At 36.4% G+C, this 121,896-nt stretch overlaps 5 protein-coding genes across 5 annotated transcripts; 4 read left to right on the top strand and 1 right to left on the bottom strand.

The window, feature by feature from the left end:
• Window positions 1-38,399: 38,399 nt before the first annotated feature.
• On the top strand, window positions 38,400-39,419 carry LOC142343886 (ATP synthase peripheral stalk subunit b, mitochondrial-like). Its single transcript, XM_075395262.1, has one exon. The coding sequence runs from the start codon at window positions 38,430-38,432 to the stop codon at window positions 39,306-39,308; it is 879 nt and encodes a 292-aa protein (XP_075251377.1). The 5' UTR covers window positions 38,400-38,429; the 3' UTR covers window positions 39,309-39,419.
• A 15,978-nt stretch (window positions 39,420-55,397) lies between these two features.
• On the top strand, window positions 55,398-86,684 carry LOC142344403 (trafficking protein particle complex subunit 3-like). Its single transcript, XM_075396016.1, has 4 exons — window positions 55,398-55,660; window positions 64,434-64,643; window positions 78,623-78,767; window positions 86,349-86,684. The coding sequence occupies exons 1-4, from the start codon at window positions 55,541-55,543 to the stop codon at window positions 86,423-86,425; spliced, it is 552 nt and encodes a 183-aa protein (XP_075252131.1). The 5' UTR covers window positions 55,398-55,540; the 3' UTR covers window positions 86,426-86,684.
• A 424-nt stretch (window positions 86,685-87,108) lies between these two features.
• LOC142344404 (uncharacterized) lies at window positions 87,109-110,726 on the bottom strand. Its single transcript, XM_075396017.1, has 6 exons — window positions 110,183-110,726; window positions 109,708-109,930; window positions 91,044-91,227; window positions 89,936-90,124; window positions 87,285-87,417; window positions 87,109-87,197 (listed from the first exon to the last, which is right to left on the bottom strand). Exons 2-6 carry the CDS (start codon window positions 109,821-109,823, stop codon window positions 87,109-87,111), a joined length of 711 nt encoding a protein of 236 aa, XP_075252132.1. The 5' UTR covers window positions 109,824-109,930; window positions 110,183-110,726.
• LOC142344299 (indoleacetamide hydrolase-like) lies at window positions 91,599-94,898 on the top strand (the record flags this gene model as incomplete). Its single annotated transcript, XM_075395887.1, has 2 exons — window positions 91,599-92,214; window positions 93,654-94,898. Coding segments are annotated over 2 exons (1,419 nt in total), but the record flags the coding sequence as incomplete, so codon positions are not given.
• Window positions 110,727-112,439: 1,713 nt separating the features above from the next.
• On the top strand, window positions 112,440-119,805 carry LOC142344402 (uncharacterized). Its single transcript, XM_075396014.1, has 3 exons — window positions 112,440-112,844; window positions 113,912-114,215; window positions 119,397-119,805. The coding sequence occupies exons 1-3, from the start codon at window positions 112,691-112,693 to the stop codon at window positions 119,503-119,505; spliced, it is 567 nt and encodes a 188-aa protein (XP_075252129.1). The 5' UTR covers window positions 112,440-112,690; the 3' UTR covers window positions 119,506-119,805.
• Window positions 119,806-121,896: the final 2,091 nt, after the last annotated feature.

The raw sequence follows: 121,896 nt of genomic DNA on the forward strand, positions 1-121,896 counted from the left end.
CAATTAGTATACAAGAGCAGACTAGATACTCAAGAATATGAATAAACTCAGGAACGTTGTGAAAAAGAACTTTTACCATCTGTTGTCTACAAATTTAGAAATGAAAGATATCACTCCGAATTGATTTGTAAGAGACTTAACAACAAGTTGACGGAATTGTCTGAGAGACAGGCCAGGCCTTTGGAGAATGGATCTCATAATAAGGTTGTTACATTGGACGGTGTTGAACAGCCGAAAATTGTCCTGGACATCTTATCATTAGGTCCAGAGCATCCAATGAGAGACATATTTAATGAAGTGCACTATCTTGCTGATGCAGACAGATTAGTTCGTGAGTTACAAGAGAACAACACCGACGGTGAAATGTTACGTGAAATAGATTTGTCGTCAAAATGGTACGCGAAAATTGTACTTGAGACAGCAATGAAAAGGGGGGTTAAAAAAATTCATGATTTTTTAAGAAGCAAAACTATTAATGGTATCATTAGATGAAAGGTGCGGTCTTTGTGTGACGAAACGACAACACACTCGCATAAAGTGAATGAAATCCTTAATACCAGTCAGTTTGGGTCTCGTACAGTGGAAAGTTACGATCTAGCCGTAAAAACGCAGAAACTGCAGCTTGCGTCAACTAAATAAACAGGGAAAGATAAGTGAAACAATTTATCAGAGAATCAGGACACCTGGGTCCCAAATGACCAGAATTTACGTACTTTCTAAAGTATATAAAAGCGGTTCACTGTTCCGGCCTGTTCTGTCTTTTCCCAGTAGCAGTTACACAAAAACCTCAAATAGTTTTTCTCTCCTTTTTCGCAGAGCAAACCAGGTGCAACTATCGAAACTAATTTTCCTTGAACACGCAAATTATCTTCACAATATCTAACAATTCACTCTTAAAACACCCAACGCTAATGGAAAGCTGGCATTCATAGATCAGAACTTAGACGTAACCGATAAATGGCAAGTTAGTTTTCATTAGTATCAGAAACCTACTGATAACGGTATATTCTTAGTTTTCCTTACCTGTGCGCTTTTACAACATAAGAAAGTGTGATTCAAGGGACTGCATGTGGGATTTTCATCGCAACCAATGATTGGCGATCCGCTGATGCAGTCTTCGAGAGAAAGATATCTGCACTTAAAATCATCATACAATTGAGTGATATTCCAGTATTGTTAATGAGACCTTGGAAAAAATAGTCGCAAAATAAAAGGCAACAACAAGGCCCCTAAAAAACGAACACCACATCAAAACAAAAAAAGTCTAAACAGAAAGGAGTTAAACCCATCTTTTTTATTCAATACAGAGGGAGAAACGCTCACAAGTTAGCGGATAGCCTGCAAAAATTGCGTGATATTCAAATCCTTTTCACAGCCCGAAATCTATCAAAACTATCAACTAGCGAAACTAACTTGAGAGATGCCAGCTGACAAATTACTCGAGAATATGAATAAACTCAAGAAATATGTGAAAAAAGAACTTTGACCGTATTTTGTGTACAAATTAGGAAAGGCTAGATATCACTCCGAAATGATTGGTAAGAGACATTACGACAAGTTGGCGAAGATGTCTGAGAGGCAGGCCAAGCATTTGGGGGAACGGATATCATAATAATGGTGTTAAAATGGACAATGTTGAAATGCCAAATTTTGTTCTGGACATCATATCAAGACTCTGTGAGGCTGAGAACTCTATGTCCTGTAAAAATACTTGCATGAAAGGACTAGTTTTTTCAAGACGATAAACTACAACAATAAAAAATGGAACGACGATGCACAAAAAATAGAAAGCCTATTAACAATTGTTTTTCAATCAATTTTTAGAAATTAATTTTGTTGATAGCAGTCAAAATTTTGGAAACATTCATGTTGTGAACATAAACTTATTAGAAATTACAGAAGTTTAATTATTTCTTGAAACTAGTAAAGATGAAGTCAGAGCACATGTAAAACTGTGCAAAATTATTAACCTGTGATTCAACGGATCAAACCTGTACAAAGCAAAAAAAGCCAAAATCTGCACACTTTTCAGCCAATTGTTAAATATTATCTGTAAATTCACTAACATTTTTAATTGAAAAAGAATAATTTACAGTTTTTGTCTGAATAATCAATGCCGAGCTTGAAACTTAAGCTCTTTCAGAAAACAATAAGTAGTGCGGAAAAAGAGCGTAAATTCTTCGATAAAAACCCGAGGAAGATGTATACATTCTCAGGATTGATAAGATAAAAGACATTTACCCTAAATTATTTATAACAGTGGAATTCAAATGGGAAAATAATTGAAAGTTATAGGGGAAAAAATTAGGGTAAAGTTTGCAAAAATCTATGACAGACGAAATAAGGGTTTGTGGTTATAAATCGATTGAGAACAAAGAATGACATAGTTGTAAGGCATGTTTCAATTAAAAGCAGCATCTCAAGCCACAAATCCAAAAGTTACAGACCAATTAGTGTACAAGAAATGACAGACTACTAAAGAAAATGATTAGTCTCAAGAAAATGTGAAGAAGAACTTTTACCATCTTTTGTGTACAAATTTAGAAAGGCAAGATATGACTCCGAATTGATTGGTAAGAGACTTACCGACAAGTTGGCGAAGCTGTCAGACAGGAGAGGCCTTTGGGGAATGGATCTCATAACATACTCTGTTTTTTGGATGAATTAATTGGAATTGTTACGGGCAGAAAAATTCATAACACAGAGAAATTCGCTATGGTCATCAAAGCTGATAAAATGATCAATAGAAGCTTGCAGCAACCAAAGAAAGACCTAAGGATTTGTCAGAGGCTCAGGAGAACTGAATTGCAGCCGGACCTGCTGAAATCCATAAGAACGGTACTCCGTTCCGTTGCGGCCTGTTCTGTCAATAACAGTTAGCCGTTACGAGAACCTCAAAAACTTCTGTCTCCCCTTTTACGAAATAAGCAGGCGCAAGCATTGCTAGCACAAAATATGATAGAGCCGCTTCCTACTTAGACTCTACCCTTTTGGAGGAAGATGAACAATTAGTATCCATCGGTTTCAAAGTCTTGCAAACTAAAATATCTTCAGAGGAGGCAAGCGAAATTGTTCCTAAAATTATACTCCATTGACCAGATCTCGGAGTTTCCGATGTCCGGGCAAGAGTTCCTCTGGTAAAATCTCTTGAGACTGGTTAGTCGTAACGATTGTTCACTTCAAGTGTAATATAATGTTTTATAAACATTTGGACGCCTTAGCCATGGGTGCTTCTTTGGCTACAGTTTTGGCAGAATTGTGGATGAAATCATTTGAGATTTCGTAGCAAAAAGGGTGAAGAAGGCAGCTCCTGGCAAGAAGAGAAGCTAAGCAGCCTTTAGCCGACGCTTTACTTTCCCTGGGAAGGGAGTCATGTAAAAACTGGTTTCGTGTTAAATATCAAGATGTTGATGAAGTGGTGTATAGGAACATTTCAGGAAATTGTTTGCATCTCTGTTCCTACAAATGGCTCAGCAAATGGTACAACAGAGGATACAGAGTAACTGAATTTATAGAGTAACTCAAGGTTTATATGAATGACGTACTGTGCGCTGTTAAGGGGAATCCTTAAGAGTTCCTTGAGTATATGAATGGTCTGACCCAACAATTACAATTCTCTATCGAGATAACCGACGAGAATCGAAACCCTGTCTTCCTAGATCGAAACATTAACAAAAAAACTGACGACCGAATAAGGCTAGTAGATTGGAAAAAACTGTGTGATGTTCGAATCATTTTCACAACTAGAAAATAAGAACCTGCTGCTTACCCTGCAATCATGTATCGATAGAAATCTGAAACCGAATGAGGTATGTAAGATTACTTGTAGTTGATGGAGTTCCATCTATCTGGGCCAAACCAACCGACAGGTTACCTCTAGAATTTTAGAACATCAAAAGAGATTCGCTTCTGGTACTTTTCTATTTGAATGTTGTGGTACCGCAAAGAGATTTGAATGTGTCATAATCGAAGCATGTTGCAAGCTTGAAAAAGATGACAATTGAAGCAACTTACATGAAAAATTTAAAACCTCATCTAAATCTTCGTGATGAGAACAGTTTGAGAATTTTATTAAAATGGTAGTTAGTGAAATGCAAAAATTTCTCGTTTTGCAAAATTGTTAAATGAAAATGTTATTTGGAAATTTTGTCAACCCCCCCCCCCCAACTTATTTATAGAGGATAGGACAAAGGGTAAAAACTCATATTCAATAATTGAAATCAAATTAGGTGGGATATTTGAAAATCTAGACTATAGTAAAAAAATTTTTGGGTACATTGAATGTAATCAAAATCTTGACTTGTAAGTCCAGCAGTATATATTGAATACAGAGCAGATCTTTTATCATTTTTTGAAACAAGTAAGGAATTTGGCCCAGACAATATAGGTAATCTGGTGCGCAAAAACGCGCCTATCCCGTCAAAATGATTATTCATAGGATTTAATGCTGTGCTATCAGAATTAATTCTTCTCGTATCACAATTTAGGTGATGTTATCCCTATCTTTGATGATGAAGACAGAGCAGATGCAAAACTCTGCAAACTTATAACCGTACGATTCAATGTTTCAAAAAAATTCAAAAAAATTATTTGAGAAAGACGCTGAACAGTGATCAAAATATTTTCCGATGACATAGATTGGTTTAATGATGAAGATGAAGAACACAATGCTCATCAACATTGCTCAAGATCTAACAGTGCAATGAACTTAATGTGAGCACTTCTGTCATGCTGAAGGCTTTACAATGGACATCCTTGAGCTGCAAAATTTTGCTGTGGACAACATATCAAGAGTTTGTGAGGTTGAAATGACTTAATTCTGTAAAAATACTTGCATGAGAATAGTAGCTTATCTGAGTTGATAATTTACAACAATTAAAAATGGAACGACTCTGCACAAAAAATAGAAAGTCTATTAACAATAGTTTTGCAATCGTTTTCTTGAAATTATTTTTATTGATAGCAGTCAACAATTTGGAAAAATTCATGTTGTAACATAAACAGAGTAGAAATTAAAAAAGTTTTATCTTTTTTTGAAACAAGTAAGGAATCTGGCTGAGACAATATAGTAATCTTGTGCGCCAAAACGCGCTTATCCCGTCAAAATGATTATTCATAGGATTTAATGTTGTGCTATCAGAATCATTTCATCTCGTATTACAATTTAGGTGATGTTATCCCTATCTTTGATGACGAAGACAGAGCAGATGCAAAACTCTGCAAACCTATAACCGTACGATTCAATGTTTCAAAAAAATTCAAAAAAATTATTTGAGAAAGACGCTGAACAATGATCAAAATATTTTCAGAAGACATAGATTGGTTTATTGATGAAGATGAAGAACACAATGCTCATCAACATTGCTCAAGATCTAGCCATTCAACGAACTTAATATGAACTCTTCTGTCATGTGACGGCTTTACAATGGACAAACATGAGCTGCGAAATTTTGCTGTGGACATCATATCAAGAGTTTGTGAGGGTGAAAAGTCTAAGTTCTGTAAAAATACTTGCATGAAAGTAGTAGTTTTTCCGAGACAATAAACTACAACAATAAAAAATGGAATGACGATGCACAAAAATTAGAAAGCCTGTGAACAATTGTTTTACAATCTTTTTCTGGAAAATGATTTTGTTGAGAGCAGTCAAAATTTTGGAAACAATCATGTTGTGAACATAAACTTAGTAGAAATTACAGAAAATTTATCATTTCTTGAAGCTAGTAAGGAATTTGGCCCAGACAATATAGAGAATTTTTGTGCGCCAAAAATGCGCGCATCCCGTCAAAATGATTATTCATTGAATTAAATGCTGTGCTATCAGAATCAATTCATCTCGTATTAGAAATTAAAAAATATTAATATTAACGTTATCCCTAATTTAGATGATGAAGACAGTGAACATGTAAAACTGTGCATATTTATTACCCTACTATTCAACGGATCAAACCTGTACGAAGCAAAAAAAGGCCAAAATCTGGACACGTTTTAGCGAATTGTTAAATATTATCTGTAAATTCACAAACATTTCTAGTTCAAAAATCATAATTTACAATTTTTCTCAGAATAATCAGTGCACAGCTTGAAACTTAAGCTCTTTTGGAAAACATTAAGTCGTGCGGAACAAGCGTGTAAATTTGTCTATAAAAGCCCGAGGAAGATGTATACATTCTCAGCATTGATAAGATGAAAGCACTTTTACCATATATTATGTATAACAGTGGAATTCAAATGGGAAATTAATCCAAGTTTATAGGAAAAAACACTAAGGTAAAATTTGCAAACTTCTACGACAGACAAAACAGGCCCTTATGGTGAAGGATAGATTGAGAACAACGACTGACATAGTTGTATTGCATGATTCAAAAGAAAACAGCATCTCAAGCCTCAAATCCCATAACTACAGATCAATTAGTGTACAAAAGCTGACCTACGGATTGATCGGTAAGAGGCTTAACGGCAATTTGGCGATGCTGTCTTTGGGGAATGGATCTCATAATAATTTTGTCACAATGGAAGATGTTGAATTGCCCAATTTTGTTCTGGACGTCATATCAATGTGTCCAAAGGAACTGTTCACGGACAAGGTTAAGGAAGTGCTTTTCTTGGCAGATCAAGACAGATTAGTGCGAGAGTTATGGGAGCAAGTTATGTGAAATAGTAAAAGTTATGTGAAATAGAATTCTCTGCAAAATTTTACGCCAAAAATGTGCCTGGAAAACCTTTCGATAGATGAGTTGAGACCTTTCATGAACTTTTAAAAGATTAAATGTTGCTAGCTGTACCATATGGTGAGGTGTGCTTTTTGTTTGATGAAAATGAAAACAATCTGTTTTTGGATGAATTAAATGAAATCTTTACGGCCATAAAAATTGTAACGCAGAAAGATTTGATATGATCATCAAAGCTGATAAAATGATCAAAAAAGCTTGCACCTATTAAGGAAAGACGGAAGGATTTGACAAAGGCTCAGGAGAACAGAATTGGAACCGAACCTGCTGAAATCCATAAAAACGGTAATCTGTTCCGTTGCGGCCTGTTCTGTCAATAACAGTTAGCCATTACGAAAACCTCAAAAACTTCTGTCTCCCCTATTACGAAATTAGCAGGCGCAAACACTGCTGGCACAATAGATGATAGAGCCGCTACCTACTTAGACTCTACTCTTATGGAGTAAGATGAGCAATTAGTATCCATCGGTTTCAAAGTCTTGCAAACTAAAATATCTTCAGAGGAGGCAAGCAAAATTGTTCCTAACGGATTATACTCCATTGACCAGATCTCGGAGTCTCCGATGTCATCTCTGGTAAAATCTCTTGTGATTAGTTAGTCGTAACGATTGTTCACTTCAAGTGTAATATAATGTTTTATAAACATTTAGACGTCTTAGCTATGTGTGCTTCGTTGGCTACAGTTTTGGCAGAATTGTGGATGAAATCATTTGAGAATTCGTAGCAAAAAGGGGTGAAGAAGGCAGCTCCTGGCAAGAAGAGAAGCTAAGCAGCCTTTAGCCGACGCTTTACTTTCCCTGGGAAGGGAGTCATGTAAAAACTGGTTTCGTGTTAAATATCAAGATGTTGATAACGTTGTGTATAGGAACATTCTGGAAATTGTTTGCATCTCTGTTCCTACAACTGGCTCTGCAAATGGTACAACAGAGGATACAGAGTAACTGCAATTGCTCAAGGTTTATATGAATGACGTACTGTGCGCTGTTAAGGGGAATCTTTAAGAGTTCCTTGAGTATATGAATGGTCTGCACAAACAATTACAATTCTCTATCAAGATAACCGACGAGAATCAAAACCCTGTCTTCCTAGATCGAAACATTATCAAAAAAACTGACGACCGAATAAGGCTAGTAGATTGAAAAAACTGTGTGATTTCCGAATCATTTTCACAACTAGAAAATAAGAACCTACTTGCTCACCCTGAAAATATGTACTGATAGAAATCTGAAATCGAATGGGTTATGTAAGGTTACTTAGAACAAAGGGTAAAAATTCATTTTCAGTAATTGAAATCAAATTAGGTGGAATATTTGAAAATCCAGTTTAAAATATAAAATTTTTTGAGTATATTGAATGTAAACGAAATCTTGAATAGTAAGTCCAGCAGTATATTATTATAAAAAAAGTTAATTTAACTCACATAGAAATACAGAGAAATATTGTCAAATAAAAACTAAATGGATTTTAAAAAACGAAGGTTTGAACACTGCGTTTATTGTCAGAGTCACCTAAAAATGATTTCACAATCGAATAAAACGATTTACAAATATCATAAACTTGTCATTGACTCTCTTTACCGAGCTGTACGAAAGTCTTTAAACAAACTAAGACTTTTTGGATTTAATTACAGTTTAAATCACATTTACTACATTTTATTTACATTCAATGCATCCAAAAAAATTGCAATTTTTGTCCCGGTGTTTCTGAAAATCCCGGTTCATTTGTATTCAATTCCTGAAAAGAGGTATTTACTTTCATTACTATCTGTTGTTTTCCATATGGTAATATAAGATAGTTGTTGAGGTTGACAAAATTGCGAAATAAAATGCATACAAATAATATTTGAATTTCAAAAGGCGTTCTTTTTCCTTTGAACTAATACTTCAATGTCAATTCCCGATCTTTTACTCGTCGCGCGTATATAGTTGCCGTTTCAATTTTTTGATAAAGATCGCTTCTATTGTCATTAAGTTTTTCAACCTCGCGATATGCATCAAGAATGTCCCATTCAAAATTATATGCAGTAACACAACATCAACGAGGTGTTGACCCACACGAGAACTTTCTTTTGATTTTCCGAAGTTTCAGTAGTAACATGGAATTGCATTCATAATATGTAACTTTATCTGCCACATGCGATTTTAGATGTCTATCAGAGGATGATTTAGAGTCGGGCAAGCAAATTCATGTTTTTCTGGTTGTGAAAAAGATTTGAATATCACGCAACTTTTTCAGGCTATCCGCTAACGTGTGAGTGTTTCTTCCTCTGTATTGAGTAAAAAACATGGGTTTAACTCCTTATTGTTGAGACTTTTTTGTTTTGATGTGGTGTTCGTTTTTTAGGAGCCTTGTTATTGCCTTTTATTTTGCGACTATTTTTTCCAAGGTCTCATTAACAATACTGGAATACCACTCAATTTTATGATGATTTTAAGTCCAGATATCTTTTTCTCGAAGACTGCATCAGCGGATCGCCAATCATTGGTTGCAATGAAAATCCCATATGCAGTCCCTTGAATCACACTTTCTTATGTTGTAAAAGCGCACAGGTAAGGAAAATTAAGAATATACCGTTATCAGTAGGTTTCTGATACTAATGAAAACTAACTTGCCATTTATCGGTTACGTCTAAGTTCTGATCTATGAAAGCCAGCTTTCCATTAGCGTTGGGTTTTTTAAGAGTGAATTGTTAGATTTTGTTAAGATAATTCGCGTGTTCAAGGTACATTAGTGGGTTCACCTTAACAGGGCATATTGTTTCATTCACATGCGTCTTGAAATTAAGGAATCGGTTACAAGCAAAGCATATTTGCATTCAATTACAATCAAAGAAATTTACAATCCTTGTCAAGAGTTTTGTTCTCCCTTCCCTCGTTTTGCTTCTACAAGGATTTCTCAAAAGGTTTCATCCACATATTTGCCAAAATTATAGCAAATTAAGCACCCATGGATCAGCCGTCCAATTGAGAGTAGCACATTTTATCAGATTTAGAGTGAAATTTCGCTACAGCGACTCTCATAGCTGACCGTTGAGTCTCAGGAACTTCGTCACTGGAGTACAGTTCTTTAAACGCAATTTCAATTGCCTCCTCAATTGATACGTTGGTGAACAAGCTCTTAACGTCGAGAGATAGCATAAGTTCAATTTCCAACACATTGGTAGCCTGTGGAAGGCTCTGGCATCTCTCAAGTTAGTTTCGCTAGTTGATAGTTTCGATAGATTTCAGGTTGTGAAAATGATTTGAATATCACGCAATTTTTCCAGGCTATCCACTAACGTGTAAGTGTTTCTTCCTCTGTATTGAATAAAAAACATGGGTTTAACTCCTTATTGTTGAGAATTTTTTGTTTTGATGTGGTGTTCGTTTTTTAGGGGCCTTGTTGTTGCCTTTTATTTTGCGACTGTTTTTTCCAAGGTCTCATTAACAATACTGGAATATCACTCAATTGTATGATGATTTTAAGTCTAGATATCTTTTTCTCGAAGACTGCATCAGCGGATCGCCGATCATTGGTTGCAATGAAAATCCCATATGCAGTCCCTTGAATCACACTTTCTTACGTTGTAAAAGCGCACAGGTAAGGAAAATTAAGAATATACCGTTATCAGTAGGTTTCTGATACCAATGAAAACTAACTTGCCATTTATCGGTTACGTCTAAGTTCTGATCTATGAAAGCCAGCTTTCCATTAGCGTTGGGTTTTTTAAGAGTGAATTGTTAGATTTTGTTGAGATAATTCGCGTGTTCAAGGTACATTAGTGGGTTCCCCTTAACAGTGCATACTGTTTCATTCACATACCTATTGAATACTTTTTATTCCTGGGTATCCTCCTTTGCAATTTTTTGACACAATAGGAACAGATCCATACAATTTCACGTATGCTTTTATACTCAGTGATCTCGCTATTTTTGGCGTCAGACCAGTTTTTACATGATTAGCACTCAAATTCTTTCCCTCGGAAATTAAGGAATCGGTTACAAGCAAAGCATATTTGCATTCAATTACAATCAAAGAAATTTACAATCCTTGTCAAGAGTTTTGTTCTCCCTTCCCTCGTTTTGCTTCTACAAGGATTTCTCAAAAGGTTTCATCCACATATTTGCCAAAATTATAGCAAGTTAAGCACCCATGGATCAGCCGTCCAATTGAGAGTAGCACATTTCATTAGATTTAAAGTGAAATTTCGATACAGCTACTCTCATAGCTGACCGTGGAGTTTCAGGAACTTCGTCACTGGAGTACAGTTCTTTAAACGCAATTTCAATTGCCTCCTCAATTGATACGTTGGTGAACAAGCTCATAACGTCGAGAGATAGCATAAGTTCAGTTTCCAACTTATTGGTAGCCTGTAGAAGGCTCTGGCATCTCTCAAGTTAGTTTCGCTAGTTGATAGTTTCGATAGATTTCGGGTTGTGAAAATGATTTGAATATCACGCAATTTTTCCAGGCTATCCGCTAACGTGTGAGTGTTTCTTCCTCTGTATTGAGTAAAAAACATGGGTTTAACTCCTTATTGTTGAGACGTTTTTTGTTTTGATGTGTTGTTCGTTTTTTAGGGGCCTTGTTATTGCCTTTTATTTTGCGACTATTTTTTCCAAGGTCTCATTAACAATACTGGAATATCACTCAATTGTATGATGATTTTAAGTCTAGATATCTTTTTCTCGAAGACTGCATCAGCGGATCGCCGATCATTGGTTGCAATGAAAATCCCATATGCAGTCCCTTGAATCACACTTTCTTACGTTGTAAAAGCGCACAGGTAAGGAAAATTAAGAATATACCGTTATCAGTAGGTTTCTGATACCAATGAAAACTAACTTGCCATTTATCGGTTACGTCTAAGTTCTGATCTATGAAAGCCAGCTTTCCATTAGCGTTGGGTTTTTTAAGAGTGAATTGTTAGATATTGTGGAGATAATTCGTGTGTTCAAGGTACATTAGTTTCGATAGTTGCACCTGGTTTGCTCTGGGAAAAGAGAGAGAGAAACTATTTGATGTTTTTGTGTAACTGCTACTGGGAAATGACAGAACAGGCCGGAACAGTGAACCGCTTTTATATACTTTAGAAAGTACATAAATTCTGGTCATTTGGGACCCAGGTGTCCTGATTCTCTGATAAATAGTTTCACTTATCTTTCCCTGTTTATTTAGTTGACGCAAGCTGCAGTTTCTGCGTTTTTACGGCTAGATCGTAACTTTCCACTGTACGAGACCCAAACTGACTGGTATTAAGGATTTCATTCACTTTATGCGAGTGTGTTGTCGTTTCCTCACACAAAAACCGCACCTTTCATCTAATGATACCATTAATAGTTTTGCTTCTTAAAAAATCATGAATTTTTTTAGCCCCCCTTTTCATTGCTGTCTCAAGTACAATTTTCGCGTACCATTTTGACGACAAATCTATTTCACGTAACATTTCACCGTCGGTGTTGTTCTCTTGTAACTCACGAACTAATCTGTCTGCATCAGCAAGATAGTGCACTTCATTAAATATGTCTCTCATTGGATGCTTTGGACCTAATGATAAGATGTCCAGGACAATTTTCGGCTGTTCAACACCGTCCAATGTAACAACCTTATTATGAGATCCATTCTCCAAAGGCCTGGCCTGTCTCTCAGACAATTTCGTCAACTTGTCGTTAAGTCTCTTACAAATCAATTCAGAGTGATATCTTTCATTTCTAAAATTGTAGACAACAGATGGTAAAAGTTCTTTTTCACAACGTTCCTGAGTTTATTCATATTCTTGAGTATCTAGTCTGCTCTTGTATACTAATTGGTCTGTTGTAATTGGATTTGTGGCTTTAGATGCTGTTGTTATTTAGATCATGCCGTAAAACTATGTCAGTCCATTTTCTCAACCGGGCATTGACCAGAAGATTCTGTGTTTTCCAGACCGTTTTGTTGTACTGCCCTTAAAAAAAGACCTGTGACTGTTTTTGTGAGAAGCCTTTTTTTTCACTCTTGCATAAAATTGATTGTGAATCAACTCCTTAAAAACAATTGATTGTGAATCAGTTTTATGTAAACTTGACAATGAACGCTATGACTTCGTGTTTAGATCAGAGTAATATTTAGTTAGCGAGTCCTTTTTTTCTGCTAAATGCGCTTATATGAATTATACTGAAATTACTTCGCTAGTTACTATTCAGGTGCCAACTCTTGTACTTGGACCTTTCTGTTCAAATGCAACAACTTCATTCCGGCAGAACGCTATGACTTCGTGTTTAGATCAGAGTAATATTTAGTTAGCGAGTCCTTTTTTTCTGCTAAATGCGCTTATATGAATTATACTGAAATTACTTCGCTAGTTACTATTCAGGTGCCAACTCTTGTACTTGGACCTTTCTGTTCAAATGCAACAACTTCATTCCGGCAGAGAAGGAAAAATCAGCAAACCAATGAAAGGTTTGTAACTCTTGCCACGACACTGAAGCATGAACTACCAACTGAAGCCTGCAACAATTAATGAAGCAAGGGAAAATTAGTGACAAAATTTATAAAAGACTCAGGTCAACAGATTCACAACCAGCGAGGCTTGAGGGACTGGCAAATAATACACCTCTCCGATTTGCTCTTTGGATATCTGGTAGCAGTTAGGAAAACTTGAACAGATTTTTGCGATCATTTTTCCAGAAACTATCGGGCGCAAACATTGAAACCGAAACGCAAGACGTTAGAAATGCAGTAAAGTCTGACTCTATTGAAGATAACAAGCACAATAATATCTTTTGACGTAAAAAGTTTGTACACCAGCGTGCCGGTTGGAGAAATTGATTTTAGAGAACTCTATTCAAGCAACCTAGCTCCAGAGATCTCAAGGTCTGCAATGAAAAGTTTGTTAAGGCTTGCGTTGACAGCTGTTTATTATAAATATGGCGAGATCTAGTATGTACAACCAGATGGTCTGGTTATGGGTGCATCACTGGCTATAATAATAGCGAACGTGTGGATTAAATTGTTTGAGGCATCACTGCAAAATCCAGAGCTTAGTGGAAATGCCTTTAGATCCGATCGAAACGGAAACTGCAAAGACTGCAACCAGGGAGTGACTTTTCGAGGAAGAAGAGTGGAATGTGAATCTTGCAAAAATTGTTTTCGAGCAAAATGTCAAAAGATAACAAATGAGGAAAACACCTAAATGCAGGATAAGGTTTGGATTTGTACGTATTGCCGCAATCAACATACGGGGCGGTTTCAGGAGATTAAATTGTTCAAAATGCATGTGGATGGTACTATCTGCACTGTTCGTTATGACCCGGAAGAGTACTTAAAGTTTGCAAATTCATTACACAACAATCTGCAGTTTACCTTAGAAAAAGTTAACATGGAAGGAGATTTGGCTTTTCCTGACATTAACCTAAGTGCGAGCAGGAAAAGTAGTATCGCTTGTCCTTGGTCTCAAAAATCACCTGACACTGGAAAAATACTAACTTTTTACATCTGTGCACCGCTTCAGCATACAAATGTTATCCAAGGGATGGTTCATACGGTTTTAATGCAACATCTAATTGGTTGGTCTTCAATCAGGCTCTTGCAAAGAACAGAACTCGCTGGACCAAAAATCAGTATCCAGAGGAATGGTCTTAAAAAAAGTGAACCAGTCTTCAGAAAAAATAATAGGTGGCGGTAAAGACAAATTGAAAACAACACCAAAAGAGCATCAAAAAAAGAAGACTAGATCTCATGATAAAACAACCATTTTTTTTACAATACAGATGATAATGTTTGGATTTTTACTTATAGCCGCAATCAACAGACGGGGCTGTTTTAGAAGATTAAATTGTTCAAAAGGCATGTGGATGGTATTATCTGCGTTTTTTGTGTTGACCCGGATGAGTACTTAAAATTTGCAAATTCATTACACAACAACCTGCAGTTTACCTTAGAAAAATTTAACAAGGAAGGAGATTTGGCTTTTCTTGACATTAACCTAAGTGTGAGCAGCAAAAGTAGTATCGCTTATCCTTGGTCTCAAAAATCACCTGACACTGGAATAGTACTAACTTTTTGCAGCTGTGCACCGCTTCAGCATAAAAATGTTATTCAAGGGATGGTTCATAGGGTTTTAATGCAACATCTAATTGGTTGGTCTTCGATCAGGCTCTTGCAAAGAACAGAACTCGCTGGACCAAAAATCAGTATCCCGAGGATTGGTCTTCAAAAACAGTGAGCCGGACTTTGAAAAAGATACTAATTGGCGATAGATATCAATTCAAAACAACACTATAAGAGCATCAAAAAGCAAGATTAGATCTCATGATAATCCAACTATTTTTCTACAATACAGAGGCAAACTTTCTCAAAATTTTGGTACAGTTGCCGCCCGTGCTCAAAACTTCATGTCTTTGGCTAATTGAGCGTGGTACTTGGTTAAAATGCAAAGCTGGAAGTTAAATTGTTAAAAAAATTAAAATTTATTTGAGTGGTTAGCACTGATGGTAAGTTTGGTGTTCAATGTATGAATTTAATCCTGGCTTTGGTCGGTACCCAATATCGGTTCTATCATTGTGGTAAACTAACCAAGTCAACTAATGATATGTCAGTTTCGTTGATTGCCCTCGAAGCCTGAGTTTTGTGAAATCACAGGTCTATTTTCTTTTCTGACACCTACCAACCTTGTGTCAGCCTTCAATCAGTTAACAAATCAGCTGAATCTTTAACCTTGAAACACAAGGTTTCTAGTACATCTTGATTGAAATACGTTTGACCCTCACACGCCCTCTCCTCCTCGACCCCTCTTAACAAGAATAGAGTGCACTACTCACTCAAAATCAAACAATATTTTCATTCACAGATCTTGTTATATGAACATCTTTCTCTATAAAAAGTTTTTAATTTCATATGGAGAGCTTTATTATCAGTTTTGGTTGTTCACAGCTTTTACCAAGTCCAAAGTTGTTGTACGTTTCCCCAGCCGCATCATTTGTCAGATTTTGATATGCCCAGTTGATGATCTTGAAGAATACATCGTCTCCACTGGCATCAGGGTGCGTCAACAGGCTCATTTTGTGTTGATGTTTTTTGATCAGTTTTTCTGAAGCAGAACTTTTTACCAACAAAATCTTGTATAGCGTTGCAGGCCGGTTCAAAATGTTTTTGTTCCGAATCTCGGATAAACATTTCTCCCTGGCCTTTGTTTTGGCTTTTTTGTTTCTAAGAGTACTCTTTGTCGATCAATGAAAGAATCTTTCTTTGGCATTTGTTGGCCAAATACTGGTTGTAGTGTTCCAGCTGCTCAAGCGCTGACCTCAGTTGATCATTCATTTTCTTCCTATTTCCGCTGGCTTCGCCCTTCTTAGCCTTGACTTTCTATTTGGTAGGCCTTGACTTTCAAATCGGCCAACTCTTGCTTCAATATCTCAATGGAAGTTTGTTAAGGCTTGCGCTGACAAATGTTTATTATAAATATGGCGAGATCTAGTATGTACAACCAGATGGTCTGGTTATGGGTGCATCACTGGCTATAATAATAGCGAACGTGTGGATTAAATTGTTTGAGGCATCACTGCAAAATCCAGAGCTTAGTGGAAATGCCTCTAGATCCGATCGAAACGGAAACTGCAAAGACTGCAACCAGGGAATGACTTTCCGAGGAAGAAGAGTGGAATGTGAATCTTGCAAAAAATGTTTTCGAGCAAAATGTCAAAAGATAACAAATGAGGAAAACACCTAAATGCAGGATAAGGTTTGGATTTTTACGTATTGCCGTAATCAATATACGGGGCGGTTTCAGGAGATTAAATTGTTCAAAATGCGTGAGGATGGTACTATCTGCACTGTTCGTTATGACCCGGAAGAGTACTTAAAATTTGCAAATTCATTACACAACAATCTGCAGTTTACCCTAGAAAAAGTTAACATGGAAGGAGATTCGGCTTTTCCTGACATTAACCTAAGTGTGAGCAGCAAAAGTAGTATCGCTTATCCTTGGTCTCAAAAATCACCTGACACTGGAATAGTACTAACTTTTTGCAGCTGTGCACCGCTTCAGCATAAAAATGTTATTCAAGGGATGGTTCATAGGGTTTTAACGCAACATCTAATTGGTTGGTCTTCGATCAGGCTCTTGCAAAGAACAGAACTCGCTGGACCAAAAATCAGTATCCAGAGGAATGGTCTTCAAAAAAAGTGAACCAGTCTTTAGAAAAGATAATAGGCGGCGGTAAAGACAAATTGATAACAACACCAAAAGAGCATCAAAAAAAGAAGACTAGACCTCATGATAAAACAACTATTTTTTTACAATACAGATGATAATGTTTGGATTTTTACTTATAGCCGCAATCAACAGACGGGGCTGTTTTGAAGGATTAAATTGTTCAAAAGGCATGTGGATGGTATTATCTGCGTTTTTTGTGTTGACCCGGATGAGTACTTAAAATTTGCAAATTCATTACCCAACAACCTGCAGTTTACCTTAGAAAAAGTTAACATGGAAGGAGATTTGGCTTTTCCTGACATTAACCTAATTGTGAGCAGCAAAAGTAGTATCGCTTGTCCTTAGTCTCAAAAATCACCTGACACTGGAATAATACTAACTTTTTGCAGCTGTGCACCGCTTCAGCATACAAATGTTATCCAAGGGATGGTTCATAGGGTTTTAATGCAACATCTAATTGGTTGGTCTTCGATCAGGCTCTTGCAAAGAACAGAACTCGCTGGACCAAAAATCAGTATCCAGAGGAATGGTCTTAAAAAAAGTGAACCAGTCTTTAGAAAAAATAATAGGTGGCGGTAAAGACAAATTGAAAACAACACCAAAAGAGCATCAAAAAAAGAAGACTAGATCTCATGATAAAACAACCATTTTTTTACAATACAGACGATAATGTTTGGATTTTTACTTACAGCCGAAATTAACAGACGGGGCTGTTTTAGAAGATTAAATTGTTCAAAAGGCATGTGGATGGTATTATCTGCGTTTTTTGTGTTGACCCGGATGAGTACTTAAAATTTGCAAATTCGTTACACAACAACTTGCAGTTTACCTTAGAAAAAGTTAACATGGAAGGAGATTTGGCTTTTCCTGACATTAACCTAAGTGTGAGCAGCAAAAGTAGTATCGCTTGTCCTTAGTCTCAAAAATCACCTGACACTGGAATAATACTGACTTTTTGCAGCTGTGCACCGCTTCAGCATACAAATGTTATCCAAGGGATGGTTCATAGGGTTTTAATGCAACATCTAATTGGTTGGTCTTCGATCAGGCTCTTGCAAAGAACAGAACTCGCTGGACCAAAAATCAGTATCCAGAGGAATGGTCTTAAAAAAAGTGAACCAGTCTTTAGAAAAAATAATAGGTGGCGGTAAAGACAAATTGATAACAACACCAAAAAAGCATCAAAAAAAGAAGACTGGACCTCATGATAAAACAACTATTTTTTTACAATACAGATGATAATGTTTGGATTTTTACTTATAGCCGCAATCAACAGACGGGGCTGTTTTAGAAGATTAAATTGTTCAAAAGGCATGTGGATGGTATTATCTGCGTTTTTTGTGTTGACCCGGATGAGTACTTAAAATTTGCAAATTCATTACACAACAACCTGCAGTTTACCTTAGAAAAATTTAACAAGGAAGGAGATTTGGCTTTTCTTGACATTAACGTAAAGATGAGCTGCAGAAGTATTATCACCTTTCATTGGTATCAAAAACCAACTGACACTAGAATAATTCTGGATTTACGCAGCTGTGTAGCGCTTCAGCATTTAACAAAATATGATTCATAGGACGGTTCACAGGGTTTTTAACGCATCTTCTAATTGGATGGCCTTCGATCAGGCACTTTAAAGAACAAAACTTGCTGGACCAAAAATCAGTATCCCGAGGATTGGTCTTCAAAAACAGTGAGCCGGACTTTGAAAAAGATACTAATTGGCGATAGATATCAATTCAAAACAACACTATAAGAGCATCAAAAAGCAAGATTAGATCTCATGATAATCCAACTATTTTTCTACAATACAGAGGCAAACTTTCTCAAAATTTTGGTACAGTTGCCGCCCGTGCTCAAAACTTCATGTCTTTGGCTAATTGAGCGTGGTACTTGGTTAAAATGCAAAGCTGGAAGTTAAATTGTTAAGAAAATTAAAATTTATTTGAGTGGTTAGCACTGATGGTAAGTTTGGTGTTCAATGTATGAATTTAATCCTGGCTTTGGTCGGTACCCAATATCGGTTCTATCATTGTGGTAAACTAACCAAGTCAACTAATGATATGTCAGTTTCGTTGATTGCCCTCGAAGCCTGAGTTTTGTGAAATCACAGGTCTATTTTCTTTTCTGACACCTACCAACCTTGTGTCAGCCTTCAATCAGTTAACAAATCAGCTGAATCTTTAACCTTGAAACACAAGGTTTTTAGTACATCTTGATTGAAATACGTTTGACCCTCACACGCCCTCTCCTCCTCGACCCCTCTTAACAAGAATAGAGTGCACTACTCACTCAAAATCAAACAATATTTTCATTCACAGATCTTGTTATATGAACATCTTTCTATATAAAAAGTTTTTAATTTCATATGGAGAGCTTTATTATCAGTTTTGGTTGTTCACAGCTTTTACCAAGTCCAAAGTTGCCGTTGTTGTACGCTTCCCCAGCCGCATCATTTGTCAGAATTTGATATGCCCAGTTGATGATCTTGAAGAATTCATTGTATCCACTGGCATCAGGGTGCGTCAACAGGCTCATTTTGTGTTGATGTTTTTTGATCATATTTTCTGAAGCAGAACTTTTTACCAACAAAGTCTCGTATAGCGTTGCAGGCCGGTTCATGATGTTTTTGTTCCGAATCTCAGATAAACATTTCTCCCCTGCTTTTGTTTTGGCTTTTTTGTTTCTAAGAGTACTCTTTTGTCTATCAATGAAAGAATCTTTCTTTGGCATTTGTTGGCCAAATACTGGTTGTAGTGTTCCAGCTGCTCAAGCGCTGACCTCAGTTGATCATTCATTTTCTTCCTATTTCCGCTGGCTTCGCCCTTCTTAGCCTTGACTTTCTATTTGGTTGGCCTTGACTTTCAAATCGGCCAACTCTTGCTTCAATATCTCAATGGATGGGCCTGTTCAGCATTTCTGGCTGATGCTGCCTTTAAATTATCTTATAACGCCTCACACTCGGCGCTGCATTTTCCCAAAATTTCTTTTATTACCTATTTGGTCTTGTTTCAATAGTTATCCAGGTCCTTTCGAAGCTCTATGAGGTCTTTTTGAAGTGAAAAGGGAGTACTCTTCAACTTCATAACTGGCTTTTCAGTTCCATTTCAGTCTGCAGAGCACGCGACCAAATATTGGCTGATGTCAGATGTTCTAGCGTAGATATTTCCCCAGTCCGCGGCAGACAAGATTCTACTCGGTACACTCCCGGGGAAAACATGGAAATAACTCTCAACAATTCTGGCATATAGTACACATATTCAATAATCAGTGGAATCTCTTTACCCGCTAAATTGGATAAAAACCCCTTTTGCTGCTAAAGTTTCTCGATATTTTCAATCTTGAACTCTCGAATTTTCCTTTTTTCCTTTTTGGTTTCGAGCTCGAGACGTTCCCTTTTTTTGCTCTTGAATTCAAGACAATTTTTTGTTCTCGAACTCGGGACGTTCCTTCCTTTTTGATCATGGACTCAAGAAATTATTTTTTTTTCTTTCTTTTTTTTGTTCTTTTCTTTTTGTAAACAACTGACTCTTTTGAAGAATATTGTTCTTCAATCATTTTCTTCTGTTCTCGGTGTTCTTTTATTAACTTGAGTAATTGATTATACACACGTGTTACCGTTTTGTGGTCATGATTCCGCAATAGTTGTTGCCAAGTCGCTCCCTTAATAAATAATCCTAAATAGATGAACAATAAAAAAGAACTTTTCACAAATGGAAAAATGAGGTAGAGTGTTAAGGCTGACACAGCAATGTCCTTCGCTTTTAACCAAATGTATAAAATTTAAATTTTTCTTCCATTTGTTAGAAAAAATACTTGTTGGAACTGGTCGTTCCAGTGAATAAAGTTTTCATGGCTGTATTTTCCATCGTTATCTTGCACTGATTCCCGACTGATACTTCTGTTACTATTATGGCGAATAGTTGTAGCAATTTGACTTTGTTTTACGTCTGATGGGGAGAAAAGGTTCCGATGCAGGTTTTCATCACTTACACTTAAGGTAATATTTATCGACCACTGATGTATCTCGCGATTGAATTTCTTCAGCGTTTCTCCATATTTTTGAAAACTGCTCTCTACTAAAATGACAACATTTTGGTACAGTGGGTTGCTTGCAGCGATTGTATTATTATGATAAAAAGTTTCTGTAATAGGGTCCATATATCTAATAGAAGAAAAGTTCTAACCCTCTACTAATACAGGAACTTCTTCTGTGCAAAAAGGAGGTTTAGTTATTGTTGCTACCATCTTCGCATATTTATGAACATATAACACAGATTCTTCTCTTTCAACGTGAGTTCCTTTCTTGAAGAGCGTTATTGATGGACTAACAATATTTTTCAATATTTCAATCATTGTTTGAATTTTCAATCGTTGAATCTCGCATTGCAGCGTTCTAATTTTCATTAAAATAATTTCCCTCTTTTTGAGAATTTCGAAAATAAAAATGTCAACAGCGCTTGAAAGAAACATTTCCATGGTTATTTTAAGATTACCAATTTTCACTTCTAAACTTTTCTCGGAGTAAAAAACACCTGGAACTCCGGTTGTTTTCACCTGCTGTCCACACAAACTAATTGCTTTTTCCTCTAAAACATTTAATGCAAAATCTTCACATTTGTTTTTTGTAAATTTTTTCCGCTGATAAAAGTGGTCTTCTTGTTACCACAAACTTTTGCAAGGTCCTCCCATAAATTTTTCTCCTCTAGGTGAAACCCGCTCTACAGGTTCGATATACATAGCGCCTTCGCGCCCATTTTTTGCCATGAAGCTTTGACTATGCTCTTCGAGTTAAGTGGTTTCGCTGGCCTATCGTAAAATTGTTTTCGACCTGTTGACTTTAAAGGTCCTATCTCCAAAACCTGATATCACAAAATTTTGGTTCTGCCAAATTTTCCTACAAACTACCTCATTTAATGAGTACATTGATTTTAGTAGTCTTGAGTTTTCTGTGAGAAAAACCACATCGTCATATACGTTGCTTTTTTTACTTGCCGACAATATATTTGACCCTTCATACTTGCAAAATTTTGGTTTTATCTGAAGCTGAACCTCAGCATATATCAAACTATCTTCCTCCTTTGTTTTCAATACTCGAAATTTGTTATCACTTTTTGTACTGTGATCTAGAGAATAGATATTTGTTGATACGATATTGTCAAAATCGTAACCGTATAACTTGATACAACTTGAAGCAAAAACGACTAGCAATGCCAGATACAATTATACTGATACTTCATCACACGATGCTCTGGGCGAACTCGCCATTCTTTTAAGTTCCATTATTGCTTTCTGGATTTTCCTGAAACAAAAGCATCATCAGTTCCCTTACTAATAAAATACTCTTCATCTTATTCAGTAAATTAATTCTTTAAAATCTCAGGCACCGATTTTATCGGTTGCTGCACCTTGTAGCCATTTTTGGAGCCTTGCGATCACTATTATTTTTTTCTTCAGTACTTTTTGTTTTACCACTGGATTCCTGTGGCTTTTTTCTGGTTTTGGAATTTTTGTTTCTGCTGCTTTTTTTCCAGTGTGCTCTGTAGGTTTTGAAGAAGTTGCACTTTCTCCCTCGGCAACATTTTTTGCCATCTCTTGCCCTTTAGAGGTTTCTTGCTTGAATCTTTAGCTTCATTCTCTGACGTGTCATTTGTAACATTTACTGAATTGCTAGCATCCTCAGCTTCGGATTTATTTTCTTTGTTTAGATTGCTTTCACTGTCTGCAGATGATTCTATTTCAATTATATCGTCATCGTCTGAACTTTTCGAATTGGTATTTTTCTGCTCCTTAACTCTTGTTTTTCTTTTCCCCCTGAAGCTCAGGCGTGAAGGGTTTTTCTCCTGTTTTTTCTTCAGTCGGTCATATTGGACCTTAATAGCTTTCCTCGTTTTTTTATCTTCTACCTTGAAATTCAAATCAGTTATAAAGTCAACTATTATGTATGGTCCTCTACGGAAAGAATTAAATTTTCTTGTTTCTCCTGTTTAACCGTTGGGATGAAAACTAACAATTCTTTGCCAGCTTTATAGCTCGGCCCATATCTACTGCGATCATAGTTCTTCTGGCATTCTTGTTTGACATCTATATCTTCTCTCATCAACTGATGCGTTTCCTATAGTTTCTGTTTCATTGTGAAAACATAATCACTTGGTGTTGCATAAATTGCGGTATGTGGTGTGCTATGGATGTTGTCTATAGGTACCGACAGTGAAAAACCCAGTACCACATACGCTGGACTGTATTTTGTTACACTATGGTTTGATGATCGATAGGCCATTATTGCTAAGGGTAGAAAGATGGTCTACTCATGTTGATATTGGCCTAAGTATTTGAGAGACATTCTTCTATTGTCCGATTTGTTCTTTCAGTGATCGCTTTTCCTTGTGGGTAGTAGGACGTTGTTGATGTCCTCTGGATTCCTAATTCACTGCAAAGACTACGAAAAAAATTGGACTTAAAGTTCAACCATTGGTCACAGTGTAGGTTGACTGGACAGCCGAATCTCACTATCCAGTCCTCCACAAACAATCTTGACACGGTTTTTGCCTCTTGATTGGGTAAAGCTACGGCTTAGTACCACTTACTAAACTGATTACCAATAAGCAAAATGTACTTGTTTCCCTGAGACTCGGGATGTGGACCCATGGTGTCCAAAGATACTTGCCAAAATGGATACATGCAAAATTATCATTTTATTTCAGGCTGAACCTCAGCATTTATCAAACATCAAACTACCTTCTTATTTGTTCCATTATTGCTTTCCGGATTTTCCTGAAACAAAAACATCATCAGTTACCTTACTGCTAAAATACTCTTCATCTTATTCAGTAAGTTAATTCTTTAAAATCTCAGGCACCGATATTATCGGTTGCTGCACCTTGTAGCCATTTTTGGAGCCTTGCGATCACTATTAATTTTTTCTTCAGTATTTTTTGTTTTACTACTGGATTCCTGTGGCTTTTTTTCTGGTTTTGGAATTTTTGTTTCTGGTGCTTCTTTTCCAGTGTGCTCTGTAGGTTTTGAAGAAGTTGCACTTTCTCCCTCGGCATCATTTTTTGCCTTCTCTTGCCCTTTAGAGGTTTCTTGCTTGAATCTTTAGCTTCATTCTCTGACGTGTCATTTGTAACATTTTCTGAATTGCTAGCATCCTCAGCCTCGGATTTATTTTCTTTGTTTAGATTGCTTTCACTGTCTGCAGATGATTCTATTTCAATTATATCGTCATCGTCTGAAATTTTCAAATCGGTATTTTTCTGCTCCTTAACTGTTGTTTTCTTTTTCCCCCTGAAGCTCAGGCGTGAAGGGTTTTTCTCCTGTTTTATTTTTTTCAGTCGGTCATAATGGACCTTAATAGTTTTCCTCGTTTTTTTAATCTTCTACCTTGAAATTCAAATCAGTTATAAAGTCAACTATTATGTATGGTCCTCTATGGAAAGAAGTAAATTTTCTTGTTTTTCCTTTTTTAAACGTTGGGATGAAAACTAAAAATTCTTTGCCAACTTAATAGCTCGGTCCATATCTACTAAAATCATAATAGTTCTTCTGGCGTTCTTGTTTGACATCTATATCTTCTCCCATCAACTGATGCGTTTCCTGTGGTTTTTGTTTCATTGTGAAAACATAATCACTTGGTGTTGCATAAATTGCGGTCTGTGGTGTGCTATGGATGTTGTCTATAGGTACCGACAGTGAAAAACCCAGTACCACATACGCTGGACTGTGTTTTGTTACACTATGGTTTGATGATCGATAGGCCATTATTGCTAAGGGTAGAAAGTTGGTCCACTCATGTTGATATTGGCCTAAGTATTTGAGAGACATTCTTCTTTTGTCCGATTTGTTCTTTCAATGATCGCTTTTCCTTGTGGGTAGTAGGACGTTGTTGATGTCCTCTGGATTCCTAATTCACTGCAAAGACTACGAAAAAAATCGGACTTAAAGTTCAACCATTGGTCACAGTGTAGGTTGACTGGACAGCCGAATCTCACTATCCAGTCCTCCACAAACAATCTTTACACGGTTTTTGCCTCTTGATTTCGGTAAAGCTACGGCTTATTACCACTTACTAAACTGATTACCAATAAGCAAAATGTACTTGTTTCCCTGAGACTCGGGATGTGGACCCATGGTGTCCAAAGATACTTACCAAAATGGATACATGCAAAATTATAATTTTATTTCAGGCTGAACCTCAGCATTTATCAAACATCAAACTACCTTCTTATTTGTTCCATTTTTGCTTTCCGGATTTTCCTGAAACAAAAACATCATCAGTTACCTTACTGCTAAAATACTCTTCATCTTACTCAGTAAACTAATTCTTCAAAATCTCATGAACCGATTTCAATCGGCTGCTGGACCTTGTAGCCATTTTTGGAGCCTTGCGATTACTATTATTTTTTTCTTCAGTTCTTTTTTTTAGTACTGGATTCCTGTGGCTTTTTGTCTGGTTTTGGAATTTTTGTTCCAGCTGCTTTTTTTGCAGTGTGCTCCGTCGGTCTTGGAGAAGTTGCACTGTCTCTCTCGGCAACATTTTTTGCCTTCTCTTGCCCTTTAGAAGTTTCTTGCTCTGAATCGTTAGCTTCTTTCTCTGACGTGTCATTTGTAACATTTAGTGAATTGCTAGCATCCTCAGCTTCAGACTGATTTTCTTTGTTTAGATTGCTTTCACAGTCTGTAGATTATTCTATTCCAAAAATATCATCATCGTCTGAACTGTTCGAATTGGTATTTTTCTGCTCCTTAACTGTTGTTTTTTTTCCCCCTGAAGCTCAGACGTGAAGGGTTTTTCTCCTGTTTTGTTTTTTTTTCAGTCGGTCATATTGGACCTTAGTAGCTTTCCTCGACTTTTTATCTTCTACCTTGAGATTCAAATCGTTTATAAAGTCAACTATTATGTATGGTCCTCTATGGAAAGGAGTAAATTTTCTTGTTTTTCCTTTTTTAAACGTTGGGATGAAAACTAAAAATTCTTTGCCAACTTTATAGCTCGGTCCATGTCTACTAAAATCATAATAGTTCTTCTGGCGTTTTTGTTTGACATCTATATCTTCTCCCATCAACTGATGCGTTTCCTGTAGTTCCTGTTTCATTTTGAAGACATAGTCACTTGGTGTTGCAAAAATTGCGGTCTGGCGTGTGTTATGGATGTTGTCTATAGGTAACGACAGTGAAAAACCCAGTACCATATACGCTGGGCTGTATTTTGTTACACAATGGTTTGATGATCGATAGGCCATTATTGGCAAGGGTAGAAATTTGGTCCACTCATGTTGATATTGGCCTATGTATTTGAGAGACATTCTTCTATTGTCCGATTTGTTCTTTCAATGATCGTTTTCCCTTTTGGGTAGTAGGACGTTGTTGATGTCCTCTGTATTCCTAGTTCACTTCAAAGACTACGAAAAAAAATCGGACTCAAAGTTCAACCCTTGGTCACAGTGTAGGTTGACTGGACAGCCGAATCTCACTATCCAGTCCTCCACAAACAATCTTGACACGGTTTTTGCCTCTTGATTGGGTAAAGCTACGGCTTAGTACCACTTACTAAACTGATTACCAATAAGCAAAATGTACTTGTTTCCCTGAGACTCGGGATGTGGACCCATGGTGTCCAAAGATACTTGCCAAAATGGATACATGCAAAATTATAGTTTTATTTCAGGCTGAACCTCAGCATTTATCAAACATCAAACTACCTTCTTATTTGTTCCATTATTGCTTTCCGGATTGTCCTGAAACAAAAACATCATCAGTTACCTTACTGCTAAAATACTCTTCATCTTACTCAGAAAACTAATTCTTCAAAATCTCATGAACCGATTTCAATCGGCTGCTGGACCTTGTAGCCATTTTTGGAGCCTTGCGATCACTATTGATTTTTTCTTCAGTACTTTTTGTTTTAGTACTAGATTCCTGTGGCTTTTTGTCTGGTTTGGGATTTTTTGTTCCTGCTGCTTTTTTTTCAGTGCGCTCCGTCGGTCTTGGAGAAGTTGCACTTTCTCTCTCGGCAACATTTTTTGCCTTCTCTTGCCCTTTAGAAGTTTCTTGCTCTGAATCGTTAGCTTCATTCTCTGACGTGTCATTTGTAACATTTAGTGAATTGATAGCAACCTCCGTTTCGGATTGATTTTCTTTGTTTAGATTGCTTTCACTGTCTGTAGATTATTCTATTCCAATAATATCATCATCGTTTGAACTGTTCGAATCGGTATTTTTCTGCTCCTTAACTGTTGTTTTTCTTTTCCACTGAAGCTCAGGCCTGAATGGCTTTTCTTCTAATTTATATTTTGTCAGTCGGTCACAATGAACATTAATAGCTTTCCTCGTCTTTTTGTTTTCTAACTTGAAATTCAAATCGTTTTAAAATCAACTATTATGATTGGTCCACTATAGAAAGAAGTAATTTTCCTTGTTTCTCCTCTTTTAGCCGTTGGCATGAAAACTAACAGTTTTTCGCCAGCTTTATAGCTTGGTCCATATCTACTGCGATCATAATAGGTCTTCTGGAGTTTTTGTTTGACATCCATATATTCTCCTACCAACTGATGCGCTCCTGTAGTTTCTGTTTCATTGTGAAAACATAGTCACTTGGTGTTGCATAAATTGCGGTCTGTGGTGTGCTTTAGATGTAGTCTATAGGTAGCGACAGTAAAAACCCAGTGCCCCATACGCTGGACTGCTTTTTTGATAACCAATGGGTTGATGATCGATAGGCCATCATCGCTAAAGGTAAAAATTTGGTACACTCATGTTGATATTGACCTATGTATTTGAGAGACATTCTTCTATTGTCCGATTTGTTCTTTCAATCATCGCGTTCCCTTTTGGGTAGTTGGAAGATGTTGATGTCCTCTGTCCTGGTTCACTGCAAAGACTACGAAAGAATTCGGACATAAATTTCAACCCTTGGTCACTGTGTAGTTTGACTGGACAGCCGAATCTCACTATCCAGTCTTCAACAAACAATCTTGACACGGTTTTTGCCTCTTGATTGGGTGAAGCTACGGCTTCGTACCAGTTACTGAATTGATTACCGATAAGCAAAATGTACTTGTTTCCTTGAGACTCGGGAAGTGGACCCATGGTATCCAGAGGTACTTGCCAAAATGGATGACTAAGTTTCCATTTTGTGAGTGAATGCTGATGTTTCTGCTTAGTGCTCTTATTTCTTAAGCACAATTAGCAGCTTACTATCTGGTTTCTTACGCCCTTTCACATGCACGGCCAATAAAACCTTTCACTAGCCCTTTGGTATGTTTTCTCAAACCCAAAGTGACCTGCGCTAGGAGAGTCATGCAACAGCTCAAGCACTTTGGAGACTCTATTCCATGGTACAGGCATTTGGTAAAGAGTTTCAAAATTTGGTTCTGTTTGGTGTTTATGATACAAAATTTTGTCTATGAGCAAAGATTTGTATACTGAACCCAGTATTTCTATAGCTCCTTTGATCCTCCATTTCTCATTTTCCGCTCAGAAAACTAATTCTTCAAAATCTCATGAACCGATTTCAATCGGCTGCTGGACCTTGTAGCCATTTTTGGAGCCTTGCGATCACTATTGATTTTTTCTTCAGTACTTTTTGTTTTAGTACTAGATTCCTGTGGCTTTTTGTCTGGTTTGGGATTTTTTGTTCCTGCTGCTTTTTTTTCAGTGCACTCCGTCGGTCTTGGAGAAGTTGCACTTTCTCTCTTGGCAACATTTTTTGCCTTCTCTTGCCCTTTAGAAGTTTCTTGCTCTGAATCGTTAGCTTCATTCTCTGACGTGTCATTTGTAACATTTAGTGAATTGCTAGCATCCTCAGTTTCGGATTGATTTTCTTTGTTTAGATTGCTTTCACTGTCTGTATATTTCTTGCTCTGAATCGTTAGCTTCATTCTCTGACATGTCATTTGTAACATTTAGTGAATTGCTAGCATCCTCAGTTTCGGATTGATTTTCTTTGTTTAGATTGCTTTCACAGCCGAATCTCACTATCCAGTCTTCAACAAACAATCTTGACACGGTTTTTGCCCCTTGATTGGGTAAAGCTACGGCTTCGTACCACTTACTGAATTGATTACCGATAAACAAAATGTACTTGTTTCCTTGAGACTCGGGAAGTGGACCCATGGTATCCAGAGGTACTTGCCAAAATGGATGACTAAGTTTCCATTTTGTGAGTGAATGCTGATGTTTCTGCTTAGTGCTCTTATTTCTTAAGCACAATTAACAGCTTACTATCTGGTTTCTTACGCCCTTTCTCATGCACGGCCAATAAAACCTTTCACTAGCCCTTTGGTATGTTTTCTCAAATCCAAAGTGACCTGCGCTAGGAGAGTCATGCATCAGCTCAAGCACTTTGGAGACTCTATTCCATGGTACAGGCATTTGGTAAAGAGTTTCAAAATTTGGTTCTGTTTGGTGTTTATGATACAAAATTTTGTCTATGAGCAAAGATTTGTATACCGAACTCAGTATTTCTATAGCTCCTTTGATCCTCCATTTTTCATTTTCCGCTGTTCCGGTCTTTTTTTGTTTAGTACCCAGGAGTCTATTTCTTTGAGTAATTTTATTCTCTGCAGTTTGTCTAACTGCCAACTTCGACTACCATAACTGGTATTGTCTTGCTCTGCGTCCATCGCAATAGCGTTAACAAAAGCTGTTTGTTTGACGTCTTCTGTGTTTTTGCGCGACAGACAGTCAGCGTGTGGGATTTTTTTGCCCGCTCTATGCTTGATGTCAAATCAAATTGCCCAAGTCTCTATCAATTTTGCAATCATACCGTCTGGTTCTTCTAAACTATAGATCCAGACAAGAGCCCGTTGGTCCGTTATAATTAAAAAGTGCTGAAAAGTAAATAGCTTTTAAAATATTTAGTAAAATGAACGATTGCAAATAATTGCAGCTTACTGGCTGAACAATTTTGCTGACTTTTACTCAGAGTTTTGCTAGCATATGCAATAACTCGATCCTCCGTTCGTTGCTTTTGGGTGAAAAATGCTCCAATTGTTGTCAACGAAGCATCCGTAGTTAATGTATACGGATCCCTATTGTTTGAATATCTTGAAACTGGGTCTTCAAAAAGCTCCTTTTTTTAACTCGTTTAACGCATTTTTGCACTCTATACTCCATTCAAGTTTATTTGTCTTATTCAGTAAACTGTTAAGGGGTTCTGCTGTTTTTCCGAAACCCAGAATAAATTTTCGATAATAGCCCACAAGGCCATTAAGGCCCTGACGTCCTTCAGGGATGATGGTTCATTCATTCTTTCCATCGCTCTTACATTCTCTGGGTCCACTTTCGGATAAAATTTGCCCCAAGTAGCTGACACGTTTTTATAAAAAAAATGCAATTTGATCCCTTAATGATTAATCCATTCTCCGCTAAACGTTGGAAAATTAGTTCTAATTGTTTGAGATGTTCGTCGAAATTTCTTCCGAAAACGATAACGTCGTCTAGATACAATAGAGACATTTCGTAAGACAGGCCAGCAAAAATACAATCAAGTAGTCTTTGAAAAGCACCCGGAGTAGACGCTAGTCCCATAGGGAGTCTTTTCTACTTATACAGGCCTAGAGTCGTTATAAATGCTGTTCAATTATGACTCTCTTCCTCGATCGCCATCTGAAAAAATCCCGACAAAAGATCTATGTTTGAGAAGTACATGTTTCTTTAAAGTGAATCAATAGAGTCATTATTTCGTGGTAAAGGCCCTCATTTTTTTTTCTTTTTGTTTGTTTAGACCCAGATAGTCTACAACCAAGCGATAGGTTCCATTCTTTTTTGGTACAAGTAATGTTGGTGCCGCCCAGTCGGAATGTGTTTGTTCGACTAAGTCGTCTCGTTCCAAGTCTTCAACAATTTTTTTTATGGCTTCGCTTTTCTCAAGGTTCATGCTGCCGTATTTACGTCTGAATGGCGCAGCATCCTTTTTTTGTTATATTTTGTGATAAGTTTGGTCGCAAAATCCCATATCAATTGAGTATCGCGAAAATATTACTTTATATTTTTTGTAAAGTTACCTCACTTTTGTCATTTTCTCACAAGACAAGCTCATTGAACTTGCTATCACATGCTTCTCAAAATCAATTTCATCTCTATGTTTTTGTATTATTGTCAGGTGTATTTTTGTCAGTATTATTGTATCTTGTTGTAATCTTGAAATTGCTTCAATGTTTTCCGCACATGCGATTCTCGCATTTTTGTAAACTTTCTTTAGTTCTAATTTAGGGTTCAGAACACGAACCCATACCACATCATCAACCATGTGGTATCCAACCAACGATCTCGCTATTAATAAATGTGATTTGACTCCAAACTCTTTCAATCGACTATAATTTCCGCTTGCAGTGTTATGTTACCTTCTTCATCGACTTTTTTGCATATAATGAAACCTTCGCAGGAACGAGGCAATACCTGATACTCAGCAGCAATTAAAAACAGATCCTTATTATTTCGTTGTAATGGGGACAATTGTAATGTTTTCACAATTGTCACGCAAAAGAGTTCGTTTTTTCTGATGTTTAAAATACACTCAAAACTATATAAGAATTCCATGACCAAAAAACAAGGCGTTATCTTGATTTTGGTCCTTAGAAACTCAATTGTCATCTAAGATGTAATCTTTTGAAGTTGGACTTGAACAGTTCTTGACCCCTTTTACAGGCATCTTTCCATTGTTGGCAGCTCTTATGTTTTTTTGCACACTCTGATCTGACTCGGTTCTCAAAGTTGCTGGTAGAGTGTGTCGCTTAAAGGTTAATACTACTTCCATTATCAATTAAGGCCACTATCATTTTGTCTTTTATCATTATTTTGACAATCAAGGCCTCTACTGGGCTTTTTCCAACACGCAACGCTTTTACGTAGCTAGCTGAAAATGAAGCCCTGTCATCTTCAGCTAGTTCTCGTTTAGATACGGGCAATTTCGTTTGAAATGATTTGGACTCCCACTTTCAAAACAACTATTGCATTCATTAGATTCATGATTTCACTGACCGCAACGGCGACGTTTGTCTCTTTCAAAACTCTCCGCTATCTTTGACTGCTTGGCACGACTCTCGTGCAAATGATCTCGGCTTCTGTTTTTGCCTTCTGGTTTTGGCGGTTGCGCTCTACAGTCGTAATTGGTTCGTCTTTTATCAGCGTTTCTTTTGTTAAAGCTATTATAGTTTCTATTTCTATCTCCGGTTTCTCTTGAACTACACTCACTTCAGAGTAGAAACTCTGTTGGCCTCGCTCCTTGTGATGTAAACTTTGAATTATCTTGCCTGTCAGGTTGGTTAGTCAGCAGTGTTCGCACTAAATCGTTAATTGAAATAACTAATTGAATATTTTCATTCAACTGTATGGCAGAGAACCCCGGCTTCTTATCCTCCTCTTTAATTCTCGTGACTGCTTCAATATATGCTCTTTCTTAAGCTTCGAACAAAGTAATATCCGCTTCACCCAAGTTCTTCCTCAAGTCGAGTCGCACCTGACTATTTTCTATGCCTCCGGGGAATTCCCTCAAAAAGAGATGTTCTCTTACCTCATTAGACTTCTGAGGGTACGCTTTCAAGGATAAAGTTTGCAAATCAACATGAACATCTTTTAATTTTTCACCCAGCTGCTGGACTCGCCTAGCTAGCTTCCCACGGAAAACTACAGGTTTCTCATTATAATGCTGTTTGAAAGCTTTTACGGTCTCATCATAGCTCTTCCTAGTGCCCTCCGAAAGTGTACGATAGAAATCAATAGCCGACTTTTGTAGCCTTAACGCAAAATAATGCGGCCGTTCATCAATTTCGGTTTCGGCGACGTTTACTGTTTCTTTTTTTTTTGCATTTCTGAAGTTGTGACAAGAGCTCAAAGTGTGTAAAATCACTTTCAAAATGGTTCAAACCCGTAAAGGGCTTCATTAACAGCGTTTTTGAGGAGTGCCGGGCCATCAGTGTTTTATTTAAAAACTACTGTTTTTCAAATCATTTCAATAAATATGTTCGAAACCCGAACTAATTTTTGACACTCTAACTCAGCAGCTTTTGAATCTTTTTGACACTGTATTTTTTCATGAGAAAAAAATTCCCAAAACAATTGACGTTCAATGGTGTATTTTAAGTCAAATTATGTCGAATTCAAATACGCTTGATTTTGAACGCTATTTTATTATCGAAGAAACATGTACGAACCAATATACGGTATTCGAAATTTTAGGGAGTACTCAATTAAAAGTTCAAAGATGGCAGTGTTCCCTGTCAAATCCCGACACCAGTTCAAAGATCCTCTTTCGGGTCGTGATGTTAGGGCGTCAGTCTCGTGTAGAATGTTAATTTTTAAAAAACAAAAGATTTTTTTTTTGGAAATTAGCACAACGCTCAATATTTTAGGGTGGTGGTTTTCGATTTCATTTTAATCTCTGTCGCCACTATAGTAGCCACCCGTTCGCAATACCCTATGTCTTCGGCTAATTGAGCGCGGTACTTGTTTAAGAAGCAAAGTTAGAAGTTAAATTGTTAAATAGATTAAAGTGAAGAAAAGTTGGTTTTAATAGAATAAGATTTGAAAGAGTTGTTGGGTGTTCAAAGTTTGGTGTTCAATAAATGAGTTTAATCCTCGCTTGAATCGGTAACGAATATCGGTTCTATCATGATTGTAATTTAAAAAAGTCAACAAAGATATGTCAGTTTCATTGATTTCGCTTGAAGCCCGAGCTTTGTCTAAACACGGGTCTACTTTCTTTTCTGACACCTATCAAACTTGTGCCAGCCATAAATCAGGTAATAAAAAAGTTTAAAAATAAATCTTTAACCATGAAACCCAAGGTTTTTAAAACATCTTTTTCTTATATTCGTTTGACATTCACAGAAGCATTTTGAAGAAAGTTTGCGACTTGTAAGTGGTTTTTATAAATAGAAAAGTAAGATCATGCCTCCCTACCCTGAAATCATCATTCAATAGAGACCTGATATCCCACGTGGTATATAAGATAAAATGTAAGTGATGCGGCTCCATCAATGTTGGGCAAACAAGCCGGCATGTTACCACAAGGTTATCAGAACTTCAAAAGAAGGATTCACAGGTGGGTCAACATCTTGTTGAATGTTGCGGATTCACGAATGACATTGAATGGAAAATAATGGATGCCAGTTGGACAGTAGAGAAACTAATGGCTATCGAAACTATATACATCAGCAAGCTGTTGCCGGCACTAAATACACGCGATAAATATAGGGGAAGGGAACTCACGCTAAACTATCAGTTCAAATCATAATTTTGATTTAAGAAAGATTCATAGTGCAGCAAACATTTTGTGCATGACAAAACGAAACTTTTAAAACCTCCACTTAGGGTTAGGGCAAATTCAAAATTACCCTATAATTACAAAAGCATGGCCAAAATCAAAAAATCTGGAATAGGAATGTTTTTTGAAGAAATTGCTAACAGTATTTGAACTAGAGTTTGATTTATCAGAAGACTGTTACCCCTTTTTGACTGCTTGTGCAGTTGTCCGAATAGAAAAAGCTGTGTTCTTTATTGTTGTGTACAGACCGCAATCAACTTCAAAATTCTTCTTTAGCAACATATTTTGATGGAGTCGACATCAATTTTTATCAACAATTTTAATACATTCTGCCTTAACCGTGGTTGGAATTCGAATTTCGAGCTCTATGTTGTAGGTGATTTTAACATGCCCAAGGTAGCTTGGGCATGTCTCTCATCGGCTAGTTCATTAGATAATGTTTTAATGGATTTTTTCACGGACTTAGTTCTAAATCAAACAATTAATGAGGCTACGCACATTCGTGGGAACTGCCTATATCTCATTTCCACTTTTCTGGAGTCATTTCTATTCCATCTCCCAAAAGAGCCTTTCTCAGATCACTTTCCAATAATTTTCCAAGTTCCACTCATCAATAATTACAGAAGTATACGCAGTTCTAGTTACTCGAAATCATCTTTCAGCATTCAAGCATTTAATCACGAGCTCTTTTCGCTTTAAGAATTTTTAACTTTTCAAATAAAGCCTCTGATTTCTTTTCATTATGTTACTATGAGCTGAAAAAAGCGTTCTCCGTTCCGATAGCTAAAGAACGCCAAAAGCGTGTATCAGCTCCATTTTTCTACTCTTCGCAAACCATGCATTTGTTAAATAAAAGCGAGACGAACAAGAGAAGGCTGGAAAAAGATTGGACACTATCAGACTCATCGAAAACGAGAGAAAATCAGAAAGAGCTTTCAGAGTCAATTGAACTTGACTCGAGTCTTCTTATTAAGAAATGTTATTTGACGAGCAGGAATGACTGCTTCAGGCTACTCAGGACTCTCAAAGAGACTGGCGCTTCTCCACCTGTGATGAATCACGACGGTGTCACTTTTTCAACTGACGATAAAAAGGCACATAACTTCAATGATTTTTTCAGCGCTGTCTATAGTTGTAAATTTCACGAAAATGTTCCGACAATTTTTGATTCGATTATTAAATTATTAGATGTTACGTTTGGAGTTTTGGAAATTGAAAAAGTATTGAGCAAATGTGATGACAGTTCTTCCACGGGCTCAGATCAACTAGCATCTTTCTTGCTTCGTGATGGCAGTCAAATTTTAGCCCCAGCAGTTATGGCATTATTTCAAGTTATTCAAAAGTACTTGCATTGGACTAAGGAATAGAAAACGTCATATATAACACCACTTCACAAAAATGGTTCAATGAGTGACGTTGGAAACTATATTCCGATCAACTTGCTTCCAAAGCTTTTTTTTGTTATTGAAAAAATGTTCATTTTTTGTATCCACAACTTAGGCCATGGGTCACAAACGCTGAGCACGGTTTTATGAAGAGACGCAGCACAACTACTCAAATTATTTTATATTTTGATGTTCTTTACAACAATCCTGGCAAAAATGTCGCCTGTGCCAGCGTCTATTTTGATATCAGAAAGGCTTTTGATTCCATTCTGCATCAAATATTACAAACAAAACTGGCAGCATTTGGGTTTGACGAAACTTTTCTTCATCATTTTTTGGATTATCTCGAAGATCGACACCAAATTGTCAGTATAGGATCTTTCTTTTCTAGGCCCTCTGTTGTACCGTCTGGTGTCCCACAAGGATGTGTCCTTGGACCACTTTTGTTTATCTTGTACATGAACAATGTTGTTGTCTGTGTGCAAAACTCCCATGTTAACTTGTTAGCCGAAGACCTAAAGCTGCTATGCGTTGATTATTTCGATGGTCTGCAATGTGACATCAATGGTATTTATGAATGGTCAAGCAAAAATCAACTGGAATTTCATCCAGAAAAGTGCAAACTGATGAACTTTAAAGGCAGTCAGTCTCCCTTATTTCTAGGCGAAGTGGAAATTCTTTTCACTAGAGAGATTATGAATTTGAGAATGCTAGTTACTGAAGATCTCTGTTGGGCAACACATGTTAAGACGAAACTTGCAAAATGTAATAAAATAATTTTTAATTTTTGAAAAGAAGCATACCGTTTCAAGTTTGTATTCTCCGCAAGAAAATGTACCAAAAGATGATTTTATCTGTCTTAATTTACTGCTCCCATGCTTGGTGTGTTACAACTGGTATTTTGAAAGTGTTCGCAAATTTTCAGCGCAAAGTGTTGCGCTGGGTTATTAGGTATGAGGATTACAACGATACACTTTCAAAACTAAATTTGTATCCAATTTGCCATCAAATTGCGCGAGCTAACCTTATTCTACTTCGAAAAACTTGGCATGGAGCAATGGAGAGTGAAATCAAGCTATATTTCAATAGAACGACACTCAGTTCCCGAGGATCGTTCAAAACCTTTTATGAACAACCGTTGAATAAAAAATTCAAATCACAACTGTTTTCTTAATCGAACTATGCACGCCGCCAATAACTCAATTTCTATCAACGTCAGTGACTTTAGGTCATCTTTCAATATTTTTAATAAGAATTTAGATAATTTTCTTATAGCAAAAACACTTTTTTAACTACTATCGGCCATGTACATATTTTCGAAATTGTCGCTGTGTGGACTGCAGATCTTAATTTGCTACTTTGCTTTGTTAGTTTTTACTGTCATGTCTTTCTTTTACTATGTACTCCTCCTGTTGGAATTTAAGTTTTTACTACTACAACTACTAACAGATGTACATATGAGTTGTTAATAGGCTTAATATTGTATGTAGGAAAAATTTTCGATGTAATTCTTAAAAATGGTTCGTAGAATTGTTTTAATTGTGGTCTCAGAGAAATAATAATAATAAAGGATTTAGGATAAAGTAATCCACGGGTTCGCATAAAACCCGGTTATTGAGTTGTTCAAAATTTTTTGTTATTTACGTAAAGATGAGTTTCTTCAAGTCTCTACAGTTATTGCAGCCACACAAGAGACGCCAAGTGCAAGGGTCTGATTCGTTGTAGCGGGATATGAAGAACCGATTGTAGAGTTCCAGGAGTTTGCTTTTGTGCTCTCGATCTAGGAGGATATCATATTTGAAGTAATCTTTGAACAGATTTGCAAGGTGACAGGCTCGGTACCAAAAATCTGACTCTCTTCTGCAACCGCATTTGCTTACAGATAAAATTTCTAGTGACTTGGGCTCTCCGGGTTCCCACCTCAGCGAGAGTGACATGGCTTTGCCAGTCTATATCAACTTGAATATAAATGTAAATACATGTTCATTTTATCCTTCAACAATTTAAGTATCATTTTGAACCTGACGATGAACTTAAAGTTAAAAAGCGTTTTTTCTAAATATCGGAAGTAATTTTATTTTGACAAATTGGTTTCTTTTACCTAAACTAATACTAATAATTTTGTCAATATGATAACGAAAATAGAAGGGGGGAGTGTTATAATGGGAATGATCCAAAAAGTGTTCATGTAAATTTTTTAGCTTCGTAATCTGTACAGGGACTCGGAATTAGGTAATCGCGCCTATATGAAAATATATGGCTCTTTTTCGTTTATGCCCCCCCCAGTACGTTATGCTCCTCGCATTTACAGAGCATGTGTCATTACATGGTAAATCTTTGTAAAAATTTGGCACCTGCATATGGGGGAGGGGGGTGCAAATAAGCACCCACTAAGCTGGGGCGTTTATGCCCCCCCCCCCCTCCCAGTACGTTATGCTCCTCGCATTTACAGAGCATGTGTCATTACATGGTAAATCTTTGTAAAAATTTGGCACCTGCATATGGGGGAGGGGGGTGCAAATAAGCACCCACTAAGCTGGGGCGTTTATGCCCCCCCCCCCTCCCAGTACGTTATGCTCCTCGCATTTACAGAGCATGTGTCATTACATGGTAAATCTTTGTAAAAATTTGGCACCTGCATATGGGGGAGGGGGTGCAAATAAGCACCCACTAAGCTGGGGCGTATCGTCCCACCCAACCGGCAACTAATGTAAATAAAGAAATTCGGGCGGGTCGGCTGCCCCTAAGATCTTTAATTTTGAAATAACGACTGGGAGTACCTACCCGTCAGAATCTGCGCTGTAAATGGACCTTTTACGGTTTACCGTTAGTTCATTCAATTTCAATTGTCCATAGATTCTGATCGTTTTTAGATAAAAATGCTTGCTAAAAGACCATTTATTTCACTTCTGACAGCTGCCAAGCTGCCTAAACGAGCTGTCATTCGCCCTTTGGCTCAAACTGCAGTTGCTAAAGAAGAGAAATTAGAGCCTTATGAATACATCCCTGAGAACCACGCGAATTTGGCGTCCAGTTGGCCCGCTAAATCATGCGAGTTTCAAAACATCACGGTTGTGAAGGATGGTGAGTCGCCTCGAGGCCCACAGAAAGAGTACCCTGACTTGAAGTATCATTTGCCGTATGACACTAGCAAGTATCGACTAGGCATGATTCCCGAGTCCTATTTTACATTTCTGCACGAAAGAACTGGTGTTCTGGGACCATATATTCTGCTCTGGGGAGGAGCAATCACTCTTATTTCGAAGGAATTTTTAATTTTCCAAGAAGAAGCTGGAGCAATTCTTGCGTTTATGTTGGTCCCACCCTTCTTGGCACGATTTGCTGGGCCCGCTATTGACAAATATACCCGAGTTACATACAATGACGAAATGATGGTCCTTGACAAGCTGAAAGAAAGTAAAATCCAGCAGTACTCCAATGAAGCTGATGCTTTGGATGAGGACGCAACTCGAGCCGACGCTGGAAAGGAAATCTTTTCGGCGTATTCTGCAAACGCTGAAAACATGGTCGAGGCTGAGTTCCGCCAAAGACAGGAGCAAGTTCACGAAGCTTTTAAAAGGAGGTTAGATTATCAGGTGGCCATGCAGAGTCTGGAGGAGCAGGTTGTTCAGAAGCAAATGGTTTCGTGGGTTAAACAAGAAGTCCACAAGGCAATTGACGCCAGATCACAGAAGGAAGGAATTGCACAATGCTTGAAAGACTTGAAGGCCCTTGCGGCCACTAATGTATCCATCTAAATGAGCTGTAAATTCTAAAGGACAGGAATAATCTGAAACGATAAACCATAGTAATTACATGCAGTTTGACTCGAATTAACTGTTTCAAAAAAAAAATTTTAGAGGGCAGTTTCCGAGCTAATTAGGGTGACCCGAACTTGGTGGAGATTAATCCACTTTGTTTAGTGCTTCATTTCCCTTTAAGACTTGAACCAAACTGAAAAATTTTGCGTCTGGAGTATAACTTAGCTTCGGATTTTTCACTCAGATGTGATAAACCTTGACTTGATATAAGCTCTGAATTGACATAATTAATTGCTGTCGTAGAGAAGCAATTATTGTAAACGCGTCTTTTTTATGCAAAATTTTCGCTTGACCGTTTTGACTTTTCGAGTGACTTTTACGCCCTTGACTTTTTTCGTTTCGCGTGATCTAAAATTCCCTCTCAATCACAATTTCAAGCAGCTGAACTCAATTGCTCAATTGGCGGCAATTTAATACTAAAAGTCAACTGAAAAGTGCGCCGAAACTGGTGCCATTTTCATTTTAAATCTTAATAGTGGTATATATTGACCTCTAATGTGGTTATTTGAAGACCACTATTGAACTTTTTAGTCCTATTTTGGCTCCCCTCCCCCGACTGAAGCAGGCTGCAATTGTTTAGAGCTCCCACTAGTCGTTCGAGAGCAATTCTTCCGACGTTTACTCGGTTATGTTTTTTATATCAAAATGTAGATCTGCGTGATCTTCAAAATATAGGATATAATATTCTTTATTCTTATCAGTGAGTAGCTCTTCGCATGACAGTTATTGAAGTACTACTGTTAAAATAGCACATAAAATGAAGCCCGCTTTCGTATTTCAAGTATGGGCAAACGTTTGTTTTCTGTGAATTGTAGTACGTTGATTAAACTGGCCTGGAACAAAAAAAGATGCCTCAAATTGACATTGACTAATACGCCTTTTAGCAATCAATCGACAGAATATGTTATTTTTCATCCTCATTAATTTTGTATTGGTTACTTTTTAATGGCAAAAATTACATAGTATAATGTAACTGACGCTATTGGTAAAAAATTGTTCTGCGTTTCGTATTCAGTATTTAGGCGATATAATTTAGATTTTCGAGTTAACTAGGTCCGAAAGTAATATGTGGGTACACTATCAGGGAAAACATTTGATTGAAAATATTTTAAATTTTTTGCATTGTTTTGGCTTTGTGAAATAGCTTAAATGAATCAGTATCAAAAGCAGGCAGCGATTTTTGTTCCATTGGAGGTTAAAAATGCAAAATTATGGAACTGCAGATAAGTTTCCTCAAATTCGGAGTGAAGAAAACTTTTACCCGCTTGACAGCTGTTGCATACAAGAGTACTCCTATTAAAGCCTAGTAACGAGAGTTCTGCACTCTGACTGAGCGATTTTCAATGATTTGAAATTTCTAAATTTTTCTATTTGTGTTGGTGGACTCACAGCGGACTCACGGTGTTTCTTTATTCGATTGTTTGACCGATTTTGGTTTTGACGCTTTCAATTTTTCGTCACCAAAAATGGTTAAACAGATAGTCCCTAGTGCATTAAATGGTTGAGCAGTTGTTTTTACGTCTTACGCTTTAGTAGTCTTCAAGTATGCAATTCACGGAAACTGGTCTTAATCTTGAGTACCCCCCTCAGCTTGACCCTCCACCCCCACACACAACCCTCACCTAATAAACGCTCTACCGCTAGCATCCCTAAGCCCATTTAGCTACTACCGAAGGCAACCGCTCACTGGTCGTTTGAGAGCAGTTTGCACGACGTTAGTAATTATTGTGCGACAATAAGCAGTTGCTTTTAAATCAAGTTTTTATTATCAAATTGAAGAAAAATACAGATTACGGAATGAACAGAGTTTTTTTTTTAAAGAATTGACTATAGCTAATATTCTTCAATCATAATAATTTTTAATAGAGAAGTCCAACGAGCGTTTTTGTCGATTGCATTTCAAAGATTAATAATTTTCTATAATTTTGCAGCTGAAATAAGGCATAAAGGTCTTAGTTCGATCTTGTGTTATGCACGGTTTTGTAGTTCTCTGGTTTTTAAATGTGTTCTTTTCAGAATTTGAGGTGGTAAGATACTCTCTACTTTTTGGTGTTTACAGATGGGTCAAAGCCTTGGCGTTACTGAGAAGAAAGGAAGGGATCAAAAGAGCTCCCACTTACAGATAAAGCCTGCTATAGGAGCTGCACAATTTTAGACTGGCAGCGTAAAGAAATGTCTGGCATTTTGTTTTCAACGTCCTCTTTAGAAAGTGTGGGAACCCTGTGCTACCATAGTTCCACATTAGGTCTCCTCCCTGGCACGTAAAATTCTTCAATTTGATGGGGAACTATTTAGCTGTCATTTTGCTGATTTGAACCCTGGTTTTACAGATGATAAGAAATAGATTGAGTTGTTTGAATTGGGTTCTAAATAAAAATATTTGTTTGCCATTTGTAATTTTTGACTGTGTTATTGATGATGATGATGATGGAGGCTTTAGCACTTTTTCTGATCTCAAAAGTGCATCAATAGAATCAGTAGGCTTGGCAAAAGAAATGACAAGTTATTGACAAGTATCTTTTTTGATCGTACGACCTGCGCCAGTCTCTTATTGCCATCGTTTACTAAAACTTGAAGTCACTTAATATTTGAATTATTTTTGCACGGTTTTCAAAATTTTAAAACACTTGTGGTGTCCATTTCCAGATTTGTATTTATCCGATTAACAGAATAGTTAATTGAATAGTTGAATTTATAGAATATTAATTGAATTTACAGAATAGTTAACAGAATTTACTATTTTAATTGTGCTCAGATTTGCTGCGTTGAAATGGGCCGCTCTTTTGCATTTTTGCAGTTTATGCCGATTGCTAATATGGCTGCGTCCCATGGCTAAAAGATATCCGGGTCTGACTTCAATTTTAGATCGAATTGATTTTAATCCCTGAATACGGTACCAATCGCCACAATGGGATAAAAAATGAGGTAAATAACACGCACCATCATGAAAACAATGTGATTAATTTTTTTTTAAAAATTTGACGCTGTCCTTTCATTCTGCTGTTTTTTTTTCATAATATTCTGGACTAAAAATTGGACTTTTTTTCTGCAAAAAGTGCCAGATTTTTAGTGCAGTATAAATGATCATTGCTCGGATTTTAACTGTCTTTCGGCATCTTCTTGGTTTTTGCTGATGCTCGATTTTTAATTGCGCTTTGATTGTTACTCAACGCTGAAATAAAATTTGCTCTAATTCAAAAGTGTTCATGTTTTGACGATGTCCAGATTATTTCCATCCTAAACAGCAATGTCAATTTTTTTTAGTTTCTTGCGTTTTGAGAAACCTCATTGGCATATGTAAGAAAATCAATTCTGTTTTAGGGTGCTACTCAATTTGCTTGCTTTCAACCCTTTTTTTGAAATTCTGTTTATGCTTATTTCTGTGCAAAAAAAAGCAATTTAAGGAAAATGCACCTCTTCATTGTTTTTTGTTGGCGATATTTTCATTTGGCGAAAGTTTTTTGACCTCAAAAATTTTTAATTTTTTTTTTAAAATCATAAGGTTTTGCTTTAAAAACAAATTTATAGACCAACGGTTTTTCAAAAAAAGATTGAAAATGATGACTAGCGGTGTTAGTAAATTTTAGAGATTCAGATTTCCGTTTCTATCAAACTCTGTGGTTGCTGTTACTGATTGCTTACGAGCACTGATGCTGAGTAACCGCCTGAAGCTTGTTTTAATGCATGATTTGCCATGTTTTAGTTTCTCTCTCTCTCTCTATCTATCCCCGATCGTGGTACTTAAGTTAGTTTCCAGTCCTAGTTTCAGTCTGAAGTTTCTCCATTTTTGTGGCTGAAAAATTCCGTGTATTCTCTTGCATTTCTTGGTGACAGATTTTTTTCGAATAATTTAGTGTACAGTGAATAAATAAGTTACTTCTTATGGGGGTTGGATAAAGTGAGTTACAATTGGTTCAAAAAGCTTCTGAATTATAGACATTAAAAAGATTTGAATGTGTTCAATTTTTCATATTAGTATTCCGATAGCTGGGGTAGTTATTTGAAAATTATTGCTTTTCTGGTCAATAAAACGGTCGATGTTGTTCAATTGTAATCTGATTTGTTTCCTAACACACAATTTGGCTTTTAACATTGCTGAATTTCTGAAAACAAATGATGCTCATAGTGTTTTTTATTTGTCTTATTGTTTTTTAATTCAAACTACTTATTTTCTACTTCTGGTTTAACGTCTATTTTGACTTATAACCGATGGAGCTTCTTATAAACAATAAAGCTCGTTTTGTAAGTTTACAGGTAGCTATTTGCGGTGTCTAAAGCTTTGTGCAGCTTTGTATAATTTCTTTTCTTTGGAAGGCACGTACGTTATTAGTATTTTAAAAAAATAGTGCATAGTATTTGATTTGTTATATCAAATTGGTAACTCAATTTCTGATTTTTCGTATCCGTAATAGTTTACCGTCATGAAAGCTCAATTTGAGTGTTTTTAGTGTTGTTGGCTTTTGCATGGTGAATCAGTCAAAGAACTTCGGCTTTTACTAAAAATTGTTTTTATTCATTGCTCTCGACCCGAGACTGTACCCCTTGTTTGGGCCCCGATTTTTCTTTTTTAATGTAATTTTTGGCTAGTTTCTTTCAGAAGCAAAGGTTTTGATTGTTGAGGTGACGTAATTTTACGGTGTAAAGGAATTTTGGTAAGTTTTTGGCAGTTTTCGTAGTATTAAGCAAGATACGGCAAGCAAACTGATTTCTTTTGCACAAAATAACAAATTTTATCCAGAAACCATCCCTATTGATTTGCTTAAAAAATATCGTTTGCGTTTGTTAATACCGAATGATTAGAGGTAGGTAGCGGCGAAAGAACTTTAAGTGTATGAGTATATAAGTGTAAATCTATATAGAACTTAACAAAGCTTAAGTTCTGAGATGGTTCGTGCGAGTATGTGGGTATTTTTAGCCCTCAGAAAATGCTCAGAAAATATTATTAGAAAGCCCGTTCAGTGTAGAGATTTTTTGAATTTCGTTTTTTCCACGGAGTTATTGGGGTTCGAAGTTTTGTGAACATTTGACTGATTTCAGTTGTTGTTTTCAGATGTGCCGTTTTTTTGCTCATTTTTGTCAAACTTGCTTAAATCTGTAAAAAATTCTTAACAAAAGTGTTAATGATTTTAATATCAATGACGAAATCAAGGTGTTTTTTGCAAAAAATTCGGCTAATTTTTTCAAACTTCAGTCTTTTCATCAAAATACATTTCTGGAGCACATTTGTTCCAAATTGGCCATAAGTACAAACTTAAAAAAATCTGACACAATGTCAATGACAAAATGTGTAGTTTTACTTAAGTTTGCTGTGAATGTTCCTTGCCTATTATTTTTTCCCAATTTAACTCAATAAACACCAAAAATCATCAAATTATTTTGATATATTGACCTTTTTCGTCAAATAATGCATTTGGCTTATATTTGGAACAATTACATGTTTCTAAGGGCCGACTGCAGTATAAAGACTAGTTCTGAATCATTCGTGGGTTCGAATTGTATAGGTCGGTGTTTTTCAAGTTTTTTCCCTTTTTTCCTTTTGTAAATTACTAGAATGCTGTCACAGCAAAGATTTAATTTTATTGTACAATCACCAACAGCTCCTTTTGTACATGCAAATTAGGCCGAATGAACATATATCGAATATTCAGTAGTGTTTTTAATAGTTTGTCTGCGCAAAGTGTTCCGAAATTTGGGTTTTTTTGCTTCAACACTTTGTTTGCGTAAAATTGTTTTCGCTTTGTAATTTGATTTTTTAAATGTTTTTTGTAGTCTGAAGACTTAGTCTCGCTTTTTTTTTCGTTCCTTTGTCTTTATTGACTTGCCAGTGCTCATGACAGAAGAGATATCACAATAACGGCGTTGAGAAAGGTACAATTGAAGATATCTGAGATTTTAAGCGAATATGTTATGGTTTTAGCGGCTTCGATATGGTTTTCTCGCAAAAGTTAAATGAATTTTTATTTTTTGCGTAGATTTGTTGTTTTTTGTAGTCGTATAATATTATATATTCTTCATAATGACAGGTCTCAGTATTCGTATGCAGGTAAGAAAAAGCACCTATATAATTGTTTAAGTTCATATCTAATGGTTTTCATGTTTTTTTATTTAATTGTTTTAAAAGATTCGTTTTTTTTATATCTTTTCCGGCTTTTTATTTTCTTCTTACTTCTATCAACTTGTTGCTTAATTACAGCCGACAGAACATATCTTTTTTCCAGTGAGTAGGAAAATAGCTTCCACTGCTCTTTATGTTTTCAGAAACCGTTTTTTTTTGCCGTGAGACTATGAGTTTTCATATTTTTGTTTGTACATTTGTCCATTTTATATATTTTTTGTTGTCTTGTCTTTGTTGTTACGCTAATAACAGAAGAAATATCATAACAATGGCGTTGGAAGATGGCACAGTTGAACCCGTCTAGGTATTTAGTGAATTTGTTTTTGTTCTGACGGCTTTGACACGGTTTCTCGCAAAGTTTAATGAATTTTCAACTTTGCCATTATTTGTCGTTTTTATTCGAATTCGTAATATATATATTCTTCATAATGACAAGTTTCAAGCTTCCTCTGGAGGTACAAATGAACCAATTTCAGTTCTTAAGTTGTTTCTAGTAATTTGCTGAGGTGCATCAATGGCCGGTTGCTTTTTATGGTGGTGAACTGAACGTGTTTCACGCTTAAAATATTTTTCTAGCTTTGATTACTCGAGCTTTAGGAATCTTTGCCACGTTTAAGTTTTTATTTTTTGGTGCCTTGTCACATTAGCGAACTAAAGACAAGTCGTTGGTTGCAGGTCCCTTTATTTGATTGTACTCTTTAATTTAGTGAATAGCTTAGGATTTTAATGGCTTGGACACTGATTTTCATCAATTTTTTTTTTCATTGTTTTCAGTATTTGCGCTTCTTTAATGATCAATAGTTTTTAATTAACGGTCGCCCTTTGATTGCTTACCCTATTTATGATTAGCTTATCAATAGTTGCAGTTTATAGCTATTGGTTTGACTTCAAAATTATTTAATTTTAATAAGTTAGTTATTTTTTAACTTCTCCCTTTTTGTTTCTTCGTCTACTTTTTACCTAATCTCATTAGGAGGAGGTCCCATATCTTGTTGAGTGCATTACAAGTTAGTTTGCTCAATTAGGATTTCATTAAAATGAACATCACGAAATTTTTCTTATTTAAGATATCCAGAGATGAAGCAGAATGCAGTAAGATGACTGGTTTTAAAAAAGAAAATTAAAAATGAATCCGAGGATTTTTGTCCCGTTTATTATTAGCCGCAAAGCGATGGCTGATGCTAATAGTGGACTTTTTGTTCTTTTATTTTGTCCCAATTTTTGTTACGAGCATATCACATCAAATTTTTTTTTTTTTCAAATCTGCGTTTTGTTCTTTCTTATGCAATTTAAACTGAATTTAAACTGAAGTCATTTTTCTTTCTTAGTGAAGCTAGTTTTTTGTTCTTTTGCCGTGTGATTTAGTTTTTGCTCTCACATGGTTTACCCTAACTCTCAAAAATGAGTTCCTTATCTGAAATTGACTTTTATTTATATTTGATTCAAAGCGATAAGGTCAAGTGAGTGTGTCAGTCTATTTGAAAGGTATTTGAGAGCAGCTAATAGCACCAGCATTAAGTTAAAAAGATTCCTAATCAAATCTAAAATCTCAGCATCAATGATACAGAAGCTTTTTTGGTCTGTTTCTTCTACTATATTTCTGAAACCGCATTTCTGCAAAGCTACTGTGGCTATTTTCTGGCAATGTGCCAACTATGTTTTTAAGTGGGGTTTTATATTGTATTTAACTGAATGCGTTTTGCTATGCATTTGAATTGTAATCTTTCTGAGCTGGGAGCCATAATGTTTGATGTTGGCATCAAAATCTGAAAAAAAATATCTACGAAGTTACTTTTGAAGAGCTTGAAAACTTTTTCTGATGTCTTGTTTGGTTGTTTGCTTGAGCAATTTAAGTCGGCTTTCTGTCTTAAAAAACAGAAGAAACTGGAAAATCAGAAGATTATTGAATGTCAGTGGAGCCCTATTAAAGCTTTAGTGGGCTAATCGAAGTTGTTGAAAGTACGCCTTGATGTATATTTTGCCAAACTATTTCTTCTAGTCTTTACTACACCGGTCACTTCTCTGCTACCAGCTCAGTTCTGCTGCCCCGAATCTTCTCCCTATCATCTCTACCACGACGAACTGGAACTCCTATGGTTCTAGTGGCTTCGACACGGTTTTCTCGCAAAAATTAAATGAATTTTTAACTTTTGCCTTTATTATAGCTGCGAAGCTGTAAGCTGAGCGTAGCTATATTGCGGTGCTCTTGGTTTTTTTTTGTTTCGTCGTCTGACGCTTTATTTTCGTTTTACATTTGTTCTAGAACATTCTGTCTCGTCACTGCTTAAATGGCATTTTTGCGCTTGATTTCACGCTTTCTGCGTGACCTAAATTGCGGTTATTCAGAAACAGAATCTGTTCCTAAAACAAAGTTGATTGTAAGAAAACAGATTGTATGGTCCGACAGCCGAGTGGTTAAGGCGACTGGCTGTTAATCCGGAGATCGCTGGTTCGAGACGCGACAGGGAAACTTTTTTTTGCACCCAAAAACAACCTCCTTTGAAATAAACTTGTAAGTTTTATAGGCGGCGGCGATAACTATTATCAACTCACTTCTGTATCTTTTTCCATCTGTATTTTACGGCACGCAAGTCTATTTCGCAGCTATTCCGGCAATCTGCCGGCTATGTTTTGTTGTTTTGTAGTCGTATGATATATTCCTCATAACGACAGGTCTCAGTAATCCCATTGACGTAAGAAAAAAACTTATTAATTTGTTTAACTGCATATCTCATAGTTTTATGTTTTTGTATTTTATTGTTTTAAAAGATTCGTTTTTTTAGGCTTTTCCGGCTTTTTATTTCCGGCTTTCTTTTCCGGCTTTTTATTTTCTTCCTACGTCTATCAACTTGTAGCTTAATTCCAGCCGACAGAACTTATCTTTTTTCCAGTTAGTAGGAATATTACTAGTTCTGAATCATTCGTGGGTTCGAATTGTATAGGTCGGTGTTTTTCAAGTTTTTTCCCTTTTTTCCTTTTGTAAATTACTAGAATGCTGTCACAGCAAAGATTTAATTTTATTGTACAATCACCAACAGCTCCTTTTGTACATGCAAATTAGGCCGAATGAACATATATCGAATATTCAGTAGTGTTTTTAATAGTTTGTCTGCGCAAAGTGTTCCGAAATTTGGGTTTTTTTTTGCTTCAACACATTGTTTGCGTAAAATTGTTTTCGCTTTGTAATTTGATTTTTTAAATGTTTTTTGTAGTCTGAAGACTTAGTCTCGCTTTTTTTTTCGTTCCTTTGTCTTTATTGACTTGCCAGTGCTCATGACAGAAGAGATATCACAATAACGGCGTTGAGAAAGGTACAATTGAAGATATCTGAGATTTTAAGCGAATATGTTATGGTTTTAGCGGCTTCGATATGGTTTTCTCGCAAAAGTTAAATGAATTTTTTTTTGCGTAGATTTGTTGTTTTTTGTAGTCGTATAATATTATATATTCTTCATAATGACAGGTCTCAGTATTCGTATGCAGGTAAGAAAAAGCACCTATATAATTGTTTAAGTTCATATCTAATGGTTTTCATGTTTTTTTATTTAATTGTTTTAAAAGATTCGTTTTTTTTATATCTTTTCCGGCTTTTTATTTTCTTCTTACTTCTATCAACTTGTTGCTTAATTACAGCCGACAGAACATATCTTTTTTCCAGTGAGTAGGAAAATAGCTTCCACTGCTCTTTATGTTTTCAGAAACCGTTTTTTTTTTTTTGCCGTGAGACTATGAGTTTTCATATTTTTGTACATTTGTCCATTTTATATATTTTTTGTTGTCTTGTCTTTGTTGTGACGCTGATAACAGAAGAAATATCATAACAATGGCGTTGGAAGATGGCACAGTTGATCCCGTCTAGGTATTTAGTGAATTTGTTTTTGTTCTGACGGCTTTGACACGGTTTCTCGCAAAGTTTAATGAATTTTCAACTTTGCCATTATTTGTCGTTTTTATTCGAATTCGTAATATATATATTCTTCATAATGACAAGTTTCAAGCTTCCTATGGAGGTACAAATGAACCAATTTCAGTGCTTAAGTTGTTTCTAGTAATTTGCTGAGGTGCATCAATGGCCGGTTGCTTTTTATGGTGGTGAACTGAACGTGTTTCACGCTTAAAATATTTTTCTAGCTTTGATTACTCGAGCTTTAGGAATCTTTGCCACGTTTAAGTTTTTATTTTTTGGTGCCTTGTCACATTAGCGAACTAAAGACAAGTCGTTGGTTGCAGGTCCCTTTATTTGATTGTACTCTTTAATTTAGTGAATAGCTTAGGATTTTAATGGCTTGGACACTGATTTTCATCAAATTTTTTTTTCATTGTTTTCAGTATTTGCGCTTCTTTAATGATCAATAGTTTTTAATTAACGGTCGCCCTTTGATTGCTTACCCTATTTATGATTAGCTTATCAATAGTTGCAGTTTATAGCTATTGGTTTGACTTCAAAATTATTTAATTTTAATAAGTTAGTTATTTTTTAACTTCTCCCTTTTTGTTTCTTCGTCTACTTTTTACCTAATCTCATTAGGAGGAGGTCCCATATCTTGTTGAGTGCATTACAAGTTAGTTTGCTCAATTAGGATTTCATTAAAATGAACATCACGAAATTTTTCTTATTTAAGATATCCAGAGATGAAGCAGAATGCAGTAAGATGACTGGTTTTAAAAAAGAAAATTAAAAATGAATCCGAGGATTTTTGTCCCGTTTACTATTAGCCGCAAAGCGATGGCTGAGGCTAATAGTGGACTTTTTGTTCTTTTATTTTGTCCAAATTTTTGTTACGAGCATATCACATCAAATTTTTTTTTTTCAAATCTGCTTTTTGTTCTTTCTTATGCAATTTAAACTGAATTTAAACTGAAGTCATTTTTCTTTCTTAGTGAAGCTAGTTTTTTGCTCTTTTGCCGTGTGATTTAGTTTTTGCTCTCACATGGTTTACCCTAACTCTCAAAAATGAGTTCCTTATCTGAAATGGACTTTTATTTATATTTGATTCAAAGCGATAAGGTCAAGTGAGTGTGTCAGTCTATTTGAAAGGTATTTGAGAGCAGCTAATAGCACCAGCATTAAGTTAAAAAGATTCCTAATCAAATCTAAAATCTCAGCATCAATGATACAGAAGCTTTTTTGGTCTGTTTCTTCTACTATATTTCTGAAACCGCATTTCTGCAAAGCTACTGTGGCTATTTTCTGGCAATGTGCCAACTATGTTTTTAAGTGGGGTTTTATATTGTATTTAACTGAATGCGTTTTGCTATGCATTTGAATTGTAATCTTTCTGAGCTGGGAGCCATAATGTTTGATGTTGGCATCAAAATCTGAAAAAAAATATCTACGAAGTTACTTTTGAAGAGCTTGAAAACTTTTTCTGATGTCTTGTTTGGTTGTTTGCTTGAGCAATTTAAGTCGGCTTTCTGTCTTAAAAAACAGAAGAAACTGGAAAATCAGAAGATTATTGAATGTCAGTGGAGCCCTATTAAAGCTTTAGTGGGCTAATCGAAGTTGTTGAAAGTACGCCTTGATGTATATTTTGCCAAACTATTTCTTCTAGTCTTTACTACACCGGTCACTTCTCTGCTACCAGCTCAGTTCTGCTGCCCCGAATCTTCTCCCTATCATCTCTACCACGACGAACTGGAACTCCTATGGTTCTAGTGGCTTCGATACGGTTTTCTCGCAAAATTTAAATGAATTTTTAACTTTTGCCTTTATTATAGCTGCGAAGCTGTAAGCTGAGCGTAGCTATATTGCGGTGCTCTTGGTTTTTTTTTGTTTCGTCGTCTGACGCTTTATTTTCGTTTTACATTTGTTCTAGAACATTCTGTCTCGTCACTGCTTAAATGGCATTTTCGCGCTTGATTTCACGCTTTCTGCGTGACCTAAATTGCGGTTATTCAGAAACAGAATCTGTTCCTAAAACAAAGTTGATTGTAAGAAAACAGATTGTATGGTCCGACAGCCGAGTGGTTAAGGCGACTGGCTGTTAATCCGGAGATAGCCGGTTCGAGACGCGACAGGGAAACTTTTTTTTTGCACCCAAAAACAACCTCCTTTGAAATAAACTTGTAAGTTTTATAGGCGGCGGCGATAACTATTATCAACTCACTTCTGTATCTTTTTCCATCTGTATTTTACGGCACGCAAGTCTATTTCGCAGCTATTCCGGCAATCTGCCGGCTATGTTTTGTTGTTTTGTAGTCGTATGATATATTCCTCATAACGACAGGTCTCAGTAATCCCATTGACGTAAGAAAAAAACTTATTAATTTGTTTAACTGCATATCTCATAGTTTTATGTTTTTGTATTTTATTGTTTTAAGAGATTCGTTTTTTTAGGCTTTTCCGGCTTTTTATTTCCGGCTTTTTATTTTCTTCCTACGTCTATCAACTTGTAGCTTAATTCCAGCCGACAGAACTTATCTTTTTTCCAGTTAGTAGGAATATAGCTTTCCTTGCTCTTTATGTTTTCAGAAACAGTTTTTTCTGCTTTGAGACAATGAGTTTTTATATTTTTGTTTGTACATTTGACAATTTTACAATTTTCTTTGTGTCAATTTGTTACGCTAATGGCAGAAGAAATATCACAACATTGGCGTTAAAAGAAGGAGCAATTTAACCCGTCTACGTTTTTAGTGATTTTATTATGGTATTCACGGCTGCGACATGGTTTTCTCGCAAAGTTTAATGATTTTTCAACTTTGCCTATGTTTGTCGTTATTTTTGTAGTCGTTATATATATTCTTGATTGTGACAGGTTTCAAACTTCCTATGGGATACAAATGAACCTATTTCAGTGATTAAGTTGTTTCTGTTAAATTACGCCAGAGGTGCATCAATGGCAGGTTGCTTCTTCTGGTGGTGAATTGAACTTGTTTCATGCTGAAAGTATATTTCTAGCATTGTTTCCACGAGCTTGAGGAATCTTTGCCCAAATTCAGGTTTTTACTTTTTGGTGTCTTGTCACATTAGCGAACTAAACATAGGTCGTTGACTGCAGGCCCAATTATTTAATTGTAATTTTTATTTAAGTTAATAGGTTAGGATTCTAATGGCTTGGACACTGATTTTCGGCACATTTTTTGAGCTTTTCATTGTTTTCACTATTTGCTGTCATTTTAAAGTCGTAAGATATAATGTGTATAATAAGAGGTCTCATCGTCTTCTTCTGGAGGTATAAATTTTTTAAAATTAATTATCGTCCTTTGAGTGGTTACCCTATTGATGATTAACTTATTTAATGGTTGCAGTTGATAGCTATTGGTTTGACTTTAAAATTATTTGTTTCTAATTAATTAGTTTTTTTTAACTTTTTGTTCTTTTCGTCTACTTGTTGCCTAATCACATTAAGAGGAGGTCCCATATCTTGTTGAGTGAATTACAAGTTAGTTTGTTCAATTGGGAATCCTTTGAAATGAGCATCACGAAGTTCAAACTTTTTCCGCTTCAAAAATATCTGACTTTTCTTTATTAAAGCGTCTCATAGAGTTGAATGCTGAAACTTCTGGTTTCAGTCAAATTCCCAGTCGACATAGAAGCACAATTCTTAAAGTAGGTGTAGAAATCAAGAGATGACGCAGAGTGTAGCTTGTTGGAATAAGATGACTGGTTTAAAAAAGAAAATGAATTCGACGATTTTTGTCCCTTTTATTATTAGCCGGAAAGCGATAGCTGAGGCTAATAGTAGTCGTCTCTTTGTTTTTTTGTCGTACAGTTTTTTTGTTTGAGCATATCACGTCACTTTTTTTTCAAATCTGCTTTTTGTTGTTTCTTTCATGCAATTTCAATTGAATTGCTTGCGTGACGTCATTTTTCACTCTCAGTGGAGCTAGCTTTTTGTTTCTTCGCCGCGCGATTATTTTTTGGCCACACGTGACTTACTCGCAAAAACGAGGTACTCACTCTTAAATTGACTGTTCTTTATATTTGATACCAAAGAGATAAGATCAAGTGAGTGCGTGTCAGTCTAATTGAAAGGTGTTCGAGTGCAGCTAATAGCACCAGCAATAAGTTAAACAGATTCTTAATCAAATATAAAATATCAGCATTTATGGAAAAAAGAGCTTTTTTGGTCTGTTTCTTTCACTATTTTTGAGACTGCCGATCTAGCTATTGCGTCTTTTTTCTGAGCTGGGAACTATAATGTTTGAGGCTGGCATCAAAATCTGAAAAAGATCTGCGATGTTGGTTTCAAAGAGCATGAAAACTTTCTCCGATGTCTTGTTCCGTTGCTCGCTTGAGCAATTTATGCCGGCTATGTGTCTTGAAAAACAGATGAAACTGGCAAAGCAAAAGCTTGTTTAATGTCAGTGGAGCTCTATTAAAGCTTTAGTAGGCTAATCGATGTTGAGAGTACTCTGTAATGTATATTTTGCCGCACTCTTTCTACTACTCTTTACTACACCGGACACTTTTCTGCTACCACCACAGCTGTTCTACGACCCCCGAACTTTTTCTCTATCCTCTCCCCATACCACGAGAAATGGAACTAGGCTCAAGCTTACGCTACGACCAAACACGCCAGCCTTTCGCCTGTCCTTCCTGAGCAATTTCTCCGACCGGCGTTCAGTTGTTTTTCTTAATTCAGTTATCGCATATTCCTGCATGCGTGTTTTTTTTAGTAAAGTTATAATTATTAATCAGCCATAGTGTAGTTTTCGAAAATGACTTATAAATCCAAAAGATAGATATAGATTATAGTTTTTTCTCTTCTATTTTCTTGCTCATCGAATCCCGTATCTGGTTTAAAAATTTTTCAGTTCTAGCAGAATTTCACTAACTTGAAAGTATCTACTTAACTAAATTTTCTAGACAATATGAAGGGTTGCAAGTATTTTTTGATAGATTTTCTTTAAACATTTTTAGTTTCCTCGTTTACTGAAATCTAGTTTACTGAATATTTAAGAAAGGTACAAGTCACCGCAATATAAACTTGCCATCAACGCTTTTTCACTTTCCGATTGCAGCTCAATATTTTGAAATGCTTCTCCTTTCTAAGATCCAAAGTAATGTTGCTCATTTTTTTGGATTAGAAAACAAAAAAGTAAAAATTGCTAGCATGCCTCCCAAATATATTCCCTCATCTTGGAAACAAAATGTTCTGTTACCTTTGAAATAATGCTCTTGTGGTCTATCTTGAGCTATTTAAAAAAATCTCGGATAAATATCCCATTTCAACAGTAATCTATTGTTCTGTGCAAGAAATATGCAGCAGTTACTGGTGCTCGTAGAACAAAGTTTACTAAAACTCATCTGACAACCCACCATCGGTCCTGTTAGTATGTCGAATTTTGGTGAGTACTAAAGCAAATGGAATTGGAGTAAATCCCACCAAGGTGAGGTTTAGAAACTTTTGCAAAAAAATTTGTAGGATTCATTAACGGATGATTGCGTCGAAATTCAAAAATTTAATGCTTTGAATTTAATGCTTTGAATTTGGCCGGATGATTGCTGCGAAATTCAAAAGCATTAAATTTAGTGTTGAGTTTTGTTTAACAGATCTTATTCATTAGGAACGGACGATTATTGACTAGCAAACCAGTCTCGATAATGCCACCCACAGTACGTGATGCACCCCTCAGTTAAAGAGCACGTGTCTTTACATAGTATATCATTAAGTAAAAATATTGCGCCTGCGTCTGGGGGGTGCAAATAATATGCACCCACTAAGCTTGGGACGGGGGCACAAACGGCAAAAATCCCATTCTCGGATTGCAAATTTCAGAGGTACCATAAAAAGTTGTCTGGGTTTGCTGTGTTTTAATGGATTTGTACTTATTAGATAACTCGCTTTGTTAGCACGAATAGGAAACTATCGTGTAGTCTTGCCAATTCCAGTCTACCTTAGAGGTTCTCGTTTTCCTGAAAAAATACCCGTCGATTGATAAAATCAGGACTCCCTTGCATCCAAAGTTTGACTATTGCAGATTGGAATTGAGAACCGCGTGCAACATTTGACCATTAAATCTGTGTTGCGGTTGAGAGATATTAAGTCATTATTGTGCCAGACTGGAAGACGAGTGGAAGAACTGGAAAAACAGAGTTATCTAGGGACTGATGGCGAGGCAGAGTGCAGCTAGTAGGGGTGAGATGAGAAGGGTGAATGTGGATCTGCTCTCTCTCAGCTATGGCACTCTCGTGTTCCAACTCATCAGGGACTACGAAAACGACACAGAGGTACTACAATAATTAAAAAGCAGCACTATCTCTTACTTATGTTAAGTGAAAAAAGAACCAAAACGGCGGCGTATACTCGAGTCGACATAGAAATTGTACAATTTTTTAATGAGAAAAAATGTTTCATCATGCAACTTAAATGCTGGTCAACTTATGCTGACGTAGTTGTAGGATTAGGGGAATCCTAACTTATTATCTAAATACGCCTTTCCCTTTAAAACATTAGGTATATATTTTTACTGTAATGGAAGCATATCGAGAAATCAACTGTAATATAGACAATCAACAAAGCGTATGAAGCTAAAACGTGGTTACATACAAATCATGAATTCTACATTTCCGATTTCATTTTGAACGCTTTGACTTTTCCTTATATGATTATACTTGATATAATAACCTCTAAATACTGCTGTGTCCTACATATATCCCCTCCTGAGTGTCGGAGCCCCAAAACACCGCAAAACACCCAACAAAATTCGCAAAATACCCAGAATATCGTAGAATAACCACCAAAATAATACCCATATCGTCCCATAGGTTGCCCACATTGTCCAATAACTTGTCCACACCGCCCAGTAGGTTGTCCACGTCGCCCAATAGTAAAATAAGCTAAAAAAAACTAAAATAACCAAAATTGTCAAAAAATAATGAAAAATAAGCAAAAATGGTAAGCAAATCAAGAAATAAAACAAATAAAGTGTTTTAATGTCAATAACTGGTTACTAAAAATCAAAATATGCAGAATCGGGCCAATTTTTAGTCATGTAAGAGGACAAAATAATAGCGAAAATGGTTAAAATCGGCCAAATTTTGGGGGAAATTTTGTTCTTTTCAGTAAGAAACTTGCCTTTACGAATATTTAACTTTTGTAAATAACAGCAGCTATGATTTTTGACAATTCAAAAGAGAGTCCAGGGGACAAAAGTGTAATAACTAAACTAAAAAAATATAAATGGGGAGAACAATGTTGCAAACTGAATCTGCAAATTTAAAATAAAAGCTGCAATTAAGTTAACAAAAAGGCAAAGTTGTTCAATCACTGCTCAATTTATCAGAATCTATGCGCACATGCTTGACATTAAGAGGGCTTTTGTAGGTTGAGCAGAGCCATGAGCCTTTTGGATGTGCTCTTAAGCCAACACAATCTAAATGAACCCATTCAATGAGGCAATTTTTGTTACAACATTTGAGCATTGCTCGATTGTATGGCTCATTGCAAAGAGAATAGCGCTCTTGTGAAGTTGATTGTGTCTCAACATTGTTGTTAATTTGGCTCTCTTTTGTAGAAATTTTTGGTTCATTGCTCTTTTTAACGGCTAAAGGTAATTTGCATGGTTTTAACCTTTGTATACTAACTGTTTGGATCAAACCATTCACTTTTATTTGGGCTATGTTCAACTCATGATTCAAAGAGACTACTTCATGTGGACCTGAATATGGAGCTTCTAATGGTTGTTTCACACGATCAATGCGTAGCCAAACATGAGAGCATTTAGAAAGTTCTTTTGGAATAAAGACATTGTCTTTGGAACTTGATTTTCTCCGAAGTGAAAACTAAAAGGTCTAAATGACTTTGCAGCTGGCGAATATATTCAAATGACAGTTTTTCTAATTGACTGTTGACTATTGAGTTTGGGATTAGAACATCAAGACCAGTGGTGGCTGATAGTGCAGAAATTCCATTTTCGTCAGGTTTCATTCGAATTCCAAACAGAACAATAGGCAAGGCTCTGAGCCAATCGCTTTTAGCCGACATTAAAGCCTCTTTAAGTGTTCTATGAAATCTTTCTATCTGACCGTTTGATTGAGGATGATAAGCAGTAGTTCTTAGCCGACAAAAGCCAATAGTTTTTGCTAAGCATTCGCGGAGTTCACTTTCGAATTGAGAACCTCTTTCTGTTCTTAAGTACAAAGGCACGCCAAATCTAGAGAACCACGAATTTAGGAAGGCATCACTTATAACATCACTTATAGTTGATGATACAGGTTGTGCTTCCACCCATTTTGTCATTCTGTCTGTAAGTGTTACAAGATACCTATGAGGAGAATCTGGAACTGCAGAAAGTGGTCCCACTATATCTAAATGTATATGGCTGAACCTGGAAATACCGTCAATAAACTGGCATGTCCTAGATTTTATATGTCTGGAGACCTTGTTTTGTTGGCATTGTAAACATTCTTTGCACCAAAATTTGATATTTTGACCAGCTTTGGGCCATGTAAATCTGGCTAGTATCATCCTTTTCGTAACTTTCCAATCAGGATGACATAAGTCACGAAACTGGCTGAAAATAGGAAAGCGACAATCCGGAGGTAAAAAAAGGGCGTGGAACGACAGATTTATCACAGAGAAGTTTTTCTTTGCCAATATCAACTTCTGGTACTCCGTTCAAGTATTCATTAATCATCTGAGTACGAAAATCTTCTGATTGTCTTTTCGCTAATTCTGGTAAATCAAAAACGTCGATGTAGACGCTGGATACGATTTGGGATTGTTCTTCAGTATCAACTGATGGAGGACGAGATAAACAGTCGGCAACAATATTTTCCGAACCGGAGAAATGGTGAATTTCATCTATATATTCAGCTATAAAAGAAATCTCTCTGGCTTGTCGTGGACTGTGGTTATTGGACGCGCTAATTCGACGAAAAGTGCAAGCTATAGGTTTGTGGTCTGTGAAGACAACAATTTTTCTGCCTTCTATGAGATAACGAAATTTAACAGTGGCAGCATAAATTGCAAGCAATTCTTTGTCGAATGTGCTATAATTGCGTTCTGCTTGACTTAGGCGTCTAGAGAAAAATGCTAGTGGTCGATTTTTGTCAGAACTAGATACCTCATGAAGAGTTGCACCAATGGCTGTTTCTGACGCATCAGTTGTTAATGACAAGGTAGTATCTGGTGATAAATGGTGAAGAAGTACTGATTTGCTCAAGGCCTGTTTAAGTTTACTGAAAGATTCTGAATGCTGGTGAAACCAATCATAAGTGGGTTCAATGGTATGCAAAACCAATTTATTTCTTCTTTTTCTCTTTATTGGTTGACTTTCATTAAGAAGTTGCTGTAAAGGTTCAATAATTTGTGCATATTGTGGAATATGCTTCCTGTAAAAAGAAATCATTCCCATTATTCTTCGGAGCTCTTTGTAGTTTTTCGGTTCTTCTAAACCAATCAGACTTCCAATCTTTGAAGCAAGTGGTTGAACTCCTTCAGATGGAATTTCAAATCCTAAGAAATCGACAGTTGCTTGAAGCCATTTGCACTTGGTTAGGTTTACACGCAAGCCATATTCATTTAATCTTGTCAACAGGAGATCAAGTGTTTCAAGATGCGACTCAATATCAGAAGATGCTACCATTACGTCGTCTGAGTACACAAACACATCTTTTATATGAAACACATCTGAACAACTTCGTGAATGAATCTTTGAAATGTTTTCCCGGCGTTTTTGAGACCAAATGGCATTCTGATAAATTCGAACAAACCAAAAGGTGTAGTTACGGCTGTCTTTTCTATGTCATCCGAGTGAATTGGTATCTGATGGTATGCTTTGACCAAGTCAAGTTTGCTGAAAGTTGTTCTGCCAATAAGTTCAACCATTGAAAGTTGAGGCATTGGATAACTGTCTGATAGTTATGTGATTTAGAGGTCTATAGTCACCTCAGGGTCTCCAATCGCCAATTTCTTTCTTCGGAACCATATGCAAAGGTGAGGAGTAAGGACTCTTGGATGGTCGTATTGTACCAAGCCGTTGCATTTCATCAAGAGCATTTTTGGCAATTTTTAGTTTTTCTGGTGTCAACTGTCTTGGTTTAGAGAAAACTGGTTTCCCGGATGTTTCAATTCTGGACTGTCTTATGTTTTGCTTCGTCACCAAAATTAACGTCACCAAAAACATCAGAACATTTTTCCATAATCGCTTTTAGTCTATCATTTTTAATTGGAGAAAAGTCATTTTTAACACCCTGGACTGATAAGTGGCTGTTGTCAACTGGTGTTAAAGATTGTCTCGTAGAAAGACCTGTTAAGTTGTCAATTAAGGTGAGGTTATCACAATTAACTGTTATTTTGAATTCATTCAGAAAGTCTAAGCCGAGAATATTGTCTTTGACATCTGCCACAAAGAATGTGAAAGGAAATGTTCGTCGCAAAGAGGGAATTGAAATTGATAATGACATTCTGCCAAAAATTTTAATTGCATCTCTATTGATTGTTCTAAGTTTCGTTACAGTAGGAGTAACGAAGTTTGTATTAATATAACTTGGCATAATTATTGAAGTCATTGAACCAGTGTCTGCTATGAAATCAATAGAACTGTCTCCTATTTTCGCGGCTATGCGAATGCAAAGATTTCCCCCAGAGGTTGCCGCACACAAACTAGGGGTTACTAGTTTGACTGATTTGCTGGAGAATTTGGTCGAGACGTTGGCTCGATGTTTTTGGGCTTTTGTCCTGGCCACTGACACCAAGGTTTACATTATTTTGCTTTTTCAGCATAATATAGATGATAACGGCAAATTTTTGGCCTTTGACCTGCTGTGAAAGGTCTATGTGTATTCTCGATTGACCTGTTAGACTTTGAGTTGTTAATAGGTTGGTTGCTTTTTGTTGAATGCTGATTGTGCAACAATCTTGTTGGCATCTGTTGCGCTGAGGCTGCGAATACGTTTGGAGTAGGTGTGGTAACTATGGTGTTTGAGTAGCTGTAAATGGTATCAGCTAATTTGGCAAATTGTTCAACGGGAAGTTCTAGGTGTCCTAGATTTTATATGTCTGGAGATCTTGTTTTGTTGGCATTGTAAACATTCTTTGCACCAAAATTTGATTTTTTGACCAGCTTTGGGCCATGTAAATCTGTCTAGTTTATCCTTTTCGTAACTTTCCAATCAGGATGACATCAGTCACGAAACTGGCTGAAAATAGGAAAGCGACAATCCGGAGGTAAAAAAGGGCGTGGAACGACAGATTTATCACAGAGAAGTTTTTCTTTGCCAATATCAATTTCTGGTACTCCGTTCAAGTATTCATTAATCATCTGAGTACGAAAATCTTCTGATTGTCTTTTCGCTAATTCTGGCAAATCAAAAACGTCGATGTAGACGCTGGATACGATTTGGGATTGTTCTTCAGTATCAACTGATGGGGGACGAGATAAACAGTCGGCAACAATATTTTCCGAACCGGAGAAATGGTGAATTTCATCTATATATTCAGCTATAAAAGAAATCTCTCTGGCTTGTCGTGGACTGTGGTTATTGGACGCTCTAATTCGACAAAAAGTGCAAGCTATAGGATTGTGGTCTGTGAAGACAACAATTTTTCTGCCTTCAGTGAGATAACGAAATTTAACAGTGGCAGCATAAATTGCAAGCAATTCTTTGTCGAATGTGCTATAATTGCGTTCTGCTTGACTTAGGCGTCTAGAGAAAAATGCTAGTTGTCGATTTTTGTCAGAACTAGATACCTCATGAAGAGCTGCACCAATGGCTGTTTCTGACGCATCAGTTGTTAATGACAAGGTAGTATCTGGTGATAAATGGTGAAGAAGTACTGATTTGCTCAAGGCCTGTTTAAGTTTACTGAAAGATTCTGAATGCTGGTGAAACCAATCATAAGTGGGTTCAATGGTATGCAAAACCAATTTGTTTTTGTTTCTTCTTTTTCTCTTTATTGGTTGACTTTCATTAAGAAGTTGCTGTAAAGGTTCAATAATTTGTGCATATTGTGGAATATGCTTCCTGTAAGAAGAAATCATTCCCATTATTCTTCGGAGCTCTTTGTAGTTTTTCGGTTCTTCTAAACCAATCAGACTTTCAATCTTTGAAGCAAGTGGTTGAATTCCTTCAGATGAAATTTCAAATCCTAAGAAATCGACAGTTGCTTGAAGCCATTTGCACTTGGTTAGGTTTACACGCAAGCCATATTCATTTAATCTTGTCAACAGGAGATCAAGTGTTTCAAGATGCGACTCAATATCAGAAGATGCTACCAATACGTCGTCTGAGTACACAAACACATCTTTTATATGAAACACATCTGAACAACTTCGTGAATGAATCTTTGAAATGTTTTCCCGGCGTTTTTGAGACCAAATGGCATTCTGATAAATTCGAACAAACCAAAAGGTGTAGTTACGGCTGTCTTTTCTATGTCATCCGAGTGAATTGGTATCTGATGGTATGCTTTGACCAAGTCAAGTTTGCTGAAAGTTGTTCTGCCAATAAGTTCAACCATTGAAAGTTGAGGCATTGGATAACTGTCTCTGATAGTTATGTGATTTAGAGATCTATAGTCACCTCAGGGTCTCCAATCGCCAATTTCTTTCTTCGGAACCATATGCAAAGGTGAGGAGTAAGGACTCTTGGATGGTCGTATTATACCAAGCCGTTGCATTTCATCAAGAGCATTTTTGGCATTTTTTAGTTTTTCTGGTGTCAACTGTCTTGGTTTAGAGAAAACTGGTTTCCCGGATGTTTCAATTCTGGACTGTCTTATGTTTTGCTTCGTCACCAAAATTAACGTCACCAAAAACATCAGAACATTTTTCCATAATCGCTTTTAGTCTATCATTTTTAATTGGAGAAAAGTCATCATTTTTAACACCCTGGACTGATAAGTGGCTGTTGTCCACTGGTGTTAAAGATTGTCTCGTTGAAAGACCTGTTAAGTTGTCAATTAAGGTGAGGTTATCACAATTAACTGTTATTTTGAATTCATTCAGAAAGTCTAAGCCGAGAGTATTGTCTTTGACATCTGCCACAAAGAATGTGAAAGGAAATGTTCGTCGCAAAGAGGGAATTGAAATTGATAATGACATTCTGCCAAAAATTTTAATTGCATCTCTATTGATTGTTCTAAGTTTCGTTACAGTAGGAGTAACGAAGTTTTTATTAATATAACTTGGCATAATTATTGAAGTCATTGAACCAGTGTCTGCTATGAAATCAATAGAATTGTCTCCTATTTTCGCGGCTATGCGAATGCAAAGATTTCCCCCAGAGGTTGCCGCACACAAACTAGGGGTTACTAGTTTGACTGATTTGCTGGAGAATTTGGTAGAGACGTTGGCTCGATGTTTTTGGGCTTTTGTCCTGGCCACTGACACCAAGGTTTACATTATTTTGCTTTTTCAGCATAATATAGATGATAACGACAAATTTTTGGCCTTTGACCTGCTGTGAAAGGTCTATGTGTATTCTCGATTGACCTGTTAGACTTTGAGTTGTTAATAGGTTGGTTGCTTTTTGTTGAATGCTGATTGTGCAACGATCTTGTTGGGATCTGTTGCGCTGAGGCTGCGAATACGTTTGGAGTAGGTGTGGCAACTATGGTGTTTGAGTAGCTGTAAATGGTATCAGCTAATTTGGCAAATTGTTCAACGGGAAGTTCTAGGTGTGCTGAGAGTGCCGTTTTAACAGAAATTGGCATTGCTTGCATTAACCTGTGCTTTATGAAATCGTCATCTAAGGTCAAGTTGCATTTGGCAAGCTTTCTTTGAATTCTCATTAAGCAGAATGAAGGTTTTTGGAGGTCCAGTGAAATCATTCCCAGGGCTTCTTCAATCATTTCTTGTTTTGACTTCTGGAATATGCCGCAGATATGTTCTTTAATGTCACGATAATTGTCTATGCCCATTGGAAGATTGATTGCAACGTCTTCGGGAATTGCAGCAAGTATGTGATGAAATTTTGTTTCATCGTTTGTTATTCCGGCAAGGACAAATTGAGATTCCATTGAGGGAACCATACTCCAGGATTTGACCTGTAAAAAACAGGAGGTTTCACAGAAACTCTTCCAACGTAGCCTGCTGAAGCTATATGTTGTTGAGCGAGCTATATATTTGGATCAATTGCTCCAGCTAGAGTCTGGGATCCCGATGGAAATTGTCCCCCCATACCTGTACCTACCGAACCTCCAGCGTCACCCGAACCTGTACCTATATCTGTACCCGCCATACCAATACCTGTTATTACCATACCCGAACCTGTACCTACCAAACCCTGACCATTACCTACCAAACCTTGACCTGTACCTACCGAACCCGAACCTACCGTACCGAAACCCCCCAAACCTGTACCTACCGGGCTACCCCTCGAACCACCCATCGCCGTAAAACCGGTAATGGGTAAAAAATAACGGGGCCCCGGAAAGGAAACAAATTTAAGAAGTCGAGCAAAGGTAAAGTTCGACTCGAATTTTTTTGTAATAAAACGATTGTTTGATTTTGATTATCTTGATGGAAAAATAGGTAGTTAGCTTCCGTATTAGGCGTATGTTAATAGTTAAGGGTCACCATTGTAGGAGTAGGTGAATCCTAACTTATTATCTAAATACGTCTTTCCCTTTAAAACATTAGGTATATATTTTTACTGTAATGGAAGCATATCGAGAAATCAACTGTAATATAGACAATCAACAAAGCTTATGAAGCTAAAACGTGGTTACATACAAATCATGACTTCTACATTTCCGATTTCATTTTGAACGCTTTGACTTTTCCTTATATGATTATACTTGATATAATAACCTCTAAATACTGCTGTGTCCTACATAGTATAGTTGTGTCGCGGAGAGAATTTTCAAGAAACATTATCAGCCTGATCTTAAACACCATGCTTTTGTGCGTAAAAACAATTTGATCGACGAAACATTGTGGTTCTGTAAAACAATCGACAAGATGAGGGGAAAATGGAGTAAGTTAAACATTAGCAAGAGCAAAATTCTGTCAATATAAAAAATGATAGCTCTTGGAAAATCAATTGTACTGTGTAGGTCAATGCCCAGCTGGAAAAGATAGGCGTGAACATTGGGAATAGACTGATCGAGGACTTCCTCTCCCGTTCCCAGATGCCACGGTGCAGGGCATTCCAGGAGTCAGTGGAAGTAATTTGCAAAAGTGCATTCAAACAGTACTTCGGAATCGCTTCTGTCGAGGCAACCAACTGGGATGCTAAAATGACAGAGTGCAGTCTCATTCTAAAGGTTATTATGAGAACCTCAAGTTATGGGCTGAAAATACTTTTAGCAGTTTTCTATGAAGAAAAATCAAATAGCATTCCTTAATTTTAATTTTTGGTAAATCTGCGGTCTGTTTTGTCGATCCTTCAGAATCCTTTCAAATATTTCAAAACTTTAATCTCACAGAACCTCGATATTGTGAGGCGTGCAACCAAATAGTTAATATTTTTAATAGGCGCGTCAGCAATTGCAGGCGGCTATTATTGCGGTCCTCATTTTTACAATTCAAAGAATTTGAATTGTATTGGGGCGCTGTCTTTTTAATAGCCGCACAGCGATAGCTGGGGCTATTATTGGCCTTCTCTTGGTTTTTTTTATTTCGTCGTCATGATTTTTTAATAGCCGCACAGCGATAGCTGGGGCTATTATTGGCCTTCTCTTGGTTTTTTACAATTCAAAGAATTTGAATTGTATTGGGGCGCTGTCTTTTTTTTTTTTTTTAAGATCTGTTCACACATTTTCATGATTTTTGAAGTCAAATTAGAGTAGTGATTTTGGTCACGCCGAAACAGGAAATGGAGCGAAAAAGCGAGTGGTTTTGCGGCGTGAATTTTTTTCGCTCTAATTTTAAAGTAGAGTGAGAAAACGGTGTTTGAACAAAAATTCGCTTTCTCGCTAGTGGTTTTTTGTTCACATGCGGCAATTTCACTCTGATTTTTACTGTTTTTTCGATTTTTTGGATCGGATTTTTTTTCTAAATGGTTTTCCCAATTCATTCACAGCTCAATCTAGACCTAGTTTTTTGTTTGAATTAATTTTTCATTTCTCGCTAGTGGTTTTTTTGGTTCACATGCGGCATTTTGACATTGATTTTCTGTTTTATCTTATTTTTTTGTCTGTTTTTTTTTCTAAAATGGTTTTCTCAATTCACTCATAGTCCATTCTAAGTCTAGTTTTTCTGTTTAGTCAATGAAAATTCTTTGAATTGTACGTCAGGACTTGTCCTGCTATGTTTTTTTATTTCGTCGTCATGATTTTTGTTACGACCATATGACGTCACAGCCACTTTTTGTTCATTCGTTCATGCAATTTCAACTGAATTGCATGTGTGACGTCATTTTTCGCTCTTAGTGGAGCGAGTTTTTTCGTTCATGCGCGTGATTAAATTTTTGGTCACACTTGACTTACCTCACTCTCAAAAATGACTTCCTCACTTTGAAATTGACTTTTATTTACTTTAATTCAAAGAGATAAGGTCAAATGGGTGTGTGTCACTCTAAATGAAGGTTATTCGAGAGCAGCTAATAGAGGCAGCAATAACTTATACAGATTTTTAATCAAAATATAACAGATCAGCGTTCAATGAAAAGACGAATTTTTTTGGTCTGTCTTTTTTGCTGTTTTTTTTAGACTACCGATCTACGAATCTATTGCGGCTATTTTCTGGCAATCTGCCAGCTATGTCTTAAGATATGTTCACACATTTTAATGATTTTTGAAGTCAAATTGGAGTAGTGATTTTGGTCGCGCCGAAACAGGAAATGGAGCGAAAAAGCGAATGGCTTTGCGGCGGGAATATTTTTCTCTAATTTTAAAGTAGAGTGAGAAAACGGTGTTTGAACGAAAATTCGCTTCCTCGCTAGTGGTTTTTTGTTCACATGCGGCAATTTCACCTTTATTTTTACTGTTTTTTTTCGATTTTTTGGATCGGATTTTTTCTAAATGGTTTTCCCATTCAGAGTTCATTCTAGGCCTAGTTTTTTGTTTTAACCAAATGTCCATTTCTCCTTAGTGGTTTTTTGTTCAGATGCGGCATTTTGACATTGATTTTCTGTTCTTTTTTCTTTTGTTGATCTGAATTTTTAGAAATGGTTTTCCCAATTCACTCATAGTCCGTTCTAGGTCTACTTCTAGGTCTAGGTCTAGTCAATGAAATTTCTGAATTCTACGTCAGGACTTGTCCTGCTATGTTTTTTCACTTCGTCTAAGAGATTTTTGTTTGTCTTACCCTGACTTCTTGGAATTGAATTTTTCAATGACCTCAGCGACTTGTACTGCTTTGCAGTTAAAATTTGTGTTCGTGACGTCATTTCTGCTTTTAGGCCAATTGCGTGACTTACCTCACTAAAAAAATGGCTTCTGAAATTACTTAATGAACTTTATTTTTTATGAGCATTTACTAGTTAAAGATCAAAAAGTGTGCATCCAAGTAGTGCCAAACGTATATGCCCTAATTCTTGAGTATTAGAGTCTCGTCAATCTGTTTATCTTATTTCTTTAGTTGTTTCAACTCATGGAAGGCCACAAGCGTCTATCGCGGCTAATTTCCGGCAATTCAAACGCCTCTTGAAGTGGCTGGCATTTCGTTTGCTTCCCATCGGCTTCTTTTTTAACAGATCCAAATTGAGGTCTAGTCTAAGCTCTCTGCAATCAAAATTTTTTTACTGTGGCAAAAGGGTCTTGACTTTGTAAAAGATATCTAGACTTAAAAAGACTATTTTTAAACTACACTAGTGATCACTTATGGCCGTTTTCGACATCTGAGCAGTTAGATTTGTAAAAATTTGTGAAAAATTGAGGTCTATTTTACTGCATGTGGGCTTCACTTCTCTAGTACTGCATGTTACGTCGTTCAATATTGTAAAGTTCAAAGCACTGAGCTGATCAATCTGTTCCTGATCGGTTTCGCTAATATTAAAATCTCCATTTAAAAAAAATTTGTTCGTTTTGAAAGTCAGATGATTCATAAAAGCTTAAAAAAACTTGGAACTTTCGATTTTATGATTTGTACAAAAATGCTACTAATAAGCCTGTCACCAATTTCTGTCATGAACTTAGCAGTGGGAATTTGTAATTGCTTCGAGCATGTTTGATGTTCCAATTTAAAATGAATTTACTTCTAAGACATTAGGGCTACTCTTTCGCCTTTCATTGCATCTCCCCGATTTCGTAACGGTTTTTCGGATTTACTTTCGTAAAAGATACCTAGGTTATATTTCGTTTTCAAAAAGTTTGGTCAGAGCCAATAGTTTTTAGCAGTGTTTCCGTATAGGCAAATTACTCCTCAAAGTTTAATCTCATTGAGAAAAAATTCAACATCAAGAGGAATCTGTATCTCAAAAATTTATCTTCCCAAAAATCTAGACCTTAGGTTGGTTTTTTGTGACTGTCAATTTAACCTGTTTTTAGTTTTTGCTGTTAAACGATTATAGGATTAATAATAGCAGTTCTCAGAAAACAGTTTGTTTTTGCCTCTACTTTTCAGCTTACGTTTGCGGCCAGTCGTCTATTCAACTGATTCAATTTGTTTGGCATTTTTTTTTCTGAGGAAAAATTGTTTTTCGTTTTTGCTGAATACGAATTGCAGGACATTTTTAGCGTAGAACCGCTTCATGTCAACTGTTTTTGTTTGATGCTCCTAATATACTGACGAATATTGCACCAAGTATGATTATAATCCCGTCAGTGTAGCTTTTTTGAATTGCTTTGACGTTCAGGGGAGAATCGCTTCCAGTCGTTCTTTTCCGTTTTCCTATCAACTATTTTATAATTGTCTTTTCGGCATTCAGCATTTCATTTTTTGAACTGTGATTTTTTTGGAAACTTTTTTTCAGAAAGTAAAACGAAAAAAAGAGCTAACGAAATTTTTGACTTCAATATGAAAAAAAGTACAAGCCCACTGTTAAATAGTTTCTTGGAAACTCTCTCCAATACTTGGAACACCATTTTTTTCATGACTTTTTCAATACTCCTCACATGGCTTCAAAATACTGTTTGACAAAATCACTTGATCATATCGCCAGAAATGCAAGTATCTAAACCTGCGATTGTATAACTGAAAATTTTTACCCTAATAAATCACGGTCAGTCATGTTCTGGATTCAACGGGACTTTTAAATTTTTTTAATGCTGGTATGAAATGTCCAAATGTTTTTGCCAGAAATGTCCAAACTTAACAATTACAGCAGGCTTAATTTTATACCTAAGTTTTTAGTAAGCAATATTCGATAAGGTTTTAGGTCTGTCTCACATTTTACAGCGTTCGACCAATCCGCAAACGTTTTTTTTTTGCGTATTTGAATAAATTCAGTAATCGCGAGAGTCGAAAAGGTGGGCTTGTTACAATCAAACTATCCTTGTTGCTCTACCTTTTTTGTTCTCTTTTTCATTGATATCATCGATAAAATTTTCTAAGAGTTCAGACTTTCTCATCAGCCCCTCAGTGCATCTTTTTAGAATTGTTTTGATGTTCAGGGGAGAATCGGTCGCAGTCGTTTCTTTTTTCTTTTTTGCTATCAACTATGTTTCAATAGTCTTTTCGCGTTCAGCATTTTTTTGAACTGTGTTTTTTGTGAAAGTATTTTTGCAAAAAATATAATGAAAAATAAGAACTAATGAAATTTTTGTCTTGACAGATACTTTTTAGCAATATGGAGAAAAAGTACAAGCCGAGTGTTAATTCTTTGCCAGAAGCACTTGATTATCGAGAAATTACAGTGTAACGAGAAAAAAAACAAGCCAGATGTTTTTTAACAAAATTTCAGCTTAATAAAGCACGGACGGTCATGTTTTTGGTTTCAACATGATTTTTTAAAATTTTTAATACTGTTATGAAAAACTTCTAAAAATGTGCCGTTTCAATTGTAAGGTGTATTAGTGTTAAGTGTTTTGAGTTGAAACCAATAACGCTTTCAGTGAAACGTTTCTTTCATCATGAAAAAGATTTGCAATCAGCGTACTGATTTTAGAGTCTACACTTCGAACAGGTGCAAATCTGCGGTTAAAGTGGTGAGCTCAGTTGTATGAGAACTACGTATTACCTCTGTGTTTTGACAACTATATCAATTAGGTTATCCTCCTTCATCGGCAGTTTAATCACCTTAACGAGGTTATCCGCCAGGTTAACATCATCAGTACTGATTACTTCAACCCGTTTTTTTCACCATTGAATAGGCATCGGGGAAAGTGTTTTTTTTATTGGGTTTCAGCTTTTATCGGTTTCTATAAGCAACGTCTCTTTTTGCTAGAAATGTCCAAACTCAACACTTACAGCAGGCTTAGTTTTATACGTTAAGTCTTTTAGTAATATCCGACATTATACAACATTCAAGCAATCCTTAAAATTTTTGTGCGTGTTTTTGAAAAAATTCAATTCATCGCCAGAGTCAAAAGGTGGGTTTTTTTACAATCAAATTATCCTTGTTGCTCTATCTTTTTTCCTCTCATAGTTTTTCATTGATGTCATCGATCAAATTTTCCAAGAGTTCAAACCTTTTCTCAGGCACATCTTTTTTGCAAAACTTTCTGCCATTTGTTGCAGAAATTTTAGGTTTTGTTTGTCCTCAACTTACTCAATCTTCCCACTGAGTTGCTTGATTGAGTTCTTTACCTTACAAATACATATTTAAATAATGAAACATTGCCATTTAATTATCAAAGAAGCATCATTGCTAATGGATCTGTGCGGTTTCACAGATCCATTCCGGTTGATTCGTCTTTGATAATCAGAAAAAAATTCTTTATTTAAATGAAAATTTGTTTATAAAGATAACGCGTAATCGTTCGGTAACGATAAGGCCTTGAAATTCGGCAGCGGTAAAAGTTTCTAAGCGAAAAACTGCATTCTTGATCGTTTGGAGTTCGATTTGGTCTGTTTGGCTATCTGCGTTTGAAATAAATGTGCAAATCGGACTGGAATTGATATGGTTATATAGTATGTACAAATTTCATTTAATAATTTTTTAAGTTTTAATGGTAAATAGCATCAACCCTGTGGCAAACTTTCCTTTACATTTACGTTACTAGCTATTCTATTAATCCAAATCACTTTTGAAATAAAAAAAGCAATTGAGACGAAGAAATTGTCACCTTTCTTCCAAGAAATTATCAAGACTCATCGTTTCTTGAAAGTTGTTTCTTTTGCTAAATATATGCGTCCGTTTGCGATCTGGTCTCATGTTAATTGAGAACTGTCATTGCTTTTTGTAATGAGCAGCTAGTCTTCTCGGACCTACGCGAATAAGAGGGAAAAAAATATTTAATCGCTGATCAGCATTTAGTAATTGCTCTCGAAGCCCTGTGGTTTTTGAATGAGATTGTTTGGCTGGCCAAAATTTTGTCTGACGCTTTGGAGTTTTGGCAAAGATTTTTCTTGAATCGTTTCTCAAAAATATTGTGATTCTTTCTTTTCCTCTACAACCTTTGAAGGAAACATGGGTTTTTGGAATGTTCTTCAAACGGATTTTTTTTCGAAATCAGATAACGCCTGAATGCTCTTAATTAGGATAGCACGTCAACTGGACAGATTTGAGGTCAGGGGCAAGGAACCATTACCCAGAAGTTGATGAGATGATCTCGAATCTAGTTATATTGCTTCATGTTCTCTTGGTCACATCTACAATTTTATAGCCTATTTATTTGGCTGTTTTTCCGTCTCTGCAATGTGGGCACAACTAGCTTTTTTAAATTGTCTTGAGGGGTTTTTCATGCAGTTTTGCAGTCGTTTTGTTTTTATGCAAAAGTTTTGCTCGATTAGTTTGAGTTCGAATGCCTTCTTCAGTTCATTGGATTGGTCTATAATAAGCTCCAACAGCATTAAGCGCTTATCTGTTAAAGCCCTCCCATGTCGATGTGCACCTCCCACTTAAAATTTTTAGCTTATTGTTCGGAAGGTGCTGGTGAAAAAATGTCAGACGTGTCAAAGTATAGACTTTTCGGACCAGCCAATCAGAGATGAGCAATATATAATTCTTGTTTCTGATAGGCTGGAAGCTAAATAGTTCATTCACCATAATTTCCATGTATTTAGATACGATGTGAAAATTACTTCAAATATGCTTAGAAATTGCATCAAGTGGCTAAATTTTGTCACGGCTGCCATTTGACGCACCTGTTTGCATTTCTTGCGATCGCAGATACAATTAGGTTAGTGCTGCGCCTAACTACTCGTACAATGTAGTGCTGCGCCGAACAATTAAAATTAATGCATATATGGCCATTACTTTTGGCGTATAAAGTAAGAACACTTATAAGAATGCTTCGTTTGAACATTTAGGAGCTTATATTACATTCGAGGGTCTGTTGCAATCTAATTTTTTGGAACTTCGACAGCAAAAATCCATCCAATATACCATTAGAGCCGAACGACCAATTTCCTTTGGAGGTGGGGTGCAAACAGATTGGTTATATATGACTGGGGAAAGGCAATAACAGAAAAAGCCCAAAAGTAATTGTAACCCATAAGCACGTATAATTTACCCTCCCGGCTAAAGCAGGCTTTAATCAAGGTTTTTCGAGAACACGTTTTTTCAGGATATTTTTTTTCGTCATTTTTGTTCTCGCAAACATTGCCGTAGAGATATGTTTTTGAATTTGAAAGTTTAGCCACAAGAAGATATATGATTAAATCTTGCAGCTTTCGGTTTCAGTCTATGCCCAAAATTGAAAATGATATTTTGTCATCGTTATAGCTTTGTCAACTGTCATCGTTATTGTCTTGTCTGATTCTTGTCAATTGTTCTTTTTAATAGCCGCGAAGCGATGGCGGCTATTATTGGGGACATCGTTGTTTTTTTTACAATTCAAAGAATTTGTATTGTATTGGTGCGCTGTCGTTTTTTAAGATCTGTTTTCGGCTTTTTCGCGTCAATCAAGAAGAAATTATCAACTGTCTTCCAAGAAATTATCAAGACTCGTCGTTTCTTGAAAGTTGTTTCTTTTGTTAAATATATGCGTCCGTTTGCGATCTGGTCTCATGTTAATTGAGAACTGTCTTTACTTTTTTGTAATGAGCAGCTAGTCTTCTCGGGCCTACGCGAATGAGAGGGAATTAAGAAAAAATTTAATCGATGATCAGCATTTAGTAATTGCTCTCGAAGCCCTGTGGTTTTTGAATGAGATTTTTTGATTGGCCAAAATTTTGTCGACGCTTTGGAGTTTTGAGGATGAAGATTTTTCTTAAATCGTTTCTCAAAATATTGTGATTCTTTTTTTCTTTCTACAACCTTTGAAGGAAACATGGGATTTTGGAATGTTCTTCAAACGGATTTTTTTTCGAAATCAGAACGTCTGAATGCTCTTAATTAGGATAGCACGTCAACTGGACAGATTTGAGGTCAGGAGCAAGGAACCATTACCCAGAAGTTGATGAGATGATCTCGAATCTAGTTATATTGCTTCATGTTCTCTTGGTCACATCTACAATTTCATAGCCTATTTATTTGGCTGTTTTTCCGTCTCTGCAATGTGGGCACAACTAGCTTTTTTAAATTGTCTTGGGGGATTTTTCATGCAGTTTTGCAGTCGTTTTGTTTTTATGCAAAAGTTTTGCTCGATCAGTTTGAGTACGAGTGCCTTCAGTTCATTGGATTGGTCTATAATAAGCTCCAACAGCATTAAGCGCCTATCTGTTAAAGCCCTCCCATGTCGATTTGCACCTCCCACTTGAAATTTTTAGCTTATTGTTTGGAAGGTGCTGGTGAAAAAATGTCAGACGTGTCAAAGTATAGACTTTTCGGACCAGCCAATCAGAGATGAGCAATATATAATTCTTGTTTCTGATAGGCTGAAAGCTAAATAGTTCATTCACCATAATTTCCATGTATTTAGATACGATGTGAAATTTACTTCAAATATGCTTAGAAATTGCATCAAGTGGCTAAATTTTGTCACGGCTGCCATTTGACGCACCTGTTTGCATTTCATGCGATCGCAGATACAATTAGGTTAGTGCTGCGCCTAACTACTCGGACAATGTTGTGCTGCGCCGAACAATTAAAATTAATGCATATACGGCCATTACTTTTGGCGTATAAAGTAAGAACACTTATAAGAATGCTTCGTTTGAACATTTAGGAGCTTATATTACATTCGAGGGTCTGTTGCAATCTATTTTTTTGGAACTTCGACAGCAAAAATCCATCCAATATACCATTAGAGCCGAACGACCAATTTCCTTTGGAGGTGGGGTGCAAACAGATTGGTTATATATGACTGGGGAAAGGCAATAACAGAAAAAGCCCAAAGGTAATTGTAACCCTTAAGCACGTATAATTTACCCTCCCGGCTAAAGCAGGTTTTAATCAAGGTTTTTCGAGAACACGTTTTTTCAGGATATTTTTTTTCGTCATTTTTGTTCTCGCAAACATTGACGTAGAGATATATTTTTGAATTTGAAAGTTTAGCCACAAGAAGATATATGATTAAATCTTGCAGCTTTCGGTTTCAGTCTATGCCCAAAATTGAAAATGATATTTTGTCATCGTTATAGCTTTGTCAACTGTCATCGTTATTGTCTTGTCTAATTCTTGTCAATTGTTCTTTTTAATAGCCGCGAAGCGATGGCGGCTATTATTGGGGACATCGTTGTTTTTTTTACAATTCAAAGAATTTGTATTGTATTTGTGCGCTGTCGTTTTTTAAGATCTGTTCTCCGCTTTTTCGCGTCAATAAGAAGTTAAATTAGAGTGTTAATTTGGTCACACTGAAATAGTAAAGGCAGCGAAAAATCGAGTAGGTTTGAGGCGTGACTTTTTTCAAAATACTTTTAAAGTGGAGTGAGAAATTGGTGTTTGAACAATTTGGCGGTTTGTTAGATTTTTTTCAGGTGCGTCAATTTGACTCCTGTCAGAGTTTCTTCTCCTTCAGTGCTTTTAAGACGGTACATATGTGTTCTAATTGGGCCTATTTGCTTTTTCGTGAATTCATTAAAGGGCAGCTAACAGTTTTTTTATCACTTTGCCACTATTTATTGTCATAAATTAATAGTGAATTTTAGATTTTGCCTTTTTTAAAAAAAATTGTTTGTTGTCTTATCTCTAAGTATCATCAATGACAGGTCGGATTGGTTGTTAATGAGGCATAAAAGAACATAACTAATGGCTCAAGTTAATAGCTAGTGGTCTTCATGACATTGACACTACTTTTGCTCAAAAATTTGGAGTGAATTTTTGAGTTCTGCAATTGTTTATTGTACTTTTTGATGTCTTATCAATTAATCTCATTGGGGACAGGTCTCTGATGTCGCTATTAGGGGTTAGGTTTATCGATTGAATCGTTTTTGTTCAGAGCTAGTGCTTCCTGGCTTCGTAACTTATTGTTTTCAATAATGTTTGTCGATTTTTTTGAATTTGTGTTTTTTCAACTTTGTCGTCTTAACTCTTTGTGTAGTTATTGACAGGTCTCATTCAATGCTTAAAACGCTGGAATTAAAGCAATTCATTTTTAGCAATTTTTTTGTGACTTATACTCTTGTTCCTTTTTAAAGAGGTCTTGGTGATTTTTTTTAGCTTTGCTAGTATTTGTTATACTTATTGCTGTCTTTTTACTTAATTTCACTGATGACAGGTCTCAACGGTGGTCATTGATAACTCAATTAGTTGATGTAATTGCATCCTTCAGTAGCTGTTGCGTTTTGTGACGTATGCTAAATGTTTTCAAAAAGTTTTCGTCGAGTTTTCAATTTTTGGTTAGTTTTGTCTTATCATTTAATATTATCTGTGAAAGGACTCATAGACATTTAATGACAGGTTGCTGATGAGGAATAGAGGAATATAGTTGGCAGCTTGAGTTCATAGCAGCTGTTTTTGATCTCCTTCAGTGCTTTTTTCTCCTTCAGTGCTTTTAAGACGGTACATATGTGTTCTAATTGGGCCTATTTGCTTTTTCGTGAATTCATTAAAGGGCAGCTAACAGTTTTTTTTATCACTTTGCCACTATTTATTGTCATAAATTAATAGTGAATTTTAGATTTTGCCTTTTTTAAAAAAAATTGTTTGTTGTCTTATCTCTAAGTATCATCAATGACAGGTCGGATTGGTTGTTAATGAGGCATAAAAGAACATAACTAATGGCTCAAGTTAATAGCTAGTGGTCTTCATGACATTGACACTACTTTTGCTCAAAAATTTGGAGTGAATTTTTGAGTTCTGCAATTGTTTATTGTACTTTTTGATGTCTTATCAATTAATCTCATTGGGGACAGGTCTCTGATGTCGCTATTAGGGGTTAGGTTTATCGATTGAATCGTTTTTGTTCAGAGCTAGTGCTTCCTGGCTTCGTAACTTATTGTTTTCAATAATGTTTGTCGATTTTTTTGAATTTGTGTTTTTTCAACTTTGTCGTCTTAACTCTTTGTGTAGTTATTGACAGGTCTCATTCAATGCTTAAAACGCTGGAATTAAAGCAATTCATTTTTAGCAATTTTTTGTGACTTATACTCTTGTTCCTTTTTAAAGAAGTCTTGGTGATTTTTTTTAGCTTTGCTAGTATTTGTTATACTTATTGCTGTCTTTTTACTTAATTTCACTGATGACAGGTCTCAACGGTGGTCATTGATAACTCAATTAGTTGATGTAATTGCATCCTTCAGTAGCTGTTGCGTTTTGTGACGTATGCTAAATGTTTTCAAAAAGTTTTCGTCGAGTTTTCAATTTTTGGTTAGTTTTGTCTTATCATTTAATATTATCTGTGAAAGGACTCATAGACATTTAATGACAGGTTGCTGATGAGGAATAGAGGAATATAGTTGGCAGCTTGAGTTCATAGCAGCTGTTTTTGATTTTGCTGTCTTTTCAAGAAATAAAACTTGAATGGTCGTACTTGTTTTTGTTCTTGTGTTGCTAATTGCTCTCAAACGAAGTTTGTAGCAATTATATTAATCCTGTCGGTCTTTTTATGCAATTTTTCGCTTGACCGATTTTTCGTCTGACGCTTTTGACTTTTCGTCATCAAAAATGGGATAAACAGGTAGCGCCCAGCGGGCATTAAGTGCTCTTGGAGCCTTTCAGATCTGTTTCAGCTCAAACTGTTTGGGAGACTTATAATTACGGTGTGAAGAGCGGTTCTTAGAGGTTGAAGACCCCCCCCCCCCAACTGTTGACCCCCCACACAATTGACCCCCACCCCCCCACTGCGCTGTTAATCCCCTACCCGACTGTTGCCACCCCCATCAGCACCTCCCCCACGTCCAGTTACTGAAGAACAACCGGTCGCTAAAAACACGCAAATTTATACAAATTTTTACAATGTTTTCAAGCTTTTTGAGAATTTTTGTCATTTTTGTAAAACTTTTGTCAAATTTTCGAGTTAAATCAACCCTAGATGTCAAGGAACCCACTCTATGGTTTGATAATAGGTTACTGCACAGTTTCTAGTGGTAATAGAATGGTTTCAACATTTAAACTTTGCGAATTTTTGCAATTTTTTAAAAAAACTTTCAAATTTTTTCAAGGTTTTTGAAAATTTTTGTCGGTTTTTAGGTTTATCCAGCCTCAAGAGCCAAGGAGCCTCCTCCAGGGTTTGATGATAGGTTACTGTATAGTTTCTAGACGTAATGGAATTTTTAAGATTTTAACATCACGAATTTTATCATTTTTTTGAAAAAATAGCATTTTTTAATTTTTTAACATTTATTGTCATCATTGAAGATTTTTCAGCCTCGGGATTCAGAAAACCTGCTTAAGGTTTTGATAATATGTGGCTGCATAGTTTTTAGTTGTAATGGAATGGTTTTCAACTTTTTAATATCACAATTTTATCGATTTGTTTTTATAAAATTTGCAATTTTTTCAATTTTTTTTGACCATTTCTGTGATTTTATAGGCTGATCTAGCGTCAAGAGCCAACGAACCTCCTCTAGAGTTTGATAACAATTTATTGTATAGTTTCTAGATGCAATGGAGTCTTTTTAAGCATTTTAACATTTAACGAGTTTTAGCATTTTTTTTGAAAAATTTTCGGCAATCTTTTTTTTTGAAATTGTCATTTTTTTGAGTTTTTTCCAGCCTCAAGAGCCAACAAGCCTCCTTCGAGGTTTGTACTAAGCTGCTGCATAGGTTCTAGAGTTAATGGAATGGTTATCATTTTTCTAATGACTCGAGTTTTAGAAATTTTTGACAAATTTTAATTTGAAAATTTTTTGAAAATTTATTATCATGTTCCAAAGGTATGGATCTTTATGAGCCAGTGAAACTGTTTAAGGTTGGATATAGGCATACTAGATGGCATCTTCAGACAATGGAATGTTGTTCTGAAGATATTATTATCACGAGTTTTTGCAAGATTTTGTTAAAATTTGCAATTGATTTAAAAATTTTTGATTATTTTTGTCCTTTTCTGAGTTTAACGATCATTACTGGCCAACGACGCTTTTCAAGTCTTGCAGATGGTTTACGTGAAAAAATCCAGAGACAAAATTTTTTTTGAACATGTTCTTTACTGCGAAATCTGGAAACTTTCTTTGGATTTTTGCACTTTAAGTTTTTTTCTAAATGATTTAGTTACTAACAAGTTTAGAAAGTCGTAGAGTCGAATCTCATCATGGAAAAAATTCCTAGCTCTCTCGCTCTCTCTGTGTTAGCTGGAGTTTGTTTCCTTCTCCTCGCTCACGTTTAATCTTTCTCTCTCTCTCTCTCTCTCTCTTTAATTCTTTTGTTGATGCGGCTGTTATATGGCGTGATGTCATCGTCTATTACCCTATTCTCAGGCCCCTTCAATCAAGCTAAATCTATCCTCACTAAACATTGGCTATGTACTGACGAAGCCAACCGCTGGCCGGTCGTTTGAGAGCAATTCGCCCGACGTTAGTCGGTTATGTTTTTATTTCTTAGTCTCATTACTAACAGCTCTCATTTGCCTTTTAAAGTAGAGTAAATGATTGTCAGGTCATAAATTAATACATTTCTTTGACTTGTCCTGCTATGTTTTTTTAATTCGTCGTCTCCATCGATGATTCTTAGCATTATAAGCTATAAATGCTTATAACTTGCAATCAAAATATTTTGAATATCTTTAAGAACATCAACGTCTTTTTTTGCCTAACAATTCAGCAAACTTTTTGAGATTTAAGATAAGTAAGACGTGTGTGGTTTTCTTATGTATTCCAGCGAGTGATTTTTATTCCTTTCTTTCAAAAAAGTGAAAAGCACATCACATCAGCAAAGTTTCAACTGATTTGTCCTGGATCGGTGTCAGTTGGTTATTTGTAACCTGCATTTGATTGACAGGAAAACCCGTTGGCTGACTTCGTGGAGTTGCCAGAGAAGCACCAGAGTCTCTTCTACTCCAACATTCTCTGTGGAGTCATCAAGGGAGCACTCACTGCCGTACACCAGGATGTACAGTGCTGGTTTGTCCAAGATGTCTTACTAGGTATTTCATTCTTTTGTCTCGAAAATCTAATTGTATGTACGCGGCTCAATATAAAATTCAAATTCAAGAAATCAAATAAAAAATTTCGTTCAATCTCAGCATTTAAATCATGGATCATCTAACTTGTTATCAACTAATAGATATTTTGTAAATCCTAGTGTGAGTTTTTAGTTGGTGTGAATTGTTTTTGAGTGTAAGAACTCAAGGTCTTCTAAAGACCGCTCTTAATTGTTCGAAAATATTTAAATTTTTGCTGGCGGACTAGGCAAACAACAAAGATTTTTGAAGTTTAATTTGAGGGAGGTGTCACAGAATATTTTGGCGAAATTACCTTTCTGAATTATAACTTTTGATACCAATCGCATTTTCCCCCTTTTCATCAAATTGCCTGATCTGTTTTTGGCAGCTTTTCCGCTATCTTTTGGACCAAGAGTGTGTTTATGGAAATCTTTTTCAATGGTCACTAGCAATGAAATTTTAAGTTTAATGCAAAGAACATCTGACGTTTTTGAAGGGGAAAATATCATTTCCTGAAGTGTTCATTTTTTTGTTCTGCCTTTCTCCTGTGCGAATGCATGATAATAACCACTCCATTATGAGAGAGTTATTTCAGTTTTTGAAAAATTTTCACCATTACTAACTAAGTTTGTTCGCTAACTTTTTCTAAAGAATTTTTAGTTTTCTCACCTTTTACCCAAAAGCTTTTATGCGTGACTGGCCGCACTCGACGAAACTATTTATATGTATGCGAATTCAAGTTTAATTGATCTTACGGAAGGCGGTATATCTGAAAGCTATTTAATCATTGCTTTCGATGCCCCGGATGAAGCAGTCAATCGTTCGAGAGCAGCTCGTTGGACATCTGTTGGTTGTTTTATGTGATAGATACTCTATCTTGGATTCCTTTGAATAAAATAGCTAACTTACTGACGTTGAGGAGTGGTTTAAGTTGCTTAGACGTTCCAAACTTTTTTTCAATCTTTTTGTTTGACGAGGCGTTTGACATAATCGCTTATCAAGTCATTTGGAACATTTGACATACCGCACTCAAAACAATCGACGTCCACGCTCAGTGACATGTTTAGTTGAAGACTTTTGTTGAAAAAACAAAGTTCAGTGAAGCAGAGTGATAACGAGCCGATCATTTCAGGGCAAACTTTTTATTTCAGATTGGTTTTTAAGAAAGACAGTTAACAGATGTTCCCCAATAATCTGCATTTAACAGATTTTCCCGAAATTTTTTTTTAATTTTCTCAAGTACTGTAGGTTTATCATGTACTGTAGGTTTTTTTAGTTAGATGAAAATTTGAGTTGCTTCGAGAGTTTTTCGACTACGTTTTCTTAATGCAAAATTTGTGCTGACTCTCTCTGAAAATCTGTTCACCTGTAGCCTCTCTCTAAGAAACAGAAGTATGTGCAACTACGAGATGCCATCAAAATAAATTGGACTTAAAAAATGTTTTTGTACAGAAATCTTTTTTTTTCAATATCTTTTCTTTCAATCCCAATCATGCTTATTGGATTCAACGGCGGCTATTTTCCGGCAATCTGCCGGGGAGGTTTTAAATGGCTTTTTGAGCTTTGTGCTATCTAAATTCTTCTCTCACAATTTTAGCTGCTGAACGCAATTAGTATAATATCACTCGAAGCACCTCTGTGAGCTTATTGAACCCATGCCAGCCACTTCTCCCCTCCGCTGACTGAAGCAGGCTGTAATAGAATCAAGCCTTGCACTCTTTTGAAATTTTTTTCTTAAACAACAACAATAAAGGGCCGTGTACACCATCCGGCATCGATGGATGTTGGTCGAAAAATAGGGCATGATGAGTAGCACTTAGTAGCCGGATGCTGCACTCCAATCTGTTCCCCTCCAGACAGTGTAAAGACGGCCCAGTCACAAAAATAACTAACAAGTGGAGAGGAAAGCGCCTATATATATAGAGTGGACAATGGGTTTGATCAGCCATCAAGCTGCGGGCTAGGAGTTGGGAAGGCTGCACTGAGGGGGACTAGATTAAGTTAATTACAGGAGAGTAATAACAGCAACGATATTTAAAGTATTGAACGATGTTAAACAGAATAATAGTGAAAACATGGTTTCCATGAAAGGAGAAGTGCACGGTGTCTTTACAGAACAGGTTAGGTTCAAGAACATTTCTAAATGAGGGTGAAACAATAAACAACTTTAGGTCACAAGAATCACTATAATTATACAAAGCGTAGTTAAGGGCACTGATTTTCTTATTTATGAGGCGATTACAGCTGGTGGGTATAACTTTGGGAAAATCAAATTATTTGGGCTAAATTTAACAATAATCAGCTGAATGAGGAATTTCCAATGCTCTATGAAAGTTTCAATACTACTACGGTGATCATTGAAGCCGGCAATTACTACAACAGTGTTCAGCTTCTGGTCTGGGTATTTATTGATAACATCAGAGATCTAGCAGTTTAGCACCTCGATAGGAGTGAACGCAACCCTTCACTTGACCCTCGTCTATATATTTGGTACGAGAAGTACCCAAGACCAAGTCCGAGCAGCTGGAGGGAAGAGGGTAGGCATCAAAACGTTCCATGCACAGAGCCTGCTAACATTCAAAACACAAAAAAATGCTCTAAAAATGACAACATCCCCAAAAATGGCATATAACATCCCCTCAAGCAGAGAACACAGCTCCTCAGAAGTGCGAAGCTGATTTTCGTTCGGATGTAGCTTATAGTGTCGGCGTACAGCTCTCCGCGTTTTTCGCTGATCTTGGTTGCGAGTTGTTTCATAACGCGCGATGCTGATGGACCTGCACCACCCGAACAAGCAAAAACCAGTGCATTGAAGCTACTGTGTTCGGTTTCGCTGATTCGCTATTCGTACTTATTTCGCTTGATGCTCTCGTGATATTTGTATGCATCTTTTATGGTCTTAGGGCAGCTCTTCGCATGAGGGTTGAAAATCTTCACATCGAAGAAAGTGCGATTAAAGCGGGAGCCCCACAGACCGTTTGCCTTGATGTCCAGTCGAGCGTCATCATCAGTGGTGGTGGAATTACTCGAGAAAATTTCTCCATCGAGCGACTGAAGTTTTGGCTCTATCTGTACATCGTGGCAAACGTCATCCATCAGGTTTGCAAACACATCTCTAATTTCGTTGTGTCATAGGTGCGTATACCCGCCTTTGGCACAATGGAGGGCATGGGTGAGGCCGAATTCTTTCCTGCATGGGCATATGGCTGGCGTGTTCTTCGCTTCCCAGGTGTAGCGAAGTGCTATTCCATCACGGAACTCAGTCTTCGTGAGGTCAAAACCATGTTTTGACAACGGAAGCGCGTTAAGCCAGGTGGATGCTCCTTTCTCCGAGGCCAGCTGGATGGTATACTTCATTTCTGGTAGATTGTTTTCGATTCTGGATTTTTTCGAGATGAGTTCACGTTGATTGTCTGCTCTCTGTCTGAGACTGATCTTGGTTTGTTCTACTTCACATTGTTGAATATTATTGAATGACGCCAATGGTCTTGAGAGTTCAATTGATTGCTCAAGATTTTTGTGAAGATCTTGTGGGAGGGCGATGTTAAGCCCACCCATTCTGAGAGGGAGAGAAAAAAGTTCTCTTTCCTCTTGGATTACTTCTTTGCCGACGATGTTCGGTATGACTCGGCCAAGCGGCTCCTCCACCTTGTCCAGAACCCCGTCCATGGAAGGTGTAGTACGCGAGAGGAAGCTCAACTTCTGCAGTCTACCCTTGATGGTCTTATTGTTCGATCCATCGTCCGTGTTCTTTGTTCGACTGAGGGTTAGGTGCGGAAGTATCATACAGAGGGTCAGAGATATATCGGATCTATCCGTGTTTACGGCAATCGGGGAGAGGACACTGAAGTGCTTCGGCGAACTGTTCCCCTGTCTTGTTCTTACCGAGCGTGAAGAACGAGGGCTTCCAAGTGACGACCTCGCGGTATATTTCGCGCACTGTTACCGCGTGATGAGGCTGGAAGTTATCCCAAAAATTATCCGATGGTGCGGCGACGGAACGTTCGTGGGCGTGCAATGTTGCAGGATCTATGAGTACAGTGTCGGGAACGGTCAAATCATTGTGCCGGCGTTGCGATTGCTGTTTCGGTGGCTGCGGTGACCTCAGAGCAGTTTTTGCAGCTCGAGTTTTTGGTCCACTCTTTCGCTGCGGCTAGGCCACTGCATTTCACATGAAAATATTTATAACACGTATGACACCAGACGTCTCCCCTAAGTAGTGGATACTTGCAGATTGGACAATGGGTTTGATCAGCCATCAGGCTACGGGCAAGGAGTGGGGAAGGCTGCACTGAGGGGGACTAGATTAAGTTAATTACAGGAGAGTAATAACAGCAACGATATTTAAAGTATTGAACGATGTTAAACAGAATAATAGTGAAAACATGGTTTCCATGAAAGGAGAAGTGCACGGTGTCTTTACAGAACAGGTTAGGTTCAAGAACATTTCTAAATGAGGGTGAAACAATAAACAACTTTAGGTCACAAGAATCACTATAATTATACAAAGCGTAGTTAAGGGCACTGATTTTCTTATTTATGAGGCGATTACAGCTGGTGGGTATAACTTTGGGAAAAATCAAATTATTTGGGCTAAATTTAACAATAATCAGCTGAATGAGGAATTTCCAGTGCTCTATGAAAGTTTCAATACTACTACGGTGATCATTGAAGCCGGCAATTACTACAACAGTGTTCAGCTTCTGGTCTGGGTATTTATTGATATCATCAGAGATCTAGCAGTTTAGCACCTCGATAAGAGTGAACGCAACCCTTTACTTGACCCTCGTCTATATATTTGGTACGAGAAGTACCCAAGACCAAGTCCGAGCAGCTGGGGGGAAGAGGGTAGGCATCAAAACGTCCCATGCACAGAGCCTGCTAACATTCAAAACACAAAAAAATGCTCTAAAAATGACAACATCCCCAAAAATGGCATATAACATCCCCTCAAGCAGAGAACACAGCTCCTCAGAAGTGCGAAGCTGATTTTCGTTCGGATGTAGCTTATAGTGTCGGCGTACAGCTCTCCGCGTTTTTCGCTGATCTTGGTTGCGAGTTGTTTCATAACGCGCGATGCTGATGGACCTGCACCACCCGAACAAGCAAAAACCAGTGCATTGAAGCTACTGTGTTCGGTTTCGCTGATTCGCTATTCGTACTTATTTCGCTTGATGCTCTCGTGATATTTGTATGCATCTTTTATGGTCTTAGGGCAGCTCTTCGCATGAGGGTTGAAAATCTTCACATCGAAGAAAGTGCGATTAAAGCGGGAGCCCCACAGACCGTTTGCCTTGATGTCCAGTCGAGCGTCATCATCAGTGGTGGTGGAATTACTCGAGAAAATTTCTCCATCGAGCGACTGAAGTTTTGGCTCTATCTGTACATCGTGGCAAACGTCATCCATCAGGTTTGCAAACACATCTGTAATTTCGTTGTGTCATAGGTGCGTATACCCGCCTTTGGCACAATGGAGGGCATGGGTGAGGCCGAATTCTTTCCTGCATGGGCATATGGCTGGCGTGTTCTTCGCTTCCCAGGTGTAGCGAAGTGCTATTCCATCACGGAACTCAGTCTTCGTGAGGTCAAAACCATGTTTTGACAACGGAAGCGCGTTAAGCCAGGTGGATGCTCCTTTCTCCGAGGCCAGCTGGATGGTATACTTCATTTCTGGTAGATTGTTTTCGATTCTGGATTTTTTCGAGATGAGTTCACGTTGATTGTCTGCTCTCTGTCTGAGACTGATCTTGGTTTGTTCTACTTCACATTGTTGAATATTATTGAATGACGCCAATGGTCTTGAGAGTTCAATTGATTGCTCAAGATTTTTGTGAAGATCTTGTGGGAGGGCGATGTTAAGCCCACCCATTCTGAGAGGGAGAGAAAAAAGTTCTCTTTCCTCTTGGATTACTTCTTTGCCGACGATGTTCGGTATGACTCGGCCAAGCGGCTCCTCCACCTTGTCCAGAACCCCGTCCATGGAAGGTGTAGTACGCGAGAGGAAGCTCAACTTCTGCAGTCTACCCTTGATGGTCTTATTGTTCGATCCATCGTCCGTGTTCTTTGTTCGACTGAGGGTTAGGTGCGGAAGTATCATACAGAGGGTCAGAGATATATCGGATCTATCCGTGTTTACGGCAATCGGGGAGAGGACACTGAAGTGCTTCGGCGAACTGTTCCCCTGTCTTGTTCTTACCGAGCGTGAAGAACGAGGGCTTCCAAGTGACGACCTCGCGGTATATTTCGCGCACTGTTACCACGTGATGAGCCTGGAAGTGGTCCCAAAAATTATTCGATGCTGCGGCGACGGAACGTTCGGGGGCGTGCGATGTTGCAGGATCTATGAGTGCAGTGTCGGGAACGGTCAAAGCGTTGTGTGGTGCCGGCGTTGCGATTGCTGTTTCGGTGGCTGCGGCGACCTCAGAGCAGCTTTTGCAGCTGAAGTTTTCGGTCCAATCTTTCGCTGCGGCTAGACCACTGCATTTCACGTGCAAATATTTATAACATGTATGACACCAGACGCCTCCCCTACGTAGGGGACCCTTGCAGAGTGGACAATGGGTTTGATCAGCCATCAAGCTGCGGGCTAGGAGTTGGGAAGGCTGCACTGAGGGGGACTAGATTAAGTTAATTACAGGAGAGTAATAACAGCAACGATATTTAAAGTATTGAGTGATGTTAAACAGAATAATAGTGAAAACATGGTTTCCATGAAAGGAGAAGTGCACGGTGTCTTTACAGAACAGGTTAGGTTCAAGAACATTTCCAAATGAGGGTGAAACAATAAACAACTTTAGGTCACAAGAATCACTATAATTATACAAAGCGTAGTTAAGGGCACTGATTTTCTTATTTATGAGGCGATTACAGCTGGTGGGTATAACTTTGGGAAAAATCGAATTATTTGGGCTAAATTTAACAATAATCAGCTGAATGAGGAATTTCCAATGCTCTATGAAAGTTTCAATACTACTACGGTGATCATTGAAGCCGGCAATTACTACAACAGTGTTCAGCTTCTGGTCTGGGTATTTATTGATAACATCAGAGATCTAGCAGTTTAGCACCTCGATAGGAGTGAACGCAACCCTTTACTTGACCCTCGTCTATATATTTGGTACGAGAAGTACCCAAGACCAAGTCCGAGCAGCTGGAGGGAAGAGGGTAGGCATCAAAACGTCCCATGCACAGAGCCTGCTAACATTCAAAAAACAAAAAATGCTCTAAAAATGAAATCAATTAGAATGCTACGACCTGATGTGATAAAGGAAGATGGTTGGCATCAAAACATCCCATTCACGGAGCCTGCTAACATTCAAAAACACAAGAAATTGTTCTAAAAAAGAAATGTTAGAATGATACGACCTGATGTGATGAGTCGGACCTTGACTCTAACGAACCATACCCGAACCTTGCCTCTAAAACCCTCCCATTGGAGGTCCCCAGTACAAGGATTTTGCCATAACAAATCTATTTAATAAGTTTATCACAACAATTAGGCTTTTGAAAGCAATTCGTTCGACGTTAGATGGTTATTTATGCTTTCAACCTTTTTTGCTTCAGGTCACCCGACAACTGAAATCAAATTGAAGTTTCTTGGCATTATCAAAGATACCATTCCTGCTGGCGAACATGACTAGAAACAGTTTCTGAATATCATGTGCAACTGTGAAGCGGCGTTCAATGCAAATTTATTTGCACGTCATTGAATTTTAGATGCAAATTTTTGAGGGCTATTTGTCCAATCGGTAGCTAATAGCTGCCTAATTTGTGATTATATAATTTATTGTATGTCCATATAGTTCTTTAATGTTGTTTCAACTACCAGTTGTGTTAATTATATAGATATTGCTTTGGTTTATACTCAATTTTTAATCACAAATATATGTTGAATTAAAATGGGTTTTTTTGCCTAGTTAATTGGGTTAATTGATTGTACAACTTCAATTTTAATTAACTGCTACACGATTATCTGGAAACCTTTAGGATGTGAAGTAAAATAATTAATGTGTTGTTCAAAACGTATTATGAGCAAGTTATTTCAGTTTTTGAAAAATTTCCACCATTACTAACTAAGTTTGTAATCGGTAATAGTAATAGTCGAACCGTGATCTGTGTTCGCGATGTGTTGTTTTTGGTCAATAGTTTTCACCAAGTAACGCATGTTTTACATTGACAAGTCAGTTTGATCTGAATAGAGAGGGAAGTTAAATAGAATGGCAGCTGTTCACGATATCAGCAGTGTATTGTTAGCCCCAAATTGGTGAGTTGACGTGAACAAAACTAGAATTCGCTATTGTGGTCCAAAGAGAATACAATAGAGTTAATAGATTCTGACATTGGAGAACGCGAATCGGAGAATCCGCTCGTTACAATGAGGACACCTTTCACAGGCAGCTGGCTGTTGATCCTCTTCCCAGGTCTCTCTGTTCCTAGATGTCGTTGCCAGTCCAGAAGATGTTCCTGCGTGCCGAGAGTTACTGTAGAATCCTTTGCCACTGTTGTTGTTGTTTCTGGCTGAAGTGTTGTGAATTGTTGCACCTGATTGGAAGTTGCTGGTAGATGCGCTTCCTGGAATCGTAACGTCCGAGGGATCCGTGGGAACGTGGCAGTCCACCATCACATACAGACCCTATTGGCAATTGTAAAGATTATATACACAATTATCTAAATTGTTACAACCACCATGTTTTATATGAGCTCATGGAGTCAGAACCCAAAAATTTTTCTGATACGGTTACTGATTGTGGCCTTGGTTTGAAGTTTGAGTTCTTAATTACAAAGCAATTCATAATTACAAATTTTACTTTAACGAGTATTATGCAAACTTTACTCCGATGACTGTAAATGTAAAACTAAGCTAATTTTGGATCATTTTTTAATAGCCGCGAAGCGATAACTGAGGCTATTATTGGCCTTCTCTTGGTTTTTTACAACTCGAAGAGGAGTATTGTTTTTCTTAAGGTTTTTTTTTACTGTGAACTAACTTTTTCTTGACGAGAGAAGGTTTTTGGTTCATGCGCTGCGTTGATTGAATGACTTTTTGACTTTCTCGTCCGCGTTTTTTCGTCCATTTGGCCCAAATTTTTAAATTGTAACTTGGTTTTTATAGAAGAAAATATTGATCTATGCCGCATGAATATGCAACCAACTGAAATCGATACCACATTGTTTCTGAGAGTTAAATAGTGCGTTTCAAGTGCAAAATTGGCCCATATTTCTCATTTTTTTTCAATTTTCGGTTTTCTTTAAATTAATTTGGCTCTTTGGGCTGATTTTCTTCGAAATTGGTAAATTGTACACATACTTATCCAGTTTTGGCGGTTTCAATCAAAGTTTTCTACGTTTTTTGTTTGTACTTCGAGTTTATTTACCACTAAAAGTTTTTTGGTGCACAATCCGTGTTTTTGGTTTCATTTTGTTGCTAATTGAATTGGTTTTGGCGATAGCTATCTAAAATTCAACGAACATTTTTACAATTGACCTTCTTACGAGAAAGGAAGATGGCTGTAATGTTCTTGAACCTCGAATGCTTAATAACAATAAATTCATGTTTTGTACCCCAATATTTTTTGTTTTGTTTTTTAATTAAGAGTTTCCAATTTTGTTTTTTGATTTTTCATAAATTGCGAATTTGTTCTTTTTATTCTTTTCACTATGTATGTGTTTTTTCTAACATTCTCCTAACACCTATATTTTTAATTTTTATTCGACCGGCCTTTATCAAATTGAAAATTATTGATTTGAACTAATAATTTTTGTCTTTTTCCTTTGAATTTCAGTTTTTTTTGTTTGCAAATGATTTTATTTAACATAGTATGGCACTGCGGTTTTGCTAGATTAACTTTTACAAGTTTTGAACTCCACTCTTTTTCTATTGTTTTTCTTTGGGCTTGGTTTTGGTAACCTACAAATTTTTGCATTTGCCTCTGTCGTTTCATGATTAATTTCGATTTGATTAAATTATGGTCATTGTTTAGTTTTATCGCTCATTATGATTTGATGTAATGTTTATGAGCTAATGTTTATAGTTAAAGAGGCAAAATTTATTTAGTTAACAGATAATTTCTTTTTTATTGTTAAATAGTGTTTCGATGAAGAGAACAATTTTTTATCATTTCTTGCAGTATTCAAATTTTTCGTCCAAAATAAAGTTTTGGGAGCTCAAAATAGCTTGCCTGTTGCTGCTCGCGTACATCAATGTTCTCAATTGCGTACGAAAAATTTGGCTGGTTTTATATATAGGAGTAATTTATTTTTTTGTACAGTTGGTTTTTTGGGCTATATTAATTTTTTTGACTTTTATTTTCTTTTTGTTTTTAGTAGTTGATTTAGTACGAACCATTTGATTTTAAAGGTAATTCTTTCGCGAAGGTGACTCTTCAAGTCGTTCCCGGAATTCTTCCGTTGATGTTTTTTGTTTTCGTCAAGATTTTTGTTACGACCATATGGCGTCAGAATCACTTCAAATCTGCTTTTTGTTCATTTCTTCATGCAATTTCAACTAAGTTGCGTGTGTGACGTCATTTTTCACTGTTAGTGGAGCGAGTTTTTTGTTCATTCGCATGAGCACGTTTTTAGTCACACGTGACTTACCTCTCTTTCAAAAATGACTTCCTCACTCTGAAATTGACTTTTTACTATAATTCAAAGAGATAAGTCAAATGAATGCGTATCAGTCTAAATGAAGGGTATTTGAGGCCATCTATTAGAAGTAGCAACAACTTAAACTGAATCTTAATCAAAATAACATGAAAAGGTTAAAAAAGTTTTTTTTGGTCTGTTTCCTTTATTATCTTTTTGAGACTGCAGGTCTACGATGCTATTGCGGCTATTTTCTGGCAATCTGCCAGCTATGTTATTAGAATTGATACTGATTTCCGATTAAGATATTGTATAATTGGGAACTATTAGGTTCTGCTAGATTCCCTGATCCGAACCTATCCCACTGTAGCCCCATCTCGCGAAATTATACCCCAATTGTAGTATATTTTAGGTAAATGGGTCTACACGTTATATGACAAGGTAGCTTTATTCCGATTGTTTCCGATGACATTTTCGCTTAACTGATTTGACTTTTAGAGTGTTTCAATTGCACGTCCGTGTTTCAATTTTTCGTTAGAGTATCGAAAGCCATCATCAATATGAACCTTGTTTGGGTCGATGGGCGTATTGTACTCTGGTATCTTGTGGTTAGTGGCAATGAACTCTTCCAACTCGTCCTCGATTAGCTCCTCAGGGTACACACTTGTGATCCATTGAATCATCAGTTTCTTCCTTGTCACTGGGTTCACCATCATCATACACAGTCTCTCGCCTCCCTCGAACCCGAAAGCCACCTAGAATGAAAGATGGTACAATTTGTTTTCACAAGCCTCGGGGGGGGGGGGGGTGTTCACTTTCTCGAATCGACCACACAGTTTGTTTTCATGAGCTCCATCGAACACTTAAATGGGTCTTTTCATTTTTTGAATTTGTATAAGGCGATAGCGGCTATTTCTACTATGTCAAAATGTCGAACAATTGTCAACCGCTCCAACTTTTTAATCGTTGATCTTAACCTGATGCGAGTATTTTAGAAATGTCTGAAAAAGCTATCGACAAAACAGTAAACAGAATTGAGTTGTAGGAACGCGCATCAGAAGGGTATGTTATAAGTGGCTGGCAAGATTGACAGTTATCTTGCAAACCTTTCAAAAGATCAGGACATTTTACAGTACTCGGTGTCACCGAGCCGTGACTTCTAGAAGTTATCCCGGTGAAAATTGGTGGGAGAAACAGCCCACTCAGAACAAAATAGAGCGCATGGAGAAGTTGGATGGAAGTCAGCTTTACACAAACCAGAAAAGAGAGATATTTACAGAATGAGAGATAAAAAACTACTCTTTAAATTTAAAGAGTAGTTTTTTATCTCCCATTCTGTAAATATATCTCTTTTCTGGTATATAGAATTATATTAATGATCATACAAGTGCCGAATTATCTCCCTGTAAATTCAAATAGCTAATAACACGCACATATAATTCAACATTCCAGAACCGTGCACCCCCTTTCAGTGTACACTTTGTTATTCTGCAAGTAACTTACGAGACGTTTCTTGTTTTTATATAATCTTGCACATACTGTTAAAAGATTCAAGTGCTGTAAGATTGCTGCGTGGTTTTTCCGAAACCGGGGAGCCAGCTGTAAAAGAGTGAATTTACGCTCTAAAATTTTTTTTTACTAGTAGACGTTTATGAAGATGAGTATTGTACGTACAGAAGTGATGACTTCTCGGAGGGTACGCCCTGAGGTTGAGCTGCCTATGTACACCACCTCTATCCAGTTGTCATGCGTGAGTCCCACTTTGAATATACCCGGACAGCAGGGGGCATTAGACACTGCATTCTTGAGCGGAGTCCACGTCTTCACCAAACTCGCCCCACTTGTGTCATTCGTCTCCCTGTAATCACGTAGAATTTTTACCCAATTTTTCTATAACGTTTTAGCCTCACCCACGATTTTCATATAGGCTCAGTATTGTAAATTGTTACATTTTTAGGGGCGAGCCTAAATAAGTAAAACTGGAAGACAATGGGCTCGTTTTTTGATTGCTATGGTTCGCTATTCGTGGCCATGAATAGCTTTTTTCAAAGTTTAAAAAGTCAAACCAACATTCCTGAAGGATTTGAGGTAGTCAGATTATTGTTATTATTTTTATTCATGGATATTCCTTATTTGATATTTTGTTGTTTCGATGATTTTCACCGTTCAACTTTAATTGACCATAAGGAAGTTAATATATTTGTAGTTTTCAGTCACTTTGTCATGTGAAAACTGTTCCTAGCATCTAGATCCTTTAAATTCTCGCAGAAAGCTATAAAACTTGAAAGCATTTCTGACTACTCAACGTGTCTAAAGGAGCAACAAAATTTAGATGTCATTTTGAACTATGTCTCTGAAGCAGTAGAAGAGAATGTCGACTTAAAAGCGGTCACGTGCTTTGACGTCACTGAATTCTCAAATAAGTCACTTGTTGACTTGCCAAATGGCAGGTTACATGGGATTCCATTCCTGGTGAAAGATAATATCAATACGTCTGGATTCCCGACAACTGCTGGAACTCCGGCTCTATTCAAAAACCGGCCTAATAAGAACGCGCCAGTTGTGAATAAACTAATCAACGAAGGCGCGGTTTTGGTCGGAAAAACAGCAATGCATGAGTTAGCATTCGGTGGAACATCGAACAATTATGCGACAGGGTGTGTTAGAAACCCGCATGATAGAACTTGTATTCCTGGCGGTTCATCCGGGGGGTCAGCGGCGGCTGTGGCTGCGGGTATTGTGCCATTCGCCCTCGGTTCCGATACTGGGGGTTCTGTGCGGATACCTGCTGCCCTTTGTGGAGTTGTGGGACTGCGACCATCAAGAGGGAGGTATTCAACGGAGGGTATGGGCTCTTTTCACTCGAGTAAAAAGAAAGTTCATCGGAAAAGGATGTTAATGAGATAAATATTCAGAGTTTATTAATCTATGATTATATATCAAAGAAATGTAAAAATGACTGGATCTATTCTGTTGCCCCCCAACCCCCCCCCCCCCCCCAGCTCAGTGAGCATAAATTTTTTATGACCCCCAGCGTGCTATTTTCTGAATAATAATAATAATTTTGGTTCCTGCGTAATCGCAGCGGAACAGCATTAGGCCTACAGTAGCCTGTCCTCAGCTGCCCTTTTTCTTATTATTCCCCACATTTCAGACTATTCTTTCTATGAGCAGCATTGCTCTTTTTTGGTGACTAAGACCACTTTTTTTGCGTCTGAAACCTGAAGCTATGGTTAAGTAGGAACTCATCCTTACACAGACAGCTTCACGGAAGCAGGGGATTGAACTCTCAATCGTTGGTGGGTGAATCCCACACCTTACCTCTCGGCTATCACGCCACGTCTTACATAGTAACGTGCTATATAACAACAAATAATTTGTAACTGGATGTCATAAAGAACACTGGGGGGATAGATCCCAATATTTTTACATTGATTTATTATCTATTCAATTTAAAAAAATGAGATCTTTTCCGTTTGTGCCCCCCCCCCAGCTTAGTGGGCGCATATTATTTGCACCGCCCAGATGCATGTGCATATTTTTACATAATGATTTACTATGTAATGGCATGTGCTCTGTAACGGGGGGGGGGGGCACAAAACGTACTGGGGGGCACAAACGGAAAAGATCCAAAAAATAGGATCTATTCTGTCCCCCCCCCCCTTAGTGAGCATTAATTTTTTATGACCCCCAGACGCACGTGCTATTTTCTTACATAGTAATGTGCTATATAACAACATATAATTTGTAACTGGGGGTCATAAAAACACTGGGGGAACAGAATAGATCCAAAAAATATTATTAATTGCCCTCAAACGAAGTTTGTAGCAATTATATTAGTCCTGTCGGTCTTTTTTATGCGATTTTTCGCTTGACCGATTTTTTGTCTGACGCTTTTGACTTTTCGTCCTCAAAAACGGGATAAACAGGTAGCGCCCAGCAGGCATTAAGTGCTCTTAGAGCCTTTCAGCACACTTGTCTCCAAGTTTGAAATTCACAGAAACTGTATTGGAAACTCATGGTGTGAAGGGCGGTTCTTAGAAGTTGACCCCCCTCACCAAGCCCTACCCCTGCACAGGCCCCTTCAATCAAGCTAAATCTATCCTTACTAAACATTGGCTAGGTACTGACGAAGCCAACCGGTCGCCGGTCGTTTGAGAGCAATTCGCCCGACGTTAGTCGGTTATGTTTAGAAAAAGTAAAGTGGCAGTGATGCGTATAAATGAATCCAATTTTTGATTGGTAAAATCAGCATCAGTTAATTATGAAGTCAAAAGAGCACAGGCTTGTGTCCACTCGCGTGTTCTCGCGATGTCATCGGTCCTTTTTCTTTATCTGTGAAAGACATTGTTCTTCTCGACAGCGTAATGGCTGAACAACCGCCGAATCCGATCGAACCAAGATCAACTAACTCAATCCGACTTGGAATTGAAAACTCATTCCTTTTGAGCAACTTAGAACCCGAAGTTGAACGTTGCTTCAACGAAGTTCTATCACGTCTTAAAACGGCGGGTGTCGAAGTTGTCAATGTGAACTTAGACGATTACTTTGCGAAAAAGTCACTTTTTGAGTTTGCGGTTCCTTATTATGAAATGAAACGAGATCTGCCTTTGTTCCTCGAATCGTGCGATCCGAAAGTCACCTTCGATTCGGTTATTAAGCAAATCAAATCTCCCGATGTTATATCACTGATAAACGGGAAGCCAAATGAGCCGTTGTTAACAGAACAACAGTATATTAAAGCAATTCATGAAGATTTGCCAAAATTACGTGAGTTATATGCGAATGCTACAAAAAATGTCGACGCTTTGATTTTTCCAACTTGTCCAATAACTGCGCCCAAAATTGGGGAAGATGATTTCATAACGCTGAATGGAGAGAAAGTTCCAACGAACATGACACTACTTAGAAACACGGACATGGCGTCTATTTTAGACAATCCGGGAATTTCAATACCAGCAGCTCGTTTTGTGGATAGAGAAGGCTATCCTAGAACAAATATGCCAGTTGGCATTGAGATTGATGGAAAACATAAACAAGATGAAGATCTGCTCGCTATTGCATTGACTTTGGAACCTTTGCTGTGAATTTATTCATTTGTAAGCTTTGATTTTCGATTTCTAAACAACTTACGTTTTGAATGGTATTCTTGAACATATATTATATTCTTGAATATTATATTCTTGAATATTATATTCTTGAATATTATATCTTGAATATTATATTCTTGAATATTATATTCTTGAATATTGTATTCTTGAATATTATATTCCTGAAGATTGAAATTTGTAATTTTACCAACTCGGTGGTGTACATTTGTAAACACTCAAATGATTGCTTTTTTGCCAGTGAGAGCATTTTTGGTTGTTAGTACGATCTTTCTGCATTTTAAGTATTCTTAATCTTCGACTACTTACGTTTTGATTGATAATTGTCAATTTGTTGTACAAAATGTAAGAATATGTGCATATTTTTTATTAGAGTTATTCGTGATATGCCTTCTCGTGGAAGAAATTTTCCATGCTGTAATTTTTCCCTTGAAGCAAATTATTCTTAGATTATTCTACTCAATCACACGATAAAGTTTTTTGCAGAAAGATCGAGCTGTTAGTGAAAAAAAGTTTGTCATTGGGTGATAAGAATGTAACAAAGAAAAGCTGTATATGTTCAATGTGTGGATGAAATAGTGAAAATTTGTGGATTTAACCGAACAGACCATTTTTCCTTTACTGAACTCTCGACACACAGTGGTCGTTGTACTACTGTAGTGGTTGAGACATTTCTATTCAATTAATACAAGTTTGGTTTCATTTTTTGAAGTCTAGGTCAGAAGGATGATAAAACTACTGTAGAGCTTTCTTGTGTCTCTGTTGTGGGATAACAACGGAAATGTCGGAATTTTTTCGTCCCCCTGTAAAATATAAGTCATCTATAATTTATAAATACACGCTGTTATAGTGCTGATGTATAATATGTAATGTCTAGCTACGCCTGTTAAAGGGCTACACAAACCATTATCATTGCAAAATTACGCATTAGTTTCTTCACACAAGATGATGAAAAAAAATTGTTAATGGTAAAAAAATCATCCAAAATATCCCTAAAGAATAAAATTAAGGTGAAATTTTAACTTACGCCCGGGTATGTCTTCGAGATCTGCCGGCATTTCTCCTCTGATTAGTTTGGGCTGTGAAACCCCGTTTCGAAAAATTGCGGGCTTGACTACCTGTGACTTCCTTGCTCATCTTAGTTCATATCAACTGAACTATTTTACTAAGAAGGAAGTTATGACGCTGCTGTTAGTAAAAGTAATCTCGGACCAAAATGACGCTTTAATTTGAAGTATTTCCACTGTTATATTTAGGAACTGAAAATCAGTAATTTTCACGAAATGGGCAAAAAGTGGTAGTTAGCGTAGGTAATTGCGCTTATGGACTGTACCGACGAGAGTCTTAAACGTATGTGCCTTTTACGGTTGCTAAGCAGTTTAAACAGTCCAAGTTTAATCGTGCAACTTCTAATCAGGAAGTGTCGCGTTCCTTTGGAGCAGGAATTGAAAAGGCTGAAACAAATTGCTTTTTATGTCTTTGTCTTCTCTCAAATGTAAGTGTGAGGGTATGGCTGTTAAGGAGTAATAAAAGTGGAAATTGCCCCAAATGGGTCCCTAACTAAATCACTAGCTTCTGCGAGAATGAACAAAAAGGAAATAACTAAAAAGTGGTGGCAAGCTTTAATGAACGCAAGAAAGGCTTAAATTACTGCGAGGTACGGCTCGATTATTTAATATTAGCCTCTGCACCAACGGATAATTAGTTTCAAGTCCTGTTTATGCTGAAAATATTTATTTTTGGGAAAATGCGCTGTTTGGGTATTTCCATTGAAAGCATCGCGGATGGAGGAAAGTTTAACCCGCAATACGTCTGAGGTCTTAAGTGTGCTTAGACATGTTAATTAGCAATGTTTTCAGTCCCCCTTCCTCCGTTTTACTCCGTTTTTTAATCTTGAGCGACTTGGGTTACATTGAGTGTTTATAATGCCAAATTTCCATTCCCAGTCTAAGGAAAAGATGAAAGCCCTGAAGGACTCCTGAACTAAATATGAAATCTTCTCTGATCAGTTCCTAAGTCAGAATTTTCAATTAGAGAAAGTATTTCTCCTTCATTTTCAATGCCATTTTGTAAAATTTGTATTGCTTGCGTGGTGAAACCTCAGCGGTAGATATGTGTTTATTACTAACGTATGTTTAGACTTTTAATGTTGGTGAACTTAATTTTCGCAACGTAAAAATAATTAGTTTTTTACTAGAGCTTGAAAGTTATGAATTGCGACCAATTTTGCTCCACTTTCTGACTACTTCCTAAAACGCGATAATGTGCTCCCTTGTATAGTATGTTCAGTTAATTCGTTAATTCAGCGTCCTAAGATTTTTGAGATAATTCAAGAATTGTAAATGATCAAATTTGTTGTTCAACAGCGGATTGTTTTTTTTTTACCGAGACACTTTACCTCTGTGAAAATATAATCAACTCTAATGATTAATGTGCCATTGGGGCTGTTGTGGAAAAAAAAAACCAAGGACTACTAGAAACGACTTGAAGAGCCATGCAATATAAAATCAAAACTGAATTTAACTAAATCAGAAATAATATTTGTCAATTGACTAATAAAACTATAAATTGTTTTTTCAAATTCAGCCAAAATTTTTAAGCAGTCCTGGAGGTGGGGAGGGGGTGTGAGTAAGTGGCGGGGTGTTGAGTTTTTGGGTTGGTAGGGCGGGAGGCTGTTTCGGAAGGGTGGTGGGAGGGGTATGTAGGTAGTTGGGGTTGATGGTTTGGGAATAGTGGAGGTTCAACTCATGAACAGATATGCTTCAGCGTTCAAAAAAAAGCTTCAGCTTCAGCTGTAGAAATCCAATTGTCTTCAAGTCGTAATAAGAACAAAATGGAAAATATATAACCGGTAAAATATCGAAAAAGTCTAGAAGAACCGGTAAAATGTCGAAAAAGACTAATGCTATATGAACTTAAGAACTAAGCACTGTGAAAACAGTGAACAAAATATTCAGACATCACAGAAGACCCGAATTTATTTTTTTATTAATAGCCCGGAAGTGATAGTGGCTATCATTGGAGTCAAATTGGAGTAGTGATTTTGGTCAAGCCGAAACAGGAAGTGGAGCGAAAAAGTGAGTGGTTTTGCGGTGTGAATTTTTTTGCTCTAATTCTGAAGTAGAGTGAGAAAACGGTGTTTGAACAAAAATTCGGTTTCTCGCTAGTGGTTTTTTGTCCACATGCGGCATTTTGAAAAATAATTTTTTTTAATTTTTTGATCTGATTTTTTAGAAATGGTGTACCCAGTTCACTCACGGTTGGTTCTGGAGCGAGTTTTCTGTTTAGTCATTGAAAATTCTTCGAATTGTACTTCAGGACGTGTCCTGCTTTGTTTTTTTAATTCGTCATCTCCATCGGTGATTCTTACCACATGACTTCTTGGAATTGACTTTTTCGATGACTTCAGTGACTTCTACTGCTTTGCAGTTGAAATTTGTGAACGTGTTGTCATTTCTGATTTAGGTCATTTGCATGACTTACCTCACTAAAAAATGACTTTTTAACTCACTTATGGAACTTTAAATTTTATGAAAATTGACAAGTTGAAGATTTATTTATCCATCTCATACATATTAATGGACAAACAACTAGTCACTGTGAACCTCTGCACAATTTGCCCAGGCAATACATCAATAATTCATGAAGCAAATTTTCCACAGCGTATACAGACGGAACATTATTAACGAACAACAACAAATATTACTTAATTAGCAGAAACCTGGTATGATGCTAGAATCATTGAATCAAGCTCAGCAGCATTCTTAACACCTTTACATTCTTAATGTCAAAATGGTAAAGGAGGAAAGATAAACTTAATGATAGGAGTAAATTGCCTTCCTTAATCTTTTTTAAAACCACTTGTCATAAATTAAAATGCGCAACATGACGCCCAGCATAACGACATCATCAGCATTCTTAAAACCTTTCCATGCTTAGTATCCAAAAATTAAATTAGGAAAAGATAACTTGAATGATTGGTGTAATTTACCTTACTTAATCTATTATAATAATAATTAAAAAAACTTTGAATCAAAATTTAAAACGGGCCGCACAACACCCAGATTAAAGCCCTTGAAACCACATTTCAACAGGAGAACTAGTCTTTCGCGCCAATAAAAACAAAATAATTGGCACTTCAAGTGAATTTGGGACCAGAAGCAAAAACCACTGTGCCCGGAAGACATGAGCTGCTTTGGGGCCCAGGCAGTGAGCAACTACTTCGTGTCCCAATTATAAAGTGATCAATACTTCAGTAATTAACTGGTTCCTTGCCTGTTGATCTTTGAGAAGAGCTCCTGTTAAGTCACGGTACATACTAAATACCAATTTAGATAAATCATTGTTACAGACGATGTACGAATTTTTGAGGTGATGATAGAAGTCTGTTACTTTTTGGACTGAGTTTAGATCAATATCAGACGGAATTATGTCTATTGTTTTTAACTTATTTTACAATTTACAGGCCCGTAAGTTTATTGAGAAACGCTCAAGTTTGTTTTTACGTATTGGTTGAGCTATTAGATTTGATTCTGACAATCTTGTTGTGACTTCTGAAGTGATAGGAAAACATGTCATTACAAAAAGATTCACTGTGGAGTCCATTCAAAGCTCTTAAAACGAATTTTAGTAACTCATAGAGTGGCAATTTGTAAACTGAGAGAAACTATTGATTGATTGATGAAAATGTCTTCACAGATATCGCTTTTCCTTCTAAAGTAGATGAACTTCAAGATCTTTTCTGGCGGAGTGAAGATAGGTAGCAGTCATGTATAACTGCAACATGCGTAAAGAAGGACACAGTATTGAATAATGGGATTGATGCACGTTCTTTAGTGATCAATTAATTGGGCCCCGGGAACAAATTGTCTCAGTTTCGACACAAGACCGGACTGTTTACTTAATTTTTTTCTTACGGATTGTATATGACTACGGAATTAAAATTTCGAGTCAATGGTAACACCTAGATATTTACATACCGGTTTATTTTCAATGAAAGCAGAGAGAATCTTTGCGCCGAATCGCTTGTCTTATTTTTAGTTTGTACATTCATTTAAATTGTTTTTGATAAATTCACTATTAATGTATTGGAATTTTGCCACTCATTAACTTTTTTAACATCCTCCTTGATATCAGCGCACTGAAGTCCAATTGCGGAAACGTTTGTATCATCTGCAAAAATTATAGCTTCTAAATGTCTGAAAACGAGAGGCATTTCGTTTTCATATATAATGAACAGTACAGGACCTAATATTGAGCCTTGTGGAACACCGAAAACAATTCCTTCCCTACCAGATGACACATTATGTAACTTTACTCGCTGTATTCGGCCTTTTGAACAAGATTTGAACCAATTAAGAGAGTTACTTCTTATTCCATAGTTTTCCAATTGACGGATCAGTAGGTTATGATCAATAGTGTCAAAAGCCTTACTAAGATCAAGAAAAAAGTTCTTACTTCGTTTGTGCTTTTTTTGAGTCTTACCTTCTCAGTGAACTCAACTAAAGCATCAACCGTGCTGTGTTTAGTGCGAAACCCGATTTGTTTGCAGTAAAAATACGAAAATTGTTACCGTACAATAACCTTCTTCATTTAATTTGCTCCACACATTTAGTAATGATATTGGTCAGTAGTTATTTTCGTCAAGTTTAGACTCATTTTTATGCATCGGTATAACTTTTCCTTTTTTCAGTTATTTCGGAAACACCTTTGTTCATCGACAGATTTACTAGAAAAGTCAGATACTTAACGTCTCGCGTCTTTGAACTTTTCGTTAGCTCTAAAACTGGACTTTTATTTCATCCAATCTGCATGTGCCTTACTCTTTTTCGTCCTTAAATTTTTAAGTTTATTGTTGAACCAATTGGGCAGATTTTTGTATTTGTTGATTGTGTCAATGGCGCGTAATCATTTACAACCGACAAGAAAGCCTTCCAGGTTGATTGAAGACATCAAAAGCTGTAGAAGCATCTGGGGCTAAAACTATATCCTTATCTACCTTGGATAATTCCGTTTTCAAGTCAACCTGGAAACTGTCCCTCAGGTTTTTATTTTTCAAGAATCTCGTATCTCTAAAACTGACAAGGATTAGTTAAAGATCAGCAGTGTGCATATAAGTAGTGCCAAACTTGTATGCCCTAATTCTTGAGTATCAGTCCAGTCTTGAGTTTTTGATTTTGAACATCAATTTTGAAAAAGCTCTTTTAGGGCTTTTTCGTTATAGAGCGTATGTGTCATAAAATTGACAGTCCGACTCGCGCCCAAAAAGTCGAGTGATCTATTAAAGGACTGGTTGTCGATCTGTCTATCTTATTTCTTTAGTTGTTTCAATTCACGGAGGGCCACAAGCGTCTAGCGCGGCTATTTTTTCGGCAATCTGCCGACTATGTTTATAGAAAAGGATTTGAGACATATCTCCCTTTTTTTTATAATATTAATAAGTCAGTGTATGGGTAGATGGGGGAGGGCTGGGAAATGCTTGACCATTAAAAGAACAAAACATCTCAATGACCATAGCTCACCTGGAATGTTACCAGTTGGTGTTTTTAACCGCTACATTATAACCAAAATAAGTACTTTAAATGGGACTAATGCAGAAACAAAAACTAAATGCCTTCAAAAACAAAATTTAATTCTCAACAAGAAAGGTCAATGCTCTAGAACCAATGGGAGTTGGTAAGGAAGGAAAGGATGGGAGGAAAGATTTTGGAAGGAAAAACGGGTAGAGTAGGCGGTGGGTAAGTTTTAATGGGGGTGGATTGTGGAAGAAGAGCAGGAAGAAAGGTCATGAAGGGTCAACTACTGTCAAAAAGAGGTAAAGGGTGACAAATTGGGGTCACCGTTGTGTTTTAAACTTGTATTTAATTTCACTTGATGATCTCAACTTGGCGACCTCAATGATAGCCAATAATTTGAATTTGAATACTTATCCCAGCTGAGCCTATTTTTTGCAATCAAAGCTACCCCCACTTGGCACTTCGGTTTCATACCAAAATTCAAAATAATTTCTGACACTTTTTTTTCCTTTTTTTGCGCATATCAAATTGAAGTTCGTTTCCCTGATTGTGTGAACTCTCATAATATTTGTTTTCCTTTTAGGGAAAATTAGATGTTTTCGTTATTTCACTATTGTGATAGAAAATTTTTTGACGAAAGTTATTTTTTCAAATTTATTCATGTTCTGAGCACCAGACATTTAGTAAAATATCAGAATAAATGAAGGAAATACAGTACGCCTTTAGACTTGAAGAGGAGCACCTTTTGAATTACGCACGCCATCCACAAGGTTCAATTGGTTTGAGATCTATAGTTTGGAAAGTTCATGCTCTTTCTCTTTTTTTAATACTGAATTCAGTATCCTACAACCATGTGACTAGTTACTCTCACGACCGAATTGGACATTGTTCTGGACATAGTTTGTATGCTTGTGGGGTAAGAAACGGTATAAATGTGTTTCGTTCATGTGCCAAGTATCATTACTTTCAGTCCGTCATTTTTGCAAGGTTTTTTAAATGAAAAAGTTAATGTCTCGAAAACTTTAGGATTTAAATAGTCAAATTTGTGGCATTAAATCATGGCCAATAATTGGTAGTCTCATAGCATTCAGCTAACCAAAGTTATCCATTTCTTAGAAAAAAATTGATAGAAAATTATTTTACTTTTTGTTTCTCGGCAAGGTAAGTGTCCTCCTGAAAATATTGAGCAATTTGGACGCGCTATAACAAACGAAAACACATTTAATATGCTTTTCCGTGAAGGATCTTTTAGGAAAACGAACTGTCGTCCCTTGATTTTGTTTAGACTAATCAGCTATACGATTTTTTTTATAGTGGAAAGGTGAGCTTGCAACTCTTTATTTTTCCCAATTTTTTTCTCGAAAAAATGTGAACTATATGTAAGCCCGTTTTGTTCCGACACTTTTAGACTTTTTGAGATCATCCTAGATTCAAGTATATGGTATTATTTTAAAGCTCTTTGCGTTCAGAATATCACTTCAAAAGTCTGCGTCATATTTGCTGTTCTATCCCGCCATACAGTTGTGAGTAAAAATTGAGGTCGACCAGTAGATCCATGGATAGGATTTTAGAAGAAAGGCTGTATTTAGAAAAAACAAAATAACTCAATATTAATAGGTGCTATGTTTTCGCAGGAAAATTGATGTTTTTCTTGAGGCATTTCCTAGTCTAAGGAAGAATCTTTTTGAGAACCAGCAAAACATGGTTTTTGATACTAAGTTGAGCGCCTCGGTGCCAACAATGTTGTAAGGATTTACAGACAAAAGTTTTTGTTGAAAAATTTTTTGCTTTCAGTACTTTATGTTCGTACTTATAATTTTTCAAAAATTTGCCGTCGGTTACACAATTTTGTTGAACTGAAGGAAACATTAATTAAATACAAATTGAGATTGTGTTGTTTTGCTGCTGCAAAACTTGCAGAAAAAATAATGACTAATCAATTTATCGTTCCCACATTTTTTGAAAAAGAAACGAGATAACTTTATGCCAGCACTACTTTTTTGAGGTCTTCCCAGTCTTTCATACTTTGTATCGATTAAAGCCCTTTGCTTCTAAAATTTGACTAGAGAAATTTGAAAAGAATTTTGTGGCACAGGTTATTTCTAAAATAATAATTTTTCTCTAATCGCTTACAGCGAGTGGCTTTAATGAGGGTGTCTAAAAAGTCAATAAAGTTATATTGTTAAATTTGCCACTATTTAAAAATGCATAAATGAGAGAAAATTGGTGCAATTTAATTTTCGACCCATGTTTAACCACTTGGATAAACGTTATAAGTTAATTGACAACCGTTTTTCAGCTGAAATTTTTTTGACGATATAGGAAAATATTGAGTAGAAATTTATGTGAAATTTGTTATCACTGCTATTGAACGTTTGAAAAACAATGAAAAGTTGCATATTTTAGAATTGGATTGGTCTAGAAACAAAAGGTATTGGACAATGACAAATTCACTGATTTCGCGTACGAAATTTCTCTTTGCAACTTTGAGATTTGAAAAATGATAATTGAAAAAGACTTTTTTGGACAGGTTTTCCATTTGATCGTATTCTATCGCCATTAAATGAACTTCATAAAAATTATTCCGTGTTCAATGAGTGAGTAATTTGCTATTTTGAGCAGCATTATCCACTCTGTCGTCTATAACTAAGATCTTATTTTTAAAGTTCTTACAATTTGGATTTTGCGAGCGTTGTCATTTTTGTAGGTCTGCTAATGTTTTTTGATACAATTCAAAGTCAAATGGTAGGCATAATTATGTACTTACAAGATTTAAAAAACCTTCTCTGGTATACATACAGATACTAGAACGTTATAAATTACTGTAGAACGTTTTTTCGTGAAAACCTTGCTCAGGTGTGGTATTTTAACAGTATTTTTCACTTTTTTCGCTACCTGTTCTCTAGGACTATAATTTAAAAATAATTTATTGATTCGTAGTTGTTTTTTTTGCGAATCATTTACTTTATGAGAATCTGTTTACTTCAAGACTTTGACGCCATTGGTGTTAGTAAAATGATATAGTGTTTTGAGCTGCGCTTATTTTTACTGCATATATGTGTCGTCGGAGTAACAGGTTTTACAGTTCTAAACTCCTTGATCAAAGAAAACGTTTCATCTATAACAATTTTGTTAGAGTCCATTTGGATGCAATTTGTTTTCCAAAACATTTTATTAAGAGTTTTGCTCAGATCGGGGTTATACTTCCCATCTCTCCTTGCTGGAAGCTTCTTTGTGTTGTGTTGTTAATCATAACAATTTGAATTATTTCAATCTTCAATTGATGCTTCTCTTCGTTACTTTTTGCATGCATTGTTCAGTTAAAATTTCTTTAAACAAGAATTTTTTTAAATGTTGCGTACTATTGAGTTATTTGGTTGACCTCTTGCACCGAATTGATTTCAAAACTCAAGTGTAGATCATTGGCTAGTTTGAAACTCTTGTATAGCTGCTGGTTGTAACAATGTTGGTACAAAATTTTCAGAAGATCTCCATTTTTTTTATCTCACTTTGTACCAAAATTGTTCATTATAGGATTTTTTGTTCTCTTATTTCACATTATCCCTTCTGTTAAGCGACCTCAAGTTGAGGTTGATTTATAACAAGTTCGGCGCCATTTTATAAAATTCTTATGTTGTCACATTTGTAGCATTTAGTTTGTGCTTTTCTAGGGAACTTAGTTTGATCAAAATTCTACGAGTGATTTTCCGATGGCTTTAATATAACCAGAGCTCTTGGAATGATCGAGGTTTTTTGTTGTTTTCTTTTTCCTTGTTCGGCTGTTCATTTTTTTCTGTCGAAAACGCCTCATCAATTTAGTTCCAGCTTTTTGTTGCCTTGTAGTTTAATATTTTTCAACAATCTGCATAACAGTATTTTGTCTTTTGCATTAGAGTTACATTTCTCAACAAAATTTTCAACGCACTAAAACAGACGTAAAAAGGGCAAAAGATTTTAAAACTGTTTCGACTGGCTTTTCATATCCTTAATCGATATAAATGGGAGTCATCATGTGAAAACCATATATTTCAGTGTACAGTAAACGCTGCAATAATTTGCGAGACATCGCGATAGCTAAAAATTGTCCGTTCTGAATTAATTGCTTTACATGTTAGATGAAGTCGATTCTGCTTTTTCTTTTTTTGGTCTTTTTGGTTATTTGTTATTTTCAATTTTCAGCAGGAAGACATTACGTTATTGTATTAAAATTATTGAGATTTTATTTGTACTTTTGCTATTGTTTTTATCTAATCAGAACAATTTTTTTTATCTGGAAATGACACTATCATTTACAGTCCTTTTTGAACTGGGGCCCCCAATCTAATTGACGTCAGAATTTTCCTAAAAATCTGTTGAAATTTTTAAAGGTCGAAAGGGACTGAGGATTGAAAATCAAAACCGATAATGATGCAAGAAGGTAGAGAGTTAGCCGTTTTAGGCTCATTTGATTGGAACGTCGAAAATCGTTTTTATCGTTTTTCACCGAAACTGCTGATAGGGAATGAATCTTAGTTTTGTTTTGCCGAGATTATGTTGTTTTTCAGATTATGATTTGACCTTGTTTAACGACACCTTGATCACGACCAGGGTTTGAGCGACCATTGTTCCACGCATACATATCCACCAAGTAAGTTACTTTTTTATTTATTGCTTTGACGCTCGCGGGGTATGAAGACCTTGGTGCAATGGGGAAAATGTTTTAGCCTCGCTTGTGATTGCGGTTGTAAATTATCTGATTTGTGGGTGGGTGGGTGGGAGGGTGGGAGGGAGGTAGGGAGGGAGGTGGTGGTGGTGGTGGTGGTGGGGGGGGGGTTACATTTAGGTTCCAACGTGATAGAAGGGATGAGGGAGATGTCAGTTTAAAATTAGCAATGATTTCTGATGAAAATCTAAGAAATGCAAGCCTTAGATGTCAAGGCAGTCTTGCCAAAAATTGAGGCAACAATATTGGGAATTGTGGAAAATTGTTCTTTACCAAAAACTAACTGCAAAGACCCTTGTTACCGTTGATAACATCTGATAGAAACCACTTAGTTGCAAATTTCATTAGCAATTAAGAAACTGCAAAATAATCAATTTGATTTTAAAAAAGTTTGCGTGATTTTGATATTTTTAAACGAATATTTTTGATATATATTTTTTAAAAAAAAATTTCGAAAATTTCTGTAATTTTGATGAATTTTTCTAAGAGCCTGGTCGGTAAAACATTTTAATCACAGAAATAGAGAAATTCAAGTGTCAACCAGTCTAAGGCCTTCTCTGTTATAAAGAATGAAACACGATTATGACGGGGCATGCGCTAGGAAGTATTTATTGAATGAGCGTGTACATAATATTTAAGAAAAATTGCGTTAAATTATTTAATTACGAAATCTCTTCAATATAATTTCTTACGTTTCTTGAGTGGAAATGCAACTGATGATGTCCTCAACTTATTGTTCCGACCCCCCTTGAGGGGGAGTAACTATATACTCAACTGGGTTTTTTTGTTCAGACATTTTTGACCGATCGATATATTCATTGTAGAGAGTTGTGAGTGGTATCATTAAACAGCCCGTCAATTGTACAATATGGAATTAAAAAGATTTTTTTGAAGTTCGTTTTCTAGAGCGAGTTATCGTGGTTTAAATTTTTGTGAATGTTAGACCGATTTGCGTTATTTTTATTCACATTTTCCGGAATTTTGCCTAAAGTTTCGTCAATTTTTCTAAAGTATGTAAAAATTTTTAACAATAGTACCGTTGATTTTATTTTTAAAGACAATTGTTTTGTTGACTTTTTTATTTAATTTTTCGGCTAAAATTTTGGCTAAATAGTTCAAAATTCAGCCTTTTTTATCAAAAAGTACCCGAAATAAGATTATTTAGTCCACTTTCATTGAATTTGTCGGAAGTACAGACCCCAAAAACAACTAACGAAATCTTGATAAACTACAACGGGAGCAGCTAGTCCTGCTTCCACTTTCATTGAGAGTAATCTGGAATTAAAATTTTGCTGTATTATCTAGATCTGTATCATTCGAAACAAATGAGTGTTCTTAATGGACGAACAGCAATAGCAAGGCTGGTTTTGATCCTATCTTGGACTCTTGCAAACGAAAAATGTTTTGGATTATTATCAGTCGGTCTTTGTTTTAAAAAAAGTTGCGATCTTTTTTTGGTGATTTTAAGATCAATTCAAATAAAAGCTCAGCGTTGATAGGTCCAAATGGCTCCCTAAGCAGTTTTAATATAATATATCTAGTTCCTTTACTCGAAACATCATGGTCGTTTTTAGTTTTAAAAATGCTTGATATTTAACTAAACAATGGCTTATTGAACTTTGCAACTATTTTTCTCATAATTTGGTCAACTTGTTGCTTAGTGTCCGCAAAAAAAGAATGCTTCTTCTTCCTCTTCTTTCTATTGATTTTAATCTTAATATTTTTTGTGGTTTTATGCGTTAAGGTATGGTTTTCTGGCTTTGATACTACTAGATTTCACAATTTTTTTTTCAGACAGTGGCACATTTTTCGCGTTTGTTCTCATTTTGTCACATTATCACCTTATTTACAGTTCACATGTACATTATTGGCGTTCAAAATAAGGCAAAATTGAGCATGCAATAATCTTGAAAACCACTGATTATGGTTTCAACTGCTGCGACACCCCTTTCTCGAAGAGTTTAATTGAATTTTTACGTTTTTGTTTAACGGTCGTTTTTAGGTCTTCTTAGTCGTATGAATTCTCCTGGATAATGGTATTCAAGTTCCTGGATAATGGCAGTTCTCATTGACTTTTTATGGAAGAATAGATGAGCCTATATTTTGACTTGGAAAGCTGATGGCTTTCATGACTTTGAAAACAATTGTTCTCAAAAATAAAAACACTTCGGATTTTTTTTCCTATTTGTAACCTAGTCCCGTTAATTACAGGTGACATATGAAATTTTTGTCGTCGAGGGAAGTTTCCAAGATCTAATGTCTTTTTTGAAAGAATTCGTTACGAATTTACTGGCTTCGACACGGGTTTTTCGCAAAAATAAGAATTTTTTTTATTTTTGTCTGATCTTCTTTTTGTAGATGTAAGACTTATTCGGAATAGTTATAGATCTCAAGCGCTTCCGTGGTCGAATAGATGAACTCATTTAATTATTTCAATTTGTAGCTAATTTCTTTCATGACTTTGCAAATAATTGTTTTCGAAAAATACAAAACTTTTACTTAATTTCGTCCTTTTTCTCTTTTTGTCTACTTGTTACCTATTCTCATTAATGAGAGGTCCTATATCACATAATTGGCATTCAAGGTAGGCTCAATCGAACATATTTTGAGCGGCAAAAAGTGGCTTTACGGCTTCGACAGCGTTTTCTCTCAAGTTTTAATTCAATTTGTCTCTGTTTGTTGTTCTTTTAGTAGTCGCATAAAAAATTGAATAATGGCAGATTGTAATGCCATCCTATAGGGTTGTATGTAATCATAAACATGTTAGATTTTTCGATTGCTATCTAATGGTTTTCTTAACTCGCAGTTTATTGTTGTATAAAAATATAAGCTATTTTTTAACTTTGCTGTTTTTTGTTCTTTTTTGTCTAATTGTTGCCGAGCTTTTTTATGGAGTTGTCCCATATCTTTTCTAGTGAAGTTATTATAATTATCTTACAAGTTTGTTGTTTAGTTTCAGTCTTATCCGACGCTATTTTGACCTTTTAATGAGATTTGTTTTAAATGGACATAAAGTTTTGGATGTAATTAATGTTTGTTGTTATTGTTGTTTGATTTTGCTGTTCGTCTTGACTTGCTCACCTAATAATGGCTGATCATATCAATTTAATGCGGCATTTTTTCACTCCACTGTGTTGTTTGCGATTGGAGGAAATTTTTCATACACATTTAAAAACTTTTTGGGGTTTTTCTGTTCCTCATTTGGTAGACATATATGCCAAAAAAATGCGGATGAGCGGGTCGGAACACTATGTGCCAGTGCACATTACCGAGACTCCTTGTTTGATTAAAATTTTTCTGTATTCTGCATATCAGGGGTTTGCAATTTTTACAACTATTATCTTTGTTTAATTAGTGAATTTATGTATAATTTCTAGTAAGATTTATATCAACGGACAACTGCCTTTGAGTTGGCAGATTTTGTGTACCAAAAATCTAGATTTATGAGTATAATTTGCTTGACTTCTTTTTGCAACAATGTTTTTGGGGAAACTTTCTGTGCAAAAGAGACTCCACCGTGCCCTCTTCTGCTTCTTTTTGTTTTATGACCTGTGTAGATATTTAGTAAACATTTATTTAGTAAACATTTAGTAAACTGATTTATGATTTTTTTGGATTCTTGAATCCAAAAAATAAATATAATAAATCAATAAGAAAAAGTGTTGACTCAAAATCTTCTGTTTCTTTTCGATGTGTAGATTTTGAGTAGACACTTTTTTCTTACTGATTTATCATAATTATTTTTTGGATATCTGTAGTCAGTCCTCATTTTTTCCACATTGGCGCTCATATGCAAAAAATTATTAAAAACATTTCTGGCTTGAACCCAGATTTCTACGATGCCTCGGTTAATTTTCGGCATGAATTAGGGTGACCCAAAATTGAGTGAACAGAACATGTTTGCAACGCATAGCTTCTTGGCTATTTTTGAAGTCTATGGTGTCAAGGTCAGAATGTCAAAAATCTGGAAGCGTCCTAATAGGGAGGCAAATTGTCTTTAATATAAAACATACCTGAGAAATGTTTTGAGTGTTCTTTCGAAGAGTTCACGGCTGTCGATATCAAGATCACCTCCAACCAGCAGCTCAACCTCGGATTTCGGAACGTCTTTCCTTTTTGATTCCCTCATGGTGTGAATTCTGTAGATTCGGTCTGTTCTCCCCCTTTTGAATTGTTTCCTCCCCCGCCGTGAACAATATTTTCATGAGCCAAAGTTGGACAAACTGTTTTTGAACCCTTGTGTATAATTTGATCATCTATTATTAATATTTTTCTAAGTTCCCTAATAGTTTCTTAATGGTAAATTTCTATATTGCACTTATAAATTATGTAATAATTGTACTGGTTAATTCCATCTCTTATCAGGTATACAAAAACATTATGAATTCAAAAACTGGCTTTGGCTTTTTTTGCACAAACTGATGAAGATTTGTTCACGGTACTGGAAAGAAAAGAGTATTTTGAGGAAAAACGAAGCGTTTTGTTTACCTTGTCAAGTATATCTTGGTATAAGTTAACCGTTGATTGTTACAACCTTAGTTTTTTTTTTAACAGAAGCGTCAGGCCACACACCGGGCGATGATTGTTATAATTGAAATCGAAATTGATGGCATTGAAATCGAACGACTTGAATCAATGAACTGATAATGTATGACCATGAATGGCTAATTGACTCTTTGTTTATGGTATTGACTGTTTGCAAGGAACTGGTTTCCGATGATGTAAACGTGAATGAATTTCGAATCAAAAGGATTTATCAGACTACCAAAACGAAAGCTAAAATCGGTTTTGGATGCTAATTTTGTCACACTGTACTTTTAATTTTCTTTGATTTAAATCAAAAATACGCCACCGAGAATTTTGATTACCAGGAATTAGTTTTTCGTCATTCGAGAATTGCCTTTGTTATTGTTGAACGTGAAGAAGTGTATACGGATGGTTATGCGATCTGTTGATCTTTATGGGATGTTGTTTTTGTTTGAATCTTTCAGCTATGTCCATTTTTATAGCCTCCTATTCAGCATCTCACGTCAAGATTTGTCATAAATATAGACGCTTTGCTATGGTCAAAGAAGCAGCTACCGTAGCACTTCATTCGATCTCAAAAGATTCTTTAATGCTATTTGAAGATAAAATTATATGCATATATTTGCAGCTTTAACTCGACTTGTTTCAATAGGCTCATTTTTTTCAAGTTAGCATTCTTCAACGAGATCGAACCCCCAAAAATCTACGAATACAGTATTGTTCAGACTAAACATTTTATATAAATACATAATTATGAAAGTTTTGAATCAATGGATATTGATTTTGATGGTATAAATGTTACATTATGAATCTAAAATATTAGATAAATATGTTACTTTGTCCTGTTCCTCTGAAAACTGGCTGTGAGATCAATTTTCGGCTGAATTTCAGGTATATTCGTATCGTCCTGTGGGACTTAGTGCCCTGGGGCACGAGGGCGATTGCAGTTGAGTGCAGGGTGCAATGTGCGACAAGTATAAGAATTTTTGTTCTAACTTAGCTAAAAAAACCAATACTGAACATTAGTTAAAGTTTGTCTTAGAGTCGTAATTATCGAAAAATTGCAGTTGAGTTTTCAGGACCAGGAAGTTTTTGGTCGTTTTTGTTATAAACTGTTCAAAGCGGTTTCTAAGACGTGTTCTAAGCCGTTTTTATTCTTCCATTTGCTGGAGCGATTTGATTTTTCGAGTGACTTTTTCTTGAATTCTTGATTGCTCTCATTCTGAATTTCAAGCGGCTGAAATCATGGCGTGAACCGGAATTGGTTCAATTTTTTGTTTGTTAATCTTAGTACAGGTCTAAGTAGCAGCATTCGAAACCGGTTATGGAGCTCATCCACGCTATTATCCCTCCTCCCGTTGCTAAAGCAGGCTACAAATAAATCATGCACCCGCCCATCGTGGGAGACCTATTCGTCCGACGTTAGTCGGGTTTTGTCTCTTGAATTGACAAAAAGCAATGGTGCTTTAAAGGGAAGAATAGTCGGATCTTTTCCGTTTGTGCCCCCCAGTACGTTATGCTCCCCCCAGTGACAGAGCACGTGTCATTACATAGTAAATCATTATGTAAAAATATTGCACGTGCGTCTGGGGGTTGCAAATAATGTGCACCCTCTAAGCTGGGGGGGGGGGGGCACAAACGGAAAAGATCCGAATAGTCACTGTTTATGATTCATGGTTTTTTAGATCTTTTCCGTTTGTGCCCCCCCCCCCCCCCCCCCAGCTTAGTGGGTGCATATTATTTCCACCCCAGACGCACCTGGTATATTTTTTCGGATCTTTTCCGTTTGTGCCCCCCCCAGCTTAGTGGGGGCGCATATTATTTCCACCCCCCAGACGCACGTGCAATATTTTTACATAATGATTTACTATGTAATGGCACATGCTCTGTAACTGCGGGGCGCATAACGTACTGGGGAGGCACAAACGGAAAAGATCAATTTTTTCATAATGATTTATTAAGTAATGTCACGTGCTCTGTAACTTGGGTGTGCATAACGTACTGGGGGTTGGGGGGGGGTGCACAAACGGTAGATACGTTTTTTATTCAAGAGTTACTGTTCGTGTTCACTTCGTTTAGGTCTTTAAGGGTCATAGATGGAAAAGATTCCTTGGCCGAATAAAGAGATTGAAACTATCTCTGCTTTAAATTCTAGAGTTAATTAAATTGTTGGGCGCCATTTTATTTGGTCTTATTTGATTGATATTTATATTTGCTTGTATATATTAACCTACTTGCAATAAAGTTTTCGATCTTCAAATTAAGGCACGTGTACACAATTTTGAGAAAAAAATGCAGTGCCTATGATGCTATACGTTGACAATGACCAACGAAAACCACGTATCAAATAGCAAACATTAACCAAGTAAATTTTTAGCTAAATCGAAATCAGCCTGAGAAAAATGCATAAACGTTTGTTAAAAAAGTGATAATTTTAAATTATTCAAAACACTATACGCGCCTTGACTCATGGAGAACGCGCAAGAATCGAAGCGAAGGAATCGTTCTCGATCTAAGAAACGTTGGTATCGTGGATTTAATAATGGCAGAGGAGGAGAAGCAGGCCGGTCAGCGTCCAAATCGTCATCGAGAACGCGGACAGGAAGCGTGCCTCTTATCATAGGCAATTATTTTGCGGATTTTTTTGTTTTATACCCCACAGTATGTAATGTGAGCCGGTTACAAAATATGGCTGCAGCCAATCATTTTTAGGATCTCTTCTGTTTCGGCCGCCAGTGTTTTTACGCCCCCCCCCCCCCCCCCAGTTACTAATTATATGTTATATAGCACGTTACTATGTAAAAAAAAATTGCCAATGCGCCTACGGGCGCAAAAACATGAGCCCACTAAGCTGGGTGGGGGGGGGGGGCAAAACAGAATAGATCCCATTTTTATAATATGGAACGTGCAAAGAATATGCGCACACTTCTGGAAAGAGAACGATGTGACACAACTGTGAAAGAGCCCGTGGATCTTTTCCGTTTGTGCCCCCCCCCCCCCCCCAGTACGTTATGCTTCCCCCAGTGACAGAGCACGTGTCATTACATAGTAAATCATTATGTAAAAATATGGCACGTGCGTTTGGTGGTGCAAATAATATGCGCCCACTAAGCTGGAGGTCCCAAACGGAAAAGATCCGAGCCCGTTTTGCTGCGTTGTCATCTCTACCCAGAAGTACCCGTTTTGCTTTGTTCTCGACGCCAGAAGTTCTCAGTGACTTCAGGCAGAGTCACCTAACCATTACTTAATGATTCTACCATTTCGGGGGATACGGTAATGCGAACCGGATCTTTTCCGTTTGTGTCCCCCAGTACGTTATGCTCCTCCAATTACAGAGCACGTGTCATCATATGTTACATAATTATGTAAAGTCAAAGGCTCGTGCGTGGGGGGGGGGGGGGGGGGTGCAAATAATATACACCCATTAAGCTGGAGGGGGTACAACGGAAAAGATCCTACGAACCTAATATGCTCTGTTCACTAAGCTTTGGTGGGTTTTAATGAGACAGACCCGAATTTTGTTTTTCCTGGCCTTTGACGTTATAGCCCTCCCCAACCTAGACTAGTATGCATATAAAGTACACAACACTTCCACTCACTTCGATTCTCATTGTAACTATACCATGTCTTTGGATGCTATAATGTCGAACACTCGAATTTCCAAGAAAATGAACTCTTGTTGTGTTATAGCCCCCAACTGTGACATCAAAGACCCACGATTGACAAAAATGAGAGGCCTGACTGGAATCCTAATTTATCAAACCTGCCTTCTTGCTGTTCTCACCACAGCTTGCTACATATTCAACGATCCTTCTCAGAAGTTTACTTTCTTTATGGTCTTTGTGGTACTTCAAAGTGTTGTGACGTTCTTGCTGTTTGGATTGGACAAGGGCAACGCGGAATATCAGAGGTGGCGAGTACCTGAGAGGACTCTTCATCTGTTTTGTTTATTTTTCGGATTTATTGGTGCCATCGCAGCTATGCAGATGTTCAGGTAAGTCCGTAACTAATCACAAGTTTTCAGCAGTTCTTTGGGATCTCGGCTGCTCCCTCCTCCCGATGCTGTTTGAACAAAAATTGGCTAGTGGTTTTTTGCTCACATGCGGCATTTTGACATTGATTTTTTCTGTTTTTTCGATTTATCGGATTTTTAATGTTTTTAGGGTTTATCCGATCAATTCATAGTCCATTCTAGGTCTAGTTTTTCTTTGCAGTCAATGAAAATCTGGATCTATTTTGTTTCGCCCCCCCCCCCCAGTGTTTTTATGACCCCCAGTTACAAATTATATGTTGTAATATAGCACAAGAAAATAGCACGTGGTGGTTATAAAAAAATTATGCTCACTAAGCTGGGGGGGGGAACAGAATAGATCCGAAAATTCTTTGAATTGTAGTTTAGGACTTGTCCTGCTATCTTTTCTACGACTCGAAGAGGAGTATTGGTTTTTTGCTATCGGTCTTTTTTTGTTTTATACAGGAAGTAGTTTTGTTCATGCGGCATTTTGACCTAAAAGCGAAAATGAGAAAGGCTTTCATGGAGAACAAATTTTTGTTGAGAGAGAAGTTTTTTTGATCATGCGCTGCGTTCACTGAATGGCTTTTTCCCTATCAAAAATGATTTTGAGAGACCGGTGCACATAGATAACCGTTTTTAATTGCTCTCAAACGAAGTTTGCAGCAATTATATTAGTCCTGTGGGTTTTTTTATGCGATTTTTCGCTTGATCGATTTTTCATCTCCCTCATTTGACCTTTCGTCTTCAAAAACGGGATAAACAGGTAGCTCCATTGGGCATTAAATGCTCTTAGAGCTTTTCAGCTCACTAGTCTCCAAGTATGCGATTCATAGAAACTGTTTTGGAGACTTAATTATGGTGTGAAGGGCAGTTGTTGCCCTCGCCACTCCACTGTTGACTTACCATCAGACCCCCTTTTTGTCCAATTTTTCTTTATTTGTTTTTGGTTTTAATTTGTAGAAATATTTCTTCTGCGCACAGCCAGTGCTTTAATTTCGTGTCATGAAAAAGGAATTTTTTGACGTCCAATTGTTGAAATTTAAGAAAAATGTGTTTATTTAATTACAATTTTAATATATTTTTTATATAAAGTTTGGATCTATTCTGTTTTCCCCCAGCATAGTGGGCTTACATTTTTTACGCCCCCAGGTGAACGTGCTATTTTTTTTAAAAAAAGTAACGTGCTATACAACAACATATTATTTGTAACTGGGGGGCTTAAAAACACTGGGGGGGGTCGAAACAGAATAGATCCTACAATTTTTATATTTTGACAATTTTTGCAAAATGTTTTAATTTCTCAAATCTCTGTAAACTTTTTTCAATTTTTGTATTGACAGAAAGATGAGTGTGTAATGTTTTAATCCATGACCCCTCAGTAAACCTTTTTACTTATTTTTATTATCGATAATGTGGATTGTATTTAAATCAGATACACAGGTAACATGTAAAAGTCAATGCTCAATTTGAGAATTAAGTGTTTAGTTCAAAAGTCTGAAAGAATCGAAGAGAAGAAAGAGGAAGCGGATTGGTTTTTTGTTCATATTATTTTTTGAGAGAGCGAGAAAAGTAAGTGTGACAAATTTTTCGCTAAGCGAGTGAAATTTTTTGATCACGTGCCGATTTTTCAAAGCAGTTAATTAATTTGAACTCCATTTTCTCCTATTAAAAGTGTGTCTCTCAATTATCTAAACTAGTTATAGTGTGTTATCAGCTATTTATAATGTGTTTTGGAAGCAAAACTCAGTTGTTTTAGCAGTATTGGTGGTCGTCGTCCATTTTGATTAATATCTATTTTCAAATGGTGGGTCTTTTCCGTTTGTGCCCCCCATCTTAGTGGGCGCATATTATTTGCATCCCCCAGACGCACGTGCCATATTTTTACATAATGATTTACTATGTAATGGCACGTGCTCTGTAACTGGGGGGGGGGGCGCATAACGTACTGGGGAGGCACAAACGGAAAAGATCCGTTTTTTCATAATCCCAAATGGTTTTGTTGAAGAAAATTGGCTAAATTTGAGCAAGTTTTTGCCGAGTTTTGTATGTTATTGTTTTTGTCGATTTCTTCTGATCTTACGCTTCTCGCTGTAGTGGTTCTCGATTAGTGCGTAGTTAAGATTTATTTTATAGGTGTTGCTACTAAGAGGTGACACTTTAAGTCTAGATATGGCCATTTCGCAATAAAAGTAATTACACAAATTTCTTTTCAAGCTTTTGATCGTGGCAGTTTCCCATAATCGTTTGATATTTCAATCCTGCGTTTTGGATGAGTGACCAATCTAGCAGAAGAATCTATGAACAAAATTTTTGCCGGATAGTTTTTGGGAAGAGTCTTGAAATTTCAAGAAAGCTTTTTTCACTTGAATAAACAATTTTATTTTTCCGGGGTTTTTTCCTCCATTATTTAGTTGTACTTCTTTGTCAATTATTGTTTGGTTTTCTGATGTACAATTTTTCTTTATTTGTTTTTGGTTTTAATTTGTAGAAATATTTCTTCTGCGCACAGCCAGTGCTTTAATTTCGTGTCATGAAAAAGGAATTTTTTGACGTCCAATCGTTGAAATGTAAGAAAAATGTGTTTATTTAATTACAATTTGTTGAAGAAAATTGGCTAAATTTGAGCAAGTTTTTGCCGAGTTTTGTATGTTATTGTTTTTGTCGATTTCTTCTGATCTTACGCTTCTCGCTGTAGTGGTTCTCGATTAGTGCGTAGTTAAGATTTATTTTATAGGTGTTGCTACTAAGAGGTGACACTTTAAGTCTAGATATGGCCATTTCGCAATAAAAGCAATTACACAAATTTCTTTTCAAGCTTTTGATCGTGGCAGTTTCCCATAATCGTTTGATATTTCAATCTTGCGTTTTGGATGAGTGACCAATCTAGCAGAAGAATCTATGAACAAAATTTTTGCCGGATAGTTTTTGGGAAGAGTCTTGAAATTTCAAGAAAGCATTTTTCACTTGAACAAACAATTTTATTTTTCCGGGTTTTTTTTTCCTCCATTATTTAGTTGTACTTCTTTGTCAATTATTGTTTGGTTTTCTGATGTACGAGAGAACATAGTTAACATGTTCTCAGATTACTGGTTTGGAAATTGCATTTAGAATTTGTAGAGATGTTTTTGTGCCCCGAAGTACGTTATGCACCCCCAGTTACACAGCTCGTGCCATTACATAGTAAGTCATCATGTAAAATTATAGCACGTTCTTGCTTAAACGGAAAAGAGTCAAACTTCGTTAACCTATAGGGCCGAATATTCGATGCCTCTTACTCAACTAAGTTTAATTCATTTTTTGACATGTCTAATGCTAGTGTGTGTTGATACTTCGTCATCTCATTAAGAAGCAGTTTTGCGCCTAGCTACCAAATACAGTAGAGTAACACGTACATAGGATATTTTTTCTGGGCTGATTTGAATACAAATGTGGGACATGGGGTGTTTACTATGCGAGAAACGGCTTCTTCTGCAACTATCATAGTTTTTGGAGCTATATCAAGCAAGAAGTATCTGTTTGTCGTTTTGTCTCTCTATATAATGTGAGAAAAAGGGAAAAATTTAAAGTTTTTTAAATTTTATGAATTGATCAGAAGTATATAGCCGCTTCTAATAATATAAGATGCTCGAAACAGTAAAAATTTTGTAAAGAAAGAAAATCAGGTCTTTCGTGCAAATTTTTGCGCGAACTATTACTATACGTTGCAATCCTTCATTATCACTCTCGTTCTTTTAATGTGTCACTTTGAGATGAAAATAACAGAATTAATTCCTTAAGGGACATTCAAAAACAACAACAGGAAAGGTAACCACTCGATGAGAGAACATTTTTTTGCAACTTCCTTTCTTCGTACTAAAATCTTCAGACTTAGGTAAAACTGACTTTAATGTTAGCGTTGTTCAAATGGTGTGTTTTAATTTATTAGCAGGACAATGTATTGAGGTGCCATAATAAATAACCGTATATACAGTTTTTTTTATTTAAGTAGAAAGTTTTTTCTAATTTCTAACAAAATACTGGCCAAAATCAATTTAATTTACGTCTCTGATTACATGAATCGACCGCATATGGAGCATTGAACAAGAGCAAAAAAAAGTAATTTCAGAGAAAAAAAAACAAATAATTTTATTGTTTCCAATTGAGAAATCGTCTTCACAGCTTACGCGTGTTTGATTTTAAAACGTAATTTTTCCAATTGACTCAAAATTGATAAATCATCAAATGAAAATTCCAACTGCGCGCGGGAATTAAAATACAGAAAAGCTAGAAATTTTAATAGTATTGTAAAATACCGAAAAATAGTTTTCTGCTTGATTTAAATTGTTCAAAATTAGATGTTGTCTCAATTTAGTACAAAACAATTGAAATCAGCTAAAAACAGAATTCTAAGCAAGTATACAAAACGTGGCATGATTAACATCTCTTATTGTTGATAATTTCCTGATATTCAATGACATTTTTCTTTAAAAAATTTTCAACTGTATCATAAGTGTAGCTAATTGGTGTAGCAAAGATTTCAGTTGGGCATTTTTTTTCAATGAGATAAAAATTAGATTGCACTCGCTGGACTTCAGTTGTCTTGGGCGCTGCTTCATGCTGAAACATTATTGTCAGTGCGTTTGGTATAATATCTGTAAAAATTTTTTAGTTTTCATTTTAACGAAAGTTCTGATCGATTTTGCTGCAAAATTGCTTTAGTTTTAGTTTTGAAAATCTGAGTCAAAGGCGCTTTTCCTGTCAGTACAAGGAAGATTATTTTAAAAAAATTGAGACGTGTGTTGGAACATACTACTACACATAGTCTCGCGCGAGCTGCCTTGTTTAAGATATTTACTGAATTGGAATTGCTGCGGACGTTAACTCCTTGTAAAGGTTAACGCAGAGTTCTTTTAGTCTTCTAGAGGCAATAACTGAAATATATTTTGTACCATCGGTGATGCGTGAACTCTGTGCTCCCATCTTTCTTTTTACTTTTACTCTTTTTTAGCAAAAATTATTACTGAAAAACTTGATGATTCGCATACAGCAATTTGGTATGTTGCAACGTGCTGTTGAAAAATTGTTAATCCTTTGAATGCCAATTAATATAAGAATGTGGCCTTCTTAGTTACGTACTGCAATCTCATTGTTTGAAGTGCTCAATTTTGGGCTATTTTTCAGACATAAAACCTGCAAGGGTGCATTCATCTGGACTACAATGATGTGTTCACTTCTCAGTTGTTGTCTCTATGCTGCAGTGTACTCATTCCTGTTCTATTTGATGCCCTAGGCTGTACATTGGATGGCCATGTTAATACATTCCGTTCGCCTATGTTCCTTCTTCCATAAAGTGCTCAGCTTTGAACCCATCCTGTAACAATTACCATGACACCTATTTGCTATATATGCATTAATTGAAACCAGTTGCGTTTAAACCAAAATGCGTTTAGAATAGAGAAAAATGTGCGCCAACTAAGCGGGGGGCCTGGAAGAATATATACTCTATTTTGTTAATAGATTTAGTTGATTTTTTCTTAGTTGTGGTTTTTCATTTGAAGGTATTGTTTGTAATTTATTTTTGAGGTGCTAAGTTTTCACTATAGAGATTGAATTGGTTGTGAAAAGTTTTAATATTCGTACATATGTGAGGACTACGTTTTTGAGCAATAATTACCGGACCAACCACTAGTTTTCCGTGTGGCTGATATCATAGTTTTCAAAATAGGCCCGAGTAGCTGGCACGAATTGCTCAGTATTGACTTCTGCCTATTTTCTTGTTACCAAATCTAAAAATTTGCTTTTGTACATAATTAACATACACCTTTTGTACTTTGTAATCCTACGCTTTTCGACTTTCTTTTATCTTCTGCAATTTGTTTTTCTACAACTTTCCGACCGTCTCAGACCAGCATATCTGATATCGATGAAAAGCTCTCTGCGACTAATGATTGAAAACTTATGATTTACTTTTTTAATAGCCGCAAAGCGATAGCTGGGGCTATTATTGGTCTTCTCTTGGATTTTTACAATTCAAAGAATTTGTTACAATTCAAAGAATTTGAATTGTATTGGGGCGCTGTCTTTTTTACGACTCGAAGACGAGGATTGGAGAAGTCCTTTTTTTAAATCAATTTTATTGGAGTGATTTTTGAAGCGGGAAATGAAACGCGTGAAAAAATTTGGAGTGATTTTGGTGCTTAACAAAAGTGAAGAACGGAGCGAAAAGAAAGTGGGTTTTGTTCATACCGCTGTTTTTGAGAGAGCGAGAAATTGATGTGTAAAAAAATTTTCTCTAAGCGAGCGAAATTTTTTTGTTCACGTGCGGCATTTTAAAGCATTTTTTTAAAATTTGTTTTCGTTAAGAGGTTTGGTTATGATTTTGTTTTAATTTTAGGCTGGTTTCGGTAGTGGTTTGAAGCTTTCTGGAAAATCATATGAATTTTATGATAATTCGGAGGTTTTTAATGTATTTTGCTGATTTTCGGGCTATTTTTTTTCGTTTTGACGATTATTTTGTTTTACTGGCTCAAATGTGTATTTAAGAAACCCCTTCTACTTGAGCAATATTATGGTAACAATTCGTTACAGTTTTCTGGGTAAGAATCATTTTTTTGTTGAGAAATATGACAAAAAATTGGCGAAAATTGGAAATATTTTTCTTAATTTTTTGCAGTTTTTCGGTTTTTTCTGTTTTTAGCTAAGTTTCTTTGCCTATAATGACTTTCCTATTGTTTTGCGAGCATCTGGATACCCTATTGGCTGAAGGGATTTTTTCTTTGCATTTATATGTTTTTTGAAATATTAAGAAATTTAGTAACTTTTTCCAGTTTTTCAGTGAAAGTTGTTTTTTGAAATATTAAGAAATTTAGTAACTTTTTCCAGTTTTTCAGTGAAAGTTGTTTTTAAGAGCTTTTTTTTCATAATTTAGCCTAACGTATTCTTTCAAAATTCACATAAGTGGCTTTTGTAAGTACTAGTTGTTTTGATGAAGTTATTTTGGCAGAGATAGTTTTTTGGGATCTCAATTTATAACAAAATTTGATGAGATTTTTTATCATATTTTAACAGATTTGATTTAGTTGTTTTTACTTTTTTGTTTGATGACTTTGTTTCAAGATAATCATAAATTAGTGAAGGCACGTTTTGTTTGATGAGTAGTTGAATGGCGTTTAAATGGATTTTCACTTCGAGTCGTTTCCGGAATTTTTCCGGCTATGTTTTTTTAAGATCTGTTCACACATTTTCATGATTTTTGAAGTCAAATTGGAGTAGTAATTTTGGTCACGCCGAAACAGGAAATGGAGCGAAATAGCGAGTGGTTTTGCGGCGTGAATTTTTCTTGCTCTTATTTTAAAGTAGAGTGCGAAAATGGTGTTTGAACAAAATTTCGGTTTCCCGGTGGTGGTTTTTTGTTCACATGCGGCAATTTCAGTCTGATTTTTTCTGTTTTTTCAATTTTTTGGATCGGATTTTTTCTAAATGGTTTTCCCAATCCATTCACAGCTCATTCTAGGCCTAGTTTTTTGTTTGAATTAAGTTTTCATTTCTCGCTAGTGGTTCTTTTGTTCACATGCATCATTTTGTTTTTTTTTCTTTTTTTCTTATCTATTTTTTAAAAATCGTTTTCTCAATTCACTCATAGTCCATTCTAGGTCTAGTTTTAGTTTTTTGGTCTGTTTAG

Source organism: Convolutriloba macropyga, chromosome 8, assembly GCF_964194025.1.
Source record: "Convolutriloba macropyga chromosome 8, txConMacr16.3, whole genome shotgun sequence".
In the NCBI taxonomy this organism is placed as follows: Eukaryota; Metazoa; Xenacoelomorpha; order Acoela; family Convolutidae; genus Convolutriloba; species Convolutriloba macropyga.

What these genes read in the sequence shown, in the direction of transcription:
- LOC142344402 (XM_075396014.1), top strand. Translation starts at nt 112,691, where the DNA reads ATGGAGAACGCGCAAGAATCGAAGCGAAGGAATCGTTCTCGATCTAAG. An exon ending in AAGCGTGCCTCTTATCATAG is followed by an intron (nt 112,845 to 113,911) that starts GCAATTATTTTG and finishes GTTGTGTTATAG; the next exon opens with CCCCCAACTGTGACATCAAA. An exon ending in GCAGCTATGCAGATGTTCAG is followed by an intron (nt 114,216 to 119,396) that starts GTAAGTCCGTAA and finishes GCTATTTTTCAG; the next exon opens with ACATAAAACCTGCAAGGGTG.
- LOC142344403 (XM_075396016.1), top strand. Translation starts at nt 55,541, where the DNA reads ATGGCGAGGCAGAGTGCAGCTAGTAGGGGTGAGATGAGAAGGGTGAAT. An exon ending in ACTACGAAAACGACACAGAG is followed by an intron (nt 55,661 to 64,433) that starts GTACTACAATAA and finishes TGTACTGTGTAG; the next exon opens with GTCAATGCCCAGCTGGAAAA. An exon ending in TGTCCAAGATGTCTTACTAG is followed by an intron (nt 78,768 to 86,348) that starts GTATTTCATTCT and finishes TTTTTGCTTCAG; the next exon opens with GTCACCCGACAACTGAAATC.
- LOC142343886 (XM_075395262.1), top strand. Translation starts at nt 38,430, where the DNA reads ATGCTTGCTAAAAGACCATTTATTTCACTTCTGACAGCTGCCAAGCTG.
- LOC142344404 (XM_075396017.1), bottom strand. Translation starts at nt 109,823, where the DNA reads ATGAGGGAATCAAAAAGGAAAGACGTTCCGAAATCCGAGGTTGAGCTG. An exon ending in ACACTCAAAACATTTCTCAG is followed by an intron (nt 91,228 to 109,707) that starts GTATGTTTTATA and finishes ACGTGATTACAG; the next exon opens with GGAGACGAATGACACAAGTG. An exon ending in CGCCCATCGACCCAAACAAG is followed by an intron (nt 87,418 to 89,935) that starts GTTCATATTGAT and finishes AATTGCCAATAG; the next exon opens with GGTCTGTATGTGATGGTGGA.